The sequence below is a fragment of the Cricetulus griseus genome (assembly GCF_003668045.3).
Source record: "Cricetulus griseus strain 17A/GY chromosome 1 unlocalized genomic scaffold, alternate assembly CriGri-PICRH-1.0 chr1_1, whole genome shotgun sequence".
Lineage (NCBI taxonomy): Eukaryota > Metazoa > Chordata > Mammalia > Rodentia > Cricetidae > Cricetulus > Cricetulus griseus.
This window is the reverse complement of record NW_023276807.1, coordinates 272,794,729-272,938,907: the sequence shown is the minus strand read 5'-3', so window position 1 is coordinate 272,938,907 and position 144,179 is coordinate 272,794,729. Positions and strand designations below refer to the sequence as shown.

Here is a 144,179-nt window from a genome sequence, read left to right as displayed (position 1 = left end):
CATAGTTTGGATGTGCAATAGCAGATTTCTTGTATTTCACCTTTATGATTGTTAATTTTGGATGTTTTACACTATTAAGTTTTAATCCTCTTTTAGACTAAAAGGGGAATTGTAGGGAGACACTGTAGCCACGCTTCCTAGGAGCTAGCTACAGGTGTGTTAGAGGCTGGCTACAGGTGTGCCTGACCATGCCTGTCAAGGTGAGGTCAAGGTGAGGTCAGGATGATGCAGCATGGGCTCTTAAGGGGAGATGAGGGGAAGGGAGGGGGAAGGAAAGGGAAGGGAGGGGGAAGGGAGGAAGGGAGGTAAAGGGAGGGGAGGGAGGGGAGGAGAGGAGAAGGGAGGGGAGGGGAGGGGAGGAGAGGAGAGGAGAGGAGAAGAGAGGAGAGGAGGAGAGGAGACACTCAGTAGGCAGGCACCATGATGTATGTATCGACCGCTGCTTGGAACAAGGGCAGAGTAATGATCTTGCAAACAAGAGTAAAGAGCTCATGCCTAGGAAGCAGCAGATGAAGTCTCTGAAGAGTATGGTGAAAAAGAACAAAGCCTGGCTGGAAAGATGACTCAATGGTTAAGAACACTAGCTAATCTTCTAGAGGATCTGGGATCATTTCCCAGCAATCACAAGGCGGTTCATAACTATCTATAACTACAATTCCAGGGGGTTTGACACCCTCTTCTGGTCTCTGCAGGCACTGGGCATGCATGTGACACACAGACATACATGTAGGCTAAGCACCCATAACACATAAAAAATTTAATTGAAAAAATAATAATGAGGCTAACTGCGACACACATGTTACAGCACATGTTATAACTCCTAGTGCTAGTCTTGAAATGTTAAGGGTACAAGGACAAAAATTATTCCCCCTCCTCTGGAAAATGAAGACAAAGACTGTTCTAAAGCTGTGTATCTGCTAGGCCTCAGCTTGCAACTGAATATATATTTAATGAATGAACAGAAGAAAAGGATCTTTGGTAAATATAGTAGCCATTGAAAATGTATACATCTGGCAGAATTATCCTGACCATAACACCAGCCTTTCCCTAACTCCTGTATTCCTTTTCTTTTCCTATTTGTGAGACTTTAGTGGCACTAGGAGATGAGAAGGAGACCTTGATGATTGTGTGGATCCAAAGTGTCCAAGATAGGAAGATGCCAAGTGTTAAGGCCTGGCCACTACTGGTCAGGGAAGGTAGAATTGCCACTGAATGCATAGGAGATGAGTAACTTCATACTCCAATGGCAGGTAACTCTCCACAAATACTTGCAGGGAGACTTGATCAGTGACTAATCCCTGCTGTCCTAACAGCAGCTCCAAGTCCTCTAGCTTCACAGTACTATGGCCAGCATGAGGAAAAAGTGCCTCCAGATCATTGCAAAGGTGCTGGAAATACTTGTCTAGGTTCTCCACCATCTCAAGAGCCTTCTTCTCCACAGGCTAAAGAATTTCCTATAGTGGCTCAGTCCAGCCTTGTAAGGGTCTTGGTGTTGCCCAGGTCCTGGATGGAAGCCTGGCGGGCACAGACTCCAGGGGCTCTGAAACTGCAACTCCTGTGTTCTTTCCATCTAACTTCCTGTGCACTCAGGGGAGTACTTCTCCACTTGTTCTCTTTGCTCTGTTTTGTCATTCATTTGTTTTTATTTATTAGAGATGTCTCAACTTTGTTTAATCTGCATGCTTTGTTCATGAGAACTACATGTCCTGTGCCATATAACAGGTTTCATATGTGCACAAAGAAATTGAAATACAGAAGGGCCAAAAATCAATGGGAGATGAATTCACCCCATCACCTGTCTGGTTCCAAAACCCATGTATTTTTCTGCTGTGAAAGACAGACTCAAAATCTGCATCAAGTTCTTATCACCATGTAGACGGCAAAAGGAGTAACGTGGAAACACTTAGATTAATAGAAATGGGTTAATAATTAAGACGGAACTAGCCAATAAGAAGCCTAGTCATCAGCCAATAGTTTATAATTAATATAGCATCTATATGTTCATTTGGGGCAAGGGGGCTGCAGAAACAGGAGGGACAAGAACCTCTGCAACAATAATCACTACAGAAAAGCCACTTTGACATTTAACCTAACACGTCCATAGCTTCTGAGAATGAGGATCTGTGATCTTTAGGACCTGCCATTTACTCCACACAGGAAGTCATGTTCACCACCAGAGAGGGTGCACCACATTCTTTGTGTGCATTGTCTTTCCAGGCTGGTCTCACAACCATGTTTCAGGCCCAAATAAACACACATAGATGCTAAATTAATTATAAAATGGCCAAAGCTCTTTACTGGCTAAGCTCCTCTGTCTTAATTATTACCCCATTTATATTAATCTAAGTATTTCCATGTGGTCTTATCTTACCAGAGAAGTGTCTGAACCTGTTACTCCTTCCTCTGCTGCGTGGTGTCTCCTCCTGGTGCCTCTGTTTCTCTCCCCAGCATTTCCTCATCTCCTAGCCCTGCCTATCTTCCTGCCTCTACTGGCTATTGGCCAAGCAGTGTTTTATTCATCAATCAATAAGAGAAACATATATACAGAAGGACATGCCCCATCATGGTGACACCATTTTGGAGGGTTGTAGAGTTAGGAGGTGAAGTCTCACAGAAGAAAGCATATCACTGTATAAGGGCCTTACTATTTGATAGCCTAGCCTGACTTCCTGTTGACTCTTTGCGGTCTGATAGTGGTCATGTGACCAACTGCCTCATACTCCTGCAGCCTTCCTTCCCCACCGTGATGGACTGTTGCTGCTTAAACTGCAACGTCAGCCGATATAAATCCTTCCTCCCTTCAGTCACTTCTTGTCAGTCACAGAAAGAGAAAAAAGTAACTAATAATAAGCCTAAAGTAGGAATCATTTTTAACCATCGCTACGCAGTAACTGGCACCATGGGATCTAGGACGTGAGGGAACTGAGTCTAGTCTCAGTCTGGAAGTCCTGAGACTCTCCTCTGCCTCGATCATAATGAATGCTTTGTAGATTGTGTTTTCATTCAGTCTCAGAACGTTGTTCTCTCTACAGTTGGGGTAATGCAACAACCGTGCCAACCGAAAGTTCTTCAGAGCAAATTACAGCCGTAAATGGCAAAGCTCAGCATAACATTACAAGTTGCTCACTGAAGCGCCGGCGTTTGTTTGCGTGGAAGCAAGCGGCTTTTCTGCATAATACAGCCGTGCAGCTGGTAATAGCAGGAGCTGAAATAAAAGATGGAGTTCAGGGGGTGGGAGGCTCATTTATGGACAAGTGAGGAGACCCTAATGAAATAGCGTTTTGGCCCTATCATCATCCTCCTGAGAAAATTCCCCGTGAGGTTTTCCATTTGAATCTTGGGCATATTTATGAAGATCAAAGTAATGGCTCTTTAAAATTAATTACATGAATTTGTACCTCAACAACATTGAGTGAAAGACGGATGTTGTACCCCATGCCTTGTTACAGCTGTACATCACATACATCAAAAGCCTGGGACTCTGGGGAGAGCAAAGTCCCCTCTATACCAGCCCCCAAGCAGCCGGGACAGACGGGGAAAGAGTACAAAAGATCAGTCCCCAAAGTTGTTGTGACAGCTTAATTGTATTATGGTGCTTAGATAATTCCCATTTATTTGGCTTTTTCCTCGGCTCCAATGCTGGCCCCCCAAGCATAGCTATTACCGGGAAAATTAAGATTCACAACTTTAATGGGTCCGCTTGCTCTCTCTAATGCTGTCCCTGCTCAAAAGTCCTGGTAATTGTTCCACGCTGATCAGGACTTCCCCCCAGCCCACAGCATGCTGAGACCCGACAGCAACTAACTAATTGCAATTAAAATCTCCCACGTGAGTGGAAGAGAATAACATAAATTAATCAGTACATTAGCAGAATTACATTTAAATGTTCAAATGTGCATCCAACATAGTGGGACATTTTAAATTATAAAGCAAAGTACTTCATTATGGATGCTGATATTTTAATGAGGAAATGTGATGTTTGGTTAAATGGAAGTACAATATAGAAACTTCCTTAAAATTAACATCAATGATGCATTTTAATTCAAGAAACAAGTTGTGGACTGCGTAATTCCTGCAATTCAATGTAGGAAAAAAATGCCTGGAGCTATGGAGACAGTTGATCATCTCATCCTCTGAAGAATTAATAATTTCAGCTGCACTAACCAGCATTTTATGTAAATTGTCAGATAAATCACAGCAATAAATACAGGATTTACAAGAACAAAACAGTATGCTTTTCCTTAATTTATTCAGTCATCCATCCATGTATACCGAGGCTAAGGGACATAAAAGATTCAGCATCCAGGCCAATAAATACATAAATGAATGAAAGGAAAAAAAGAACAGAATGTCTCCTATGGTGGCATGGAGACCCTAGGGAGGTGGAAAGTCCCATCTAATCTTACCAAAATCATATGAAGAAAAACATGACCATAAATATAAAAGTTGTGTTATGAGTTGAGAAGATAGGTTCAGTGGGCAAGAGAGCTTGCCTAACTCCTGTGATACCCACACCACCCACATGGTGGAAGGAGAGAACCAATATTAACAAGTTGTCCTTGGACCACCACCACCACCACACACACACACACACACACACACACACACACACACACACACGTAAATGCAAACATCAATAAATGGTTTTTTTTGTTGTTTTTTTTTTTTAAAGAAGTGGTCTTTTCTCTAAGCAAAACTTTCCCAACCATGACCATTCCCTGTTGTTTGTCCTCCTGAAACAACCTCCCCTCTTGGTGTCTCTGTGATATGCACTGTTGCTCTGCACCAGGTAGCAAAAGTCCATCTTCTCCTAAGTGCATTAGAGCATAGTCTGTCACCTTGATGTGTATAAAGATACCTACTTGCTTATTTGTATACTCGTGGACTCTGCTGTGTTCAACATGAACCTGCTGGTCCTGATAAACAGGTAAGAAACCCTTCTGTTTTGTAAAAGGGCTGCCTGCAGAGATACTTCCTCTTCTCCACAGACTCGGCCAACACTCATGGATGCTTCCTTTGCTTCTCTACAAGATTAGACATAAACCTGCCAAATCTCACTACTGGTCTCAAAAAAACAAAAAACAAACAACAACAACAAAAAAAAACTTGGCTGTTCTGGGCACGGTGTCACACACCGAAAACCCCAGTGTTCTGGAGGATGAGCCAGGAGGTGCTATGGCATCTTACATCATGTCCTAGGACTCAGAGGAAATAATTATAATAGTAATAGTAATAATAATAATAATAATAATAATAATAATAATAATAATAATAGTCAGCTGCCCTACTTGTCATCACAGAGCAATTGAAACAAGATGTTTAACCAAACTTTGACTAAACATCTACCGTTCACAGCTCCCTGAACCTGGGACCCCTCACTCTGGAGCACACAGCTTGAAAAGTGGCCAGCCACATGGTAGAATGCTCTCTGATACTCTGTGCCACCACTGCCCACCATGGTTTCCAGTCTTTTGATGCCTGCAGGCCTGAAGACAGCACACTATCCCTGTTGCAGGAATCTTTCTCCCTTATAACATGCCTTTGAGCAAAATCTCTCCCTCTAAAGGTCATGTGTGTTTCCACCAGGCATCACCATGGTCTCCAAGTGTGACTATGAGCATTATGGAGATCTATGTAAAGACATGACATTATATCTCACATAAACTAGTCATATTGAATCCCAGGGAAAATTGAGACTACTGAAAATAACGACAGACAACAACATGATTTTTTAATGTGTATTTTGTCCACATATATGTGTGTACAGTGCCTGCAGATGCCCCGGAACTGGAATTACAGACAGTTGTAAGTCCCCATGCAAGTGCTAGGAATCGAACCTGGTCTTTTGGAAGAACAACCAATGCTGCTAACTTCTGAGCTATTCCTATTGCTCCTATAATAAGATTTTTAAAATTACTCTCACAGTAAAACACATCGTTTTATAGTCTGCAAACATAGTAACAGGGTTTTATTTGTTTGTTTGTTTGGTTGGTTGGTTGGTTGGTTGGTTTGGTTTGGTTTGGTTTGGTATATTGAGACAGGGTTTGTTTGTGTTGCTTTGGAGCCTGTTCTGGAACGTGTGCTGTAGAGCAGGCTGGCCTCAAACTCACAGAGATCCTCCCAAGTGCTGGGATTAAAGGTGTGTGCCACCATTGCCTGGCTGCAAAACTGAAGTCTAGTCTGAACATAACAGTAGACAAGAATCAACCCACCTGTTCCCTCCACATGCCCTGTCGGAACAATAAAGAACAAGAACGGACGTAGACTCAACAAGGCCCCAAATGTTACTATTAAATACTCTGAGGCAGGTGGAGTCTCAGTAATGGATACACAGCCAACAGTTTGAAGATACTTGTCCATCACAGCAGGGAATCCAGAGCCTCAGGAAACTGGAGCATCTAGTCACAATGTATCTGCAGTCAGGAAGCAGAGAGAGATGAGCTCTGATGCTAGCTAGCTTTCTCCTTTTCATTCAGTTGAAGACCCTGTGAATCGGTCCTGCCAGCATTTAGGCTAGATCTTCCTATCTCAGGATTTTTCTTATATGAATAGGTTGCCAACAAATAAAACTGCTAGTAGCTACATAATTTCCTCAACCTACCAATTGGAATAGGGGAGCCTATTTCCTCCCAAAATACAAAGCAAAAACTTCTTTCCCAAAGCTTTGAAACTATGTCTCTGAGTTTGAGTTGGATAATGTATCATTTCCTCAAGAGACTCTTTATTACAAGCTCCATTTATCACAAGACCAAGAAATGATAGTGAGCAAAGACAAAAATAAGAAGAAAATTGGAAAATGAAGACATTTTTGTGCTATTTGTTCCCTCTGTCCAGTGGAAGTATTCTACCACATGCATTGTTCTCATGTTCCAAAACAAAGTCCAGTGAAAGGAAAGAATCAAGGACATAAAGGTAGGAGGACCACTGAGTTCTGCTTCTCAGGCCTGTGAGTGCAGTAGAAGTTGTGGCTTCGGACTTTCCAAACCTAGGGGTAAATTGGCTACTGAGAGTAAAACTAACCAGAAAGCACAGGAGACCGTATTTATAAATTGAGAGACGTGGTGTGCTGTGCTGAGAAAGTGAAACTCTGTAAGGTTAATTTCATTTATTCTCAATTGTTTTGATTACCCTTATTAAAGTCACATTTTTTGAGGAAGGCAATATTCATTTTACCTTTTTTTTTTGAGAAGTGAATAGTTGGATGTGGAGAAAAGAACAAAAGTTCTCTCACCTGACCCAAGTTGAAGGAGAAAGAAAGATTTGGGAAGTTCCTACTTTCATCAGATCAAGTTTTAAAAAAGATCCCAAACAACCCATGTACTGTACCCTGCTGACATTCAAGATTCTAGCTGGTCTACTCTTCCATTATGTTCTCACAAACCCTAATGCATTCTGGTTGTTAAACAAGATGGATCTACTGCTCTTACCCAAACCTCTTGCTTCATGATTCATCTGTTAGCATGTGTATGTGACCAGGATGTACTCTACCTAAGCAACCAGAGGGAGATCTGGCTTTCCCAAAAGGAATTTAAGGATTAAAGATGATGCTACATTGTTCCAAAGTGACACATCCATGAAGGGAGCAAGAACATAAAGCCAGAGTCATCTGGATCTTAATCACTAGATACCCAGATCAATGACCTACAGCTTACAGATATATACATGTCCCTCCACTGGTCTGTGTGATTCCTTATCTCAGCTTCTATAGCTCACTAATTCATTATAACACACACACACACACACACACACACACACACACACACACACACTTGTGCCCTCACCAAGTTACATAAAGTTGATCAGGTTGTAATTAGGTCTTAGACTGAGGTTTTACTTTACTTGTTGCTGAGAACAAATACATGACAAGAAGTGGCTTACAAAAAGGAAGGGCTGATATGGTTCTCCACTTGAAGGGTTGAAACCCATAACATCGGGGGACACAAAGCAGAAAGACCATAAAGTGGCTGGTCACATTGTGTCCACAATCAGGAAGCTGACAGAGACGAATGCTGGAGCTTAGTTGACATTCTCCTTTCCTTAATTTTCATCCAGTCTGGACCTACCCCCCCCCCCAGGCAATGGTATGGTGCCACTGATATATAGGGTAACTCTTCCCACCTTAGTTTAACCTCTCTGGAAATGCTCAGAGGTGTGTCTCCTAGGTGATTCAAAATCCAGTCAAGTTCACAATGAAGATCAACTGTCTCAATTAGAATCTTCTTTTTTCTCCTCATCTACATTCCACCTCTGTACAAAAAAAATCACATACAATCATGTTGTCAGAGGACACTGGCCCTCCTTGAAAGTCCATGACACAATTCCCTCAGGTTCATGTTCTCATGTTCACTAGTATAGAGACAAGGGTCAGAACAAGGGCACTCAGATAGATTAACTTGGCTGCACTAGCAGGGATCACAAATTCCATTGAATTGACTGACTCTCTCCCCCAAAGATATGTTGAAATCTTAACCCTTAGAACTCATGAATGTGTACTTATATGGAAATGGGAGCATTATAGTTATAATTAGTTAAGATGGAGGTCACACTAGAATAGAGTGGGCCCTTGATTTAAAATGGCTGTGTTCTTCATAGAAGAAGGTGTCATGTGAAGGCAGACATATAGGAAGACGTTAATCATGGGGAAATACAAGCAGAAATCAAAGGGCCAAGGAGGCCTGCAGCCATACAGAAATTGGAAGAAGGAAGAAGCCTCCTCTCTTACAGATTTCAGAAATACCTGCCAAAATAGTCCTTGCTTCATGATTCTGCACTCTAGAACTTCAGCAGAATAAAGGTTTGTGTTATTGTGCCTTGCTCTGGGAGCCCCAGGAAACTAACACCTAGGGTGGCCTGTAGAGGCTATGTGTTTGAATATGCAGTACCCTCCCTGCATAGACTCCAGTGTTTCCACTTTTGGTCTCCTGATGATGGCATTGTTTGAGATATAGAACCTTCCTTCCAGAGGTGGAGCCTTGTTGGAAGAAGTCTGTCATGGGGGTGTGAGGAGGCTTATAGCCTGGTCCCACTTCCTTTTCTCCCTCTGCTTCCTGACTGCCAGGCTGGCCTCACACTCCTGCCACCATGCCTCCTTCAACATGATAGACTCTTACATTTTCTGCAACAGTAAACTCAAATAAACCCCTTTCTCCTCTAACTTGCTCGTGGTTGTCATGGCATTTTATCACAGCAACAGAAACGTTAATTCATACAAGCCAGAGGCAAACAAACTATTCTTGAGAATTTTGCATTTGTAAGTTCCAGTATGAGAGAAGAGAAACTTAAACCTGGACCAAGGTGGTTGTAGCAATGAGAATAGATAACTTGACTAAGAGGGTGGCTTTTCATCAAATCATTAGAAAGACCCTGATTTTATAATTAGTTAAGAGTCAGCAAGAGCAAGCATCTGAGTTAGTCATCTTCTGGAAGTCAAACCAGAGAATGACTGCCAGTTGCTTTCTATCACCAAACAAATACTGCATTTTCCTTGGCTTCTATTTCCAAGTGATGTATAGCAATCTTCAACATTTTGATGATTTTGATACAACTTTAAAATTTAAAGAAATAGTATCAAATATACAATCCAAAATTCTTTTATAATGAAGACAGGCAATACAACCCTGAAGAGTTGGCTCTCATATATGTTCACAGAGGCAGGTAAACACAGAGAAGCTAGGTGTTCTCCAATACCAAGTTCAATGTAATCTTTAATTAATAGAAGGAGATTTTTAAAATAGAAGTGCCTTAGAATGCCCTTGTTGTGGCAGGAAGTCCTGCCTTGTCTTTCTTGAATCACTGCAAGTGTGGAAGACAAATAACTCAAGGAAAAGAATGAGAAGTATTTTGCTTTCTTGGGAATAGGGTCATCACATCCTCTTTCCAAGAAAGAAATAATAACTTGAATTTCTAGTGCTTCATGCAAGCCTTCTTGTTACCTGGTTATTAAGCACAACAGCTCCAAGAGATGACAATCATAAAGTTTGGGAAGCTGTTTATTCGGGGCTGCAGTCAGAGCCAGCGATCACTCCCACGGTTTGTACCTGAGAGGGAGAATGTGGATAAAGAAAAGGCTAGCTGATGGATCCCTCTTGTTCTCCTCCCCTTTCCTCTTCTCCCCTTCTCTTTTTCCTATGCTACCTCCCTCCCCTCTCCCCCAATGCTTCCAATTTTCTCAGGAGCTCTTATCTAAGAATCTAGGCAGTAGTGGAGAGGCTGCCTTTGATGCCCTTCCCCTATAATGAGATTGATGACTACCTTAATTGCCATTCTAGAGCTTTCATCCAGTAGCTGATGCAAGCAGAAGCAGACAGCACAGCTAAGCAGTGAGCCATACTCCTAGAATCCAGTGGTAGAAAGGGACAGGGGATAAGCAAAGCAGTCAAGACCATGCTGGAGAAACCCACAGAAACAGCTGTCCTGACCTAGTGAAAACACATGGACCCTAATGGTAAAGCTGTAGAACCAGTGTTGGACTGAACCAAGCCCTCTGAATGTGTTGCCAGTTAGGAGGCCTGGGCAGTCTATGGAATCCCTAACAGTGGGACCAGTATTTATCCCTAGAGCACAAATGGACTTTGGGAGCCCATTTCCTATGGAGGAACACTATTTCAGCCCAGTTACATGGAGGAGGGCATAGGCCCTCCCCCAAATGATGTAACAGACTTTGATGCCCCACCCATGGAAGGCCTCACTATCCTTGAGGAGTGGGTGGGGTGTGGGTTGGGGGTCGGTGGGGGTCATGGGAGGATGGGAGAGCGAGGGAACTGGGGGAGGGGATTGATTGATATATAAAATAAGATTGTTTCTAAATTTTAAAAAAGTCCAAAAAAGAAAAAAAGAAAGAAAGAAAGAAAGAAAGAAAGAAAGAAAGAAAGAAAGAAAGAAAAGGCTAGCTAAAGATGTTAAAGAAAAGACAAAGACACAGAATAAATCAGGAGGGCAATTCAGTCAATACTGAACACCATAAAAGAGTTTATTTTTTCACCATTCTTAAATACCTTAACCAAAAAGGGGAACATGGCAACATATATATGGAACAAACAGACTTTCTTCCTCTTTTCTCCAAGGATTCAGTAACCACACCTCAGACCAGGTCTGTTGTTATTTAGATAAGATACCCAAGGCCAAGACTGAACATCCTACTGTACCCACACCTTTGACCTTCAGGTCTTATGACTTGCTGAGGACAGTTTTGAACTCTCTGACCTTGAGCCAAGATGGAGTGGAACCATCTTTGTGGGCACTGACAATAAAGACTGTCTGTTGTTCTCACAGATTTGGAAGGAGGGAGCATGCCATGCCATGAGGAGGACCCTGTGTGGGAAGGGCCAGTGAAGAAAGAGCATGGAGCAGGGGTTCTTTCTGTTGTTTCTGTCAGAATGAACAGGAAAGGCAGGCAGACAGGAAGGGCTGGGAAATGGCTAGCTTGAATGATTTCAGCGTTATCTAATACATAGAATTGTCCCTAGTCATCCAGTATGTGGCTCTGGCTGATGAGGACAGATAGATAATGGCATAGGAGATAATAGCTCAGTAAAAGTGTTTGGGATATGAACTCCAGATATGCTGGTTCTGATATAAATGTGAGAATTAGCTAAGATTGGGGGAGGCAGGAATATCTAAGATGTCAAAGCATTAAATGCAGAAAGTTAAAAAAAAATATGGGCAATACATACATCTAAATTCTTCTTGATTTGTTCTCAGGACTAAGCAGGGTGGTGGAGGGGCTAGGCAGCTTGTACATCACTGTGACCAAATGGCCAAGATGAAGAACTTGCCAGAGGGAAGTGATTTCTGTTGGCTGCAGTTTCAGAAGGCAGACATAGAAGTACAGCTTTCATCATGGTGGACACAAGAAATATAGGAAACACGGGGATATAGAAAAAGGCCATAACAAGGTCTCTTCCTCAAGGACATGCTCTCTGTGACCTACATCGTTCACCTGTACCCCTCCCATCTTTCATTCCTTCTCAATCATTCCATCATATTATGAGCCCCTCAGGGGATTAATGCATTCACTAGGTAACTGTCCCTGTGACTGAATAGTCCCTGGAATCTCATTCACAGACCAGGAAAGTGTGTTTCACTAACCTGCGTGATTCTTAAGACAAATCAAGTTGACAAACTAGTCATCATGGCAGAGAGGTAGGAGTCTGAGGGTGGAGGTGAGAACCAGGCAGGAAAGGTCTTGAATCTTTGGGGACCAGATACTATGACTGCATCCTGAGGACACTCTGGGGACCATTTGGAACTGGAAGCTATGCATGGAAGAGGCACGAAGTATAGACGGGGATTGCTGTAGTGACCATAACTCATCCCGTTGCAATAAGAATGTCAAACAGTCAGAGTTAGAACCTTTCAAAATTTTAAACAACTCAGCAATGGTATGATCTATTTATTAAGTCAATACTATATAAACCATAAAGTCAAAAGGAGAAATTCAGTCCACACATCACTAAACACAGGAGATCTTATATTAGCATGAGTGTTTTCTGCAGACTGGTTAGGATGGACTAGAATGATCACACTGAAATTTAAGGTTCAGCTGTAGACTACTGAGCTGAACTTAAAATTTTCATCCCTAGAGTTTAAACATCTTTTTTTTTTTTAAGACAGGGTTTCTCTGAATACCAGTTCTGGCTGTCCCACCACCGCCCACCTGAAAACATTTACTTATTGGAATGGAAAATTGCTAGTGTGGTGGGGGATATCCTTCTGTATAGATGTTTCTCTTATTGTTTGGTGAACAAAACACTGATTGGCCAGTAGCCAGGCAGGAAATATAGGCCAGGCTATGAGAAAAGGAGAATTGTGTGGGGAGAAGACAGAGAGAGCTGCCCAGGAGACACCATGTAGATACCAGGAAGATAGGATGCACTGGGCATTCTCTGGAAATATAAGGCCATGTAGAAATACATAGATTAGGGAAATGCCAAGTGGTGTGGTGGAAACAGCCAAGGCTCTGAAATCAGAAATACATAGATTAGTAGTTACAGACTAATAATTAAGAGAGAGCTATCCAGTAAGAAGCCTGAGCCACACCTGGACACTGCCAAGGCCCCGGTGGCAATTCCACCTCCATCCACTGGCCCAGTCCTGCCTCCATCCACCGGCCAGGGTGGCCTAGGGGCTGTTTCCGGTTCCGGTTCAGCAACCCTGCTCGGAGGCATCTGACAACAAGGGATTGTTCGCTGGATCCGAGATCTGCAGCGGGATCCGACACACCCAGACACTGCCGAGGCCCCAGGGGGCAGTTCTGCCTCCACCCACAACAAGAGGACAGACATCAGAGTATTGGAACTGTTTGCATCTACCAGAAGGAAACCTTGGTCCCACACCCACCAGGAGAGGAAGAGACTCCTGCTACACCATCCAGAAGAAAGAATGAGAAGAGGTCAAGGTAAAAGCACATTCAACAACAGAAAACCCAATATGATACCACTGGAGACTAGGAAGCATACACCAGCAAGGCCTGAACATCACAATGCAGATGAAGCAGAAGAGAATGACCTTAAAAACAACTTCATGAAAATGATAAAGGACCTCAAAGAGGACATGAGAAAATCACTTAAGGAAATGGAAGAAAAAACAAACCAAAAAATACAAGATATCAACAAATCTCTCAAGGAAATAGTTCAAGACCTAAAAACTGAAATAGAGACAATAAAGAAAGCACAATCTGAGGGAATGCTGGAAATAGAAAAGCTGGGTAAACGATCAGGAACAAAAGACGTAAGCATAACCAACAGAATACAAGAGATGGAAGAGAGAATCTCAGGAGTTGAAGACACTCTAGCGGAAATAGAATCATCAACCAAAGAAAATCTTAAGTCCAACAAATCCCTAACACAAAATATCCAAGAAATATGGGATACCATGAAAAGACCAACCCAAGAATAATAGGTATACAAGAAGGTGAAGAAATCCAACACAAAGGCACAAAAATATATTCAACAAACTAATAGAAGAAAACTTTCCCAACCTAAAGAAAGACATGCCAATGAAAATACAAGAAGCCTACAGAACACCAAATAGACTGAACCAAAATAAAAAGTCTCCTTGCCACATAATAATCAAAACACCAAACATACAGAACAAAGAGAAAATATTAAGAGCAGCAAAGGAAAAAGGTCAAGTAACATATAAAGACAAACCTATCAGAATTACACCTGAATTTTCTATGGAAACTCTGAAAGCCAGAAGATCCTAGATAGATATTCTACCTACACTAGAGACCATGGATGCCAGTCCAGACTACTATACCCAGCAAAGCTTTCAATCAATATAGATGGAGAAAATAAGATATCCTATGACAAAACCAGATTCAAACAATACATATCCACCAATCCAGCCCTACAGAAAGTTCTGGAAGGAAATCAACTCAAGGAAGTTCACTACAACCAGAAAAATATAGGCAATAGATAATCCCACTTAACCAACAGCCAAAATGAAAAAGGGATAAAATCCCACACATAATTTCGCTACCAACATGAAATCAAAAACAAACAAGAAGGAACACTCAATGGTCTTTAATATCCATCAACATTAATGGTCCTAACTCACCTATAAAAAGATACAGATTAGCAGAATGGATAAAAAGCCAGAATCCATCCTTCTGCTGCATACAAGAAACACACCTCAACTTCAAAGACAGATGGTACCTAAGAATTAAAGGTTGAGGAAAGATACACCTATCAAATGGACCCAAGAAACAAGCGGGGTGGGGGGGGGAGAGTAGCAATCCTAATATCCAAAACTGGATTTTAAACTAAAATCAATCAAAAGAGATGAAGGAGGTCACATCCTACTCATCACAGGAGAAATCCATCAGGATGAAGTCTCAATTCTGAACATTTATGCCCCAAATACAAAGGCATCCACGTTTGTAAAAGAAACATTATTAAAACTCAAATCACACATAAAATCACACACACACACACTTATAATGGGAGACTTCAACACCCCACTCTCACCACTGGACAGGAACACCAGACAGAAACTTAACAAAGAAACAAAGGAACTAATTGAAGTTATAGCCCAATTGGACTTAAAGTATATCTACAGAACATTCCATCCAAATGCAAAACAATTTACCTTCTCAGCGACACATGGAACCATCTCTAAAATCCACCACATACTTGGCAACATAGCAAACCTCAACAGGTACAAAAAAATTGAAATAACCCCCTGTATCTTATCAGACCACATGCTTTAAAGTTAGAATTCAACAACAACACGAATTACAGAAAACCTACAAACTCATGGAAATTAAGTAACACCCAATTGTACAATTCCTTGGCCGAGGAAGAAATAAAAAAAAAAATTAAAGATTTCCTAGAATTCAGTGAGACTGTGGATACAACATAATCAAACCTATGGGACACTTTGAAAGCAGTGCTAAGAGGAAAGTTCATAGCGCTAAGTGCCCACATGAAGAAACAGGAGAATAATCACACTAAAGAATTAACAGCACAACTGAAAGCTTTAGAAAACAAAGAAGCCAATACACCCTGGAGGAGCAGACACCAGGAAATAATCAAATTGAGGGCTGAAATCAATAAAATGGAAACTAGGAGAACAATACAAAGAATCAATATAACAAAGAGTTGGTTCTTCTAGAAAACCAACAAGATAGACAAACCTTTATCCAAACTTACCAAACAGCAGAGAGTGAACATGCAAATTAATAAAATCAGGAATGAAAAGGGGGACATAACAACAGACACAGAGGAAATCCAGAGATTCATCAGGTCATACTTCAAAAACATATATTCCTCAAAATTTGAAAATCTAAAGGAGATGAACAATTTTCTGGACAGATTTCACTTACCAAAATTAAATTAAGAACAGAAAAGCAACTTAAATAGATGTATAACCCCTAATGAAGTTGAAGCAGTTATCAGAAGTCTCCCAACCAAAAAAAGCCCAGAGCCAGATGGCTTCAGTGCAGAATTCTACCAGAAATTCAAGGTAATTCAAGGAAATTCAGATAATACCAATTCTCCTCAAAGTATTCCACACAATATAAGCAGAAGGGTCATTGCCAAACTCTTTTTATGAGGCTTCAATAACCTTGATACCAAAGCCACAAAATACACAACTAAGAAAGAGAACTACAGACAGATATCCCTCATGAACACTGATGCAAAAATTCTCAATAAAATACTGGCAAATGGAATCCAAGAACACATCAGAGAAATCATCCACCACGATCAAGTAGGCTTCATCCCAGGGATGCAAGGATGGTTCAACATACGAAAATCCATCAATGTAATCAACCATATAAACAGACTGAAGGAAAAACACCACACGATCATCTCACTACATGCCGAAAAAGCCTTTGACAAAATCCAACACCCCTTCATGATAAAGGTCTTGGAGAAATCAGGGATAACAGTAACATACCTCAACATAATAAAAGCAATATACAGCAAGCCGACAGCCAACATCAAATTAAATGGAGAGAAACTCAATGCAATTCCTCTAAAATCAAGGACAAGGCAAGACTGTCCACTTTCGCCATACCTCTTCAATATTGTCCTTGAAGTTCTAGCTAGAGCAATAAGACAACAAAAGGAGATCAAGGGGATACAAATCAGAAAGGAAGAAGTCAAACTCTCACTATTTGCAGATGATATGATAGTCTACATGTGACCAGAAAAACTCTACCAGGGAACTCCTACAGCTGATAAACACCTTCAGCAAAGTGGCAGGATACAAGATTAACTAAAAAAAAAACTATAGCCCTACTATATACCGATGACACATTGGTGGAGAAAGAAATCAGAGAACCATCACCCTTTACAATTGCCACAAACAACATAAAATACCTTGGGGTAACACTAACCAAAAACGTGAAAGACCTATACCATAAGAATTTTGACTCTCTAAAGAAAGAAATTAAAGAAGATACCAGAAAATGGAAAGATCTCCCATGCACTTGGATAGGTAGGATCAACATAGTAAAAATGGCAATCTTGACAAAAGCAATCTACAGATTCAATGCAATCCCCATCAAAATCCCAACACAATTCTTCACAGACCTTGAAAGAACAATTCTCAACTTTATATGGAGAAACAAAAGACCCAGGATAGCCAAAACAACCCTGTACAATAAACGAACTTCTGGAGGCATCACCATGTCTGACTTCAAGCTCTATTACAGAGCTATAGTCCTGAAAACAACTTGGTATTGGCACAAAAACAGACAGGTAGACCAATGGAATAGAGTTGAAAACCCTGATATTAACCCACACACCTATGAACACCTGATTTTTGACAAACAATCCAAATTTATGCGCTGGAACAAAGAGAACATCTTCAACAAATGGTGCTGGCATAACTGGATGCGGACCTGTAGAAGACTACAGATAGACCCAAGCCTATCACCATGCACAAAACTTAAGTCAAAATGGATCAAAGACCTCAACATAAACCCAGCCACATTAACCCTATTAGAAGACAAAGTGGGTGCTACCCTTGAATGAATTGGTACAGGAGACTGCTTCCTGAACATTACACCAGTAGCACAGACAGTGAGATCAACAATTAATAAATGGGACCTCCTGAAACTGAGAAGCTTCTGTAAGGCAAAGAACACAGTCAGCAAGACAAAACAGCAGCCGACAGAATGGGAAAAGATATTCACCAACCCCACATCTGACAGAGGGTATAGAACTAAATAGACAATGCTCAATAGAGGAATCTAAAATGGCTGAAAGACACATAAGAAAGTGTTCAACATCCTTAGCCATCAGGGAAATGCAAATCAAAACAACTCTGAGATACCATCTTACTCCTGTCAGAATGGCCAAAATCTAAAACACCAATGACAGTTTATGCTGGAGAGGATGTGGAGAAAGGGGAACTGAGACAGCAAGTTAGAAGGGACTAGGAGTCAAAGAGGATTCTGGGAAATGTAGTAGAGAAGTGGTGATCCAGGCAGGAAGTGACATAGCAAGGAGACTCATATTTAAGTAAAGGAAACCAAAAGTGTCCCCTTTTCCCCTCTGCTCTTCCTCCAGTGGAGCAATGTGATCCACTGGTAAGGAGGGATGCCAATAAGGCGTCCGATAAGTCTTATATATTAATTTGGGTCCTAACTCAGGCGGGCGCTTTGGCAGAAAGATTTATTGTAACAGGGAACACTTCTCCACTGCTGGTGGGAGTGCCAACTTGTACAGACACTGTGGAAATCAGAAATCTCAAGAAAATGGGAATCAGTCTACCACAAGATCCAGCAATTCCACAAGATGAGCATATGCCCAAAGGAAGCACATTCATACAACAAGAACATCTGTTCAGTGATGTTCATAGCAGCACTATTTGTAATAGCTAGAAACTGGAAGCAGCCTAGATGCCCCTCAACCGAAGAATGGATGGAGAAAATGTGGTACATTTACACAATGGAGTACTACTCAGTAGAAAAAAACAATGGATGGAACTAGAAGAAACCATTCTGAGCGAGGTAACCCAATCATAAAAAGACAAATATGGTGTGTAGTCACTCATATGTGGATTTTAAACATAGAATCAAGGATTACCAGACTACAGTCCACACTACCAGAGAAACTAGGAAACAAGGAGGACCCTAAGAGAGACATACATGGTCCCCTGGAGAAGTGGAAAGGGTCAAGATCTCCTGAGCAAATTGGGAGCATGGGAAAGAGGGGGCAGGGAGAATGAGAAGGGGAGAATAGGAGGGATGCAGAGGACATGAGGGAGCAAAAAGCTTGAGTCAGGGGAAGAATAGAAGAAAGGATATGTGAGAGGTAGGGTTTTAGTTGGGGGGGTGGTAGGAGAGGATGGACGGGAGGGAGAAGGGAACTGGGATTGTCATGTAAAATAATCTTGTTTCTAATGCAAATAAAACAACAACTAAAAAAAAAAAAAAAAAAAAACCAAAACAAAAAAAAAAAACAGAAGCCTAAGCCAACGGCTAACCAGTTTATATTAATATGTGCCAGTGTGTTTAATTGGGGCTAAACAGCTGCAGGACCAGTCGGGAAAGAAACTCCAGCTACAGTACTGTCCTGAATAAATGTTCTTCTCTCAGCATAATCAGTCACTGAAGGGGGAACACGTGTCCTTCTGTGGGGAATTCCACTCACTTCTGCTCCTTTTCTGCTGGTTACTGTGTGCATTTTCACATGGCAGCAAGAACTTGCCAGAAGACTGAACTAAAGGACAGCTGGCTACAGCAAGCCGAGAAGAACCCCCCTTTCCTGCTTCAAGAGCCTGAAGTAAATACATCTCACCACCTTCAAAAGCACCAGTACGAGTTTTCTTTGACATATATACAGTGGATCCACCAAGCCATTCGGTTTTATATATAAGCACAATGCCCCACCCTTCCTTAACTGTCACAAAAGTCCCTCCTGTAAGCTGCAGATCATGAATGAAGCCCTCTGAATAAAATGTCAGGAGAAGACTGCCTGTCAGGCTGTGCCAGGCTGATATAAGACTGGCACACAACCTCGTGAAGGTCACCTGAGATCCAGAAGAGCAGAAAATAAATGGAGTAAGTGGAACTGATGAGGGAAATTTGCATATGGTAGCACCCTTTCCCTTATAGGAGGTGTAGGAGAAAGGGCCTCTGAAAGGTTCAGGCAGATACCCAGGCAGCTCAAAGGGCCCTGTGTTTCGTGGCCACAACATGGCTACATCACTCGTTACGGGGCTGCATAGGGACTCAGTGCACATGCACTAGCAACCCCTTTTAAGCCAGAGACCTCATCCCTCCTCTCTCTTCTCTTTCCGGTTGGTCGACCACTCACCCTCCCTCCCTCCCTCCCTCCCTCCTCCCTCCCTCCCTCTCTCTCTCTCTCTCTCTCTCTCTCTCTCTCTCTTTCTCTCTCTCTCCTCCCTTCTCTCTTGCTCTACCCTCTTCATCTCTCTCTTGCTCTCCCCCCTTTAATAAACTGGTTAATGTATCTCTTGTGATCCATCTCAATCTCATGACTTTTAACTTACACAAAATCACAATAGCCTCTCATTTCATCTTGATCTGCTTTTGCTTTCTAGAATTGAGCAAGTGAATTCCACACAAACTGCAGACAACACTCATTGATGGTATATTTCTCAAACCTTTTTTTCAGAACCTAAGGGAAATAATCTATGGAATATCTAAATATAAGCCATAAACTAAGGAATTGACCAAGAACTAAAGAAAGGAGTAGAGTTAGATATGGTTGCATATGCCTTCAATGCCAAAGGAGGCACATGGCAAGCTCTTGTGCCAAAAGAGGCATGAAGAAGGGGTGGTAACACCGGGCTGGAGAACCATTTGGTTGGTAAAAGTGCTTTCTGTGCAGGTAGGGGACATAAATTCAGCCTCAAAGGAAGGAGGAGGAAGAGAAGGCTGTTGTGGCAGCATGCACCCACAGTCTTAATGCTGGGGCACAATGTCAACAGAAACAAGAAACAGAAACACTGCCTGTTGGTGTTTCTCTTCAGATCTACAGAAAAAAAGCCAGTGCAGGTGGGTCCCCTGAGCTCAGTGAACAACAAGTGTAGCCCACCTGGGGAGCCCCAGATCCATGAGAGACTCATGGCTTAAGAAATAAGGTGGATAGCTCCTGAGAAATGACACTTGTTTGTCCTCCGACCCCTTTGTGCATGGCAACACACATACACCCTTAAGCATGTACACAGACACACAAATCACAATAGAGTCTCTCTGTGTCTTGTGTCTCCCTAAAGGGAAGCCAGAAAGCCACAAAGAAAGGATCCTAGCAAACGACTCCCCACAAATAACTACCACAAATGACTTAATCAGAATGCCAACCTTATGCAAAGCACATCTATGGGAATATATGACTGGCAACCCTGTGTTCAATACTGGACTGCCGCCATGCTTCTTAGTTATCATGACCAAGTATAGTCATGTCAAAATACCTGAAGAAATAGCACATTTACTTCCCCTGACCTCAATCTGTAACCTGTTTCATATGACACATATACATCTACTCCACTCTTCCCAAATAAACAGCAGTGTCCATTGGAGACTCTTTGTGTTTTGTTTAGTTTGACAGATCATAAGATGATCTGAAAAAGTAAAAACTGGCATTTCTTCCTTGGCTGAGCCTGGGCTGATCAAGGGAAGATGGCTGTCTTGGAGCCTAGAAAAGATTTGCATGTTTAAGGACCAGGCATTCCCAGAGATAAGCTTTGAATTACAGGCCACTGCAAAGCCTCACAGCCCCAGATAAACTGTGATCCTCTTTCTCTATTATTGGAGACATGGCTTGAAACCAAAACAGGACTGTCAACTTCTATGTCATAATTTGAACTGTAAATACAGCTTTTTCTATTATTCTTGTAGCTTAGATGATTTGAACACTTGCTTCAGGCCACTGGAGCTCAGCTCAGTGATTAAAATTGTGTGTGTGTGTGTGTGTGTGTGTGTGAGTTTTATTGGAGAGAAAAAATAGATCTCTTATTAAAAGAAATAAAAACTGAATTGAGTAGGATAAAAATAAGGAGATGGGCTCTTAGGTATCATCAATTAGACAGAAGTTTGTGGAGCTCTGGGGGGAAGGGGAGAGGTTTAAAAATTAGATGCAGCTTTCAAATATCATAAAAGTAAAGCCCTAAGCTGCTTGTCAGTGCGCAACCAGTTAAAAATAAATGGCAAGGTTAGAGATGAGACAATGCCAGTCAGCTTTTAACCAACCACAAAAACTAAAAGATCAGCAGACAATAAATACATTTAGCTTTTTTTTCTGGCCTAAAACATATGCTATTGCTGTGAAATAATCCTTCTCTACACTGTGAATATGTATTGCTTTCATTGGTTAATAAATTTAAAAAAAAAAAAAGCTGATTGGCAGGAATGATTGGGTGAGACAGCCTGACATAGAGAGAATTCTGGTAGGAAGAAAGGCAGAGTCAGAGGAGTCACCAGTCAGACACACAAGGAACAGGAGATGAACATGCCATGCTAATAAAGGTACTGTCATGTGACAGAGTGTAAATAAAGAATATGGGTTAACTTAAAATATAAGAGCTAGTTATTAATAAGGCTGAGCTATTGACCAAGCATTTATAAGTAATATTAAGCCTCTGAGTGGTTATTTGGGACCGGGTAGTCAGGAAACGTCCAACTACATGCTATGTGTTTGGAGCCATGCAAAGTTAAAATCAATAATAATATAAATCCATTAATTAGATTGTCATCCAGGGTGGAAGTTTTGCATGTGTCAATGGTTCATCTTCATTGGCATCCCTGACTGGCTACAGAATCCCCTTAGGAAACACACCTGTAGGTGTGTCTATGAGGGTGTTTCCGGAAGGCTTGCCTGCTGAGGGAAGACCCACCCTGGATGCCAACAGCACCATTCTATGAGTTAGGGTGCCAGACAGATGAAAAGGAAACCGAAAGCTAAGCAGTGGCATTCATCTCTGTCTCCTGACTGCTGACACAATGTGATCCATTGCCTCATGCTTGGAGGCTTCTCTCCTAGGTGAATCCTGTCAAGTTGACAATATTAACCATGACAATGTCTGAGCTACTAAATGTCCTCAAAGCAAGACAAAAATAGTTTGATGGGAGCTAAACAGACAACAAATCCCTCCATATTTGGGTATTTCTGCTATGAGTATGTATGGACATAAAGAAATCTGTAGTTTAGAGAGAAAGTTCAATCAAGAGCAAGACATATCCATCACGGGGAGGGTAAAGAAGGTTGAAGGAGCGTCAACGAGCAGAAACTGGAATGCAGCTGCTGTGCCAACCACTCATCCTCTGTCACTAATAAAACTGCCCCCAAGGCCTTTGTTTAAAAGGCTCTGTGGCCAGCCTATGGTGAGATGGGGAGGTGGTGGGAGCTTTAAGGAGTGGAGCAATGGGGTATGTCCATATATTTATTCTCTTATTGGTTGATGGATAAAACACTGGCCAATCGAGGCAGGAAGGTAGGCGGGACTAGGAGATGAGGAGAATTCTGGGAAAGGTAGGCAGAGAGACCACGAAGAGACACCATGTAACCAAGGAAGGAGTAAGAGGTCCGGACCCTTCTTTGGTAAGATAAGACCACATGGAAATGCTTAGATTAGTAGTTATGGGTTAATAATTAAGACAGAGCTAGCCAATAAGAAGCCCTAGCCATTGCCCAACAGCTTTGTAAATAATATAGAATCCATGTGTTTATTCGGGCCTGAAGGGCAGCAGGACCTGGTGGGGCAGAAACTCCAGCAACAGTGGAACCTACTGGGAAGCAGGCAGACAGTGGGATACACCACTGGATAGGCTGTTGGGACCCAGCCTCTTCCTCTTTTTCTCTTTATGTGAATGATTTTCTTTGTATATTCTTCCACCATATAGCACTGCCTCACCTACTGACCAAGTCTCAGAAATTAGGGTCCAATAAGTCTTTCCTTTTCGGAAGCTGTTTATTTCAGACATTTTGTCACAGACCCTTGAGTTGTCTTCTACAACTCAAGCAAAGCATGAGATCCATCTACTCCTCACTTGGGAACAACTCAAAGGGAAGAGCGTGACGGGGGCCCAGAAGGCAGGCTGGCTGGCTTCCACCTCTACACCATCAGCTTTGACCTTGGAAGTGTGATCAGCTGACTGGGAAGCTGAAAAGCTGTGACTTGTCTGTACCCCCACAGAAATCTGCAACCCAGACTGGGTGACAGACATGGGTCAGAACTATAAAATCTTATGGCTGAAGTCCTTCCAAAAATACCCACACTCAGAATGGTCTTATCAGATAAGATTGTGTATGACTTATAGACTCCATGTCTCTCAACCATCAGTAGAAAATAAATTCATTTTTACTATTATTGTAAGAGCTTTATACTCTAGGCATGGATTATTACAAAAATTTAAATGAACACTATCTGTATAACAGAATTCATCCTCTAGAACAGATTTATTTTCTCAAATGCTAAAGTGAAAAAACATTCCTTATATTTAAAGGCCCAATATTTAAGTCACTTGCTTATGATGGTGCATTTTATATTAAAAACATAAATGCCACATACCAAAACTTAACATTAAAATTAAAAGTATCTTCAATCTTTAGCTTAGAAAAATAATTAATGTCTTGTAAATAAGAGCTTGGTCACACATAAATCAAAATAAGAAAGCCCAAAGCTATTGTTAAATGTTACAAGCTGGGAAACTTAATGACTCTTCCAGAATGGAGAGAGAATTTACTAGAAGCAGCAAATAATGGTTAGAATCAGCCATCTCCTGGAACTCACTCAGAACCAAGCAACAGGGAAAGAATTCACCGCTGACTTGGAGTTTCCAGAATGTAACAAACTAGGGAGATGGCTCAGGTAGTGAAGCCTTTGCCATGCAAACATGATGGAACAGAGTCCAATTCCCAGTACCCACATAAAAAAACCTAATATGACAACACATACCTGCAATCCTGGCACTCCTAAGGCATAGACAGGAGGATCCCTGAGGCTTACCAACCAGCCAGACTAGCCTGATAGGAACAGGCCAAAGAGAGACTGCTTTAGTGTTACGGGATTTCCTGTCTTGTTCCACTGCCGCCTTACCCCCATCTGCCTACATTTCCCAGAATTCTCCTTGTCTGGTAGCCCCACCTATCCTACCTGCCTGACCACTAGCCAACCAGTACTTTATTCCTCAACCAATAAGACAAACATATATGCAGAAGAACATCTCCCATCACCTTAGTTAGGTTTCTATTGGTGTGACGAAACACCATGACCGCTGCTTATTTGGCTTCCATAAATCTCTCTGTTCATCATGGAAGGAAGTCAGGACAGGAACTCAAACAAGGCAGGAACCTGGAGGCAGGAGCTGATGCAGAGGCCCTGGAAGAGTGTGGCTTACTGGCTTGCTCCTAATGGCTCACTCAGCCTGCTTTCTTATAGAACTACAACCACCAGCAATGGCCTAGGGCCTGCCACATCAATCACAAATCACAAAAGTGCATTATAGGCTTGCCTACAGCCTGATCATATGAGACATTTTCTCAATTGTGGCCCCCTCTTCTCTGATGAATCTAGCTTGTGCCAAGTTGACATAAAAATTGGCCAGTACAACTGACCCCTTGTCAACTTGACACACAAACATATCACTTTTCAGTTAAATCCCTTTCTCATTTATCCCTGATATCTCACATTTAAAACATAAATAACTTTAAAAGTCCCACAGTCTTTACAAATTCAAACACTTTAAAATCAGTCTTCATAAAACAAACAAAAACGAAAGTCTTTTTTAAAACCTGAAGTCTCTTTAAAAATTCAGTCTCTCAACTGCAGGCTTCTGTAAAATAAATTAAGTAATCGTTTTTTCTTCAAGAGGGAAGAACTAGGGCACAATCACAAACAAAGCAAAGCAAAAGCAAACTCCAACAATATAAACAATACAACGCCCAGGTGATGGGGGAGGTCCTTCTATGTATATGTTTGTCTTATTGGTTGATAAAGTACTATTGGCCAATAGGAAAGCGAGATAGGTGTGACTAGGAGTCAAGGAGGATTCTAGGAAATGTAGTAAGAGATCCAAGCAGGCAGTGACATAGCAGGCAGACTCGGAACATAAGCAGGGACAAGAAACAACCCATCCTTTTGCTCCTCCTCTTCCTCCCGCTCTCTTCTCTATGGAACCACCATGTGATCCCGGGAAGAGGACACCAGTGGAAGGCATCCTCGATAAGTCTTCTAAAATATATAGATTAATGATAATTAAGACTGAGCTAGCATATAAGAAATCCTAGTCAATTGGCCAGCAGCCTTGTAAACTAATGTAAGACTCTGTGTTTATTCTGGGCATCCACATGGCGGGTGGAACTCGGGGAGCAGTAGAAAGATTTATTGTTACATACAGTGTCTGGGATTCACTCAAGACCTTCTGGGTTCTTCCCAAGGACTTGGATTGTGTCTCCAGCTCTGCTCTCTGCAGTTCACACAGCTTGTCTTCTAGGCTCTGGCTCCACTCTGCTGCTCTTGCTTTTGGTGGTCATCCTATGGTACTGGCATCCCCCAAATTCTGGGGTCTTCTGCTGAAACTGGGTTGCACTTTTCATCAATAGCCTCTCATAGGCTCTCTTCATGGGGCCAAGCTTCAACTTCCCTGCATGACCCCTTCAATTCTGGGCCTTGAACTGCCACTGAGGCTGCACCTTTACCAATGGCCTCTCCTGGCCTCTCACAACACCAAGACTCAGCTGCTCTCCATAACCCCTTCATGCCTTTAAAACCAAGTACCACTTGGGTGACTCTTAGGCTATCAAGATAAGCTGCCATGGCAAGGTACAACCTTGGACACCTCTAGAACAGTCTCTGTGTGTTGACTCTCAAGAAACATTTCCCAGAAGATTTCACCTCAATGATGCTAGTCTCTTATAATATTTTTGGTTGTGAGCCCAACTTTTTAATGGCTGAGCCATCTCTCCAGCCCCAATGCTGGTCTCTTCTTAATCACCACTAGTTTCTCAGTTCCAGCTAACCAGCATCTGGTATCCCAGCAAGGCAAAGGTTTTACTTTAGTAGTTCTGGTTTTCTTGCTAATCACAGTGAATTATTCAGTCACAGCTAACCAGCACCACAGAATCTTAATTAAAAATAACAAATGGCCCTGATACAGTCTTTACATTTCACTCTGAAACATCACAATCCAGGCCGCCATCATCTGCATTGCCCTCAACATTCTTATCTTCAAGCTCCTATGGAACAGGTCAACAAGCATCAAACACTCAATGGCTTTTCATACATAAAATTCCAAACTTTTCCACATTCTTCCCCCCCCAAAGGAAAAGGTCAGGTCTGTCACAGCAGTACCCCCACAATCCTGGTACCATCTCGTCTTAAGAGTTTCCATTGCTGCACTGAAACACCATGAACAAAACCACTCACAGTTCCGTATACCAAAAACAGTGAGGGCAGGAACTCAAGTCAGACAGGATCTTAGAGGCAGGAGCTGATGCAAAAACCATGGAGAGGTGTTGCTTACTGGCTTGCTTCCCATGGTTTGCTCAGCCTACTCTCTTATAGAACCCAGGAGCACCATCCCAAGGATGGCACCACCCACAATGGACTGGGCCCTCCCACATTTATCACTAATTAAGAAAATGCCACACAGGCTTGTCTGCACCCTCATCTCATGGAGGCACTTTTCTCAATTGAGGCTCCCTCCACTCAGATGACTTTAGTTTGTGTCGAGTTGATATAAACTAGCCACTACAGAAACCCTGAATCAAAGGAGGTAGACAGCATTTCTAAAGCCAACAGTTATCTCTGGTCTCCACAATGTAGCTGGAATCTTTCCTCTATCCCGCTCTGTCCCACTTGCGTGGTTTCTCTCCCATCCAGTCCCTACAGCTGCTTATAAAACAATAACTCCGACTTAATTGGCTTAATAATAAATATAATTGTTTGGCCAATGGCTCAGGCTTATTATTGGCTAGCTCTCACAATTAAATTAACCCATTTCTATTAATCTGTGTATTACCACATGGCCCATGGCTTACCAGTGATACTCGGACAGCTTTCATCTTTCTCCTTTGGTGATTGGATGGCGTCTCCTTTGACTCTGCCTTCTTTTCTCCCTTTATCTCTGCTTGGATTTCTTGTGTAGCTATATTATGCCATGCTATAGGCTGAAGCAGCTTTATCCTTCAACCAGTAAAAGCAACACATTTTCTCAACGTGCCGAAGGATATCCCACATTACACGGGCCTGTGCACATGGTGTACTCACACCCTTACTTACACATATACCACATACACATGCATGTGCACCTTTTAAAAGACCAACCAAAGGGGTTGGGGATTTAGCTCAGTGGTAGAGCACTTGCCTAGCAAGTATAAGGCCCTGGGTCCAGTCCTCAGCTCTGGGGGAAAAAAAAAGACTAATCAAAGTACATGAAGTTGTCATGTAACTGTGATGCATGGGAAGCGAGGATTCTCCAACTCATTAGAAATGTTATCATATGACAAGATGTTGAAGCTTAGAACGTGGCAGGACTCATGTACACAGTCCCAGAGATGGTTCTGTAGTAAAGTAGAGAGAAAACCTCAGGCAGCCACCAGTATGCTCCACCACAATGAACTCCAGTCCAGCACACAAAGAGCAACTGTCTGGTGGTGGATTTTCTTCCTGATTGATGGGAGGAGATACCTGGACTTTTATTCTTCTGTGATGCCAAAGGGGTCTCCTAGGACCACATGCTTCACATGTAGCAGGCTATAAACTTGTGTCCTCTGCATTCTGCTTTCTAAACAAGTCACACAGCTGTCACCTAGGAACCAAGGAACACATTGCTGCACAGTGAGTCTGCCAGAGACACTCCAGAGCAATCCACTCCTCTTTCGTTTGCCTTCTGGAAGGGATACTGCCTCTCCAACTCAAGCTGTCACAGCTGGGCTTCATAAGACCTGGGGCTATTCCCAGATCAAAGGATTGGTTGTTGTGGGGCCTGTGGAGGGAGTTCTTGTGTGAGCATTTCCCCATGCATAGCCACTTGCCAGTGCTGCTAACAAACATGCCATTCTGCCTGCCTTAGTTGGCAGCCCAGCTTCATGCCATCTCAGGCCAAGGACAGACTCTATTCCCAGCCAATGGAGATGTCTCTGCCAGGCATTTACATGAGAGGTATTTTTCTTTAATTATAGTAATTCTGGCTTCTGGTACATGCAGTGTTCTTGAAACCACAGGGAGAAGAATTTTCAAGTTGTGGGAAGCCTCGAGCTCAAATGGATCGTGTTCTCAAACACTTAGGGCCAATTATTTGAGTCTCTACATAGGAATTTAATGTGAAGAAATGAGCGAAGATAAAGGGGCAGAAGCACTTTCCATTTTCTGCACTGTCTGTCTTGGGAAGAGAGGACTTCCTGTTAGCAGGAGAATGGGCAAGCACCCCACAAACAGAGGCCCAGAAGCCTTAGGAAAGGTGGCTAATTACTGTGTTTATCAGTAATTTAGATATGTTTATAATTAAAAAGTAAGAAGTCCTCGTGGCAATTTTAAATACTAAATGCACAAATAAAAAGGAGCCATTACTTAAAGGTGAGCAAATCTGCTTCTGGGAAGTTGGGGAGTGTGGGGGATGTTTGTGGGTCTTCACACATAACTAGAGGAGCCATCCTGAGTTCCAGGGGACACAAGCCCGGTCCTCGCTCTCTTGTTCCAGCTTTTACTGGTGCAGCTATCATGACTGTGAACTCAGAGCCACAGCTGAGAAAGCTTTTGCCCCTCATGGCAGGAAAGAAGAGGGTGGGTGACATTTCCTACAGAAATTGGCAGGAAGGATGTCAAACAGGAGGTGAACACAGTTGTGATAGTGGCAGAACCTGGAATCTGACAAGGCAGAGGTTTAGCAACTGCGTGCACATGAAAGTCTTAAGTCTTTACAAGGAAAAGTGTCAGCATTTCCCACTCTTCCAAAGGATGGTGCTTTGTAGAAACAAAAGCTCAACCTTCCGTGTCAACACTTTTTAAAATTCAACATGAGGGAGTAATTAACCTATGGGAGCCACTCTGACCCCTGAATCCTCTTCCTCCACTAGTGAGGAACGCTTTCCCATGGAGAGTTGTTGCCTCACTAACTGTTGGTTCAGCTTGCCTCTACTTACTGTGTGAGTGACAACAGAACAGTCACAAAGAGCACAGCTCACAGTCACATACAGTCCTCCTTACCCCAAGCATTGTGGTAAGGAGGACCAGATTCGTGTTTTGGGTTCGTTTTCCTTTCAGAATATTTGTAACACGGATGTCTTTAAAAGTCAGGAACCAAATCAAACATGTACATCTTCCTGTTTCCTGCATCCACTCCACACACACTCATACACACACACACACACACACACACACACACACACACACACACACACACACACACACACACAAAGCCTTGCAGCAATCCTAGACAAGACGTTTAGTGCGCCTATACGGAAAACAGTAGATGCCATGCCAAGAGCAAAAATCGTTAAAGATTCTAGAGCCATTTGTATTTCACATTGTTGGATTTTGAATGTCCATGCTATGTTAGGCCACTCACCCTACAGAGTAAAGTGCCTAAGAGTGGGTGGTTAAATAAGCATGCATTCTCTGCAGCTCAAGAGGCCAGGAGTCACAGTCTCTCTCTCTCTCTGTCTCACACACACACACCGTGTGCCAATGTGGAGGGTCATAGCAGGAGGATCTGTATCAGGCCCCTCTCCTTGTGTCTTCACACCATGATCTCTCTGGTTCAAATTCCCTCTCTATCTTAGTCACTCTTCTATTGCTATGAAGAGACGCCATGAGCGAGGCCACTCTTATAAACAGATCATCGTTTAATTAGGGGCTTGTTCACATTTTCAAAGGTATAGCCCATTAACTTCATGGCAGGAAGGATGGTAGCAGACAGGCAGTAGCTGAGACTTGCATCAAGATCCATAGGCAGAAAGGGGGGGGGAGAGACTCTGGGCTTGGTATGGGTTTTTGAAACCTCAAAGCCCATCCTCAGTGACAAACTTCCTCCAACAAGGCCACACCTCTTAATCCTTGTAATCCTTTCTAATAGTGCCACTCCCTGGTAACTAAATATTCAAATATATGAGTTTATGGGAGCCATTCTTATTAAAATCACCACACTCTCCTCAGGACAACATCAGTCTTTGGGTTACTGCCCACCCTAATAGCTTCACTTTATGATTGTTTCCTTTAGGAAGGAGATTTCTATTTTCTTCTCAGTACACCAATCATTCTGAAGGGGGATTAGATCTTCAACGTATGCAAAAGTGAGAGCCTGATACATTCACCCCTAACGACGCTGAACCCAGCACCAGTTAGGGTGTGGGGCCTTGGGAACACTTCTCTAGGATGGATAAGCTTTTAGGTGGGTGGTGAAAATGCTTTGGAGTTGATAAAGAAGGTGATGACTGTGCAATCCATGAGTGCAATGGCAGTCACTGTAGGTTTAATTGCATGGTTTAAGAATTATATGTAGATGTTATAAAAATGCATCCTTGCTTTCAAGGAGAGACGGAAAGGTTCCGGGGACATCATGTCCTCACCTTACTGTCAAATGGTTCCAAGTAGAGGATTATACAGAAAGTAAGTGATAAAAGACAAAATATTAACGATAACAGCCGAGTGGAGGATACACCAGAATTCTTTTCTCTTACAGTTTCTTATACGTTTGAATTTCTGCTCGTAATCCCAAGGCAGATTCAGGAGGATCACAAGTTTAAGCCCAGACTAAGCTATATAGTTATTTCAAAGCTAGCTTGGGCTGCAAAGGGAGACCCTATCTCAAAAACAAAAATAAAAATTCTCAAATACACTTCAATGGCTTGGTGCTTCCCTAACAGTTGTGAAACATTAGGTTCAATTCCCTAGAACTGCAGACAAAAATTCTAAAATAAACCTGTTTTTAAATTTTCACAATAAAATGTGCTGTAAAACTAATTTTTAAAAAATCACATGAAACTTGCTACTGCAGTTCAATTCAACAGTCTTTTCTCTGGCTGAGTAAGGTAATCAAAGTTGAAAATACCAAGACAGGAAGCCAAGGTGAGTCCGATCTTAAAGTTCAATTATTTAAAGAGAGAGAGAGTAGCCTACCCAAGCCAAAAGTGTCTAATTTGTGTTTTCTGCTTCCCACAGAGGCGGAAGGACACACAGACAGTGTGGGTGTGTGTTTTGCTATTACTGGTCCCTCTACTCTTTCTGGTATTTATTTGCCTTGTCACTGGCAGAAACCTTCATCTTAAATGCCTCTAGGCAAAACCCTCTGAGGAGGAGAGAGAAGGAAAGGCCTTGGCAGTTTACTTAAGGTTAAGAATACACGTAGCAGCACTGGAGGTTTGGGCAGGGTCACAGACTGGACGATCCCCTTTGACACTTTGCTAGATAAATGCACCTTGGTGTTGCTGATCAGAAACAAAGCAAACACAGGCCCAAGGGCTAGAAAGGCAACCTTCTGGAGGCTCTTGCCTAAGTGCCTGTTAATAGCTGCCTATCGTCTGTCTCTTCTCACTGTGGCCGTGTGATCATGTTTAAATGAAGCATTTCAATGGAAGGCATTTTGGTGTGTATAATTCCAATACATATTTTATGTTCTTTTACCCCATCACAGGAATGTGGAATTCCTGGAAGACAGTTAGCAGAGCCTCAATCCCTCCTTCGTTATTATATCGCTAAAGTGATAGACTCTTCATGAGTATTTCCACCTTTCCAATTTCTGTCTGACAGACTTGAAATATGAACAAATCCACTTGGTGTCAAGCCCCATAGAACAGGTCACTGGATCTTGAATGGACTCCAGCAAAGCTTGGGCCGTCAGTCTTTTCTAACCTGAAAACGAAGAAAAGCAACAGTATTGAGGGTTTGGAGAATGTGAAATAAAGATACAATTTCAAAAAATAAAATAAGCATCAATAGGGCACAGCCACCAACCCAGAGAGCAAAATGCCTTCTTTCATGAAGCCTGAGAGCTAAGAATGGTTTTGTCATTCTTAACTAATTATAAAATAAGGAAGGAGATGTGGTCAAAATGTATATACACTCACCAAAGCCTAATTATATAATTATATAATCTTTTAGAGAAAAAGTTACCCACCCTAAACTAAAATGTCATATATTAAAGATGGAAGTAAAATTCCCTCTGCTCTGGAGCTAAGGTCACTCATGCTTCCAATGCACAAAAACTTGAAGCAGCTCAGGGAAACAGGCTAGACAAAAGGATGATAAAGAAGCCATTACTTATCAACAGACACTATCTTTCACATTGACAGTTGGTAAATCACCCATAAATCAATGTTTCCTACTGGTGTGACAGTGCACACCTATAACCCCAGCACTTGGGAAACAGAATCAGTTCTCAGAGAAGAGCAACATTGACTGTCCTTCAAGGTGGGTTCAAGGCCAGCTTGGGATACTTGATACCAGGAAAGAAAAAAGGAAAACATGAGGGAGGGAGGGAAGAAGACATTTTTGTACCCATTCTTATGGCACATGCCTGTAATCTCAGCACTCTGGAGACCTAGACTGAAGAATTGTGAGTTCAAGGTCACCCTGGGATACGTAGTGATTCTACCTCCAAAGAAAGAAAAAAAATACTTCTATGTATAATAGAGAAAATCCTACTCATCTGACCCCAACAGTAGGGCACACAGATTTGTTCCTCTTCCTGGTAGGAATGGTATTGAAGTCTCTAGGAAGCACAGCCTCTTGTCACCCAAATAGTTCTTTTTCAGCCAGCCACTGTCCAGAGTTGAAAAATCAGTTCAAATGCTTAGCCAGAAGGCTGAGCCCATTGGATACGCAGATACCATGTAAATGAGAACTCTAGCCTGGGGTCTTCTTTTCTGCCCTAATCCTCTAGGGAAAAAGAAAGCACCAGGTCATTACCCTTACTACTAACTTGAGTATTGCCTCAGTGGGCAAGTCCATACATTTCTGTCCATCTAGCATAGATCATCTGAAGTGTTGCTACACTGTTGAGATTCTGTCCTCTAGGTTCAAAGGAGATTTCTAACACAAAAAAATAACATAGTATCATCCTTTTGACAGCAATAGGAATTTAAAACAATACTTGTTTCTTTACTGTGAACACTGTGGTAATTCCCAGGCCTTCCCAGTCTGGAAGGGCCAAGACCATTGATTACTGAATTAGAAACAGAAATCTATGGATAAAAATTAGACTGGGAATATTTCCTCAAGCTAGGGCTCAGGCATATTATCTTAATATGCTTGTGTCCTTCCAGGAAAAAGAAAAAAGAAAAATGCCTATGAAACACAAACCATCAGGGTTTTAGTACCGGCATGTAAGGCTGTGAGAACAGCAGTGAAGACCTCCCCAAGCTTCTCAGCCCAATGAGTCTCTGTTAGGGTTTCCAAGGCAAAGAAAATCAGGAACCAAAGCCCACAATCCCTGGTGAGTTTCCTCCAAAGAAAGAAAAAAAATACTTCTATGTATAATAGAGAAAATCCTACTCATCTGACCCCAACAGTAGGGCACACAGATTTGTTCCTCTTCCTGGTAGGAATGGTATTGAAGTCTCTGGTATATGAATTTTCGAGGTCTCTGGTATATGAAAACATTTTCCCTACTCCAGAGATGGCTGGGGTTCCCTGAAGCAGACACACATTCTTAAGCCTGTCCTTGCTGCCTTCATTGTGTTAGTGGCTGCTATGACATGCTGAGAGCCCCTACATGCATGGTATATTAGATATGTTCTTTTCAATCTTTGTTTTATAGAGGAGAAAATGGAAGGTAAATGACCCTTACAACGTTTTCCAGTAAAAGAGTAAACTAAACATCTAAGGCGGCAGCTGGAGAGACGGCTCAGTAATTAAGACCCTGTACTTCTCTTACAGGAGAACTAAAGTCAGTTCCCAACACCCATGATCAGGAGTAATTTTAGCTCCAGGGAACATGACTCCCTCTTCTGGATTCTGTGGGCACCTGAATTCACATATGCACATGTCCGTGCACACTCACACACATATACATATAATGAAAATTCAAGTCCATTCCCTTCTCTATATATCCATTTCCTTTGATAGTTTCACTGTGACACTATCACCCTAGCTTAGCCAGGTGAAGGACATACCTATTCTGAGCTATTTGCTCACTTTCAGGACAAATAACTAATGAAATACAGCTACTAAAAAGTTTCAGTGTTCTAACATCATATCATGGCAAAGCACCTCTGCAAAGCAATGGGGAAGTAGCGGTAAGGAGCAAAGCTAAACTGGACAGACATGGAAAGAGTGGATATGTTCTCCTACCTTATACCATCCTAAAAAGTCATGCAGAGTAGAGCTAGCTGTTAAAAGTAAAAGAATATATTCATGAGGGATAACATTGAAAAATGAATTTGTTGCCTTGGAGTCAGAAAACATTTCTTAAATGGGGCATAAAGTGTTCTAAAATTAAAAGACTGAAAAAGCTGATAGCCTCTTGACAACAAGATAATCACGTGACCACATATCTAAGAAAACTCTGCTTTGTTTATCATGAGGGGAAGGCTAGCGGTAACATTGTATAAAACTAACTACGTCAATGGAGCTACTTAAATAATGTATCCCTGGTAAGAGTGTAATGGATATAGTGTCTCCAGAAAACTCACAGTATGTCTGTCAGAGGTGACCCTGTACATATAACATAAGTTCACTATGTACATCATAGAAATATGACATACCAACTGTGGCAGTTTAAATGATGAATGTTCCCCCTACCCCATAGGCTAATGTATTTGAGCACTTGGTCTCTGGGTTATGGCACGGTTTGTGTGGGGAGGGGCTTTAGAAGGTAAAGCCTTGCTGGAGGAGTTTACAGCCTCATCTCATTTGCAGTTCTCGCTCTGCTTTCTACTTGTAGCTGAAAATCTGATCTCCCAGCTTCTTGCTCCTGCTGTCATCCCTGCAACTTGCTGTCATGCCTTCCCATACCCACCATGATGGACTCACCACTCTGGAAAAGCTTCAACCAAAATAAACTCTTCTATAAGTCACTTTTGGTCATTGTGTTTTATCACATCAACAGCAAAGTAACTAATAAAAAAAGGGCATACAAGAATATTCACAGCAGCCCAAAACTGAAAACTGTCCAGTGTCTGTCAAACATAGAATGTGGACATATATTTTGCCCTATTTGTCTGATGGATTTTATCCAGCTGCAAAAATGAATACATACACACATGACTGAATATCATAAGCATAGTTAATGAATGTCATATCATTCTATTTATGTAAAGTTCAAAAGCAAACAAGACTAAATTAACTCATCATCTTTTCTAAAGTGGCCCAAATCCTGATTCTGAGTTTAAACTAGAAGGGAACTTCTAGAAAGCCAATGGTAGTGGTTAATCTTAATTCTCAACTTGGCTGGATTTGCAGTTGAGTATGTTTCCTGATAGGAAGCTCAATCTTGAGGCTAAGCAGCACCCATGGACTGGGGTCTTAGACTGAATATAAAGGAGAAAGTGAACGGAACACCAGCATTCACTGTCCTCTGCTTTCTGACTGCAGATACTATGGGACAGGCTGCCTCATGACTTCACCACCATGATGGGCTGTATTCCTTCAAACTGTGCACCAAAATAAACCTTTCATCAAATTGCTTTTAGCAGGTCACAGTGACAAGAAAAGCAGTTAGCACACTAGGCAAACTCTATTTCTTCATTTTGGGGAGTATGTTCACTTGATGAAATTTTCCTAAACTATACTTTTGTAATGCATACACTTTTTCATAAGTACCCCACTGCAGATACTAGCAGAGAATCCCAGGTAAGAAGGAAAAAAGAGGAGAAGAGCAGGTTTCCTGGGCAGAACCTGCAAAGCTCCAGGTATTCATCCTGAACACAGCTAGAGTGCCAGGCAAAGTCAGAGTTGTTACCTCACATAAAAAGAAAACAATCTTGCCTTTGAGAGGCACAACAGACCAGCTATCCCTGAGGCAGCCTAAGGCAATCCTTCTCTTGAGGTCTTTAGTTTCCTAAAACTGCAGCAAGATACTGAAAAGTAGGTAACTTAAAGCCACAGAACTTGTTGTCTTGCTGTTCGGGAGGCTGCAAGCCTGACCAGGGCTGCTCTCTCCCTGAAAGTTCCAGGAGAAATCTTTCTGTGGAAGTTCAGCTTCTGGTGTCTGCCAGTCTCTGGGCTTCCTGACCTTGGAAAAGCTACTCCAAGCACATGGCTGTCTTCTTCCTGCATGTTTCCACATCCTCCCAAGACACTTCAGTCTACATGCAGACACCTTCTCATGAGCATACTACTCATTGGTCTATATACACATGACAGTCCAGCGTGACCCCATCAGAATTGAAGGCATCTGTGAAATAAGGTCATGTTCTGAGAGACTGTGGATCAGGACTTCAACATGGCTTTGGGAGGACACCCAATACAGAACAAGTTTCCATCATAGCGATGATGGTTTCACTTAGAATCAGCCAAGGGTTGGTTAATTGGCTAAGAAGATAGCAGAATATTTGCCTTATGACCCTTAGAATCCCATTTTCAAATAAATAAATAAACACAGTGTGATCCCTGGATCTCAGTGGCCATCCAGCCTAGTCGACATGTTGGGTTCCAGGCCAATAAAAGACCCTATCTGTAAAATAATGTTGACAGTGCCTGAAGAAGAAATGCTTGATGCTTGTCCTCTGACCTCAACACAGATGTGTACTCACATACACACACACACACACACACACACACACACACTCACATGCACACACACACACACACACACACACACACACACACACACACACAATAGACATGGAAAAATCAGGTTACTTGAACCCAGATTACATCCTTGACTTGCAATTCCAGTCTCCTTAGCCCTTGGTACAGTGTCAAAAGAACTAAGACAAGAGTACCCAAGAGGTGTGTGTGTTGGAGGTGAGGACAAGTTACTTGCTAACTGACTTAGATGCATTCCTATGACTCATTATAATGGCCAAATAACAGATGACCCCAAACTTGTAAAGCTACTACTATTTTGTTCTCATATTCTGTGTTCATGAATTCAGACACACAGTTACAGTGGGAACAGTTTTTCTGTTCTTACAATGAATGCTAAGGGTTACACTTGGAAAAACTCAAGGGCTAGAAAAGCAATCTCCTGAAGGTTTATTCACTCACCCTCTTGCTGCTGATGCTGGGAAAGACCTCAAAGGAGGCCATCAGCAGTAGCAACACATCACTATCCTCCTCCCTCAGTGGTCCAGGCTTTCTCACAAATGGTGGTAACTGGTTTCAAGTGGAGGAGGGAGAGATACAGACAGAAACAGAGATCAACCAAGTATAAGTCACAGCCTCTGACATTTTATGACCTGAACCTGTGAGTCATACAAGCGCAAATCCTGCTCTTATCTAAAACTTTGATATTCTTATTCATCCTTGATTTTTACATAACTTCATTTTCAAGAAATCCTAGATTATAAAAATATCTCTCTCAGGGCGGTGCTCATCTCTAATACTGGCACTCAGGAGGTGGAAGCAGGAAGATCAGTTCAAGGTCATCCTAGGGTACCCAATTCTAAGGCCAGCCTGGGCTACATGAGATACACTCCTCTTACCCCCCCCCAAAGCAATTCTTTCTGTCACTGAGGTTTTAGCAGCTGCTAATATGGACACTAAAGGCAAGTACCTGTCTCTTCTCATCCTGTTCTCAGCCTGAACATCATTTCCACCACATCTGCTCGCTGAGTTAGTCACAAAGTCCTGCCCAGCACCAAAGGAAAGAGAAGGAGGATCCAACCCTCCGTGGAATGCCAAGGCTAGACCAGAACACATGAACACAGAATATTACTAAGGGTGCTTTGGGAAAATGTAATCTGCCATGCCTTGCAATAAAAGACTGGTAAGGACTCTGACTGGTTTGACAAATGCAACAAGAGCCTTAACTAAATTGATTCCAGAATCACAAAGAGAAAAAAAAATGTCAAAACTAATATCCACAGTGGCAAGATCCTCGACCTTCTAGGGCCTTTATCTTAGCAACATTTCTGCTGACTATAGTGTTTCCAAAGTGCCGCCTTTCCTTAGATCTCTTACGAAGAGATCAGATCCACAAAGGCCTCTGCAAATATTTGCTCAAGCCATTTGAATTGAAAATCTTGTGTTTGGAGAAAATATTTCTTTTAGGTATAATGGAAAATTAAGCAGGAAAACCTCCCTTTGTTTCCCAGGAAAACATCTTAATCACTGTGATTTTTTTTCCAAGTAACAGGAAACACTAATGAAGAAGTTGATCCCAAGAATGTGTTTGCATTGGTAAATACAAGAAGGAAAAGTACCCTGGGAGTTCCCTATTGGGATGTGTACCAGTTGTTGTTCCCATGTAAAATTTCTCTCCCAGGCTTATGTGTTTGAATACTTGGTTCCCAGCTGGTGGTGCTGTTTGAGAGGTTGTGGAACCTTTAGCAGGTAGATCCTAGCTGGGAAAAGTGGGTCACTGAGGAGTAAGTCTTGAGATCTACTGTCCAACCCCACATCCAACTCCAGTCTCAGCTTTCTGGTCGACCAGGCTATAAACAAACACTGCATGCTCTTGCTACTGTGAGGCACCATACCTCTCCAACCATGAGAGCTATTACAGAGGTTCTTTTCCTCCAGCCCACTGCCATTGAGCCCCAAATAAACACACAGATGCTATATTAATTATGAAATTATGCCAATGACTAGGACTTCTTATTGGCTAGCTCTATCTTAATTATTAACCCATTTCTATTAATCTAAGTATTTCCACATGATCTTACCAGAGAATGCCTGGTGCGTCCTTTCTTCCCAGTCCTTACATAACTCCTGTCTGCTTACATTTCCCAGAATTCTCCTCTTCTCCCAGTCCCACCAATCTTCCTGCCTTATTGGCCAACAGTGTTTTATTCATCAACCAACAAGAGAAACATGTATATATAGAAGGACATCCCCCATCAGCGAGCCAAAATAAGCCCTCTTTCTCTGAGTTGCTTCCTGTTGGGTATTTGATCACAGTGGCAGAAAAGGGTGTAATGCAAATCCTACTTGTGAGCTGAAGATCATTTGAAGACAGTATCTCCCAATCATCAGATGTGATTGCAGGGTGTTCTGATACCTTTTAACTCAAGTTCTTTCAATCTGCCATCCTCTGTTAGCAGACAGGAAAGGGTCTCAGAACATCAATGGGTGAAGAACATTCCTTAGTAGTGTCTGAAGAGAAGACAAAGAACATTCAGAAAACAAATGAACTTGAGATCTATACTAAGCAAAAACACTTAGGAGCATTAGTTTTATTTATATATGAAGAACCATGAAGATTTTATCCTATTATAAGATAACAAGTTAACATCTACAATATTGTTGTTACTAGCAGAGAACACATGATTTCTGGAGTAAACACAAAAGAGAATCCACAACTCCTGGCAGGAGCAGGAGTCAGATTGAGTACATTTGACCAGGTCCAAGCCCCAGTTCCCACAATGTAATGTCATAAATAAAGGCCAGGTGGCACCTGCCCAGATAGTGGGTGGTGCAACTTGAGGGAAATTATGAACATAGTAAAGTCTATTATATAAAGGGCAACAACAATGTCCACTCTTTATTCCACAGCAAGATACTATTAGCATCTTCTAAGCCTACTCACTCTGTAAACATCCTAAAAAATAACATAAAACAAAAAATCAATCATTGTCTTGCTCAGGAAAAAAATACAAGAAATCCAAGTGTCTTCTCCCAATTCCATCCTGATTTAGAAACATGAATCCAACATGTAAATAGCTATTAGATGCTTATAAATATGGTACCTTCCACCCAATTATGTATAAATTAGTTAAACGAAATAAAGTTGGAAATCCAGTTTGTTGCACTTGGAATGTTCTGGGTGTTCAGTGTCCACATGTGGTTTTTGGCTACCAAAACATATCAAGCTTTAGACACTTGAGCAAGGACTTAAACTCTTGACCAAGGACCCAAGGGCCAACTTCAAGTCATATTCAAAGGACTGTAGCTACTCTTTTCCGTCCTTCTCAATCTTGGGCTGAAACAAGGTCTTGCTGGATCCTGTAAGAATTTGGAACACAGTTGTCAGTGATGAACAATAAATCATCAGTAACAATTGTTCAGTGTCATGGGCAGTGGTTATGAGAAAGGCAGCATTCCCCCAGAGATGTCCCCAAAAGCAAAGGACAGACCTTCCCAGTGGCACTATCACTCAAGCTAACATGTACCAAGCAGGATACCCAAAGGGAAGACTTCAAAAGAAGCAAGACATAAAGAAAACAAGCTAGTGAGAGAAGGAGCTAAGATTACTAAAGAATGAAATTCTAAAGCAGCAAAGTTATGCAGCAAATAGAAGACATTAAAATAACTGTGATCACAGCTGATAGACAAACTAGAAAGTGACAGAGGAGTAAAAAGTAAGTTTCTGCCTTAGGAACTGAGGAGAACACAGTGTTTTTTCCTGATCCTGAAGCTCCAGACAGCAGGGTCAGGAAGGGCATCACACATTAGTTTGGATAACACACGGTGGGTAGGCCTGCTCATTGGTGTCTGATAAAGAAGGTGCAGAGAGACTGATTGTGCGAACTCCAACAGAGAGTAGTTAGTTGGCTTATGGACTTAGTTGTATAAGATCTGTAGAGCATCCGACTGTCTGGGGGAGTGACAGACATACAGAAGAAGTTGAGTAGAGAGAATGTTCTCTGAAAACTAGATGTAAAACTTTCAGCTCCCCCACTTCATTTTTGCTTTGGTGGGGGGCCATAGTTTCACACAAAACAATCCGAGAGTTGGAAATAGCAGCAGTTGCCTCTGCAGATGCCCTATAGTCACTGTTCATTTGATGAGTCACTGTATTATCAAAGCTGACATAGGTTTAGAAAAAGTATCTTCTAGGCTTCCCAGTGTAAGGAGTCTTTTTCTATCCCTATAGCCAGCTCCCAAATAATGGCATGGAGACTTCTTATTAATTATGAAAGCTCGGCCTATAGCTTAGGCATGTTCCTAACTAGCCCTTATAACTTAAATTAACCCATTTCCATTAATGTATGTTCTATCACGTGACATTAACTATCCTCTCTCTTGCACCTCCTGTTTCCTCTCTATGTTTCCTGGCCTCCCCCGCATGCCTAGATTCCTCCTTCTCTTCCTTTCTCTCCATGGAAATCCCAACTAACCTCCTGTCTAGCTATTGGCTGTTCAGCTTTTTATTATACAAATCACAGCAAGACACCTTCACACAGTGTACGAATTTCCCACAACATCCCAGGATGTACAATATAACTGAAGATTACTTCCCTATGTATCTAAATCTTTTAGTTGCACTGGGTTTTTAAAAACATAACTGTGTAGGGAAGTTTTTGTTTACTTAAGTAATAGAAATTGTGTGGGCACATTTTGCATTGCATGGTCTTTGTGTTGAAAGGATTAAAGCCTAAAATGGATCTTGTATGAAATATGATAAGCAGAACATCACATCACAGGTCACAACAATAATTGATACAAATTGTGTTAGACATTACTTCTCCTCTGCTACCACAAGTGCCTATTTTATTCTAGACATACTAAATCAACACGTATCTCACTAACTCAATTACAAATCCTGTGTAAGCAAATCCAAAGCAACTGGGATTTTTATGGGGATTTCTGATGGCTGTTTAGAAGAATCCTCTGTTACATGTAGAATGTGCATTTTTAATACAATCAAAGTCAACAGGAAACAATGTGGAATTGGACTCAAAGAACAAAATAAGATTTCTTTACTGCTGATAACAGTCACAGAACAGCATGACAAAGCCATTTTTTTTCATGGCATTTCCTAGCACAAATCCAATGGAAAGCATTCAAAAGGAAAACATGCATTAGTTTCACAGGATGTACAAATCTTCACTGTGAGTTCATCTATTGACCTAGACAGAAGGAAAAGGGAGGGAAGCCGTGTATGTCGGGAATCATCTTAGCTTAATTCAGGTGGCCACAAGAAATATTGAAAAATCAACAACAGCAGCAAAGAACAAAAGAACAGAAAGAATGTAAGAGCTGGGTGATTTGGAGGAGGACCATTTGGATGTGGACATGATACAACCATGCACTCATGAAACTCATAGCAGTTGTTTACACGTGTAGTTGCCAGCATTCAGTCATAGATAGGGGAGAGATTTATGGGACACTAATGACAGACTGGTGCTACTGAGGGAGAGGAAAGCATCCCAGAACTCAACATAGCATTATTTCATGGGTGGTGGGAGTGTACAAGACTTATCATTCACCTATTTGCTATGTTGAAGCTTTGTATCTGTTTATATTTTTCACCATTTATATAAAGAATGATTATTCTAAGATTTCACCCTCTAATCAGATTACTTCTTTTGGTGTTCACTTACTATCTTCACTTCCTACAATATTTTTAACAAATGAATATTTGTATCATGTTTACATTTATATTTGTGTATGTGTGTGTTGTATGTGTGTGTGTGTGTGTGAACCCATATGAGAGCAGATGTGTTTGTTCCTTTTTCTTAGTCTCTTCATTTGTAATGGTCTTCTTCCTTACACTAAAAGCCTCCTCAAGATTAAGGTAAGTTTTAGCCAGGCATGATGGAGCACACCTTTAATTCCAGCAGTCAGAAGGCAGAGGCAGGCAGAGCTTTGTGAGTTCAAGGCCAGCCTGCTCTACATAATAGTGAGTTTCAAGACAGCCAGAGCTATCGAGTGAGAACTTTCATTTTAAAAAAAGGTTAATGTAAGTTTTACATCAAATGATAGACCGTCTAGTACCAAAAATACTCTGGAAGCTCTTGGTAGACACTTTTTGTTGAAAAAAGTAGACACTAGAGTGTGTAGTGATTTGAATGAGAAATGTCTCATACAGGCTCATGCATTTGGTCCCCAACTGGAGGTGTGCTTTGGGAAGTTATGGAGACTTCAAGATTTGGAGCCTGGCAGGAGGAAGTACATCCCTCAGGTGGGCTGATTTTAAGGTTTTATAGCCAGGCTCTACTTCCTGTACTGTTTTCTCTGTGTGAATGAAATGTGTCTTCCACGCCATGAGGAACTATATCCCTTCTGGAACCTGTAATCTAAAACAAACAAACTTGTAATCTAACATCTAATCTCCTACCTTGCTTTTTGTCAGGGTATCTCATCATAACAGCAGAAAGGCAGCCATACAGAGCAAGTCTAGTAATGAGTGATTCACATCTACCCTTGGAACCTGGAAGATGTCACAGGCATTTGTTCTTCAGTAGCTGTCTGTTTTCTCTGAAATACATATAAGATGTATTAAATTGCACTGGCCTCATGAATACCTTCTTTGCTTAGTCTGCAGCGGTCATCAACATTGCCAAACCCAGATTTTTCTAACAGATTTAGTCATTTCTGTTTGAAAACCCAGAACCCTTTTCAAAAGGCCAAAAGATCTACAAATGTCAATAGTAATACTCAGCTACCTCAGAGCCCATAATATAAAAGTTTGCAGTTTTTATGCTCCTGCCATTCCAATGCCTTAACTGTCTGTGGGCATCTAATTACACTTCTAATGATTAAAGACATACTATCTTTTTCTTCTTCCCAAATAAGAATTTATAGTTTTCTAGTCATAAGTGTCACCAAGTAGACACCAGAAGATGAATATCCTATAGGAAGTCAATGATAGCCCAAGAAGAATAAGCCCCACCAGGCCCAGGCCCAGAGGTGCCACCAGCAGAAGGCCTTCCTTCCCCCAAAGTCTAGTTTCCATGGCAAATGGTCTAACGAAAAATGCTTCCACTCCAAACTCATCACTAGAGGGTGGTTGGGATGTAAGTAATGGTGAGACATGTGAGCAATAACATTCTTGTCTTAAAGGGTGCACTGAAAAGCACACCCCTGCTGGAAAGTCGACAGCAATCGGAGTGGCTACTGCCTGTCACATACAAACCCTGAAGCCCTTTCAGAGCCCACTGTTTCCCATTTCCATCTCTCCATAAACTTCCATTATATCTCATAAAAATATGCAACAATTAAGGCAGTTTAGAATTTAAATGAATTTTGGGCAACAGGAGTGATGTCTGTCGTTTTTCTCACTGTAGGGTATGCATAGAGCCTTGGTTAGCATCTGTTCACAGTAATTCCTCCAATTCAATTACAACACATTCAAAACCTGCAGAGACATAAAAGGCATATTCTGAATCACAATTTGTCATTTTTATTTCTTTTTCCTTTTTCCCTAGCTATTCAGGATACCAATTTCTAACCCAAAATGAGTATTTTACATTTTCTATTCCCAGGTACAAAATGCTCACATTTACTTTTTTAAACCTCATGGCTCTCCGCTCTAACAGAGATTTCTGTCTCCTGTTGCCTCCTGGACTATTCACATATCTAACATGAACATTCTTCTTCCACACTGGGAAAATTGAGATGATAAAGTCTTCCCCTTTTAAATTACTTCTTTGGTATTTGCTAAAACAACAAAAAAACACTGACTCACATGAAGTCTAGCCCCCAAGTCTTTGCCAAGGTGAGGCAGCAGGCAATAAATCTCATGGTGTAATTCTGTGTGAGAAGTGCAGTTAATATCATAACCTGCCATTTACTCCAGTGCCCTTGGACATCTCAGCCTCTGTAAGCTCGGTAATGCACCCTCCTAATCAAGTAGGTGATTTATTAACACAGCATATGTGTGTACAGTGAGTGCCTAGAATGCCTGCGTAGGAAGAAGCCTACTCTCAAAGCTAGGATTGCCTTCTTTTATGTGTTTATGATGAAATAAGAGTAAATGTTTAGGTACCACCCAGGATCACTTCCCTACATGTCAGCTCTGTCCAGCAACCGATATACTGCATGGTTTCAAACTGCCTTCTAACATGACCTAAACAGTACCAACAATTTGCCATCAAATTCCCAAATGACACCACAAAGACCTGAAAACCAAATGTTGTGCTATTTGCACAAGATCTAAACAGGACTTAAGTGGGAAGAGGGGATGCCATTCATCCTTCTCCATCTTCCCACACCATCACTTCTTAGTTCATGATGTGAGTGATTTGTTTATATTATGATGCACTGTCTTTGTGAGAGGACAAAAGAGTTTAGGCCACTGGATCTTAAACTTGAACCACTAAATCAATGACTAATGAAATCTTTTTCTCTTGTAAGATAATGGCCTCAGGCATTTTATTGTAATGAAACTGATACACAGAGTATGTCTGTCTCTGGTTCTGCAAAACCCAAGGCTCGCCTCCTTGCTACCAAGACAAACCAATACAGTAATGAGGAGAGAAAGGCTCTGGGAATGTATCTTTAGGTAAGAGACACCAATGAACCTGCCTGGTCACCCAGTGATGACTTTCATACAGTGCAAAATTAAATTAACCTGTAGGTTTGCCTTTGCTGAGATCCTGGTAAAATGCAGTTTTCTCTTAGCTGGCAGAAGATCATTAACTTCCCCTGTATCTAGCAACAGCAAAGCTCAGAATACATTTTCCCAAACTGACAGTCTCCCACGGCCCAGATACACTTTATACACACAGCTGGTCACCTAATTCCTTGCTCCACCACAGAAAATAAAATCATCTGTCCTGATGAGGTGCTATTCCACACATAGAAAGCCTGACTGTTCTGCATCACCGTATGATTTTCTGGGTGATTGCAAATTGATTGTGAAGTGCTGCACTCTGGTCTCCACTAGGTACAGCAGGTAAAATGCTCTGTCATGATTAAACCCTTCCTTTGCCCTTTTGAGTATAGCACAATAGCTATCCTCCTGTGTCCTGGAAATTCTCTATCTCTCCAAGATTTTTCATGGCTAGTGGTTTTTGCAATGTGTTCCTTTAAAGTTGAGATAAATCCTTTCACTCTTGGAAGGTTGGACCCTGGATCACACTGTTCAAAGGTACAGGAAATTAAAAAGTGCGCAATGATAAACTGAGATAGTGTTTGGACAATAGAGGCACTACACAAACACAAGTGTCTGTGATTGTGTGTTGGTACTTGATCAGTCCCATTGAGCATGTTGGTTGAGAAGTCCACAATATCTCTAGCATAGATCCTGCTGCTGCAGTATCCCAAGGACTCCTTACACACATGCATAGTTCTGCTTTTAATGGTGAGTGAGACACTGTGAAATCTGTACAGCAAAGAGGCAGATGACTTAAGGATCTGCCTGGTAGTTCAGGAACCACCACTATCTAGTCTTTAGAACCATCAGATGGACAGAGTGGTCAGGGTCAACTTTCTGATACTCTTACTTGTGAAAGCAGAGTTAAAGCAACTCTACTCCCAACCCAACAATATGTTCATCAGTCTCTACTTAGACAAAGCTGTGTCTACTAAAAAACGATTCATACATCATCTACCCTCTGAGGCGGTGTGAATAAGAAACATGTCCCCTAAGCTCTCAGTTGGTGGTGCTGTTTGGGAGGTTATAGAGTCTTTAGGAGATGCTGCCTTGCTGAAGGAAGTACATAACTGGGGATGGGATGTAAGTCCATCTCACTTCCAGTTCACTCTCTGCTTCATGTTTTCAATTGAATGTGAGATCCCTGCTCTAGACACCCATGGTCATGCCTCTCCTACCATTACAGCACCCTTCCTTGAATGGTAAGCCACATTCCCTCCATAAGCTTCTTTACCACAGCAGCAAAAAGTAACTCTACACCACCCAATACCAAAGACCAGACATAAGGTATGGTGAACTCACTCTCACAATTCACAAGGAACAAATGTGACACAAGATTTGTTTTTGATAGTGCATACACACCTTGCATGCATCCATACTTCTAACATGAGTCATATTGGCACCTATAAGTGTGGTGGGATGAATAGAAGGGACAAACTAGAACCATCTCCTGGGGGACTTTTTCTTCTGGAAATATGGGCTGTTGTCTCCAAGTATCAAGTAAACTGAGTCATATAGTTATACATTTTAGTCAGTTTTATAACAAAATGTCATGGGCTTTGGGGCAGCTTAAGTAACAGAAACGCATTTCTCATAATTCTAAAGGCTATTGTGCTGGCCAAACTTAGTTGTAAGCTTGACTACATCTTTTGAGATCAGAAAATTCATCCTAAATCTTAGCCACACTTTCTGGTGGTGACTTACATAAAAGGACATGGAAAAAGGAAGCTTTTGGGTTTTTTGCCTGCTTGCCATCACTCTTGCTGGCAAGTTCATCTGTTCCACTGCTGAGGCATTCCCTCAATGGTATTAGAACCTACTTATTCAAGATTCCAAAGTATACTCAAGATCAGTTGAGACATCCAGCCTCATGTACTAAACAACTATCTGATTGTTATATTTTTCCATAAGGAGACACCATTGTTGGACTAGCTGGACTACAGCCTAAAATCCACTCTAATAGATCCCCTTTCTAGCTAGATGATAGATAGATAGATAGATAGATAGATAGATAGATAGATAGACAGATATAGATAAATGATGGAGATAGATAGATAGATGGATAGATAGATAGATAGATAGAGAGATAGATAGATAGATAGATAGATAGATAGATAGATAGATAGATAGGTTGATTCTAGCAATTCTATTTGTCTACATGTGGAATAGGTCAATGCCATCCAATCTGCAGTGTGAGAGTTGACTGAAGTGTGGAGTGTCTAGGCTATGGAAATCTTCCTTTTCTCTGCATGTCAATCAACTCCAATTCTCTATTACATTAGCTGCTTCAGGGCACCCTATATGACTGGACAAGAGCCAGCAGCTGTCACAGTTTGCCAATAGCTTTTAGTTCTTTCTCTGTGTAATGCATGTCTCATACACTCTTTGCTTTGGGGACTTGCTGTTTGTCCAAGCACTGCCCAGCACATGGACACTACTCTGTGGAGTGTTGTCACTAGCACTGTTTTCTTGGCAATCATCCTCTTGGATGATAGGATTCTACATATTCTCATCTTTCACTTCAGGCCATGTCATCCTGCTAAATGAAAAAGCCAATCAGTGTTTGGGGTCCCCTAAGTCTCTAAGGCAAAGGAGCACATGTATTCTCACTTTGTACAGCTGTGCCTACTTTTGCAGCCAGATGGTACCCAACCTCATGAATAACCTGAATGCCATGGCAACCTACAGTAGTAATGGGCAGCAGACCTTGTTGCCCCCTACCACAGTGAAAGGTTTTTGAGACCACCAACGAAGACAGCTTGGAGATGGATATCCAGCTGGGAGGCAAAGGGCCGGATACTGTCTAAGAACTCTGCCATGAAAAATGGGAAAGGATGTTTTCCTGACCTGTGCCCAGCCTCTGTCCACTGTTTTGGAGAAGTTCCAAGATTTCAGCCTGTGGAGGAGGAAGAAGCTCTGGCTGAACACACACATGCTCTACATATTCCAAGAGTTCTTAAAACGATTTTTTCTCCTCCAATTTCCCAGCCCCATGGCAGAATGGGTGGGCACAGGAGCGAGCTCCAGGGAGGTGCAAGCAATGAACGATGAGCCAGAGAGAAAGGGGGAGAGAAAATGGAAACTGGAATCAGGCTAAGATAGAGCACACATCATACTAGAATCACCCACAGGCTGTGAAGGCAAGGGACATGCAGGCATGATGGTCTTCCAAAGGGTAACAAGAAAGCAAGGCCAGTGTTACTTATTTTTACCCAAGTCCCCCCTGGGTAGCAGCCAGGACATTCACAAAGATTTGCTGACCTGCTCTCCACATCCAACTCCAAGAGACAATTTCAATCTATAGTTGAGAAGGTCACAGAAGAAATTTTCCTTCTTTCTTTTTTTGTAGAAGAGGCTTCCTAAAACTCTAATTGAAGAAAAGTCTTGAGTCAGGGAATAAGAAATAGATTGGTGTGAAATAGGGCCAACAGGATTGCTACGTCGTACATTGCTGCAGCTCAATGGAGAGCATCCTGGAATCTCTGTGAATGCGTATGTATATACATGTGTGTGTATATGTGTGTATCTTCCTGGTTGCATGCATATAACATTGGTGACAGAGGAAAGAATGTATTGAGGGGCTAAATGATGAGATCATTTTCTAATATGCTTTTCAAAGGTTAGGGGGAATTTTTGTTTCATATTTGGGTAATTGTCATGCTTTCCTGCGGCATTAAGGCCTGTAACCCTAAGGCATATTATAATGGGAGCAAATGGACTTCAGAGTGAGTTAGGGGGTAGACTTGGAGCCACGTTCCAAATTTGCCTTATCATAAAATCATATATTTTAATCATGAAAGAGCTTTATAAAGAACTGATTGAAGAATATTGAACTGTTGACCATCTAGTCAGTGACTTAACATAGTCAAAGGAGAAAACAAAATGAAGAATGAAGAAACTAATTATGGAACACTCTTGTAGCCCACAGGCTGACTGTAATTTCCTTGCTAATACTGGAAATGGGCAGGCATGCTCCAAAATCTTTGGTTTGACTTTTGAGAATGTGAAATCCATCAAAGGATTAGTCAGCCAATTTGGTTTAAGCCTTTGTGATCCAGTTGTCTCTAGAAACAGTATCCTGGACACACTGAAAGGAGTGTTTTACTGGATTTCTTGGTGTCCCCCAATCCAATCATTGAGATGGCAATCATGACTAAAGACCACAAACCACACCAAGCCCCAGACTTCCGAGAGGACTGAGGGGACGCTACTCTCTGCTCCTACCACCTAGTTACTTACAGGTTTGGATGACTCTTCCAAGGACACTTAGGAGTCTCTCCAGCCTACACAATCCACCCTCTGTGGGTGATGTTGTACAAATGAGCCCTAAGCATCATCCCTCCCCTTTTCTAATCCTTGAGAAGCAAAGACCACAGTGCTGAATCCCTAAGGTTGTTAAAATCACCCAGACAAGAGAGAGTGTCCAGTGAATATTTATAAAATGAAAGAATGCATGCACATGAGCCTCATTAGTTGTATTAGGCAGGGTTCTTTTTTAGTAACAGATCCTATAGAATGAATCTCTTCCCCCCTCTCTCATGTATCTTTAATATATTAATATGAATATCTTTAATATATCATATAAAATATTTAATATATTTTCACATTGGCCAATCATGATCTAACTTAAGTTATAAGTAAATATGCAACATGCTTTACTGTCAGTAAGAGCATGGAAGTAATAGGAAACAAAGAAAGATTATATATGTATTATATATGTGTGTATGCATATATATATATATATATATATATATATATATATGAGACTTATTAGAATGACTTAAAGGCTTTGGTCCAGCTAATCTAGCAATGGCTGGCTAGGAATGGAAAGTCCAAGAATCCAGTAATTGTTCAGTCCATACAGCTGTATACTTCAGCTGGTCTTCAGTATAAGCCAGAATCCCAAAAACTAGACTCTAATGCCAGTGATGGAATGGGCTTGGTAGCAAGTTGAGACCAAGCAGGGAAAGAACAAAAGCTTCTTTTTGCATGTCCTTATATAGGCTTCTAGCATAAGGCATGGGCCAGATTAGATCTGGATTGAAGGTGTGCCTTCCTGTCTCAAAGATGTGAGCTAAAAATAGATTTTCCCATTTCTAATTAAGCAGAAATCCTTCACATGTGTGTCCTCTATGTTTGAATTTTAATTAATCCCAGATGTAGTCAAATTGACAACCAAGAATAGCCATCACATTACTTTCCTGCCCCTGCTTCCTAAAGTGATCTGTTTCAGGAACAATGTCTTCTAGTCTTGATTCTGAAATATACTATTCTTTCTTTTTATCCCAGAACCAGAAGAGCCTGTCACTCTGTAAGCATATAATGGAGAATGGATTGTGAAAGGGAGGGAGGGAGGAAGAAAAGGAAAGGAGGATAGAATGAGTGAGAATGGAAGGAAAGGAGGGAGGGAAGGAGGGAGGGAAGGAGGGGGAGGGAGGGAGGAGGGGAGGGAGGGAGGGAAGGGAGGGAGGGAGGGGGAGGGAGGGAGGGAGGGGAGGAGGGAGGGAGGAAGGGAGACAGCGGGAGGGATATGTCTGAAGGAGAAAACAATGGAAGATTGGTATGGAAATAAGGTGGGACCTGGAATAGGATGCACAGGATCAGACGGGTCTCACAGAGCCTAGTGTGGATAGATGGAGTAGAAGACTGGAATTACCAAGTGATTTAGTAAGTACGCTGACACCCACCTTTCCTCAGATTCCTGTGTTAGGTGCCATTAAATGTGTCAATCATGCAAATCACTGTATCCTTCTGCAGCAGAGAAAATGGAAAGAGGTCTGCCCTGTGCACCTCTGGGTATACCTTGGGAGTGCCGAGAGAAGCTGCTGGTTCTGGAATGACAGGATAGATGCTTCAGCAAGCCCCTTTGGCCGTTGGAGGGTGGGTGAAGAGCATAGTGGAATTGTGTCCCACAGACAAGTGTGGTGACCTGTCCCCTGACCTCTTTCCTATTACATTCACTCCACCCCCAACTTTATTTTCTCCAGTCTTTGGACTTTGGAAAAATGATTGCCTATGGGCTAATGAAGAAAGAAAAAAAAGATAAAAGAAGAAAGAAAGAAAAGATAAAACAGAGGGATGTTGCTGTAGCTTTTTCTTGTCCCAAGGTTAGTATACAAACTTGCTCATAATGGGTCCTTTAAAAAAATAATCCTCAGTCCCAAATAATCACACAGAGTCATTTTAATTACAAAACTGTTGGCTGATAGCTAGGGCTTCTTATTGCCTACCTCTGTCTTAATTATTAACCCATTTCTTAATCTAAGTATTTCCACATGGCCTTATCTTACCGGAGAAGGGTCCAGACCTGTTACTCCTTCCTTGGCTATTTGGCATCTCCTCAAGGTCTCTCTCTGCCTACCTTTCCCAGAATTCTCTTCGTCTCCTAGTCCCGCCTATCTTCCTGCCTCTATTGACCAAACAGTGTTTTATTCATCAACCAATAAGAGAAACATATATACAGAAGGACACCCCCTATCAGAGGGGAGGCCAAATGGAAAGATAAAGGGTGAGAGACCACTGTCTGTGGCTATATGTGCATCTTGGGGTGGGGTTTAGAACCCAGGTGCTCACAGATCATGGAGCATGTTCATCCACACATACTTCCAAATGCTGCAAGTACAGCAAGGGAGTCAGATAAGAGGGAGAGTGGAAAGTAGCCTGATACACGTGTGCACAGAGCCACCTCTGCGCACTCTCTTCCTCTTAGAAACTGCTAGCTGTGTTGCCAAGTCACCACTCTGATGCCTCAGCTCACAGTTTTCAAGGCAGCTGCAAATTCTCTTCAGTGGTCCTAAGTAAGTGGATCACTGTGACATCTTCATGAAGCATGGGCTGAGACATAAACATGTAAGCAGTTCTCCACTAGCAAGAGGAGCAGTTGGCAAAACCTTAGCACAACACTGGAAATCACAAATGGATTTGTGTGTTGTCTTCCTCCAATCTGAGCAACTGAGAATCATACATAATGTAAAAGGGTAGATTGCAGCTGGTAGCCGCAGGCTGGATCACAGGAGATGATTTCAACTCATTTTTATGATCATGAAGAACTACCTCTTAATCAGGCCGCCAAAGCAAAGCAGCCTGGGGGGGGGGGCAGATCGCACTGTATAACAGTAAATAACGAGCTCTCTTGGAGGCCCCAAAGCAGGGCTCTTTATTTATGTTCTGTGCATATTTTTAGAGTCTAAAAGGAATCCAGGCAGTGGAAGCAAAATAAAGCAGGTGCCACCCGACCAGATGGAATGCTTATAGAGAGGCTGAGAGTGTACATGCCGCTGAGTTGGCCAGGTAGAGGCTGGTCAGCCAGAGACACCATCCTGGTTAATCCAGTTCTTTTTTTTATTTTTTTTATTTGAATTAGAAACAAGATTGTTTTACATGTCAATTCCAGTTCCCCCCCCCCGCCTCCCCAACTAACACCCTACCTATCCCATACCCTTTCTGCCCCGCAGGGAGGGTGAGGCCTTCCATAGGGGGTCTTCCAAGTCTGTCATATCCTTTGGGATAGGGCCTAGGCCCATCCCGTGTGTCTAGGCTCAGGGAGTATCCCTCTGTGTGGAATAGGCTCCCAAGTCCATTCCTATGCTAGGGATAAGTACTGATCTACTACAAAAGGCCCATAGATTTCCAAGGTTTCCTCACTGACACCCAGTTCATGGGGTCTGGATCAGTCCCATGCTGGTTTTCCAGGTATCAGTCTGGGGACCAAGAGCTACCCATTGTTCAGGTCAGCTGTTTCTGTGGGTTTCACCAGCCTGGTCTGGACCCCTTTGCTCATCACTCCTTCTTCTCTGTAACTGGATTACAGTTCAGTTCAGTGTTTAGCTGTGGGTGTCTGCTTCTACTTCCACCAGCTGCTGGATGAAGGCTATAGGATGGCATATAAGTCAGTCATCAATCTCATTGTCAGGGGAGGGCATTTAAGCCTCTCCCCTGTTGCTTAGATTGTTATTTGGTGTTATCTTTGTAGATCTCCAGACATTTCCCTAGTACCTGATTTCTCTTTAAATCTAAAATGTCTCCCTCTATCATGGTATCCTTTATCTTGCTCTCTCCTATTTTTCCCCCAACTCAACCTTCCTGCTCCCTCATGTCCTCCTCACCTCTCCTCTTCTCCCCTTCTCATTCTCCTAGCTCCCTCTCCCCTCCTGCCATGCTCCCAATTACCTCAGGAGATTTTGTCCCTTTCCCCTTTTCTGGGGGACCATGTATGTCTCTATTAGAGTCCTCCTTGTTTCCTAGCTTCTTTAGTGGTGTGGATTGTGGGCTGGTAATCCTTTGCTTTATGTGTAAAATCCACCTATGAGTGAGAACCTGGAAGCAACCTAGATGCCCTTCAACTGAAGAATGGATAGAGAAAATGTGGTACATTTACACAATGGAGTACTACTCAGAGGAAAAAAACAATGGAATCTTGAAATTCACAGCCAAATGGATGGAACTAGAAGAAACCATCCTGAGTGAGGTAACCCAGTCACAGAAAGAAAAACATGGTATGATGTCCCAGTTCTTAATCTCAAAATTAAGTCCTAGCCAGACTCAGGAAAGAGTGGCTGCCTAAAGCAATGCCCCAGTTCTTAATCTCAAAATTAAGTCCTAGCCAGACTCAGGAAAGAGTGGCTGCCTAATATACCAATGCCTATCCACTGTTTCAGTCATCAGAGCCTCCTCAGTAGGTTGGGCAAAGGGGGCATGGGGAGATTCTCACTGGGCTCCCCAGTTTAGCCTATCATTCTCCAACCCCTGGCTATGCTCAGCTATAATCTTGTCTCTTTCAACTATATTGAGACAGAATTCAGTGACCACATAATTAAAATTTAGACATATAATTCAATAGTTCCTAGTGTATTGCAGTATTACTTTTTAATTGTGTTAGGATATATAGAACATATACCATTTTAGCCCTTTTGAATGTGTGTGTTGTGTGTGTGTGTGTGTACGTGTGCGTGCAAAAGAGAGAGAGAGAGAGAAGAGAGAGAGAAAGAGAGAGTAGAGTGGAACAAATTCCAGTTTTAAGCATAGCTTAAGCTTTAGGACATGGTATTGTGGTATCGTTTCCCAGCACTCGGTAGGCAGAGGCACAGGTTTCTTGACCAGCCTGGACTGAGTTCCACCCTACACAGTACTCAAAAACAAAACAAAACAAAACAAAAGACATTTATATTATGCAGCCAACAGCATCATGCACCTTCAGAACATTTTCATCTTTCAGACTTGTGCACATATAAAAATTCTTAATTTTTTACTTTCCATCCCTACAAATTCTCATATTCCAGTCATCTAAGTAAAGTTATTGCCATTTATCTTCTGTATGGTTTATTTCAAAACATCATGTCTTCAATGTCATATTAGAACCATTGACATGCATAGAAGAGATTCATTTTAAGCTGCATTCCATGTATCTTTAAAGAATTCTAGAAATAAACCAAAAGAATGGAAAAAGGACCCAAAACTTCACATGCCTGCTCTGCCTGGGAGGTTTGCATAGCTGAAGACATTAAGCCTGTCTTGGGTTAACATACTCTACCAAGAAGCAGTTTATCAAGGTTGATAAGGCTTTATCAGTTCTGATAAATGTGTTTAAAGTTATTTTATATGGTATGTTTTTTTCCAGCTTGAAAATTCTTAAGGTATCCTTTGAATTGGTATGAGTTGCAAGAAGGGAAACTATGAAAGGAAAAATGTTAAGCAGGTCTGAAAATAAATCACCAAGAGTTAATTGCAAATCTTGAATGAAACTCCCACCCATTTTCATAGACATTAGTGAACTATCTCAAGACTAGTGCTCCTGTTCATCCACTAGTCCATGCCCCTCAAGATCTAAACTCTTTATCTATGGCTTCCCTTTTTCTTAGTGTTGGTCCCTCCTATGTGACAGAGGATGTTGCTTGGGAATTTTTCCCTTCATCCTCATAATCCTTGGCCTGTAGTTTCCCTGAATATACTCAAACCTCCTAGACTAAAATCTACCTCCCTCCAGAAGTGAGATGTCTCTGCTTCTGCCCTGATGCCATGGCATCCTGTGATGTGACTGAACCTACTTAAGTTCTGGGATATCTATCTGGGAGTCTGTTTCCATGTTGTAAGAAGCACCAGCTGTGAAGCTCAGTGCAGAGGTTGGGGGATTGAGAGTCGAATACTTTTTCAGTGTGACGATTGTGAAGGGTGAAAGGAGGTCATCCTTCTCCTAAAAGTCATGGATACAACAGAAACATCAACTGTTGCTTGGCAGCTATCAGTCTTTTTCATACTTACAAGGAATGAAGGGAGATTGTAAAGTTTCCCTTCCCAGTTTGTTCTCCCTTCAGACCCAGCTTGTTAAGTGAAGCATGATAAACACTTTCACTTATTTTTTTTCTTGAAAGTATGTTGCTCAAGCTTCTCAACCACTTTTCTTGACTACTAACAAGACAGAATGAACAGGCAGCAGTAACCTAATTTTCAGATAATAAGTGATTTGAATACTTCCTGAGGATGGAGAGGTTCTGGCTGCTCCATTCTTCAGAGGTTTTTAGAATAAAATCTCATGGACATATGGATTTAATTACGCAAAAGTCTGTAAAGTGAGCAAGCAGAGCAGGGCTTACTTTACTCTCTCCAAGGCAGCTCCAGGTTGTCCTGAACACCATCAAGTATGTGACAAAGTTAGGCTCTGAACCCTAGCTTATTGCTGCATCTTCATCCTTCCTTTGAGTTCATGGAACTTCATGGTTTTTAGATTATCTGGCTGCAAGGTCAATCCTTATTTTACCATACCTTACTTCATCAGTTCCCTCCCCCACAATCCCTCCCCACCATGACATTCCCAAGTCCCCCCACTCCTTATGGGTGGGATCTCCTCCATGCCTTCATCCACAGAGTCTCCATGCATCCCAGGTTTGGGCCACTCTGTCTTCCCTTTGCCCTCAGGCTCCTAGTGAGAGTATCCTTCCTAGGCCAGGATCTCAGGCCAAATGCAGGCTAAGGGTGGAGTTTCTGGTTCCACTGCCCATTGCCCTGTAAAAGCCCAGGCCTCCCAGAACTTGTTCATCTCTTGCTCAGGCTACCTGTATCCAGTAAATACTCCCTAATGAAGTCACTCTTGAACTGTGAGTTTGTGTGCTCTTTCACCCTTGCCATGAAGAATCACTTCTCATGTGAAGAAATATGTTCAGCTCTTTTTCTCTTCAGCTACAGCACCTGCTGCTTATGTATTTATTTTCTGCCCCTGTTTCTCTTACTCCATTCTTCCACAAATGGGTTAAAATCCAGACCTATTTTAATGCAAATCTTAAAGGCCCAACCTCAGTCTTGTTTGAGGCACTGGGTCTTTCTGGGTTGAAGCTAGATGTTACAAGCCCAGTTTTCCTTAGTTATGATAAAAGGTAAATTAGTTATAAAACTTTAGACTCCCAAGATAGGATAGTGACAGACATTTTTTTCATTTTGCCAAATACAAATGACTAAACATTATTACTGTCATTCTTGCTTGATAACCTGCTTTGTTATATGCATTTTTACTATGTTAAAGTTAAAACCTTCCTTTTGTTAAACAAAAAAAGGAGATGGCGTGGGAATTCCTCATGTGCTGTAAATATGATTTTACCATTGGCGATGAAGAAGATGCTTGGTTCATAGCCAGGCAGAATATTAGGTGGAAATTTGACTCAGAGGCAACAGGAAGGTTGACTGACTGTCACACTGAGAGACACTTGAGTAAAAGAGGCCTCAAAGCCCGCCCCCACAGTGACACACTTCCTCCAACAAGGCCACAACTCCTAATAGTGCCACTTCCTTTGGGGGCCATTTTCCTTCAAACTATGATACTGTGAAAGCCTGACAATCTAAGTGCTATCTCCAGAGCCCATGGTATAAGGAGAGAACAGACTCCCAAAGGTTGTCTTCTGACCTCCGTCTGCATGTTATGGTATACGTGTACATGAACACATGCACTAACACCATCATTATCATTACCGTAATAATGACAGTTTTTTAAATGAATCATTAAATTAACTAAAGCATCATTCCCTTGGTGTATTGTTCCCTGTTTAACAAGTACAAGATTTGTTTCTTATGTATGTTTGAATATGAAATGCCTCCCTCCCTGATCACATTTTCAGTACTAGTTTCCCACCCAATGAGGCTATAGGAGGTGATTGTGGGAACTTTAGGGGTGGAGCCTAGCTGGAGAAAGTAGGTCACTGGAGGCAGGTCCACGAGGGCATATTATCACTGTTCCCTTCCTGAAGGACTCTCTGCTTTCTGTCTGCAAGGATGTGACCAGGTCCTGCCACACCATGCTACTCTGCCAAGTGACCAGGAGCTGAACTGTCTAAAACCATCTTTCCTCCCTTGAGTTGTTTCTCTTAGAAGTTTTGTCAGCGTGACCAATAGCTAATAGACTGTAGGCTGCTCACAGGTTGCCACTGATAAACAGTAGCTCATGTCATCTGACACAAGACACCCATATCTTCAGAAAGCAATACGCCCCAGACACCCCAAGAACCAGAACAATCTCCGCTCCACAACAGTACATTATTTAACTTTTTTTTTTAATTAAGCAAACACCTCTGAATATATCTCTGCTCTGAGCACAAAGGTTTATTATCTCAGGCAAAACACAGCCTCCAGTAACACAGACAAGTAAAGCTGAGCACCTTGTCAAGCTGTGATACAGGGGTTACAATGTATCTCTGTTGTTCAGAATTCCTAGGCCTGAAACTCTCCCAGGCTTCTGTGGAATGGTTCATGCATCTCAAAACAGTAAAGGAGGGCATGGTTGATATCGGAACTGCAGTGAGCTCAGCCCTCCTGTCACAAAGGCTGTATATCATTCAGCAGCAAGATCCTCGGGATTGGAGGCTTTACCTATCTAAATCCAGTGCTGTGCCACTAAGAACTTGTGCACAAAGGGGCTCAGTGTGCAGCTCATGGGGGCCTCCATGTCAGAATCTCTCTCTCTCTCTCTCTCTCTCTCTCTCTCTCTCTCTCTCTCTCTCTCTCTCTCTCTCTCTCTCTCTCTCTCTCTGTCTGTCTGTCTCCCTTGATGTTCAAAAAGGCTGAGGGTGAACAGGATCAAATGGCAATTAAGCCGGAATGGTCTAAGAGTCAGGTGACATGATGACTGGGGAAGCTGGTCTGCTCCTGCAAGATAAATTGAGCCCAACACAAGGGGAGGAGGATATGCACACTCAGAGGAGAATAGATGCCTTGGTGCTGCGGATGGCAACCAGAAATCGAATGCCCCCTTCCTTTTACACCAGCCTCCTCTCCAGACTTCCAACTTTGCAAACAGTATATGGACATTCTCCCATCAACTGAGCACAAAGGAAAAGTCCATATAGACCAATTAGACCGCAGTGTCCCATACAAAAATTGACAGCTGGGCGCAGAGACCTGAGAGGGCAGACTGCCCACCAGCTAGTCATTGGCTAAGGCTGGAGTGGGTATGGGGCAGGGAAGGTAAACTGTAAACTCGAGCAATCTGTGGTCCCTGTATGAGAAGGTAAACTGACTCCAGAGTCCCAAGGAAATCCTGGACCACTCAAAAGTCTAGAGCTACCAGAAGTGAAACACTGGTCTATGCAGAGGATAGCTGGGTAGGGATGGGGTAGGAGTCCAAAGGAAAAGGGCCCTGGAGGCTAAAGGAGAACACGGCGGGCCTGATGCACTCCCTTCCTGACCTGAAAGGTCGATACTGAGAGAAGAACAGCCCCTCAATTAAATAGCGGTTTCCCATGGACTGAAATATTGCCTTTGCTCACAAGATTCTATAAAAGACTCAGGGAGTTTAGGTGCTCGCTAAGCCCCTCCCCACTGTCACACAAGCAATAAACAATGGCCTGGGGGAGAGGAGAGGCTTTGGGTAGATCTGCCTGCAAGTTGTGTAGGAATCCCTGTAAGCGGAGGTTTCTCTTCTACCCGCCAGTTCCAGAATAACCACTCTGAGGCTTAATATTAATTAGAAACTGTTTGGCTTATTAGCTCAGGCTTGTTATTAACTAGCTCTTACAACTTAAATTAACCCATTTTTATTAATCTGTGTATTGCCACGAGGCCCATGGCTTATTAGCTCATGTCTTGCTCCTCTCTGACTCCTTCTTTCTCTCTGTATCCCTGTTTGGATTTCTCACCTAACTATATTCTGCCTGGCTATTGACCAAATCATCTTCTTCATTCGCCAATGGTAATAAAACATATTTACAGCACACAGAGGAATTTCCCACGCCATCTCCCCTTTTTTGTTTAATTAAAAAGGAAGGTTTTAACTTTAACATAGTAAAAATGCATATAACAAAGCAGGTTATCAAGCAAGAATGACAGTAATAATGTTTAGTCTATTTGTATTTGGCAAAATTAAAGAAAATACTCTGTCATCTATCCTATCTTGGAGAGTCTAAAGTTTTATAACTAATTTACCTTTTATCATAACTAAGGAAAACTGTACTTGTAACTATCTAGTCTTCAACTCCATCAAAGACCCCAGTGCCTCAAACCAAGACTGAGGTTGGGCCTTTAAAGATGTGATCGCATTAAAATGAGGCCGCTGGAGTAGTTCCTAACCCATTGTGTGGGAAGGAAATTGGGATATAAAAGGAGATAACAGGGGCACAGAAAATAAGAGCACATGAAGACAGCATGGAAAGGCTGCTAGCTGTAAGCCAGAAATCAAGCTGTCTGATACCTTGATGTTAGGGCCTCTAGCACATGAGGAAGTGCATTTCTGTCTCTGAGCCCAACTCTGTGGTGTTTTTCCAGAGCAGCTTCAGGAAGCTCACAGTCTGCAAGAAGTGACTTCATTTCCTCACCTGGGAAGCCAGGCATCCATGCTGGAACATCCACTGATGATGCTCTCACAGAAACAAATAGCAGGCATGTGGGAGAGAGGTACCTGAGAGTGGGTCACCCACAACTGAGATGATACAGTTGGGACAATTATGATCCAATCAAAGCCCACACTGGAGTAAGTGAAGGAAGAGAGTAGGTTTTGGTGGTCTCAACTTTGGGGTGTGAGAAGCTGGCTTAGCTTGGTAACAGTTTCCTCCGCAGTAATGTGTGGCATCCCTCATGACTGGCTTCATTAAAATTCTTCAAGTATTCCATGTGATGTACTATCTTTCAAGAAACCCCACTGGAAGGCGCAGTTGATGGATTTATTGAAAGGTTTATTGCCAAAGTTAAGAACTGTAATCTTTTTCTACTTATTTAGAAATACATTGCTGCACTTGAGCCAAATATAACAACATTCTGGCAGGTAGGAAGAAAGTAATTAAAAGAACTGAGTTTAATGGGGTTAATTGCCTGCAATAACTACCTGGAGACCTACTCAACCAGGATTCCCTTCTCCTCTCAGCCCCCACCCTGACCCCAACCACTATGTGTTTACCTGTGGGTAATACAACCAAGCCTTAAGGACACTTCAGGACCAGGAAAAGAAAGCGATTGCTGAGAATTTTTTCACTCAGAAGTCTGGCCTTAAAGGCTAATTTCCTTCCTATGTATCTCTAGAATCCTGTTCCGCCTCAGTGGGATTCAGTGTCATCATTCAAAGAGAAATATGGTTTCAAAGGAGGCTGGTAGGGGTGAATGAATGATAGAAGGTATAGATGAGTAGAGAAAATGGGGACAAACTGTAGAATAAGAAGTCAGCAAGAAAGAATCTTTAATCAGGGAGGAAAGCTTTGCATTTTGAAGAGACTGTAAAGGATGAGAAAAGGAGTGAGGAGAAGAAAAGAGACAAGGAAGGGACCAGAAGGGGGAGAGGTGTGAATGTGCTTTCCCTCAGAAACACACTGAAGACCTCTCACTGTTAGTGTCTATGATTGCAACATTATTTGGAGATCAAGTTGTAACAATAACTCTTTATGCCAGTTGCATGGGTTCTGCTGCATCTTTAGGGCCTCAAACAACACAGAGTCTTATATTAGTTACAATGCTGCAGGCCAATGACTAGGATTTTCTTATTTGCTAGCTCAGTCTTAATTATCAACCATAACTACTAATCCATATATTTTTATAAGGACTTATAAGGATGCTGGCCTTATGCATCCTGTCTTCCTGGGATCACATGGCGACTCTCTCCCTTTCCTACATTTCCCAGAATCCTCCTTCTCTCCTAGTCCCACCTAACTTGCTTCCCTATTGGCCAACAGTGCTCTATTTATCAACCAATAAGACAAACATATACACAGAAGGACTTTCCCCATCATCAAGTCTTCATAGGTGTAACCAAGTTAAGATGAAGTAATTTTGGTTAAGCCCCAACCAGTACAACTGGTATGTTGTTGTTGTTGTTGTTGTTTTAAGCTTCCTATTGATTCTTTGTGGATTTCACATCATGCATCCTGATCCCATTCATCCCCCCATCCTTCCATACATCTCCTCTGACCTTGCAACCTTCCCCCAAAATGAAATAAAATTTAAAAGAATAAAAAAGCAAACAGATAAACAAAAATCTTGTCTTGGAAGCTGTAATGTGACATAGAGAGTCACACGGTACACCCTTTAGTGCGCACACCTTCACTTTCAAGTGCAAAGTCATTGGTCTGGTTCAGGGCCTCCAGCTTCTGCTGCACTATTGACACCAGGCCCTCACGGGGACCCCTCCTGCTGTTGCCCTGGGTCGTGGAGATCCTGAAGCTTTGAACTGCAATTCTGGCCCCTTCCCATGCTCCAGCAATTCACAGATGAGGTGGATGTTGGAGTGGACTAACTCATAGCCCTGGTTCTGGGCCTGGGTGGTAGTTGGTTTGGTCAGCCTGCCAACTTTCCATCATTGTCACCACCAGGGCTAGTTCTCCAGCACTGCCAGGGGCTAACTCATCCGATGCAGCAGGCAGCAAGAATCAAGGCCAGTTCTCTTGCCCTTGTGCCCTCGTGGATGGCTCACTTGTACCCGCACCACCAGGACCATCTTCATTGTTTTGCTCAGGTGAGGTACAGGGCCTGCTCTCCTGTTTACTCCACTTGGTGAGGGGCAGAGTCAGCTCTTCTGATTGCTGCAGGAAAGTACCACTCCTTTACCCACCCCACCTTATAGCAGATGAGGGGTGGGACCAGATCTCCCACATGGGTTTATCCAGCACTCTTTCCATCCAACCTGGTTCCACATCTGTGTCAACCCCAAGTGAACACTGAGAGACTTATATTAATTGTAATACTGTTGGCCAATGACTAGGGCTTCTTATTAGCTAGCTCTGTCTTAATTATTAATCCATTTCTGTCTATCTATGTATTGCCATGAGGCTATGAGTTACCCTGTTATGCCCAGCATGATGTTACTCCTCCAGCAGTGTCGCAACTCTGTCCAGCAGACTCACTCTGCCTATCTTTCCCAGAATCCTTCTCCTCTCCTAGCCATTCCTATCTTCCTGCCCGGCCAATCAGTGTTTTATTCGTCAACCAATAAGAGAAACTTATACAGAATAGCGTCTCGCATCAGGTTTACAGGGCCAGTTCACCCACATCCATACTACCAGGGCCAACTCTATTGTGCTGCCTGGGAAAGGTTCAGGGTCTGCTCTCCTCAAAACTGGAATCTCTTAAGGAGAGGCAAATTTGGACACAGACACAGAAGCAAGATCTTAGAGTGGTAACTTCCATTAGCCAAAGAGTACCAAAGGCTACCAGATGCTGGGGGTAAGGAAGGATCCTCAATCTAGACCCCCCAGACTCCAGAACCCAGAAAAAAAGTAAGTTCCTTTTTTAACACTGTCTGTGGTGCTTGTTATGGTAGCTCAACAAACTAATACAAGAAAAGTGATTAAAGGGTTGAATCAAGCTCCACCCCCAGGATACTTTCATTCTGCATACCTCACGGGAAACATATCTAAATTCATAGACTAGATAAACAGTTGCTGATCTGTCTGTCTATAAGTGAAAGTGTGAAGCAATGTCATGACAGAGAACTCTTAATTTTTCTTGTTGGCTAGCTCACTGCTGAATCAATGTGTTGATGAACTGATTAATTCATTGCCATTGTCTCTAACACTTGCTTGTGGACTCAGGGTACACACTTCTGCAGTGGGATAATTTGCTTTTGGGGAAAAGGAACAAGCTGTTCATCAGAAAATATCAACTAGGCATTTCATCACTTATAAGGGAAGATGCAAATGGAAAAAATAGAGGGGGGAAAATAAATAGAAAGACACATAAGGAAGAGTGCTATGGGGGTTTGAATGAGAATGTCCCTGACCTGGACCTGTGAGAGTACGGGTCCTGACTGGTAAGACGGGGTATGAGGAATAATGAAGATGAAGGCGACAGCTGGCACCAGGAGGTCTTGCATAAGCTGATGACATGTCAAGCAAGTTAATTAAGAAATACAGTATCCAATATACCATTTGCAAGAGGGGAAATGGTTATGATCAGCAGACAGTGTTGGCAAAGAAAACACAGGATATCTCAGCCACAACTGCCTAAGGACTGATAACCACAGCCCAGAGGGAAGAATCAGTTCCCCCAACCACAACCCTGACTCCTTGGAGGTACTGGCTCCAGCATCAGACCAGCCTTGTCAAGTCTATTCCTAGACAACGACACAGAGCTAAATTTCTCTTTGTCCTTTCATTAGGGTCTCTGAAAAAGTCTTGGATCAGTCTGACTCACAGCTGTCCATAGGCTTATGGTCCTTAATCTTTAGAACTGTTTGAGAAGGAATAGGAGGTGTTGCCTTGCTGGAGGAGGTGTGTCACTGGGGTGTGATTTGAGATCTCAAAATCCCATGCCATTTCCATTTAGTTCTTTCTGTCTTATGCTTGTTTATCAAGATGTGAGCCCTCAGCTACTGCTCCAGTGCCCTGTCTGCCTGCCCACAGCCATGTTTCCCACCATGATGGTCATGAACTTAAACCCTCTGAAACTATAAGCCCCAAATAAACTCCTTTTTTCTTCAAGCTGCCTTGGTCATGGTGTCTTATCACAGCAATAGAAAAGTAATTAATACAAGTACCATGGGCTATCAGGAATAGCAGCAAGCTGAGGAACATGGTGAAGTGAAGCCACTCCCAAAGCAGAGAAAGCACGGGACTCTGAAGAGCTCTGGAAGGATCCGCTGTGCTGACACTTCAGCTTTGGACTTTTAGACTGCTCTGAGAATAACTTTCTGGTTTTTAAGATCCCTGAATTGGAGCAATTTCATTCAGAAATTCTTTAAAAAACAATACGGAAAGCTCTCTGGTGGCAATTAGGCTAGGCAACAATCTATGAGTATAGCAAAATATCATTAGGAATCATCTCATTAACTTCTTTTGCCAATCAAGTTTAGTTCTATCCTAGGATGCTTTGCTGTCCAGCTTCTGGGTCCTGGCTCTCCAGGCAATCTCTAGGATGGGCTCCCTCTCAAGGTATGGGTCTCAAGCAGGACCAGTCAGTGGGTCTGACTGGACCAGTCACATAGTTTCTGTGCCAGTACATCTTGTAAGCAGGGAAAATTGTAGGTCAAAGTTTATGTGGCTGGGTTGGGGCTCCAATTCTTCCACTGGAAGTCTTGCCTGATTACAGCAGATGGCTGGTTCTGGCTCTGTATCCCCCATTGCTAGGAGCTTTAACTTGGTTCACCCTCATAGATTCCTGGGAGTTTCCATTGCACTACATTTTTAGATCATCCCAGAGATGCCCCAGAATCCAGTCCTCTCTCCCAGTGCCCTCCCCCCATCCTCCCCACACATGATCCGTCCTGCTTCCGTGCCCATTCCCCATCCAGACCCTCCCCCATCCAACTGTGATGTCTATTTTATTTCCCTTCACAGTGAGATTCATGAATCCTCCACCCTGCCCCACCCCTTGAGCCCTCTTTGTTACTTAGCTTCTTTAGATCTGTGGATCGTACCATGGTTATCTTTCATTTTGTGGCTAATAAATGAGTAAGTACACCATGTTTGTATTTCTGAATCTGGGTTACCTCCCTCAGGATGATCTTTTCTAGTTTCATCCATTTGCTGGCAAATTGCATGATGTCATTGTTATTAACAGCTGAATAGTAATCCATTGTATAAACGTCGTACCACATTTTCTTTATCCATTTTTTTGGTGGATGGACATCTAGGTTGTTTCCAGGTTCTGGCTATCATGAGTAAAAATACTATGAACATAGTTGAGCAAGTGTCCTTGTGATGGGGTAAAAGCATCCTTTGAGCATATTCCCAGGAGCTGGGTCTTGAAGTAGGTTGATTCCAAATTTTCTCAGGAACTACCATATTGATTTTCAAAGTGGCTGTACAAATTTGCACTCTCACCAGCAATGGAAGAGTGTTCCCCTTGCTCCACATCCTTGCCAGGATGAACTGTCACTTGTGTTTTCAATCTTAGCATTCTGACAGGTTTTATTTGCATTGCCCTGATGGCTAAGGATGTTGAACATTTATAGCCCACATGTCATCAGAGAGGCTTCACTCAGCAACTGATGGAAACAGAAGCAGCCAAACATTAGGCAGACCTTGGAGAATTCTGTAGAACAGGGGGAGAGAGGATTGTGGGAACCAAGGGGGTCAAGGACACTACAAGAAAAGGACACCCATAGAACCAAGTAAAACTGAGCTCACAGGGGCTCACAGAGAATGAACCAATAACGAGGGAGCTTACATGGGACTGACTTGGGCCCTCTGCACCTATGTTACAGTTGTGTAGCTTGGTCTTCTTATGGGACTCCTAACAGTGGGAGCAGGGGCTGTCTCTGATTTTTTTGCCTACTTTTGGGACCCTTCCCTCCTATTTGGTTGTTTCGTCCAACCTTAATAGAAGAGGAGATGCCTGGTCTTCTGAAACTTGATATACCATGGCTGGTAGATATACATGGGGGGGGCTGCTATTTTCGGAAGAAAAAGGATGAGGGGTAGATGGGGAAGGAAGGTTGGAGGAGGGACTGGAAGGAGGGAGGAAAGGAGAGGAAACTGTGAGCAAGCTGGAAAAAATAATTAATTAATTTTAAAAATCTAAAACCCAAAACCCAATATATGAAAGTAGTTTAACAGGCCCACTCGAGTATTAGGTTTTAGAAAAACATCCCATTTTTTTTTCTTTTCCTTGGTACTTGAGGCGTGAGCTCAGTCAAGTGTGGTACATAAAACCGTAGACCTTGTCCAGCGGAGACACGAAGAATTCCTATTCAATAAAAAGACAAGCCTAAAGCTTTAAGTTTTTGCTTTAAACGACATTAGTCAATTTTGTTCCAAACCAATAAACATAAAAATGTCTTTTCTGGTAGACATAATTCCTCTCCTCTATCATTTTGTATGACCGTAGTCCTGTGTCCTCAATAGAAATTTGAATTAAGCCTTTAGACTGGTTTGTTCTATATATGTATGAGAGTCACATTTTTATTCTTTTGAGAATCACACTTTACCAACACCCCTGGTCTTCAAGGTCTGCACATGCTCATGAGGTGGTCTACATCAATGTCCCTCTCAAAAGAGCAAAGTCTTTCCTTCAAACATCCTTCCTCACTGTCAGGGGCTTGTACAGCCACTGCCTGAGGGGGGACTCATCGCTGCTTTCAAGATATCTGCTTTGTTGTCAGGTATCTGTCTAATACAAATTTCCCTCCCATCTCTTGCTTAGTGGTATGACTTATGATTTCTTGAGGAATAAAAAAATCTCCCTGACAGCTCTTGGAATACTCTAGTTTCATGTCATCCAGTCCAAATCTCAGCATAGGCTTCTGAGTTCTGTATGAATTTAAACAAACTGCTGCATAAGTCTAATCCTCTGCTTTCCTGTCTGCATAACTAATATAAATAACGTCAACACCATACGGTACGGGGCTCTGAGCAAAGCAGTCATCATCTTAATCAGATTGGTGTGCCTCCTTTCAAAAGAAACCATCATGATGGGAGCTGTGGGTGTTTCTTCACAGGAAGAGGGTGTGAGGAATGTCAGTGGAACCCTACTGTGGTTCCAAATGCTTCTTCCAGGCATGTGTCTGCAACTGTACACTAATTGTATGTGGCCTAGAGTAATGGATGGTGCTACAGTATATGGCTGGAGAGGATTAATTGAAGGGAGTTCCATCCATTCAGGTATTGGGAAGTCATCATCTACACAGGGTGAAGACTTCTAATGTGGTTGCTCTGGGGTCACCTACACTGTCTTAGGAAAGCCCCTAATCAATGCTCTATAAGTAAACCAATAAACTCACTGGCTCCCAGGGTGAACTGTGGAGGACTGTACTTTGGTTTGTCACTAGGATCTTACCAAGAGAGGTAGAGATTGTTTACCTCCCCCAAGGAAAGGAATTCTCACAACAGGATATGAGATTCAATATCAGGCATATTTCTACTTCTTTCATCTACTGGTGCCAATCTCACCTTTAAAGGCCCAAGCACCTTTTCACATTTTTAATTAGCATTTTCAAAAGTCAGAGATTCAATTTATATTTGTCTAACTTCTGGATCTGAAACCATTCTATTTACAGCTGAAGTCAATCTCTGTTTAAAAAAAAATCAGTGAAGGCTTCTTTTGGGCCTTATATAATTTTAGTAAATAACTCAGTCTCTATCCTGTTTCTTTAACCCTGTTTCAAGCATCCAAAACTGCTATATGACAGAGCTCCAAGGTGTGATCATCAAATCTAGACTGCCTTTGCAAATCATCATATTAGCCTCCACTGAGAAGCTGCTTTTGGAAATTTCCAAATTTCTAGCCCTACCTGTTGTTCTATGACCCTAGCTTCCTTTCCTTACCATGTTTTCTGTTGTAACTTAGGGCCAGTTTCACCAATATTGCTGTAGCTAAATCTTTCCAGTCTTATGTTCTGAGTTGCCCATGAATTTGACATCCACTCAACATATGGTGAATGCATACCGTATGAAATGACAGCTCCTTTTAAATCTCTTCAGATCTGACACTTTTACATGAATATGGTCAGTGTCTGCATACCCTTGGGGATACCTATCATTTGGTGGTCATTCCTGTATGGTAACTGGGTAAACAAAGGTTGTTTTTTTAATAACCTTGGGCTGCTCCTCTTCAATTTCATGATGCAATGGTGTGGTAGGTTCTGTTCTAAATTCTCTGTCTGTGGCTGAACATTTTTCATATTTTCATTAGTAGGCTTGTATTTTATCAATCAAATTTCATCATTTTCATTAGTAACTTTCTAAGGCTTTTATCTTATCAGTCAGATTTTTATTTTCATTAGTAAGTCTTTCTAAGGCTTGTATCTTATCAGTAGTAAGTCTTCCTAAAGTTTGCAACTTATCACTTGTAATTCCTTGTAAGGTTTGCATCTTATCAGTTAAATTTTCATATTTGACTCAAACCATTTTTAAGGATAAGGTATAGATTACCAAACTGATAGTAATTAAAATTGATATCATGTCAATCCCAGCTAAGTGGCTTATCCCATTTTTGAGCCATCCATATAGTAACACTAAACAGGGTCCTAACTTCCTCCATTGTGGTATTTCTGATTCTTAACATGGGAAAGATCTTTTCCCTTTTTATTAAACCTAACTTCCCTTTTAAGAATTCCCAGGTATCCTACCAGATCTGATGGCATTTTAGTTTGTCCACAGTAGTGACTACAGCAACAGCAGAGCTCTCTCTGTGTGTGTGTGTGTGGTAGGGGGAAGGGATAACCACCTGTAGCAGTGGCACTGTGTGTCAGGGGTGCCCAGGCAGCCAGAATTATCTGCAACTGTGTGCGTGTAGCTCGTGGCTGAGGGTGTGTAGTGGTGGTAGCAGCAGTAAAAGCCTGAACAGGCACCAAGGAGGTTAGGCTGGCCTAGGTTGGTGGCCTGGCAAGGGGTCCAGGGAAAGCCTGTATGTCTGAGAGTGAGAGCACGGGCTGGTGTTGGGTGGCTAGGGGCAGGCAGCAGCTGGAGATTGCTGTAGAAATACTGCAATGGAGAAACCGGGTTCCATGGGGAGGGAGACAAAGCAGCCACACAGGCAGCAGAGATGTGGCAGGTTCACGGCTTTGCAGTGGTTTCATAATGTCATGCTTTGGACACAAGATGCAGCATTTACTTAAATTGTTCTAGTATTAATAAAAAAAAAACTTGGGAGTCAAAAATTGAGATAAAACCTGATAAACCCAGGGAACTGCAGGAAATCGATCTACTGACCCTACTCCCCACATTTTCCCAATCCAAACTCGCCAGAAATCCCCCTCCTTCTCTCTTCCTGTCCCTCCGTATCTGACTTCTTTAGTCTTCCAACACCTCTATGTCTAATCTTGGTCAGCCAATTGCTGACTCCACCCTTGATTCAAGGTGACTTTATTGGCACAGAGGATTGGCAATTCGAACAGTTCTCCCACTACAGACAGTAACACTCCAAAGAGAAGGTTGGCCCTTTCTCTGTTCCTGGGAGATAACCTCTACACCTTTGGAACATGCTGTCTGATAAGCATGTACTTGTTTTGTCAGGTCACACTAGATCATGCCAACAGTGTAATTGATGGTAGAGGTCTCAGCTCTTATCAGTCTGGCCTCTGGTGGGTAGCTTAGACTGTCAGTCTTGTCTGTGTGACTTACTCTTTATACCATCCTTGGGCACTAAGGCTCAGGAAGCTCCCTAAATTGAAAATATACTTTATGGATCCTGTCATGCTCTTTCTGGGAGAATCAGGTGTTGTCTATACAATTGAACAAGATAATGGCAGCTGGGAATTTGTGATTGGTATCCCCTCAGCTCCTACCCAATGCATCATGTCACTTATAGATTTTTATCTGTATCTTCAGCCCTAATAAACGCTAATTAGGAAACGGGGCTCTTCTCACTTCTGTGAGTGCTTCTAGAAGATCGCTCAGTCTGAGGGATAGTCTTGGGAGTACCCAAGCCCAGTTCCTTGGGGTGCTGCTTTAAATGTCTCCTATTGAAGAAGCCCTCCAAGGGTTGAGTTCTCACATACAAAACTGCAGCTTTCCTTGTCTGCTCTTAGATCTGTAACAGCAGCTCAGAATTCTCTCCAGAGATCTGTGGACCAGAGTAATCCAAGCTCCTTGTTTGTCTCCCATATGTCTCACGGGATCCTCAAACTCTGCCAAACTGACAACGTGTCTGTGCCCCCAGGTTGCTTCCTCCTTCTTTATTCCTTGTCTTCTACCCTTCAATCAGTTAAAAACCTGATACTTCCCTGAGGGTATGAACTCTTTCAGCTCTGAAATCCAAGCATCCAGCAGAGGGACTCAAATATCTGGCTTTCAGTACATTTTTTTTTTTTTTTTTTTTGGCTTTTCAAGATAGGGTTTCTCTGTGTAGCTTTGGAGCCTATCCTGGCACTCGCTCTGGAGACCAGGTTGGCCTCAAACTCACAGAGATCCACCTGCCTCTGCCTCCCGAGTGCTGGGATTAAAGGCGTGCACCACCAACGCCCAGCCAGTACATTTTTTTTTTGTAAAAAGAATAAAAGGGTCTACACATAAATAATTAGTCTTCCATGTAAGTAAATTTCACTTCATACTGACAAGAGCATAGTTATTTCTTGAATATGCAAACAAGAATGTAAGTTTAAATTTTTAAAATAAAGGTGAGTCATTAAATAATACACCTACTTTATATATGGAAGAGATGCAATTTGTCACAAGTGGAGATTAAATTGCAGTTTACTCATAGGAAAAGACAGTTATGCCCCATTACAGTTCACTGAAGAGTGTGGAGAGGTCGACATAAAAAATGTGCTGTTGTTCAAGTGAGGTGAAGGAAAAGTTAGTATTCAGGGTGTCTGAGTACCTGTAAGTTCTGAGCTGTGACTCCCTCGGATTCAATCCCATGATTACCAGGCTATGAGAAGATCTCTCCAGCTGACACGTACTTCCCTGCCCACCTGTTGGGGGTCCTCTATCCTACTTGCTTTAAAATCCCATCATTGACTTTTTGTGGTCCTTTTCATTGTACTGCAATCACTGACTCTTACAATCCTCTACCGTACCCAAACTTACTTACTTCTCTACATGGTCTGAGCCTTGTGCACCATCCTGCCTGTCTGGACCATGAACAAGAGGATTCACAAGCCTCGGCCACCCTGGCTAGTTACCTATGAGTCTGCTCATACAGCCATTATGAAAAAATAGGGCAAGTGGAGGGACGTGGAGATAAAACTCACTTCAGAGGTATGCGGTGTTTCTTGCCTGTAACTTTCATCCTAATCGAAGTCTCTTTATCCAAATAGAAGGAACGCTACTTGCAGAGGCAGGCGGATCTCTGTGAGTTCGAGGCCAGCCTGGTCTCCAGAGCAAGTGCCAGAATAGGCTCCAAAGCTACAGAGAAACCCTGTCTCGGAAAAAAAGAAAAGAAAAAGAAAAGAAAAAAAAAAGAAAAAAGAAAAAGAAAAAGTAAAAAATACATTGGAAGGAAATGGGAGTGTTACAGTTTTAATATGGTTTCATTGATACAGTTTGACATTTGATTACTGTGTGGTAGCGGTGTTGGGAGGCAAGGACTTTAAGAGGTGAAAGTTCACTCTGGGATTGGGTTAATTCTCACAGGACTAGATACTAACTCTTAGGAGTGTGTTGCTAAAAGGAGACTGCCTCTTTCCTTTTTTTAGGCACCTTGCTGGTCTCTGGAACTAAGTCTTTTTAAACAAATGCTCTCTCTCTCTCTCTCTCTCTCTCTCTCTCTCTCTCTCTCTCTCTCTCTCTCTCTCTCTCTCCATTTCCCTCTCCCTCTTTCTTCTCCAGCAAAATAATTTGCTCTTTTGGAAAAAACAAAATCACAGCCTTGGCCTTATTTTATCTCACTCTGTATAGGTTTTGGTTATGACTTGATCAACTCATTCCCCATGGAAAACTTCAGGGACCATCTACTGCCTATAAGGTCCTATTCCTTATTATAACATCCCAGATGCTTCCATTTGGAAGCTCGGGACCTTACCAGCCCATTTTCCACATGTGTCTAAGCAGCCCCACTTTCTGCAAACATGACCAGAGCTTTCCAAAAGTGTGTGCCAGTTTTCTTGCTGCAATGTTGGCCCTACTCTGCGGGTCTCCTCTCCAGTTGGATCATGTACCTCTGAAGCCACTTGTTTCTGGCCACGGGACTAAACCGCATCCTCCTGCCCAGTTGCAGCATGGCTGTTTTCTCTGGTGGAATGAGAATGCGTGTCACTTTCATCTTCATTGATAGTGTGAAGGAACTAGAAAGCCAGAAATTGAAGGCAAAGACTGAAGCCACATCATGGGTAGAAGAATCTGGGTCCATCGTGGGTAGAAGAATGGCTCTGAGGAGCGGACTCTACATGTATGGCATAAGAGAAAGTGAAAACTTTATTGGGCTAAGTCTCCAAGAGCACAGCTCAAAACAGTATTTGACCTTCTCCAATGTTACAGCACTTCTGAGACACTTACAACACTTTTAGGAAATGATCCCTCGGGCTGGAGAGATAGCTCAGCCATTAAAGGCTAGGCTCACAACCAAAAATATAAGGAAATGATCCCTCTGCCATCTGAACTTCTGTAGTGATATCTTGTTTCAACTCAAATAAAGCTTGCCTGAAGTTCAGAGGGCGGAGCTAGCCACTAGTTAACCATAGAGGTCTGGAGGTCTGTACAGACAGACAGGAAGTGATATGGCTGGGCAGAGAGAGGAAGTGACAAGGCTGGAGGAGACAGGCGCTGGCTCTCTTTCCGTTGGAAGTTAGCGAGGAAAGGTGTAGCTGTGGTTTGCTCCTTCGTCTCTCTGATCTTTCAGCATTTTCCCCTATTATAACTTCCTTGCCTCGCACTGTTTGTGGTACTTACCATTTAATTGTTTTGTCTCCCTTTTTGGATTGTACAATTTTGAGAACAGGTGTGAAGGTTTCTTGCTGTGCTTTCTTTGCCAGGTGGACTTCGAGGGTGGGTGCTGCTACCCACTATGCACTCTAAATGGAGCTGTCTCCTAGGGAACCAGGCAAAGGAAACCAGAGAGGCTGCAGGGGTGGCTCAGAGGTTAAGAGCCAGTACTGCCTTGGCAGAGGATGTAGATTGAGTTTCCAGCACCCATGTCACAAATGCCTGAATTCCAGCCCCAGGGGATTCAACGCCCTCTTCTGGACTCTGTGGGCACCTGCACCTACAAGCAGAAATATTTTTTTTTTTTTTTGGAGCAGATTCAGTGACCCACAGCCAAGTACTGAGTTGAGCTACCAGAGTTCAGTTGAAAAGAGGGAGGAGGGGTCATATGAACAAGAGGGGGGGTCAAGAGCATGATGGGAAAAACCACAGAGACAGCTGACCCGAGCTAGTGGGAGCTCAGGGACAACGGACGGACAGCTGCGGGACCTGCATGGGACGGAACTAGATCCTGGGAATGTGGGTGACAGTTATATGACTTGATCTGTTTGGGGGCCCCTGGCAGTTGGACCAGGACCTATCCTGGTTGCAAGAACTGAATTTTTGGAGCTCATTCCCTATGGTGGGATACCTTGCTTGCTTGATACAAGGGGGAGGGGCTTGGTCCTGCCTCAACCTGGTTGCCAGATTTTGTTGACTCCCCAAGGCAGGTCTTAGCCCTCTGAAGAGTGGATAGGGGGTGAGAAGGGGGAGGGGGCAGGAGAAAGGGAGGGATGGGAACTGGGGTTGGTATGAAAAATGAAAAATAATTTTTAAAAAATTTCCGTTTTTTTTTTTTCAAATTAAGAGAAACACCACCACCACCATACACAAATAGAAATAAAGTTTTCTGGTTTTTGTAGGAGAGGACCTGGGTTCCTCATCTCCTCCTTTTGGGTCGATATTTCATCAAGAGTCAGCCCCGCCTAGCTTTAAACTAACTAGTCACACTAACTGAAATGGACCTCGAATGTAAGTATTTCCAAGCCTAAAGTCATATGCCAAACATAACCACTCCCCAAATTGTAACCAAATCAGTTTCAGTTCAAAATGTTCCGAAACCTAAAATTGATGATTTATAAAGTTTTGGGGGTTTTTGTTTGTTTTGAGGCAGGGTTTCTCTGTGGCTTTGGAGCCTGACCTGGAACTCGCTCTGTAGACCAGGCTGGCCTCGAACTCACAGAGATCCGCCTGCCTCTGCCTCCCGAGTGCTGAGATTAAAGGCATGTGCCAACAACGCCCAGCTATTTATACAGTTTTAGAGTATTTTAAATTCAATTATTTTCAAGTATAATGGTTTACTGGACTTGTACATGTACCAGTGTGGAATCTTCTCCATTAAGGACGCTTTGGAAGCTTGCGGGCTTGACTCTCATCTGCCACGAAGTCCTTCAGCTGTGGCAGGCTAGGAGGACGGCACTGATGGAGGTACTCAAGAGGGTAGACCCGTGTGGGTCAAAGGTCACTGAGGCCAGGGCCACACACTGTCTCAAGTCCTCTTGCTGATGGGATCCACACAGAGGCTGGAGAAACTGTGTGTCTGGAGCATAGCAGTGGGATCCTAGAGGCCATTCGCAGTCTTCCAAGTTTCTATTTCGTTGGGCTGCAGTCTTGTGCTATTGGGACTCACGATTTGGGACTAGTTCACCTTCGAATACCAACTAGCTATCTTGGGGTTAGTTCATTAGTTTATTAAGGCCTGTGCTGGGATTGGCTTGTAATTGAGCTGTCTGGTGGCCTGACTCTGTTTCTCTGGCCTAGCTCTTTTCAGAGTTGCCAGGCAGCTAATTTTTATGCTACACGCATCACATTATTCCAAGTCACACAAAATGCTTACTAAGTTACACAAAAAGTTAAAAAGAAAAAGAAACTTATATTCCTAATGTTAGCCAGTTGGAGGTGAATAAAGATAGCGGCACTTAGGAATCAGGACTGAGACAGACTAGCAGGATGGCGGTACCCTGGGCATCCTAGACCGGTAGAAGGATAGCAGAGTGAGTATGTGTTGGATGCTTTACCATTTGAGAGGTGGTGACATACACAAGGGGAGAAGCTAAATGAGGAACTAGATAAATTCGAACTCAGAGATAGCAAGGAGCAGAAGTGTAAATCTGAAATGTATTGATTGGAGTATTGGCGGCAGATTAGATCATACACGGGAATTTGTGGAGTAAGATGAGATCTTTAAAACTCTTAGAGATCATTCCGGGCAGACACTAGGTAAAACAGGACAGTGGAAAAGCAGTAGGCCGAGGGAAGAGGACATTTTAATGAGCAAGAAGCACTCTTGGAGTGAGCTAGCATTGGGAAGCAAAATGTCCTCTGGCTTTGGTAAGGGCAGGAGACAGCAGGAGTGACTAGCAAATGCAATTTCACTGAATGGGAGCCAAGAGAATGGAGGGGGAGACGGCTGGGGCTGGGGGTGCCGGGGCCTGCACTCTACTTGAGTGATGGAGGGCAGGGGAGGCGGCTTGATACAGAGCAGAGGAAAGCTTGTAAGTGACTTGGTGCCTAGGATGCAGACCCCTCTCCAAAGAGGGAAACAGACCAGAGACTGACACTTTAGGAGTGTCGGAAGGAGGGCATCGGTGGTCATTGGGGATTTGAGGTTTGGCAGGGCAAAGTACAAAGGTTTCCACTTCCTTGAAGGTGGCAGCAAAGGTAAGAGCTGAGAATGGGAAGTGAGTAGGTGGCCTTCCCATCAGAAGGAAGGTGCAGCATCTCGTGGTCATTGACTGGATTATGGAAGCACGCCGCACAGCTCTGCTCCGAAGAGGTGGTGCAGTCCTGAGGCTGCAGGGCCTAGGGAGGAGGAACTCACTTCCCGGTTCGAGAGAGGGAGAAAGTAGACACACATCTTCAGCAACTCCTCCCAGGCAGGAAGGAGCGTGGAGTTGGGGGGTTGTGCCTGGATTCTACACGCCCTCTGCGCAGCCCGCGGGACAAACCAGGTACAGGTTCACAACTCGCGTAATCCCCGGGGAGCAGGAGCCAGGCCTTGGCCCCTCCGCATCCCAGCTGCGCTTTCTCCTCCCGAGCGAAGCCGGTCCGCCCCTGCGCCTCCCTTCGCGGAGAGCGCCCAGTCCCGACGTCACCCCCACATGTACCAATGAGCTGAAGAGGAGCATGTGAGTGACGGGAAAGACAACCGATGGGCGCTCGGCGGGGGACGGGATTAGCATTCGCGGGCGGTCGCAAGTGGGGAGCGGCGCGGCAGGACGCGGCGGGGTGGGAGGGGGGACGGGAGGGGCACGGGAGGCCCCTCCCCTGGCGGCGGCGGGCTTGGTGAGCCGCCGGAGTTTAAGCACGCGGGAGGGAGATGCGACCGCCGCTTGGGCTCCTTGCAGGTAACACGCCGGGTGACCCGATGAGGGCCGAGCTCAGCTGCGGGGCGAGCGCAGTTAGGCGCAGAGCGGGCGCGGGCTCCCGGACTCGCAGCAGAGCCACCAGCCCAGCCCTGGGGCCCGGGGGCGGCGCCCGAGCCCTGCACCTCTACTAGAGGAGTTAGCTACGGGACCCGAGCTGCCAGCGGCGGGCGCGGGCCCCGGGCAGTGTGCGCCCTAGTAGAAGCCGCACCCCGGACAAAGAGCGCGCGGTAAGGGGTGCGCGCCCCGGGTTCAGCCTTCCGCGCTGCCTTGCCACGGCCGAGGTCGCCGTGCCAGCCCCTGCCTGCCACTGTCTGACCCAGCCGCGCAACAGCTTTGTGACCCGGGAGTGCACCGTGTGCAGTGGCCACCTGTCCACGGGGTCCCCGTGCCTGGTCGCCAGCTGGCCAAGGCACGGGCGACGGCTGGACACAGCCGGGTAGCTTGGCCGCCTGCCCAGGGTTACACGTAGAGCCACCCTGCAGCGCCCGGAGTGCCAGCTACTCCGCTCTCCGCTGTGGAGCAAAACCGGTACCACTGGCCTGGGAGCCTGGAGCCACCGAGCTGCCAGGAGTTGGGGAAACCGAGCAGGTGGTGCAGCTACCGCCTTACCTCCGGCGAACTCCTCGGGGACTCTGGGTTGTTGATGTTGTGGCTGTGGGCTGTTTGTGTTTTCTTTTTTTAACTATACACAAAAGAAAGGAGGAGTTAGAGGAAAGATCTAGCCACTGAGTCATCCACACTTTGCCCTCTCCCGGGGAACAGATGGATGGTGAGAATTCCTTGAGAAACAATTATATTAAGGTTTGACGAAATCCTCTCATTGTCCCCTGTACCTGCACCCCTCCACCCCCAATAAGCTGTGCACCTCAGGTGGAACAAAGTGAGGCCTGGCCCCGCCTAGGTAGGAAAATGGCTACAAGCTAGCAAAGTGGAAACTTTCTGAGGCAGGAGTTCTCAGTGTGAACCCTCCCATGGGCAGCCACTTGAGCATTCTTGAATTAAGGTGGTCACAACAGGATGCACCCTACCTGGCCTTTGGCTCAGCACTACAGAGGATGGCTGGCCCCTTGCCTTCGGCACTCTGTGTGTTAGCTCACCCTGCATTGTGCCAGAATACTGGTCAGAAACTATCACATTGTTTAATTTGATTTCCAGAGGCAAGGTCATGCTCCATCTTGGAGGACAGCTGGCCCTGAATGCATTGCCCTTCATGTAGAGGACAAGAGCCTCTTCATGCCTGTGGTAAATTCTGTTAGGTGATCGCTGCTGGTTTTCCAGGGTGACTCATCTTGGGTGGGTATCACTGCTTTATTGAAGCCTGGGCTGCTGTGTCCAAAGTTATCAGGGCTCATGGTTCCCAGTTTAGTGCAGCTTAGCCTTTGGGGAGACACTGATTGGGGCCTTTTTGACCTTTTGATTGACAGATGAATTTGTTTTAGCACCCTGAAAATCAAGGCTTATTATTAGGAGTTAGAGAGTTGGAGATAAAAGACTACTGGTTTGTTCCACGTTGAACCACTCTAAAGGATCCAATTCAAACAGGAGTTCAATAGCCACCAGTACATCAGCTCTGTTAGTGTGACTGTGTCTTTTCAGACTACTCACAGTAGGTTCTGTGTAGATGGGTCACTGCTAAAACTGGAGCCACAGTGAGCATCTTGTTTGGCCATTCCATACAGTGAGCTACCAACTATCCAAGCTGTGGCTGAATCTCCAGGGCTCCCAGGCAGGGCGTTACCTGGAGATCAGTAATGTTGCTTAGTCAAAGCCAGGAGTCCTTTTCTATGTTGTGACAGAGATAGAAAGGTCCCCTTTTCTGCCTCCCCTAATGGCTCCGTTTACCCTTGCACCAAGCCTTATTGTAAAGCAGGGGTCATTTTCTGATGGAGGGTGGAGAGTTGGTGTCAGGGTCATTGTGTGGTGTAGAGTTTGTACAGGACACAAAGATGCCTCACTGGGGAAGCCATGGGCTATATAGATCTGCCCAAAAGAAGGGTTCCCCTTTTTGGGGTACATCCTGTCACCTGATGGGTTCTGACGGTCACTAAGATGGCACCATAAGCATTGAGGTGGGAACAGGGACTAGGAACTGATGGAAACACTATGAAAAGGGAGACTGTTGCTTATGCTGTCTCACTCAGTCCTGGCCATAGCTTAACGAGCACAGTGGTACCTGTGCTCTACATAAGGAAACTGATTTTTAGGAAAACAATGTAGGTCAGGGAAATGCAGCCACGAGTTCATGTTCTTCTAGCTCCAGAACCTTTGCTGGAGACTGCTGTGGTGGATCCTGAGAACTTCACATGGGTTTCTAATGTATTGTAACCTTTTTTTGGCATTTGCTGATAAAAGGCGTATTCTGGACTGTTCAGCTGTGTATGTGAACACAAGTCTATAAGACAAATGGGAGCATTTGGATGTTTTCACTGAAGAAAGTAGCCAAGGTGGAGTCCCCTGAGAGCAGAGTAGAGATGCTTCCATGAAATGGCAAGAGCCAGTAAGGACTGAGAGCACAGCAGGCCCTATGCTTTTGGTCCCCATCAGGGAAGAGAAGATTATTTGACATCAACTCATCCATTCACTTGACTTCCCAAGAGTGGGGGCCTGGCCCATGAGGGCACCCCAAATTTGGGGTCCATAATCCACCCTACATATATGTGCACTGTTGCTTGAATGATGATTGGCTTGCACTATGCATATGAATAGCCGGGAAAGGCATAGCAGCTAATTTGGGAACAGATTATTTCATCAATCAGTAATCATAAGACCATTTGAACTTCTTAACGATCTGTGATTTCATATTCAAATGTTTAAGGCTCAACCCAAGGACATCAGAGCCAGTTCTATGACCTTTTGTGGCTTCCACGTAGTCCGTTATACCTTTAAAATTGGTATAAACCTTTTGTTTACCTGCACATGGATTTTTCTAAATCGAAGAGCACATTTATAAGTACTCAGTCTTGTTTTAATTTTGAAGTAGCGGGAGTAATTTCTTTAGAGTGTAAAACAGCAATCAAGGTATTCATGGTGACCTAACTGCAGTTAGAATTTAAATAGTGGTTTACCTTTTTGGTGGAAAGAAAAGAAAGCTACAGGAAGTAGGTGAAGTATTCCCCCAGCACTTGCTAAGAGCAGGCCTTACATCAGGCAGTGATGCTCAGGGGACAAATAGAGAAAGAGTTGCAGACTTTTGTGTCTGGATTGTAAATGGGACTCTGCCTCTGGGAAGGATCAGTGCTGCCATTGGAAGGTGTGCCCTGCTTCGTATCAGTCTGCCTCTACCTTATTCAGACAAAAGACATATACATATATATATGTATATAGTCTGTGGCCTGATATCCCTATTTGGGTGACTTCTTGTTGATCTCAGTATTTACTTGGAGATCTGGAACCAGATATACCCAAGCTGCCTCCCAGCCCAGGCAGCTGGAATTTTCATTCATTGGCTTGAAAGCAGAATGGAGATGGTTCTCTTAGAAGGGAGGACCACAACTTTTACACCAAAAAGCCAACACTGGTCTTCTCCAAACATCCATTAAAATGCCAGGGGCTCAATTCAGAAAGTGTCTCTATCACATTGACCTGACAGCAGACCTGTGGGGGCATTTTCTTGATTAAGGATTGATGTTGGATGGCCCAGACTCCTGTGCAGTACTACCTACCCCTGGGAGGATGAGCCTGGATTGAGCACGGAAGCAGGCTGAGCAAGCCAGTAGGCAGTTTTCCTTTATGACCTGTACAGCTAGGCTCCTGCTTCGAGTTCCTTCCACAACTTCCTTTAGTGGTGGGCCTGTAAGCCAAATAACACCTTGACAGCTCTAAGGTAGGCAGTCTCATTTCTGTTTAATAGTGAGGAATAGTTTCAGAGAGTTTAACTAACCCACATACAAGGCCAAATGGCTAATAAATGGCAAGGCTGTGGCAAAACCACTTTTGAAAGTTCCAAATGCGTATGTATTCCTAACTTAATTCTTCCTAGTAAGTAGTGGCAGTCAGTCAGATCTTTGTGCAGAATTGGGACAGCTCAGTTCTTTCTGGGACCTTGCAAAGAAATCAGTTACTCTTATCTCTATGTAAACTTCAGTTCCATCATTGTCATATATGGTCTGGCCTCACAAGTCCCCTCTCTAAGATTTTCAACTAACTGGCATATGTCCTTGAGTTCTACAAACAGACTATAAGAGAGTCAGGATCACAGTCATATTTGTAAGTGTACTCTAACTCAGCCCCCGCCCAGAGTACCAACAATGAATAGTTACTGATTTTTCTGGATTGATAAAGTTGATTGTTACTTTTTAAAAAAAAGCCTTGTAATCTGTCTCTGAGATTTAAAAATGACTTGCTTTATGGGGCTAGTAAATACAGGATTCTCTTAAATCAGAATTACTGAAAGGAAACATCAGAAACCCAGGGCTTCAGATTTCATAGGTCCACGGTATAGGGTTGGTAAATCCTTGAGTCCCAGGTCACTTTTCTGTCCCCTGAAGTTTGGAAACCATGACTTAACATGTCTAATGATCACCTCCTATAGTATCACAGCGTACCTACTGATCTAGCTCTTGCCTTAAGGTAAAGATGTCCCCTGCAGAAGTGTGCTTAACATGACTTTATCTCCCTTGCAGATTTCTCAGCATAATGCTGGAGCAGGAGGCTGGCGGCTGGCAGTTTTCAAGATGGCGGAGCTGGACGCTGACTTGGATCACATCATCCCGTCTTCTGTCCTGTCCCCTTTCTGGGCTAAGTTAGTAGTAGGATTCGTTTCCCTCGTGTGTTTTGCCAGGAGCTATGATGGAGATTTTGTCTTTGATGACTCTGAAGCTATTATTAACAATAAGGTTTGTGTCTTAATCCTCTAGGAAACTTTCACCTGCCAGTTTGCTTATGTCTTAGTAACCATCCAAGTTGGTGTTAGCTCTCTGTTAAGCTTGGGTTGACTCTTAGTCTAGGTCTCACTTAAGCTATAGATTTCCCCTTTCATTTTATGCATTAGCTCCTAAATTTATTGTCTCAGGTCTGCAGCACCTGTCTGTTCTCAGGAGACCCCAACCACACATGTATCAGAGAGGCCATTCTGCTAAGGTTACAAGACTGGGAGTGTTGCAGAGCGGAGCAGACTGAGTACTTTGTGTTTTATGAAACTCCCCAGAACTGTGAGAGGAAAGAAAGAGACTCATCCGTTTGTTGTAGTGATGGATGGATCTAATCACCTATTGAAAGGTGTGTGATCTGTAGCAGGCAGCAGCTGGCTATGACTCTGGCTTCCACTGCGTGAGGGTGGGTGCTGACAGCTACTGGAAGAAAGAATGTGCTGCCAAGGGGTACAGTGTTCCCCACTTGCTCCATGTTTGCAGAATCCTAGTCCATCTTGCTCACCAGTTGCAGCTCTGTAAGGCTAGGAAAACAGTCATCTTTTTTATTTTAAAATGGGAAGGAAAAGATTCAAATGAGAATAAGAAACCAATGCTCAGGCAGAACCAATGCTCAGGAGTGGCGTGGGGTAGAGCCTTTGTGATAGTCTGTGTTGTCAGCACACGGGTTGTGTGGTCAGCACATGGGTCGTGTCGCTTACAGTATTGTCGGGACACGGGTTGTGTTGTGAGCACACAGGTTGACTTTCTTTCTTTTTTTTTTTTTTTTTCCGAGACAGAGTTTCTCTGTGTAGCTTTGGAGCCTCTCCTGGCACTCGCTCTGGAGACCAGGCTGGCACTTGAAGGAATGTACCTGTCTGTCTCTCTGGGACATGTCACTCAGGAGCTTTTGCAGCACCAGAGTTGCGTGCTCATGAGAAATGAAGGCCATTGAAATAGCTCAGCAGGGTAATGACCTGAGTTCGAGCCCCAGGACTCACATTGTGGAAGGAGGGAAAAGAGTGTTTTGCATGTTGTCCTCTATCCTATACACACACACACCATAGTGTGTGTGTGTGTGTGTGTGTGTGTGTGTGTGTGTGTGTGTGTGTGTACAAACACAGGTTAATAAAGGCTATAAAATATATTTTCACATAAGTATATAAAAATATGTATTTTATATAAATTGTGTATATATTTAAAATCATGGGTATCACCAAATGAAGGAAAGTCCTTTTTACATAGAAAAATGTCAAAGAAAACTCCACATGGCAAGACCATATGTTAAGAAGTTGTAGAAAGCTATGTTTGACTTGCAGGTGTTTTACTTGTTTTATAACTAGTTTTTTAGTCAGAGTCTCATTATATCGCTCTGGCTGGCCTAGAACTGTTATATAGGCCAGACTGGCCTGCAAACTCACAGAGATCCACCTGTCTCTGCACCCTGAGTGCTGGGTTTAAAGGCATGAGCCACCATACTTGGATCTGTTGATGTCCACTTTTAACTCACGTTTTCCACTGTAATTTCCCTCCCTTGCATTCACCTGCCACCTATGACAGGTGACTCCCTAAAAGTAGCAATTAGCTCTGAACAACTGTGCCACATCCATGGCTTGCTAGCCACAGGATAACTTTTCCAACAAGGATTTGCTTTTACTGTTTAAGTCCTGTTATTTATTGTGGTGACTTTCTTCACACCTCTGTTTGGGTATGTAAAGGGTTAATTCAGAACCTGTGATGGAAAATTCCATTGAGCATGGGCTCTGGTGTGTGGAGTGTTCCGATGATCACTGTAGTCTTCCTTCTGTGTGAAAGGAAGTGGACAGGCATCTTGTGCCCCTGCCCAGTGTGGTTTAAGCAATATTTTCTGTAATGCCACCTCTTGCCCCGTGTATTAACTCGTCAGCCCCCGTTCTCCTTGCTTGTTGAATGGAATGCACACCTCCACCCCTGCAGCTGTGTCTTCACGCTGTAAGCAGGCGGATGCGGGGGGGGGGGGGGGGGCTCTGTTTGCTAGATGCTTCCTTGTGCTGAGTTGCTATTTTTTGTTCCACAAGATGATCTCCGAGACAATACTGTTAGGAGGGATTTCAGATGCAATCTAGTGTTCCCATAAATCATTAGAAAAGAAAATTGACCTTTCTCTCTCATACTTTGCTCCGTTAGGCTGTGCCTAATTAAATATTTAGAGCTGCTTTGGTGTTCATTTCTGTTCAGAGTGAGGATGAGATGCTACTCCGAATCCACCTCACACTGAACAGGCACTTCTGTGGCAAAACACAAAGACTTGGGCTCCCACTTTGTCACACAGTTGGCAGATGGATCCTGTAATCTTTGCAAACATCCAACTGATTCGTTGGATGTCTGATCTAAAATTTTAAGGCCACCAAAGCTGGTAGGAGTGAAAGTCACGTTGAGAATCAAGTGATGGACTTTGCATCTGTTCCTCCTCCTGAGGTTTTCCCTTTGAGTCAGCAACTTCATTCAGTCATCATGTACTTAAGTCCGTATCGCAGCAGCGAGGATATTTATTCTTTGTGGCCATCCATCATTTAACCACATGTATGTGAGCTTGCACCACCACATGTATGCAGGTGCCTGAAGTGGTAGAAGAGGCCATTGAATCCCCGAAGCTAGAGTCACAGGTGGTTGGTTATGAGCCCAAGCTGGATGCTGAGAACCAAACTCAGGTCTTTTGGGAGAGCCACTTAGCCATTTCTTCTGAGTTTGAGCCTCCTCCTGTGCTTAAAGACCATTTCTCAGAAAGCTGGTAATGTGCAGTTTCTCCTGTTAAGTACACACAGCTGCTGGAGTTAAGGGCCAGTCATGTGCAGGTATGGAGCAAGAGCTGTAGGTGGAGTTTCTTTCCAACCTGGTCCCACAGCTGATTTGCCCCAAGTAAGCACACAGAGACATATATTAATTTATAAACTGTTGGTCGATGGCTAGAGCTTCTTACCAGCTATCTCTGTCTTAATTATTAACCTGTAACTACTAATCTATGTATTTCTACATGGCCTTATCTTACCAGAGAAGGCCTGGTGTATCCTATCTTCCCAGTCTCTACATGGTGTCCCCTCGGTGGTGCCTCTCTCTTTCTCCCCAGCATTCTCCTCGACTCCCAACCCCATCTCTACTGACTAATCACTGTTTTATTCATCAACCAATAAGAGAAACATATATACAGAAGGACATACCCCCATCAAAGAGCTACAAAGAGTCGTGAGCCACCCAACATGGGTGCTGGGAACTGAACCCAGGTCCTCTGAAAGAGCAGAACTGCTGAGCTGTCTCTCTAGCCCCCTCATTTAATTTTTATAGCATTTAGTTTCATATTTTAAGTGTAAGAAAAAATGCATTTAGTCATGTTTGGTATAATACAAGGTTAACTTATCTCAGCAGAAAGAGTTTTGTTTAATATTTAGTAATCTTATATTTTAAAATTGTATGGGAGGTTTTTTTCTCCCTAGTTTCACAGTCTGCTCAACTGAAAGTAGAAATTTTAAGAAATATATTTGCCCAACTTGTTTAAGCTGGATGTTTTTCTAATACTTTACCTTACTGATTGTCTGTGAAAGGAGAGTAGTAACCTTATGTGGCCGAGTGGTCCGTTCTCTTGGCATGTTTTAAGCACTTTCTCTGTACTTCAGCTCATGTGGCCCAGGCCTTTCGGAGCACCAGTCTAGTGACAGATAATTAAGCCATGGCTTTGAGTGACCAGTGTGCCAGCTGCTGTGGGGACAGATATGAGATGCCCTGGAATCCACAGAAAAGGATTGAGATCGACTTGGGATGTCATAGGGTTGAAGGTGACCATCTAGGGCAGACTGGCCTATGTCAAGCCTCTGGGGAAGGAACTCACGAGATATGGGCAGGAACTTGGAGTCAGACAGATGGGCACAGAGGTTATGGAAGCCTTCAGAGGACATCAGCTTTAATCCAGGAAGGTCAGAAGCTATTGAAAGGCTTGCAACTAGCTGGATAGTTAATGTACATTTAGAAGTACTTTGTGTAGAAAACGTGAGGGATATGGTGGCCAATTTAAGAAGCCTTTCCTATGTCCTTAGAGAAGAGATGATGGTGGGCTGGGCCTAGGGCTTGTAGGAAGGATGAAGTGTGCAGAGTTGACAGCTTTAGGGAGCTTTCAAAGCTTCGGTGTAAGATTAGGGTAGGATCACAACTCCTTGTCCAGAATGTCCCATTGTGTTTCTGCAGGACCTCCAATCAGAGACACCCCTGGGGGACCTGTGGCACCATGACTTCTGGGGCAGTAGACTGAGCAGCAATACCAGCCACAAGTCCTACCGACCACTTACTGTCCTAACCTTCAGGTAAGGTGTAACAGTGGGAATAGGAGCATCTTTGAGGTTTCCATGTGACATCATATGTGGGGGGATCCGGTCATTAGTTCTTAGGTAGATGGAGTCCTACCTAAGATGTCTGCTTATTTCAGGTCTTAGGAAGGATGCCCCAGGGAGGCTGAGAGGCTATGTCTGAGGAATCTCCTTGTGATCTGTACAAACTAAAGCTGGAGTTACACAGGAATGACATTCAGGCCAGCAAAGCATCTGTGTCTCTGGTTCTCAGGGAGCTCACCCTTTACTGTTTGGTTTGCAAAGCAGGGGACCAATATGATACCTATCAAGGCAACACAGGCACCCAATAAAATTGTGGGTTTTTTTTTTTCATGACATAATTAAGCTCTGAATCATCCTACCATTACCAAGTCAATATATAATGAAAATGAAGTTTACAGGTGACTTCTGTCCCCATTAACCAGGATTAGTGTAAAAGGAATTCTTAATTGGTTTATACAATAAAAAGCCCTAGTCAGATAAAGAGGGAAATGCTGAGAGATGAGAGAGAAGGAGCAAGCCACAGCCATACCTTATGTCTCAGCAGAAAGCGATTTCCTGTTTCTCCCTGCTTATATCCTGTTTCTACCCAGCTATATCACTTCCTGCCTGTCTGTACAGACATCCAGACCTCAGTAGTTAGCTAGTGGCAAGCTCCATTCTCTGATCCCCCCAGACAGACTTTATTTGTACAAGAAAGATATCACCACAGGTTACTAGTCATGTGACAGTTCCTATACCTGTTCCTGGGATACATTTAAATTCTTGCATATAAGATCTTGCAGAGAAATATTTTAAAATGTTTAGAGCCACCAGCAACTGAGAAGCAGTCAAAAGAAAGCCTCACACTAACAGTAGGAAGGTGTCCTGCAGAAGAAGGCTGTTGAAAGACCTTTTAGTACAGATGCATAGGTTGTGTGGACTAGTTTAAATCTAGGCCCTTGTGTAGTAGCCTCAAAGGATTTGTGGTTTATCTTATCCTTGGAAAATAATCCTTTGGGAACTTAAAGATAAATAAATAAAAGGGTCTAGCTTCCCTTTTGCCTTTCTTGCCTTTCTTCCTGTATTGTCAGTGCCTTCCCTGTGACATGGCCATTTCTCCCACTCTTCTCTATGACTAATCGTGTTCATGGTTTCTTCAGGCTCCTTAACTGGACTGGTATTAATTATTTATTACCTTGGAGCTGTTTCCATGACGGAAGTACCAAGATCTTTCAACAGCTACCATTCTGCCATGTGTGCTTCATGAATCCACTGTGAACAATCACTGTTTGTTGCAGGATCAACTACTATCTGTCTGGAGGCTTCCACCCCGTGGGGTTCCATGTGGTCAACATCCTCCTGCATGGTGGCATCTCCATCCTCATGTTAGACGTCTTCTCAGTGCTGTTCGGAGGCCTGCAGTACACTAGTAAAGGCCGGAGGGCACACCTGGCCCCCAGAGCGTCCCTGCTGGCCACACTGCTGTTTGCTGTCCATCCAGTGCACACCGAGTGTGTAAGTATGACTCCTGTGTGACAGTCTGCATGTGTGTAAGAAGTAAGACATCTTTGTGACATCTGGTTTTCTGGAATGGGCTCTTTCTGCGCATATCACACTGTCTTCAGGAAATACACAATGCTCTCCCTGTCAGATATATGACTTGGTTAGGGTTATCTCTTTATGGACAAATAACAGCTACTGTCCTGAGAGACTTTCTCCTCCGAGTGTTCTGTGATCTTGGGTGGCACTGTCTCTAGCCTGTGTGACAACACCGATTTCAAGGGCATAAATGCTGATGTTGCTTGACTTGGCAGCCTAAAGGCCCTTCCTCAGTGCAGACAGGATAGGGGTGATGTAGGTTAATTTTATTGGGGAGAATCACTTATATGAGAAACCAATAACCCAGGGTCAGCGCTCCAAGCATCCAATCTCAGCTGCCCTCCGAGATCCGACCAGAACCCCGAGAGAGCCAGTCCCCTCCTCAAGCCTAAATCCCACATACCCAGTACACACCTGTGGCTACGCCTACATGGGTGTGGTCAGCGCCACAGGTACCTAGTAAGATCTATCTCTGCAGGGCAGTTTTTATTTGTTTGTTTTATTTATTTTTGGAGGGTGATAGGGTCTTACTGTATAGGTCCTGGCCTGGCTGGCATAGAACTCCATATGTACACCTACTGAACTCTAAATCACAGAGATCCATCTCCCTCTGCCTCCTGAAGGCTGGGATTAAAAGTGTGCACTACCATACCTGGCCTGGGGCAGTTTTTCTGTGGTAGCTGGCTTTATGACTTACAAAATACTTTCTTAATATAGCTAGCATGAAAGCACTGTGACATCGGGTGGTCTAGTACAACTTTACAGGTAGTATCCCAAGAGGATAAAGAAAAGTGAATGTTGGGCATGCTAAAACTCTGAGGATCCGTGCCCAGGACATGAAGAGTACATGTTAGACCTAGACTGTCAAGATTTAACTGGACATGTGGGAGGTTGCCAGGAAACCTCTATATGCACACCTGAGCACTTGGAAAATGTGAGGTGGTGAGTTACTGAAGAAGAAGATGGGATTTAGTCATTCTGGTAGCACAAAACGTCTGTATTAGAATGCTACATTTTCTATTTCTCTCACAGTAGACTTTGACCTCTAACAGACATTTAAATGCCTAACATTTAACTGATTATCCTCTTGAGGGTCTTAAAGTCAATCCTAAAGTGTTAATCAGAATTTTTATTTTTAGCATCTGATTTCTCATAATGTCTGCTCTTTGGTTTAGAGAATACCATGGAATTTTTCTTGCTATATTCTGTATCTTTTGTGAAAGGCCATGGCTCATGCTGCAGGAGTCCACTTTAAACCCTTTATCTCTTATAACCGTGACCAAGTAGAATCGGTTGCAGCCTCACTTCTCTGGTCTAAGTGTTTGTTGCATCTCAGATGCAGTGACACAAAAGGATCTTTCTGGAAAACAAAACAAAACAAAACAAAAAACTGATTGACTGTTTGCTTCTTGTCTAATTGGACATAATCATAAACCAAAATAAAATCGAATGATTAACCAAAGGTTTCCCAAAAATATGATTTTAAGTATTGAGGAGTTGTTTTATAAAAAGGTTTCAAGGCCTGGGTATGCTTATACGTTTGTGCATGCATAAAGACACACACACACACACATACACACACACACACACACTGCAGATAAATTCAGTTTATCTGCTAATCCTAAAAGGCCATATTTCATATCTTTAAAGGGAAACTGAGGGAAATGGAGAGGTAGCTCAGCTGGTTAAGTGCTTACTGTACAGCATGGGGACCTGACCTTGATCACCTACATAGAATTCCTGGCATAGTGTGTGTGCCTATAGTACCAGCGATGGGGACCGAGGGTTCCCTGGCCAGCCAGTGTGTCCTGATTATCTCTTTCTGGGCCCATGGGAGACCCTGTATCATCCAAGGTGGTCTGACACTGGGTAATAATACCAAAGGTTGACACCTGGCTTCCGAATACATGCACACAGGTGCATGAACACACACACACACACACACACACACACACACACACACACACACACACACACAGGTGCATGGGCACACATATACATGCACACAGAGGGGGTAACTACCTGTGGGGAGAAAGGAATGCTTGAAAATTCTCTTCATCTCTCTATCATTCCATGACAACCATTTAAACTCAAATTTCAGAAAATAAGGGATAATTAAAAATTAGCATTCACAGACACTTTGCATGTTTACCTTTCATTATTTTGACACGCTATTCAATTTCCTCTTATCAGCTTTTCCCTGTTTTCTCTAATGAGATATATATATCTCATTATATATATATATATATATCATCTAGCTTTAAATATGTGCAAAGAGCAACACATCTGGAGCTTATCTTCAGGTGGCAGGGGAATGTCTCACAGTTGTCCTGCCAGGATGGGAGAGACAGCTGGTTCTCTGCCACGGTGTGGCCATGATGGTCCCACCCTGCATTGGCTCCCTGTGGCATGAGGAGCTTGCAGCTTGGAGTAAATGTGTGTCTGTGTGTGTGTGCTAAGAGGATGGAGTAGCAGCATGAGCCCTGCCATGTGTGAATGACATGCATTTCTTTGTAATTAATATGAATGTGTTTTGTGCCTTTGTCCTCCCTCCCCCATTGAAGATATTTTGCCCACTGCAAATAAACACTCATATTTTCTCTTTTATGTTATTATTGGGGTTTTTGTTTTATCCTGTGGGTTTTTTGTTTTGTCTTGGTTTGTTTTGTTTTGTTTTGTTTTGTTTTGAGACAAGGTGTTACATAGCCACAACTGGCCACTTTTAATACCTGATCGTCCTATACCGATCTCCAAGTTCTGGATTATAGAGTTGTGCTGCCATAACCAACTTAGCACCTAACAATTTCCTAGCCATCCAGTGTGCCTGAGACAGAGAGTTCTGACGAGAGCCAAGACGGCCGCAGGTGAAGTGGGGTGAACTGGTCACCCTTCAGTCTGATCCTCATCTGGGCTCTGATTGCTAGGGAAATCATTACGACCAAATTGATTTGTTCCTTGGGTGATAACAAATCAAAATCAATCAACCCCCCATCCCACCCCACCCTTACCCAGTATGCCATCCCAAATCATTGTGGATTGTTAGACACGTGAGGCCTCTGACAGGGAAACTGGCTCCCTATGAGGGAGGAGAAGCATGAGAAGATGTTGCTTAGGCCCTGATCTAATTTGGGGTCACCCATCAGGATAAGAAGCTCCCAAGGAGTCCTTGAGGACATGAGTGCCATCATGCTTAAAGTGAGGCTAAAGGTGACAAGCTGCCTGGGTTCTGGTATCAGAAAAGCTTAGACCTCTTTAAGACTTCTACCCACCCATTACGAACCCAGATGTTCTGCCAGGGAGGGGACAAGATACGGTCTTCCCATCCCAGGCTGGTCCCAAATTCACTTGTTTCGGTGCCAGTTAGTGAAGAACACTCCTTAAACTAGAGCAGCATTCATGGGTAGAATTCTGTGTTTTTCCTTATATTTAGAAAAAAGCAATTATTGGGGGTAATCAGCTTGGAAGAAAGAGGAACCCAAACTTGATACAGCTTCATTGTCACTGGGGGAAGGAGGGGAAGAAGGCAGAATTGTCACTGTGGAAATGAGGAGAGAGAAAGGATTGGAGTTATGCTCTGTTTCATCTCATTGGTCACATGAAAAGCATCCTCTCTTCGAAGGGTAACCTCTAAACCAGTTTGAATCAGGGGGAGAGGATGGCAGAGGCAGCTCAGAGGCATTAAGCCTACCTTTTCCTTTCTGCCTAAACTTTTAACATATTTCCTACTTTTGTGTCCTTCATGTTTCCAACCAGACTTAATTTTTTAAATTTTTTATTATTAGTATTATTATTAGTTGTTGTTGTTGTGTGTGTGTATGCACATAGGTTCATGCTTGATGTATGTGTATGCCTGATAATCCAGGGTGGGGTGGGACATGCATGCCATGGGACATACACATGCAAGAGGACTCCCTGAAGTTTCTCACCATCCCCTTTTTGTGGGTTCTGGGGATTGAACCCCATCTCCATGCTAGTTCACCAAGTACTTTTACCCACTGTTCCATCTTGCCGGTCCCAGGATATATTTTTTTTTACTATTGTGCACTCTGAGCTGGTAGCACTTTTGATTGAAAAATCTCCTATGGGACATGAGAAACTTGGGTCTCTAGTGTTCTTGAGTGTATTATGTTAAATAACATCGCTTTTGCTAGACCTGTGCTGTGCCCAGAACAGTGTGCTCAAACAGCCCAGTTTCTCTTAAAGCAGTGAAATGAAGTCCTGTACCAGGAAGGGTGAAGAGAACGAACCAGCTGTAAGGTAACACTACTGGGTTTGTACAGCACTGCAGACATGATGTCATAGGTGGTGGGGTCTAGTAAGTTGCTTGTTTTGTGTCTAAGGAACATTTTGAATGTCCAAAATTTACAAATGCTAAAATATTTTTATGTAAATCTTTTCCCCCCTTCTTTTAAGGTTGCTGGTGTTGTTGGCCGAGCAGACCTCCTGTGTGCCCTGTTCTTTTTATTATCTTTCCTTGGCTACTGTCAAGCATTTAAAGAAAGTAAGTATTACATTTCCCTTTCTCATTTGCTACCTTCTTCGTATTTCTGTCCTTTGGAACAGTGTTGTAACAGATAGTGAATTAGTCTGTTCATAAAAGGTTATCATTTGAGGCGCAGGAGGTCAAAGGTTCAGACTCTTCCCCCACCAGAGTCCTGGTGAGTAGCAAAGCTGAGCGGAACTACTGAAGCACTTGTGCTAGGGATGCGGGCTCTTTTATTCCCAGCAAAAGTTGCACAATTGCACACACACTAGCTTGGGACTCTTTAAAAGAGATCACATGTGTTTATGGTCAAGCCGCCCCATCATGGTTTCCAAGGGTGGATTGAGCCAATCTCCACTCCATTGCCCCTCCTCCTTCCATGCATGTAGGCTAAACCCGAGCTCTGGTTGTGTCTATGGCTCTCTCAGACGTGCAGCTCCATTGTGACATGGGAGAAGGGGAACTCTGCCTCATGCTGGTGATTTCTACTTGGGGTAGGCATGACCATACCCCACACCCTTGTGTCATTTTTTTTAATCATGCTGAGAGACAGAAACACTGCATATCAGTTGGTACACTGGAGTCTAGGGACAAGAGAGTGGAATAGCTTCAGGTACAGAGAGTATTTCTCTTCCTGAAACCAAAGGTGATCACGGCAGAAAGGCACACCTCTATCAGTTCCTTGGGCAGGGTCTCCCCACTGTGACAGCTCATGATTGTACAATCTGGGGAGGTCGTACCTGCCCCAGTTTCCAGCAAAGCTGATAGAGATGTCGGCACCAGTCGTGTTTTCCCTAAGATTATGAATCAGGAACGGGAGGGAGTCTTCCCCCCTCACAGACATGTGTAACACAGAAAAATGTCACGGCATGTCTTAGCATTGGCAGTTCAGTCAGAATCTACAGGAACATAAGATAGGAGCTCCTCAGCATTCAGACATCTTCCCTCTAAGAAAATTAAAACTTCAGACTTGTAGATTTCTTTTCAGAAATGTCTCTCTTTAAGTCATCATTTATTAATCTTAACATAACTTTATTAAAACAACTACTCAAAAATAAGAATGGATTTGAGTCATCGGAAGTGCTTTCTGAAGAAAGTATTTATATTAAATATTAAGTATTAAATATCAATAGATTTAACTTGTTGGATGCATCATATAGAACCTCCCACTGCTTTTAAAGATTGCTCTTGTGAAGTCATAGGGAAAATCATCACAACACTAAGAATCCTGCTAATGAGTAAACTGATAAATTTGTTAGGCTTTCGGATGGACTGTTCTTTCACAGTGGTGAAAACAACTGAAGCTATTTTGTATTCCCTTCCTGGATTCTTTACTCTTTTGTGTTCCGGTTCATGAATTTGTGCATTAATATTTATATCTTGTATTCCTTTATAATCATAAAATTGCTTCTAAGGGCCACCCATACAAAAAGTAATTGGTTTATGAAGCCTTTGGGACTGGGAGTTTGGCTGAGTAGTGGATCACTTTCCCAGCATAGGCGAGGCCCTGGGTTCTATTCCTAGTGCTGAAAAGGCAAAATAAATGTGCATGGAGTCTTAGACACCGATGGTGAGGGCGAAGGCACTTCAGTGTGTGATGGTCCAGTGATACAATTTTATCATTCATGCTTTACTTACTTCAGCATGAGAAAGAGATGAGTAGGTCCTGGGTTTATAAATGTCTTCAGTAAAGTTAACCTGGACATGTTTCATGTTTGCAGATCAGTGGTAGTGGTGGCCCTGGCTCATGTGGAAACCTTCTAGGATTATGAGTAGACAATGATTTGTTTGACATTCCTGCCACAGTGACAAGAGGATGAATGTGGGAACCTTCTCAGATGCCCTCTGTCTACCTCTCGTCTGTAGCCACCTCATCTCCCTGGAATTCTGTTTACTGATTAACTTGAACTCATTTTAAGACAGCAAAGAATAGATCAGATGGAGCGCGTGGAGTCACCTCCACTTGGTCTCTGATTAACACTTTGCGGTTACTTGGTCTTTGGGAAGGATGAAGCCGTGGTTGTTGGTGTACTCATTTCGGGCCTCAGTGCCTTGATCCTGAAAGGTACTCTCAGTCTTGGATCTTTGTGTCCTTTCTACCCACTAACAGTTCAATTGCTCTGGCATGCTTGAGTGCCATAGTTACTGCAGAGTTTGAAGTCTCTGGAGTCGTCATCATTGTGCATTAATCTCACTGCTGTTTGTCTGAGCTCCTGGTGTTTTTGTCTACAGAAGGATGGAATTCTGCCTTGCATTCCCTTTTAAAGTCTAGAGAGTCATCTGTGAGGGCCTCCCAGACACTGATTAGTTTCCTTGCAGGGAAGCCTTCTCTCTCTTGAGCAGGGTGGAAGCCTGGCATTCCCCCCCCCTCACCCCCCCCACCCCATAGTCACCTAAGGACTTCACGTTGTTGCTGGAGTTTCTTTCCAGCCTGGTCCCACAACCTCGTTGTCCAAAATAAACACACAGAGACATATATTAATTTATAAACTGTTGGCCAATGGCTAGGGCTTCTCATTGGCTAGCTGTGTCTTAATTATTAACCATTTCTATTAATCTACATATTGCCACGAGGCTGTGGCTTACCCATAATCCGGCACGTTATTCCTTCGGCAGCATAGTGTCTCTTTGGGGTCTCTCTCCCCCCCTCTCTCCTCCTCCTTCCTCTCGTAGCCCCGCCTATACTTCCTGCCTGGCCATTCAGTTTTTTTTCATCAACCAACAAGAGAAATATATATACAGAAGGATGTCCCCCATCATGGTGTTCTGATGAGCAACTGCCGTCCTCCTCTGGACAGTGGCATAACCCTTTGTTGCACCAGCCACTCCTCCTTATCATACCTCAGGTTCTATCCCTCATGTACCACCAAGTGTCCCCTTGTCTCTTAACAAAGGTGCCATGTTGCCAACAACTTTTCTATATTTGTGGTTTTCTTGACCTTTTCAAACATGTCAAGAGAGTAGGATGCTCTGTTGGAGTCAGTATCCACTCCTTCGAAACATCCTTAAACACCATGTTGATCTTCAGTGTATCGTATGTATTACCTAACACCTCTTCTAAGAGGCATGCAGGGTCCATTAGCCTTCTCAGGGGAACAACAGGAAGCTCCCTCTGTGTGAAAGATGTTGGTGAAATGTGCTGTGGTCTCTGACACTGTTCAAAAGTGTCATAGGGGCTCATCAATTTAGATCATTCATTCCCTCACTAATCAATCACATTTTGAAATCATTTCTTGTAACACGCTGTGTGTCTAATGCTGGGATTACAAAACCTAGAAAGACAAAGTCCATACAAGCCCCCCCCCCGGGGGGGGGGATTTATAGTCCCATATGTCTTATATGTATATGTTTATATATACACACACATACTTCCATGTGTAAAAATACTTTTGCTTCACATGCTGGAGATCATACCTAGGGATTGACATGTGTCTGTCGAGTGTTCTGCTACTGACTTACATCCCTAGCCCCAGCCCAGTTTGTCCTGGGCTTAAAATACAACTCACATTATTTAGAGTGCCCAGGCAACTGCGTGATCCTTCACTCTTCCTCCTGAGCTGGTCCTCCCTCTCTACCTCTCTGCATGTACTCAAGAAAAGATACCTTTTTGTGGCATTTGCAGAATAGATGGGGGTGGCCATTGCACCACTAATACCTTTGACATCCTATGGGTTTTCCATCTGTCCAGTGGAACACTGCTTTTCACATTAAGAGGCATTTGGGTGTCTACCTGTCCATGTGGTCTTATTAAATGATACTAGTTTTCTTTTCCTATGACCAGATGAACACAGGCCAGGCAGTCCTTATGGCTTAATGCCATAGCATGATGTTTTGCCTGTGTTTGTAAGTACAGCAGAGAATTAAAACTCTTTTGTAGTAGAAGTACAGTTTTTATTGGAATGAAAATAATCATGCTGTTTAATGTTGAGGCTTAGTGTTTAAAGCAACCAGCTTAAAGACCTGGTCTTTGTACTTGGAGAAATTGAATATATAAAGTTAATAAAGAGGAGGTCCGGTTTTAGTTACATGTAAATTTGACATTCAAGATAGGTTTTTACGTTGGAACTGAGTTAATACTGTTTTATAAGGAACAGAAATTAAGTGCTCTGAATTTATTTTAACTAGTTAGAAGCCTCTCTGAGAGGCTATAGCTCCTTATAGGTAACCTCGTTAGCTTTCTTTATAGGCACAGTCTGTATTATTATAAAGTCTGAACAATCTTTAGCTGCCTGAGTTTATTAGGAGGCAACGCTGCTAAGCTCTGACATCCTGGCATTCTCAGAAAATGGAGGGAAGTCTACTCACTGTTGTTTCCAGGGCTCTGCCTGGTTTTCTTTTTTCTTTTCTTTCTTGTGCTTTCATCCTATAAGCTCTTTTGAACAGGATCATTTTTAAAATGAGAATGTTCTTATAAAGGCATCAAACATTTACTTTTTAAAAAGTCATTAAATGAGGTGAATTGAAGGTGCACAGGTTTTTTTTTTTTTTAATTCCCAAACTGAAAAAGTGCTATTCTCATGAGATGTTTTGTCAACACCAAAAGCTCTTTCAGAGCTTTCTATTTGAGGCTGGACACAGGGAAACCATGTACAATAAGCTTGCTAGAATGTGTGTGTGGGGGGGGGGTATCCCATTCTTCAACTAGTTTCTTAAACTAGGACGGAAAGTCTCACTCAAGTTGGGAAGAGGGATCTTCCAGAGAGGGGTGGTCTGGCTATATTGTTACAGCTCACACTTTTTCTCAGCTCAGCCAAATGCTAACAAGATCTCAGAGCTGGTTTGCTTTCCGTTCTTAAGCCATTTTTACTTTGCTGCTGTTCAGCCGGGAACCTGGGAACCCAGAGTTCTCATTCCCTTTCATTTCATTTAAGATGTTTGTTCTGTTTTGTTTTGTTTTTCTTTGACTTAGAATCATGATGCTTAAAAAAAAATAAGCCTAGCCAATTGGGTGACTCCCAGCTGTCACCTTGTACTTGGGAGGCAGAGACAGGGGGGTTATAAGTTTCAGGCCGGACTACAGCACAATATAAGAATTTGCCTTAAAAAAAAAAAACAATACAGACATCTGTTTTTAGGTCTGAGGCCATTGCCAATAGATTGTTGAGAGTGGTCTTCTATATGTATCTTTCTTCTTGTGCCTTCATTTTCCCTGGTTCCTCCCTTGTTTGAATTTCTCCACATGGTCCCCTGTCTGAGGACAGCAAGTCCGGCTCTTCTTCTATGCATGGAAGCAGGCTTGGTTGGTTCCAGCACTTGGAACACGAGTGTGATGCTCATTGTAGCTCTGGCAGCTACAGAGTTGTGACCACCTGTCGTGGTGGCGCGGTTCCCACACACACCACGATGTGCCAGTTTTGCTCGGCAGAGCTGCCAGGCAGAGGGTGGTGAAGAGGGCTGGATTGTACAATGTGCTGCTTTTGCTGAAAGGAGAGCTCCCCTCTGGAAGGAGTGCCAAGTCGGAGGCACACGCTTCATTAAATTGGTCACATCTGTTGGCACTTGTGGGTGTTAATGCTGACAAGTGTCTTTCTGCTGGCTGGAGTTTCTCCCGTCACTTCCTCAGCATTTGCCTCCACTGACCTAATGCACTGTATCCTCTTAGAGACACGGACTGAGGCAGGGGCAGAGTGAGGGAGGCTCATCTCCCACATTCTAGATCTTAAGCTGTCCGTGTTGGTTGTGCTGGGTAATTGTCCTGGAGACTGGTCTTCCTCAAGGTTGAAAGTTACAGGATGGCTACACATGGTTTTGCCCTGTTCTCCCGAAGTCTTCTGAGCTTAAAATCTAGCAATCTGGACAAAGTTGGGGTGGTGGACTCCAATAAAGTTACTTGTATACAGCTGTGTACAAGTCAGAATTACATGTCTTAGGGAGACTTTATTTCTGCACAAAGAAATAAATTAGTAAATGTAAAAGTGTTAGAGGCAACATTTGTTTCTTGAGACTTAGTTTTACTGTTTCTCACAGTTGCTACTAAGTTTAAAATGAATCCGTTTTCCCTATGCCTTTTATATTAACATAATTTTTTAAAATTAAATGGCCTCTTACATATTAGGGATACTTCCAGCCTGAAGAGGTTTGAACGCTGAATTAAAAAATGAAAAGACTTACTGCCAGGTGTTGGTGGCACACCTTTAATCCCAGCACTCGGGAGGCAGAGGCAGGTGGATCTCTGTGAGTTAGAGACAAGCCTGGTCTACAAGAGCTAGTAACAGGACAGCATCCAAAGCCACAGAGAAATCCTGTCTCAAAAAAACAAAAAACAAAAAAAACAAAAAAAAAAACAAAAACAAAAACAAAAAATGAAAAGACTTGAGTGCTAACTGTATTTGCTTACACTGAGAATCTTATTAACAATTTTTGGGGGTATGATTGCATAATTGCATAAGAAATGTGGCAATATAAAAGACTTCTAATAAACATGGACTTAAACCATTAACTCAGTATTATGTGCAAAGTGGCCTAGTGTTTCTGTCACTGTACTGAGATGTTCATACTTGGAAGGAGAATTGCTAACATTGATTGCCACAAAAACATAAAGTCTAAATTCACCTAGGTTATGTTGCCTGTTGGCCATGATTAACAGTTATAACTTTGATAAACCAAGATTAAAAGTAAATCTTAATTTAGGGGAGTTGCATGGATAAAACCGCCCTCAATGGGGTTGTCCCAGAAAATTTAAGTTTTTTTTTTCCCACCCCTGGTGGGTAAATAGAAGCTCACTAATGCTGTGTCGGTTGGCTGACTTTGGTTTATAATGCACAGATATACTCCATGTTTGTCAAGAGGACCCCCTTGACTTGAATAGTATGATTTGAGAAATTTATTTGCTTATTATTTTGAGTATGTGTCTGCTAGGTGCTTGCATACCATGCACAGAGCCCTAAGTCCAGTCCCCAGCTCCCCATGAACTAGACCTGTGATCTCAGCACTGGATGGAGGTAGAAGCTGGCGGATCAGAAATTCAGGATTATCGTCTACTACATAGTTTGATGCCAGGCTGGGATAGGAATCCCTGGCTCAAAGAAAAAGTAGTGAGATGAATTACAATCTATCAACAATAGAATTTTACATAGAATCAGTCTACAATGTGAAATATTTTTACGTTAGTTTTCCATACATTCTACAGAATCTAGGTTGGGACTAGGTTACTCTCAAGTGCCCGTTAGCTTTAATGACTTGCTTCTAGATAATAGCAGGTCTGGAGTTGCCTTTCTGCCAGCGAAGCTGTCTAGGTTAATAACTGAACATTGAAGTGTTGCCTTTGATCTGAAATTGCCACTGATTTCAGAGGCAATGCCTAATAGTAAATGGTTACTGATGCTGAAGAGACTTGAGCAGAGAAGCAGTGGCTTCACTGCATAGGTTTTGTCTGGGTGTGTTACGTCAGACGCAGAAAGGAGGATGCAGCGCAGGAGGCGGGCGAGGGGGGGGGGTTCAGGGCTTTCTCATGTTTCGATGAAGCAGGGCAGAAACAAGTGGGAGAGCAAAGGGCTTATTTCAGTTTACACTTCCACATCACGGTCCAACCTTGTAAGAAGCCAGGCCAGGCAGGAACTCGAGGCAGGAACCTGGAAGGAGGAGCTGGTGCAGAGACAGAAAAAGGTACTGCTTATTAGCTTGTTCCTCTTGTGTTAGCCTTCTTTTTCATACAACCTATGACCAGTCCAGGGATGTCCTCCTACACTGATCATTAATCAAGACAATACACAACAGACCTATAACTTCAGACCTATCTGACAGAGGCATTCTCTCAAATAAGATTCCCTCTTCCCAGATAGGTCAGGCTTGTGCCAACTTGACAAAAGCCAGCCAGCACAGGGCATGCGAGAGGTATAGTACAATCATGGAGTGACCCTAGGGAAAAAGCTCAATAAAGCCACAAGCTATTTTCTGTCTTGTTTTTATATATTCCTTTAAGTCTATGTTAGCCATCCATGAAGAGGACTGTTTTGAATTCTAGACTAGATGGCTGGGACTTGAGCCCTTCATTTTCACAAGCTCGTAGTATTTAGCTTTGTGCTAGCAGGGTGCCTTCAAGAGTCATCCTTTGCATGTTTTAATGGGGGACCTGGACCTTACTTCCTGTTACACCCCAATGGGTCGGGGAACAGACATTCATCTTCAGCATGTTATATTTAAGTAAAACACAAAGTCATTCCATTTGTCTAGGAAGATATGTAAAATGATATGGGGGTGCGCTTTTAAAATTTAGGTCTTAGAAAATCATATTATGTTTCAGTGAGAAGTATGAGGTGAGAATGCTTTGTAAGTCAAACCCATAAAAATATAAATAAAATAGAATTGGTGGTGAAAGGCAAGGCTTTGCAGTTTCAGGATGGCTATACTAACTGTATAAGTTCATTGAGATGCATAGACTTTGGGTCTGACTAATCCCACTGTATAATGGTTTTTATTTACAAGTTCTTTATATGAAGTTTTAATAACAGCATAAGTGTATTGGCAGTTATAACTGTATAGGACAGTTAGGCTTAGCGAGCAGTGGACACAATTACAATGGAATGAGGCCAGACTGCAGCCCCTCTTGCTGGGCCTGGAACATTACAAAGTCTCAAATCAGTATCCTGCTTAATATAGTAGCTTTTGGTAATGTCAGTGGTTCTAATTATGGTCTTTTGGTATTACATATGTGCAAGTCATGTGTGTAAGTAAAACCATCCTTCATTTGTTTGGTAGAACTAGATAAATATGTAATGGTTCTTACTGAAGAAGCATTGACTTCTAGGCCCACTGCCACCCAAACAGCCTGGAGCTTAAGCCATGAAATTCAGAAAGGCAAGCTTGTGCTCAGCATAAAGAATAATATTCCTAATGGACCAGAGCTTAAGTGAAATGGGATGTGTTATGAGATGCTCATGCCTGTGCTCAAGTTACTCAAGTCTAGGTCAGGTGGCCCCCTGCTGGAAGCATCCTGGAAAGGATTCTCCTTCATCCACCCAACATGTGTTGCCACTCAGTCAGTTGTGCTGCTGCTATCTGGTCAGTACAACTCTCAGCTCCTTGAAGCCAGGCAGGGTGCCGGCAATGTAGCTGAATGCACTCTTGCTGCCAAGGGTGTTGTTGTGGGTCTGTAGAGTGTCCAGAGATCTGGGGAGCATGTTAAAAGGGCCCATGCTTGCTAGCTGCCATTCTTAGGATTCCTGACTCGATAGGCCTGGATGGGTTGTAATTTTGCATTGTTAGCAATATCTAAGCTCAAGCTCCAGACCCTCAACCTGACCAGTACTGGTTTAGGCCAGCAGTTTCCCAGTAGGCATGGTTCCGCCCACCAAAGTCATTTGGCAATATCTGTAACACAGTTGGTTAGAAATGCTCTTGTTGTCTAATAATTTCCTGTGATATGCAGCTTTGTCCCCACACAACCATATGTCTAATTTTGAGGAATTCTCATTTGGGACAATAACAGAAAATCCGGTCTCTATAATATCTGAAAAGTGTCCTGATGAATTGTGGGTTATGGTTATGTAGTTTATAGGCTATGGCTCCTTCTAACTTAATAACCCCATAGGCAATCAGACAGGCAGGCCACTTGCTGTTCTAACTGCCATAAAGCAAGTGAATTGGGGAAGGGAGACTGCTGGGAGAGTTGGGGGGCGTGTGTGGCTTCACAGCTTAAGTGACATTTGACAGCTTCATAAGAAGGGTAGGATTTTGCCAGAGGCATACTAGCCCAGGGGAATGGGACAAGCAAAGCAAAGTGGGAATCTGTTGAGTTGGCTACTATGCCCAGGATTGACTATAGACCAGGGAAGTTAGAGGGTGCCAGGTGGTCACAGTAGCAAGGCCACTAATGAAAGCCATACTCACAAGGGTTACCCTTAGCCTGAAGGCAACAGCAGGTGTCGGTCCTGGCAGAAAATGCTGCTGCTCATGCATTTGTGAGCTTCCAATGGGTTCAGCTAGCTATAGGCTTCATCACCTTGAAAGGTATCTTAGCCCACATGCAGAGGGCATGAAGTTGAGATCACCTCTGGTGCACTCCAGGTCCTGGGGATTATTGGCAGGACATGAAAGACTTCCATCTTGGGGCTTTGCCAATCAGTCCTTAATAAATCATAAGACTTATATCCAGTGGGGATATGCACATGTGCACATGCACGTGCGTGCACGCACGCATACACACACACACACACACACACACACACACACACACACACACACACGCACACACACACGAGCATTTATGCTGGCTTCTGGAGTGAGCAGTTTAATGAGAACCACGGTGTACTTTAGAAACTGCACTGCTTTATTCACACATTTTATCCCAGGATAATTCACCAGCCACTACTTTTTACTATTGCACTCAAGTCCCACAGAAATCCGATCACTCTGACCTGAGGAAGTTTGCATGCAGAGTTTATCAGCTACCCCTGTGGTTTCCACACTATATCGAGTGATTTTTTTTTTTAAAGGTGCTTCCTGTTTGATCTGGTTTTTATATGTATATATGGCTAAGAACTTGGTTCTACAGTGAAAAGTATGACTTCCTCCCCTACTCTTTTTTTCTTCACTCACTAATTACTATAGTCAGTTGTCTGTACGTGTTTCTAGAGATATGTTTTTGCTTTCATGTGATTTATAACATAGTGGCAAGTCATTCCACTATAGGTTTTCCCTCTCGTTTCCTGAGATAGGTTCATTACCCCATCTTATAGATGAGGGGAGTAAAAGTAGCTCATTGGATGCTGTGTGTTAGTCATGAATGGCAGAGCAGAAGTTAGATGTGATGTCCTTGCAGTGGCACCCAGACGTGCTAACGATCAGTTCTCCCAAGAACACAGTGTTTGTTCACTTAGATGAGGACTGAGGACTTCAAAAGGGGTGGCAGGGGTGAGGCCTACCTGTGGCTCTGTCTCCTTCCAGCTGTTCAATTCTGGCCACTAGATTTTTTGTTGACCACAGACAGCAGTGGGCGTACACCTGCCACCTCAGAAAGTAGCATGGTGGCCCTTGGCCACCACCCCTGACCTCCGGGTTTCTCATCAGCTTCCATGTTGAGTGGTCTTTTGACTTGATCTTGAATGCTTAGCCCCCTTAAGGGTTGGAGCCAAACAGACCCATGACCTTTACTGGTCCAGAGTGCTAGGAAATGAAGCCATCCAGCAGTGGCCATGCACCGTTTGGTGGTAGAGTCAGAGCCATTGCACACAGAGAGGGGCAGACCCATCCTAAGCCCTCTGGTGTACAGAGCCCAGTCCTAATCCCTGGCGTAAGAGACTGGGAGATGTGTGGACATTCCAAGATCCTTTTTTTTGTGATAGCAGTGGGATCCACTGGAGTCATTTTACAATCAGACGGATTGCTTGCAGGGTCAGAGTTCTCAGTGCCACTTGTTAGAATGGTCCTATAGTAGGGATCAAGTCGGGAAGAAGAAACTTTCTCCATGGGAACTCTGGGCTCTGGCATCTCTGTGGCCAGAGCTAACTTACAATGCTTCTCAATGCTTTAAGATGGGACACGTGTCCAGTCAGAGTGCAGAAGTGCTCATTGGCCCACTAAGGGACCAAGCTCGGGTTAGTGACTCTGCTAGGTGCATGCTTGGAATTTTACTTCCTGGTGCTGGCAAGATGGGACATATTATTACGTGACAATATGTGTTGTCTGTTACTGGCAGGTAACAAGGAGAGAACACATTTCTCCACCTTCTGGGTGTTGCTGAGCATCTTTCTGGGAGCCGTAGCCATGCTGTGCAAAGAGCAAGGAATCACTGTGCTGGTAAGAGCTCAGATAGAGAACCTGTCTTTTGTACACAACCATTCTCTCCAAGAGAGACACTGTGGGCCATCCCACTCCCGTGTCCTCACGAGCCTGAGGTTTTACCCATTTCTGAGCTAACAATTTTGGCTGCCATGGTGCCAGCATTTCAGATGGGGAATTGACTGATTTTTCTGACCGTGACTGGTGAATGGTGGGAACTGACCTGTGGGAAGTTCTTGGGGAGCAGGAGTGTGCTTACTCCTTGTAGAGTGGTCCCTTAGGAAAAGATAAAGGGATGGTTTGAGTTTCCTGGGACACTCTCATACTTAGCAATCTTGTGTACAGCAAGGAACTTGTCCAGCCACCAAAACCTTCTAGGCACCCCTGGCTCTTCTCACCCAAAAGTCAACACTTGAGACAACTTGACCTGATTAAGCTCTGTCCAGGGCTCGTTTTGCTTGTGTGGTTCCAGCAAACGAACCCATGCATTGTGCCTGCTAGGCTCTGAGTCCCCAGGTTCTCTAACACTGAGCACTCAAAGCTCTTTTCCAGAAGGGGACATTTTTGCACATCCCCGGGTATATAATTTAGGTATATAAATAAGCCTACAAATCAAACATTTACTAATAGTAAGTCATAAATTTATTTTAAAGCAATTCTTGGTATATCACAGTTTTACCATCAATTAAGGGGGGTATATTTGTATGCCATGAGGTGGATGTATTGGCCTAGCAAAATCAGACCTAATGAAACACTAATTTGATACTTTAATGCTTTTGAAATGATAGTTGGAAAAGGTTAAAAGTGTCTGTTTTCCATAACTAAACCACGATGTTTCCGTAAGAGCAGAGAACTCAGTCTGCAGAGATACTGTAATTCATGGCATGCAGTAGTCTAGAATCTGAGCCAGGGCGTTTCAGACTTAGTGTGATGCAATGGGGTGCCCAGTGCTGGCAGATCCCAGGCTTCAGTGACGTTGCACAGTGGGCCCTGGTTGAGGGCCTCCACAAACACACTGGATTCATTATGTGTTTTGATTTTGAATTAATTTTGGGTTGTTTTGTATTCAGAAACTTTTTGTCATTGCCAGGTTTTTGTTGTTGTTGTTTTTGTTTGTTTGAGGGTTAATTATGCAGCCTCACATGGGATCATGACCCTCAGTTTAAGAAGCCTTGACCAAGTTATCTAGTATTTGAAGAGCTGTAGAGAGTGAGTGAGACGGCTCAGCGGGTAAAGGTGGCTGCTGCCAAGCCTGATGACCTTGAGTTTGATCCTGGGGACCCACATGGTGGAAGGAGAGAACTGACTTTTGCAAGTTATCCTCTGACCTACACACATATACCATGGGCTGCATGCCCTTCTATCCCCCAAAAAAATTTCTTAGAAGGCTCCTTCTATGCAGGATGTGTCTCATTACACATTTTACAAATCCAAGAATTGAAGTTTCTGTGTATATACATGCCACTTGGATCATCTTCACTGTTTTTAAATCATGGGGTACATTTCATTTAGCAAAATGTAAGAAAAGCCATGTCTGTAGAGCAAATTCTCAGTGAGTCTATTATTGGGAGAGAAAACCAGTTATTAAATGACACCTCATAAGGATGCTAGTGGGCTGTGCTGAGTGTATTATTCTGTGACCAGGCTCAACTGCCAATGCTTAGCAAGCAAGACAGGGCTGCCTAAGCAGGCAGGCATACCACTTCTCATTCTGATATGAATAGAAACTGGGATTAAGTCTGAGGAACAGAGACACATTAAAAAGCTCACTTCCCCCTCCTCCCATATAGCCTTTCTTGGAAAGCTTAGAAACTAAGGCTGTGTGAGCCAAGAAATGAAAAGCAAAATGTGGTTGTTTAGTGGCAGCACAGGAATTGGTTGGGAGAGAAAGGGCTGTCAGAATGTGGGGTTTGATACCAGTCAAAGCAAAGATCAGTGGTTTTATCAAGCTCTGTCTGTAAGACAAAGGTAAGCAAGTGAGGGTATAATGGAGAATTACTATGTAAAGATACGTCTGGAGCTAGAGATGGTTCAGCGATTAAAAGTACTTCTTTCCCAGCACGTGTATCTGGCACCTCACGACTGCCGGCTTTAGTTTCAAGGGAACCTCTGTGGGCACCAGGCATGGGTGGTACATATACACACATGTAGGCAAATACTATACACATAAAATAAGCAAATAAGGTGTGTGGTTTTGTTGTTTTTTTATTGGGGAGGGTTGTTTTTGGTTTGGTTTTGGGTTTTTTGAGACAGGATTTCTCTGTGTAGCCTTGGGTATCCTGGAACTCTCTCTGTAGACCAAGCTGGCCTTGAGCTCAGAGGTCCGGAGTTCTGGAATTGTGCCACCACCACCCGGCAGTTTTGTTTTTGTAAGATACCTAAGTCTCCGCCCAGCCGCCTGAGTTCTGCCTGCCGAGGTAGGGCCCCAATTAATGCACAGAGACTTATATTAGGTACAAATGCTGCTTGGCCAATGACTAGGACTCTCATCTGTTAGCTCAGTATTAATTATCATAAATCTATATATTTTATAAGACTTATCGGACGCCTTCCATTGGCGTCCTCATCCCGGGATCACAGGGTGACTCTGGAGGAAGAGAGGGCCCACTTCCTTCTTCCCTTGTTTATGTATGAGTCTCCCTGCTATGTCATTTCCTGCCTGGATCATTACTTCTTTACTACATTTCCCAGAATGCTTTTTGACTCCTAGTCCCATCTAACTTGCTGCCTCATTGGACAACAGTACTTTATTCAACAATCAATAAGATGAACATATACAGAAGTACATAACCCATCAGTCGCATGTCTGGGCTTACAGACTTAAGTTCCAAATTAGCCTGGGCTGTAGCATGAGTTCCTGCCTTCAGTTGTTTTTCTCAACCTTGTCTCTGTGGTTATTTTAATAAGCCAGCTGATTCTTGTGGCAGAGGCATTTGCCAGCATCCTCACCTGTAGCCAGCAGAAGCCAATGAGTATCCCTCAGATATCCTAAAGTGCCTGTGGAGGTTGCTAGGCACTCCTGTGACAGAGACATCCTAGTGAAGACTGCCACTCTGAAACCTGATAGTAATATCAAATGTGGCCTGAGGACCAGTAGAATCCATAGCAACAGCAGCATCCCAGAGCTGGTTAGTCCAGGATCTCTACCCCGTCCTCAAACCCTCGAGTAAAAATCCCACTTAGCTAGGTCTGCAGGTTGCCCCAGAATTTACTAACACCTTAGAATTGCTGAAGGTCAGGTTGAATGTAAATAAACTCTGAGCATTTTGATGCTGCTGCCTCTAACTTGGATGGAGAAGTAAGTGCCAGTCTTGCATTTGGCTCAGCCTTCCTGATCACACGCCTCTGTTACCCCTCAGTGGCAGCCCCACAGCTCCGGGCAAAGAAGTAAACGGTGTGAGAAGGTAGTAGCGGCAGACAGGGTGTTCCTGTCTTCTGGAAAACAGTTTACAGTCAAGCAGAGATGGTCTTCTGTGACCCGTGATGACTGTGTGTCACATGAGTGAATAAAATTAGTGTTCTTTGAATTGTTTAACCCAGCAGTGGCCTGTGGATTGGATAATTAGTGACTTCCAGCATTGGTGGGAGAGGGTTGAGCAGCAATGTCATCCTTGCTCTGAAAACCACAAATTACCACTGGCTTCTGATGATTTCTGATCTTCTTTGCCACAAAACCCCATATTAAAAAAAGCCCAGTCATGCAAGGGCAGCTTTCACCAGACACATGTGGATATTCTGACCCCATTATGCAGATTGGGCAGGGGATTCCAGTAGATATTGCCTTCTGAAGTCATCCATAGATTAAAGACTAGACCCAAGGCATAAGCATACTTTGAATAGCTGTCAAAGCAGCCTGGCCATCGTGATGTCATGGGAGTCACTGGTGTAGGTAGAGCCATGGGAGCCACCCAGTGTTTTCATACAAGTCATTTGTTGTTCACTTAACAATAGTGAGTGGTTCTGCACAGTGTCTAAGGAGGCTTGCTTGTGCACACGTTAGCATCTTTCATCTTCAGGGTCCAGAGTTGCTCTAGAAGCTGTGTCACAGCCAGAAGGAAGGGGACACAAAGAGAAGAGAGTCCAGCTTTTAAACCAAAGCTCCAGAAGAGCAGTTCACGTCTTCCTAAGCTCCATATGCCACCTGACCTGTCGTTGGAGACTTGGGGATGTAATCCAGCCCTGTGCCCAGGGAGCAGGAAACACTAGTGAACAATTGGAGCTCTCCTTCAGAGAGCCATGTGTCTGTCCTGTTCACCAGGCCTCAGTCAGCCAGGTGGAGTCTGTGTACAAGGCTGGGTTGGTGAGATGTTCTCCTCTTATACTTAATAATTGCCCAGGTACCTGACCACTCACAGTTATAGACAAGGAGGGAGGGAGCAAAGAATTCTGGGGAACTTCTCATAGGAGCTTGTGCTCCTAAGTGTAGGTAGGCCATGGCATCATTCCTGCCAGAGTCTCACTAGGTTATCACTGGTGGAGATAGGTTCATAGATTAGGTTCATCCAGACATGTTCTTCTTAAATTCCTGGGAGTTTGTCCATGGTCATCTTCAGATTTCTTGTGTGGGTTAAATAATGAAAATGTGACTGTAATTTCTGCCCCATCAGAGCCACGCTCTCTGGACTAACTGAGATTTTGATTCTTAGGGCTTGAATGCTGTGTTCGATATCCTGGTGATAGGAAAATTCAACATTCTGGAAACTGTCCAGAAGGTACTACATAAGAACAAGTCATTAGAGGTGAGTTACATGCTTTTATCTCGAGCCCAGACATGGAAAATGTCAAGTACCAGACCATTCACAATGCTGTTTTCCAAGTATTTCTTGTGATTTGAATATGAAAGTAGGCAGCTTTTTAATGAACCGTGCCAAATGGTTTAGGTGAAATAATCATACTTGGGGTTGGTATATTTAATTTTGTAGTGCTGGGGATTAAACCCAGTGCCTGCATGATTCTAGGCGAGTGCCCTATGGTTAACCTGTATCTCCAGCCCTTTTTTTTTTTTTTCCTACCTTTTATTTTAAACCTGTTTTACTATGTTTCCTAGGCTAGACTTGAACTCTGTATAGCCTCCAGGCAGACCATACAGACCAAAGTGTTCATACTCCTGTCTCAGCCTCCTAAATACTTGGTACCACATGCTGTGCTTTATTTGAAAGTTTTCAATAGCAGGAGCTTTGTGATGTCCTTTCAGAACATTGGCGCGCTCAGGAATGGAGGCCTCCTCTTCCGAATGACCCTGCTCACCCTTGGAGGGACCAGCATGCTTTATGTACGCTGGAAAATCATGGGTACGGGTCCACCAGCATTTACCGAGGTGGACAATCCAGCCTCCTTTGCAGACAGCGTGTTGGTTAGGGTAAGTAATGAACCTGGACTTCTTTTCAATTATTTTCTTTCCCTATTGTCTGTAGATTAGTGGTTCTCAATCTATGGGTCTCAACCCCTTTGGGGATGGAACAACCCTTTCACAGGGGTCACATTAACAGATATCCTACATATCAGATATTTACATTATGATTCATAACAATAGCAAAATTATAGTTATGAAGTAGCAACGAAAATAATTTTATGGTTGAGGATCACCACAACATGGAGAACTGCATTTAAAGGTTGCAGTGTTACAAAGGTTAAGTACCACTGCTGTAGATCCTTCATCCTTCCCCATCTTCGTCCCCACCCTCCAACACATTCCCAATAAATCCTGTTCTAACAAGATAAAGCCAACTTTTTATTATGCTGTTGGGAAAGATGTGTGTTGGGTCTTTATATAGTTATCTCTGGGTGTCCATGGGGAATTAGTGTCAAGAGCCCCCCCCCCCCAATTCTAAAAACCAGGAGTGCTGGAGTCTCTTTGTTAAGGTAAGAGTATTTACGTATAACCTATAGTCATCTCCTGTATGCTTAGAACTGTCCCCAGCTTTTACACTATAGCTGACACAGTGCCTGCTCTCTGTTCTTATGGTTCAGGGACTCACTCAGTGCTCAGCAATTTTAAACTTTGGAGTTTTGAAACTTTCTGAATTGTTTTCCCTTCCAAACATTTTCAGTCTGTGGTTAAATTCTAGGTTTGTGGAATCTGTGGCTGTAGGCCCACAGAGAAGAGAGGACCAACCACGATTGCTTTCATGAAAAAAAAAGAAGGGAAGGCGCCTCTGCTGTGATGATGCCCATCATACTAACCTGCTTTCTGACCCCGTTTCTGTTGCTTCGGGAAACTGATATAGCTGAGATAGGACACGGTGTAACAGCACAATGCCATTGCAGAAGTCTGACAGTGTCAAGGTTATTCACTTAAGTCTTCATGTTCTTCTAACGATCTCAAGCCAGACTCCTAGCTGTGCACTTTACAGAGAGAAACCAAGAGGATACTCAGTGCTGAGCTCCATTTTTGCATTGTTAGGCTCCCCTGTTGACACCTGGGCCAGCCTCACATTGACTGTGTCAGAGACATTAGGTTATACTATGTAAATGATCCCTAGCCTGGTTGAAAATAGGACACCTGCATTGCCTGACCCAGTGGCTTGGCTGTATTTTTAAAGTATTAAAATTTGGATGCATTTAATAAATTACAGGTTACAGTCCTATGCTCAGAATACAAATGGGCAGCATTTCATTTTTACACAACTGCTCCCTGGAACAGGAGCTTGTGAATGCCTCAGAAGAAGTGAAGTTAGGATATGTGTGTTCTTTCAAGTTCAGGATCAAGTAAGTGTTTGTTTTTCTTTTGACTGACAGGCCATAAACTATAATTACTACTATTCATTGAATGCCTGGCTGCTGCTGTGTCCCTGGTGGCTGTGTTTTGATTGGTCAATGGGCTGCATCCCTCTCATTAAGTCAGTTGGTGACTGGAGGGTAATTGCTCTAGCAGCACTTTGGCTCTGCCTAATTGGCCTAATGTTCCAAGCCCTGTGCTCTGAAGATGGCTGCAAAAGAAGGTAAGAGGCATCGTGGAATTTTAACTTCTACCCGGAAGCATTTTGCTAAACCCTGTGCCCATCACTTTTAACAGCTCTGTGCATAGGATGGCTAAGGACATTTCTTCTGAATATATGGCTACTACAAGGTGGGAATCCATGGCTGGCTTCAACTAGTAGGAGGGAAGTTGGAGGAGAGGTAGACATGGCTGCCATGTGCGCCCCCCCCCCAGTAGCACTTGGAGATCTCGCTGTAGGAGGCAAAGGGTAATTTATGGTCAGAACAGAGAGTGTAATTGACGTGTGCTGGGTCCATTATTTCACAGTTCTCCTTCCAAGAAACCCTTGCAAATTCTGTGTTGGTCCTTTCTGTGTTTGTTGTATGGCACAAAATAGGCTGCTGCCCCAAAAGAGATACCAGACTTTTTCAGCAGATAAAAAGATCTTTTGGAAAGGGTTATTGAAGAAATAATTGGAGAAAACAGACAGATGCTGTGAAAATAAAAGCTGTTTAAGATGATTTCCACAAAGCCTAAATGCAAGATATTAAATGAGCAGTTTCACAAAGTAAATGAATGCCTACTTATGTGTTTAAATTGGTTGACGAGCCTCAAGAGGAACAAGCTTCAGTCTCCATCATTCACAGTTCATACATGTGAAATAGAATTTAAAAAAAAACACTGTAGGGCACAGGGTCCCAGAAGGAGCCACCAAATGTGACCTCATTTCTTCATTTACACCTTTGTGTCATATAAGACAGAGAGACATATAGAATACTCTGCCAATGCTAGATATGCTTCATGGAATACTGTGTTTGTGCTTTGCTGGTTGTGACATAGTAACAACAACAACAACAAGAGATGGTACTTGTTTCTTTAAATTTTTACAAAGTTTAATCTATTTCTGTATTCTGGTTGGGGGGGGTGGTCACATTAAAAACTACATGGATTTATTGGGGACCAGTGTTCACTAAGCGAAGAATAGATTAAATGTAATCTTTCTGACTTGATACAAACATATGATTTGGATGTTTTTCCTACGTACCGGCTGCTGAGTACCTTGCTCGGTGCTGTCAGCTAACTCCCTCTACTGATGCCTTTTTCCCTGCTAGTATCTTTTCTAAATTGATGGCAGGAAACAAAGAACAGTCTTGATTGTGAATTATGTCAAGTAAGAAGATTTCCTTGAAAAGTCTAGGCTAGCTGTTTACATAAATACTTTTCATCTTCCAGAATCCTGACTCTGGGTCTGGGGTTTCTTGTGATTCCCTTCCTTCCTGCAAGCAACTTGTTTTTCCGAGTGGGCTTCGTGGTCGCAGAGCGTGTCCTCTACCTCCCCAGCGCTGGCTACTGCATGCTGCTGACCTTCGGCTTTGGAGCCCTAAGCAGACACACTAAGAAAAAGGTACCACAGGGCTGGGGAGATGGCTCAGTGAGTAAGGGGTTTGACTCACAGCCCTGATGTAAACTGCTTGGCATGGCTTTGCACTCCTGTAGCCGCAAGCTTGAGAGCTCCCAGACAGGCATCCCTGGGAACTCACTGTCCACCAGCCCAGCAGAAGTAGCCAGCTTCAGGCTCTGTGCATGACCCTGTCTTGAAGAAGTAAGGTGAAGAGTAGTGAAGGAAGACACTTGGTATCTTCTTGTGACATCTACATGGTCACAGGCAGATGCTCGGGCCTTCGTACCCATGGGTGTGCACCACACATGCGTACACGGAACATAAAAAATGAAAAGAAAAAAGAAAAATGTGCCAACCCAGAATGCTGCCACCAGGAACCATAGCCACCACATGTGGCTTACTGATGACATCTGCCAACTCTGTCCAGAGACCAGTTGCTGCCATTGTGCTGGGAATTCTACTCATCAATGCTCTGAGGTGTGTGATCCGAAGTGGGGAGTGGCGGAGCGAAGACCGGCTCTTTCGGAGTGCCCTGTCGGTGTGTCCCCTCAATGCTAAGGTACCTTGCCCACCAGAGTCCTCCTCAGAACACTTCCCTGGAAGACGTAAGTCCTCCAGAGAGTAAGAACATTAACCGTGGAGCAAAAACTGGTGTTATCCATCATCAAATATTTGTTTTGTTTTAACTATTTTATTTCAGTGAGTTTGTTGTGATTCATTATTCTTAACTAAAAGAAATTATTGTCTTCTAAAGAAATCATTAAAATCGCATGGTATTAATAGACAGATTTATTTAAAGTAGTGTCCATCCTCCAGTCCCTCGTCACCTCACTTTGAGGAGACTGGGAGTGGGGCAATGTCTCGTCTCCAGGCTGGGGCTGCATACAGCTCCCATCCTAACCTTTCGGAGCACACCTTACAGAATCCACACTGGGGATGGAGCTGGCCTCCTTCAAGCTGAAGGTGGCCATTCATGTGATTAGGCTTGGAAGTTAAAGTAGATGGCTGCACACCAGCTCATACACATATCACCCTGAGTTCTCTGCTTGGTGATGCCTCTTGCCAGATTAGATAAACATGGATGTATGTGCTTTTAAAATTGGCAGTGTTTCTGTTGGAGAGATCTAGGAGAAATCTTGTATTTTTTGGTTAAATATAAGCTTTTTACTTACCCAGCTGTGCAGACTCTCAGTGTTCTTTTTTTGTAAGGAATAAAGCCTGCCTGCTAGGTTTTTTTGTGGCAGCCGCAGGAATGATGATGACACCATAGCAGAGTGCTCAACACATAGTAGGCACTCTGGGAATATTAGATTTTTAGATTTCATGTTCATTTGGCTCCACTGAACGGTAAGAAGAGAATTCTGTTTGCTGAAGTTGGGCTAAGGCTTTAGGGTAGGAGTCTCCTGTTAGTATACAGACTGTTGTGTCATACTGACAGCTGTCTTAGCTCATTTGATTGGAATTGCCTAGAATGTGTGAATGGACCCTGAATGGGGGAAGTTTTCTCAGGTTCTCAGTTCTACATTCTATATTAAGGAAAGCAGCCATTTCAGGCAACATTATATAAATAAAGCTAATGAGTACTTCACATCTTGCTGTGACCCGCCCCCCCCCAAAGTGAAGACAGGTCCCTAAAAGCTGTGACTCCTTGCTTGTCCTTTTTCTTTCCCTCTGTCACTCATGTTTTATAGTTAAGAGTCTTAGAGAAAGTGACTTACTTCAAGCTTTTGCCTTTGTTTTGCTGAGCAACCACTATCTTTGGTAAATGAACTTTAGTAGCAGTTTAACTTCATAGATGTAAGACTCCCTTTACATTTACTTTCCTGCGTGGGCTGCACTAATTTCTCGTTCTGTTTATATAGTTCCTCACTGTGGGGAACTCCAGTCTCTACACAAGGCGTTACAATTAATCCCATTATCCTCCTAATAAGGACTTAGATAGAGTGCATTGCTTTCTTTCTTTTCTCAGATGGGAGAAACTGAGGCATAGAAGGGGCAGCTGGGAACTATTTAGGTTAGTAATTTGAGTGGCTGTGTAGAGACCCAGCATAGTGCTTTGCTGTGCCCAGGTGACCTTAGTAAGCAAGGGACATGGGGATATAATTGCTCTCTTGTCCTTAAAGTCTTCTCAGCATGCAAATTCAGCCGTAACAGACTGGAAAACTGAGAGTACATATGTGGACATCACATCACGGGTATGTGTGTGTCTCTCTTTTTAACTAGGGTTTGCATAAAGACCTCAGCTTCAAGCCAGTGTCATGGTATTCATTCTTTTCTCAATGCCATTTAATGTAAGCAACATAGTATAGCTGGAGTTACCTTTTTGCCTGGCTCTGCAGCTGATTAGCCCCAGATAAACACACAAAGACTTACATTAATTATAAAACTGTTGGCCAGTGGCTTGGGCTTCTTACTGGCTAGTTCTGTCTTAATTACTAACCCATTTCTATTAATCTAAGTATTTCCACGTGGTCTTATCTTACTGGAGAAGGGTCCCGACCTGTTACTCCTTCCTCTGCTGTGTGGTGTCTCCCTGAAGCCTCTCTCTGCGTCCTCTCCCCAGCATTTTCCTCATGTGGTAGCTCAGCCTATACCTCCTGCCTTGCTACTGGACAGTCAGTGTTTTATTCATCAACCAGTAAGAGAAACGTATATACAGAAGGACATTCCCCATCAAGATAGAGTTTCTGCTCTGTTTTAAATGTCCCATTATACACTCATGTGTCGAACCGTCTTCCTCTTATGCTCCCTTTGGAGATTGCTGTGTCCTATCAGTCCTTTTCCAGAGGATTTGTTTTCTGCGCTGGTCTCCACTCAATAGCCTCCAAATATTAAGTAAGCAGTTGGCACTTGGCTATTGTTCAGACCCAGGTTTATAAACTGAGACTTTTTTTTTTTTTTTTACTTGGAGAGCTTGAGCTACTGGTATAGGTAGTACTGGTCCCTGGCCTGCATCGAAATTACCCACAGTGCCTTGCATGTGGTAAGTGCCTAATATCAGTTATTGAACTGGGCCAAATGGAAGGAAACTGTGTTCTTCAAGCCTACTGTGTGTGAGATTCCAAGTACTGGATTTATTGGCAGTCGTTTTAGCTTTTAAGGCTTAAACATATGCTGCATTTAATATCAACCCCATGATACAGATCTAAATTATTTTAACAATGAAAGAAAGGAACCCTATACTACCCCAAGGTATTGCCTTAAGGGTGATTACTGAATTTTTCTGTGTTTAAACATTTTAGGTTTAGCAACCTTCAACGTCGGCAGAGTATTTTAAACAGCCAGTTTCTAATGCAAAAGTATTGAAAGTGCCCTTCATTGTGGGTGCTGTTACTTCTTTCCGCATGTGTATGTCATTTGGTGGCAGTGGCTGTTTTAATCTGACTTCCTTGTCTCAGCAAAAGAGGTACAAAGGCTGGAGGGAAAGTTGGATAAATGGCCTCTTGAAGTCTTTTATATACCACGGCAACATAAATAACTCATTTTTAAACACTACCAACAGTAGCCTGGTCATCAGGTCCATTTTCTGCATCACTTGGCCCAATCTGGACAGCTGTTTTCTTTCCACAGACTTCCCTGCTGAATCCGTAGAGTAAGAATATCATCTTAATTTTGGACTGCCTTCTAGGCCTGAATCTGATTCCTAGCTCATTCTGTTTTAAATAACTGCTACCCAGCTTTTCACAGTGGCCTGTCCTCTCCCCTGGGATTCTGGCCTGGCATTGTGAGTGTCTGGCAGAACCCTGGCCATGCTGCAGAGGGCAGCTGAACTCTTTTGAGGGCAGCTTATGGAGAGAACAAAGAGAAACAGCAAGAGCTGTGGGAGAAGAGGCCAGAGCCAGGCCCACATCTGAGTACAAGCTGTATTTGTGTCCTGATGACCAGGAGGACATTCCTCTTGGTGGCACCCTCTAGCCTGCTGTTCTTCCGTGCCTGGAATGGGATGAGGCCACAAATAACTATGGCCTGCTCGGGCAATAGTGTTTACTGAACCACTTCCGAGCTGTAGTGTCAGAATGAAAATACCTATGAATGGACAGTATTGTGATCCAGGAAGTTTCTGTGTGCATGCTTGCACGTGTGTGTGTGTGTGTGTGTGTGTGTGTGTGTGTGTGTGTGTGAGAGAGAGAGAGAGAGAGAGAGAGAGAGAGAGAGAGAGAGAGAGAGAGAGAGACAGAGAGAGACGAGAGAGAGACAGAGAGAAGAGAGAGAGAGAGAGGTCGTGTGTGTGTGTGTGTGTGTGTGTGTGAGAGAGAGAGAGAGAGAGACAGAGAGAGACAGAGAGACAAAGAGACAGAGAGAGGACATGTGTGTGTGTGTGTGTATGGAAGTACGTGTGTGTGTGTGTGATGTGGGTGTGTGGAGGGCTATGTGTGTGTGTGTGTGAGGGTATGTGTGGTGAGGAAGGTGGCACTTAGGTGTATTACATCAACATTTCTCTGCTTTGGATTTCCTTCATTGTACCAGGTAAATACAAATGTAGCTATCTTGAAATTGCTTCCTGAAAGCAATCTATAAAACATGTGCTTATAGAATTGCACACAGCCCTGAACCCTTCCGGAAATCCAAGCATATCCGGCAGTGCTGTAGCTGGGTTTTGAGACTGACAGTGCAGGAGGGGTTCATTTTCAGAGCCCAGTGCTCCACCTGCTTGAATGCTGTTTGAGGATCCATACACTTGCTTGGGTCACCGCTTCGTAAAGCCTGAGACCATGAGCCCGAAGCAACAGAGATTAGTTCTAAAGGCTGGACATCCAAGATGAATGTTGTCAGCAGGGCTGCTTTCTGTGCAGGCCTCTCCAGCTGTGAGTCCTCGTGTGGGTGTTTTGGTGCATAGCCTTCTTCATCTCTGTCTGTATCCAGTCAGGTTAGATTGGGGCTCCCGGTGTAACCTCACTTCTTATTACACCTTAAAGGCCAGGACGCCACAGTCTTGGGCCTCATTGTCTGAATACTACTATCTGTGACATATAGCAGAAGACGGTAGTGGACATCAAAGAGGAAGAGCAGACAGTGTGGTGAGGCATCCAAGTGGCCTACAACAGTCAGCCATCTTCACCCAGCACCTGGGAAGCAGGTGTACTGTGGTAAAAACTGGACTTAGGAACCCGGGTTCAGGTTCAGCCTCACGGTTGCTAATAATGCCAAAGTGGTTTATCAGCTCTGAAGGGGAGCAGCTCCCTCAGCTCAGAGCCTCTGTGGGGGGAAGATATTGGCAGGGAACATGTCAAATCTTGGTGGCCCTCTGTATGATGTGATAACTATGGTCTGCCATTCACCCTGAGTCTTCTCCTCTAAACAGATATGTGGCATCCCCTCCTGGGATTACCACTGACTTTTATGGTCCTGAGAAGAGCTTTTGATTGTCAGTAGAGACCTCTGATGATGTTCTCAGGGCCAAAGCCATCCTGTTTGCCAAATCCAGGTCCCAGCTCCCTTTTTTTGTTTGTTTGTTTTTGTTTTGTTTTAATGGTGTTTTTGAGATAAGGTCTCAAGTAGCCCTGACTGGCTTTGAACTTTCTATATAGCCAATGATGACGGTAAACTGATCCTTCTGCCTCTACTTTGCAGGTGCTAGCATTGCAGGCATGCACCACCACACCTGACATTTCTCTGTAATGTAATCAGAGCCCATGCCTAACTGAGAAAATATTCTGTATCGGCCCCCACCCCAGGTGTCCTCATTCTAAGATGGTTAAGAATTTCTCATTTATTTTTGACTATGAGTCCTGTTTCTTTGATCTTCTTTACAAATGGCTTCTTTACTCATTGATAATTATCTCATATTCTCTCTCATTATTTTTTATTGTTGTTTGTTGTTTGTTTTGGTTTTTCAAGACTGGGTTTCTCTGCATAGCTCTTGCTGTCCTGGAGCTCGCTTCATAGACCAGGCTGGCCTCAAACTCACAGACATCTATCTGCCTCTAGCTCCTGAGTGCTGGCATTAAAGGCATGCACCACCACTGCCTGGCTTCTCTTTCATTCTTAATGAACATAAAACTCCCATTATAAAAATTAACCTTTTCAAGGCCAGCAAGATGAGTTGTTAGGTAAAGGTGTTTGCTGATGAAGATGTGAGAGTGTGGCTGCACACTGCTGGAGTAAACCAGAAGTGACCTTCTCTGATGGGAACGCAGGACACAAAACCACACCCTCTGTCTTGTCATATGATACCTTCCTCTGCATTCTGAGTTATCGCCAGGGACACCCCCACATCCCTTAGTCTTCACAGCCTCTCTCTTAAACTGAGCAAAATACATTTCTGTATTAAAAATTAGCATCCTGTGGCATTCCGTTATACCAAAGGTAAGCAGGAAGACAGGGCTGGCTTACATCAGGACAGAGAAGAGATGTGGAGACAAGGAAGTTCAGTGGTGTGTGAACAGCAGCACAGAGGTATCTGGTCACCAGCCAACACCCAAACACAGACCAGGCTGGAAGAGCTCCTCCTCCCTCAGACTTGGACTTGAGAACTGAGACTAGCAGTGCTGTGTGAACCCCAATTGGTGACATCTTGTCATGACAGCTTCAGGGCACTGACCTTGCTCTCAAGCCGTGCTTCAACAACTTGCTGTTGCCTTGCTGTTCCTGCCCTCGGCAATCCAGCAATCCCGAGCCTCCTGTCTCAACACCAGCTTCCTCTCATCCCTACACTCTGCCTGGGCTGCCTCTTCTTCCTAGGACACCCTCTATGGTAAACCTTTCTCTAGTAGCTAGGTTCAGATTCCAGCCAGGAAATCCATCCCACAGGACACTTCCTCAGACTCTCTGAAACCAGGACATAACCTTGCCTGTACAGCCCTTGCAGCCTGGGCAGGGACAGTGGTACTGAGGTAGTCGTTGTCATTAGCCAGGGATGCTGTGAGGCAGAGGCTTTGGGCTTTTGCCTCCCTGTTGTCCCCAGCTGCTGGGACCATGCCTTACTCAGTCATCATCAGCACTGCCTGAAGGATGAACAATGGTAGGTGTTATCCGGTACCTTCTTAGTTTAGGCTGCTGTAAGAGAACACTGTGGGCTGGGGTTTAAATAGTAGATACTTCTCAACATTCTGGAGGCTAGGGAACCCACAGTGAAGGCACCTGTGGGTAGTGGTGCCTGGGAAGGACAGCCATCTTTTCAGTGAGACCCTAACATAATAAAGTAGGAGGCACCTTCCAAAGCCCCCACCTTGTAACCCTCATGTCAGGAGTTAGGATGTTATTTTATGTATTTGCGATGGGGACCAAAGCATCCACTCATGACGCAGGGAGCAAAGTGCTTGCAGTGCTACCAGAAGAATACGCCAGACGGGAAAGGACTGGATTTAGGGAAAGTGACACAACTGTTACTTCTGCCTCGGGTCATAAGATGACTGCCTTGTGATCTTGGCTCTAAGGTTGGTGACAGAGGAGAACGTGGGGGCTTTCCAGACAGCTTAGTTTTGAGACTTTCTGGTTTTCTCTGGGGGCTGACGGCAACTGTTTTCCTTCCTATCATATTTACAGCTGTGTCTGCTTGTAGTCTTAAGCCTGTGACCACCCCTCCCCCACACACATAGTGTCTTTTAGTTCTGGCAGATGTTGTTGTTGTTTTGTTTTGTAATCCCTTTTCTTTCTGTCTTCAGTTAGAAGATTCGATAGGTGTCCAGCTCTGAACAAAGAAGTCTCTGTGCTGATAGCCAAATTGTCACCTGTTTTTTCAGGTTCACTACAACATTGGCAAAAACCTGGCTGACCAAGGCAACCAAACAGCAGCCATCAGATATTACCGGGAAGCAGTCAGGTACATGAGTGTGTGCGTGAATCTTTACTCTCCAAGATGCCTGGCCCTTCCCTGAAGAACTCTTCCATCTTTGCTGATCTCCGAGTGTTGGGTGGAAACAAGTGAACAGTAACAGTCTGTTTGGCTTTCACTTCCAGACTGAATCCCAAGTACATTCATGCCATGAATAACCTGGGGAATATCTTAAAAGAAAGGAATGAGCTACAGGAAGCTGAAGAGCTGCTGTCATTGGCTGTCCAAATACAGTAAGCATCTTTTTCTTTTCTTAGCTTTCTGCCAAGGACAAAAAAAAAAAAAAAAAAAAAAAAAAAAAAAAAAAAAAAGGTGGATCTCTGGGTTTGGGCAGTCATTTAATCTTCTCTTTTTCTTGTTTATTTTTTTATTTAAAAAAAAAATGCTTTCCTAGGCCAGACTTTGCAGCTGCATGGATGAATTTGGGCATAGTTCAGAATAGCCTGAAACGGTTCGAGGCAGCAGAGCAAAGCTACCGGACAGCAATTAAGCACAGGCGGAAATACCCAGACTGCTACTACAACCTTGGGCGGCTGGTAAGGACAGGCTGCCCCAATTTCCCAGCTCCTAAAACAGAACTCTCTTAAACCCATCCAGAACTCTCCACATTACAGAAACCCTCTATGTGTGTTTATCTCTTTTGAAAGTAGCAATTTGGTTTCCTAGTATGTACTGCTAAAGTTCTAATTAATGAGTCATCCAGACTGAATGAGTCCAGTTTATAAAGTCACAAAGGCAATAGATTCAATGAAAATTTTGTACGTCCCTTCTGCCCTGGGAAACATACTCCAAGGACCCACTTCCTGATAAACAATGGTTTTCGTTTTGTTTTTAAAACATGAATAGAAATTTAAGATTTAAAAACAAGCCCGTAACTGATTTCTGAACTCCCTTGTTCTCCTTCCCCAAGAGAGCAGATCTCTTCTTTTGTCAGGGGATGTTCTCCTCCAAATGGTGGCCTCGGGAGCATATATCTGAAAGGGCCTTGCAGTTACTTAATGGAACTAAAAACTAGGATGTTTGAATTGATCTGTATTTCTAGTTTTTGACAGAATATTTAAGGCAATCTGATTGTTCCTAATTTTCTTGTGTATGGAAGTTTCTGTCCCACCTGGCCTCGAACTGTTTAGTTCCAAATAAACATACAGAGGCTTATAATAATCATAAACTGTTTGGCCAATAGCTCAGACTTCTCATTGGCTAGCTATCTCTTAATTACTAACCCATTTCTGTAGGGAGACACCATAACCACGCCTCTTAAGGACTGGGTCAAGCATACCTGTAGACAGCCCTTAGGAGGCATGGTTATGGTGTCTCCCTACAAATTTCTATTAATCTACATCTCTCCAGGTGTTCTTGGCTTACCAGAGAATGCCTGGGCGTCCTACCTTCCCGGTAGCTACATCTCCTTGACTCCACCTACTACCTTTCTCTATCCCTGTTCTGATTTCCTGCCTGGCTAAATCCTACGTATCCATTGGCTGAAACAGCTTTATTCATCAACCAATAAGAGAAGCATATTCACAGCATACAAAAGGAATCCCCCATCAGCTAAGCAGCATCATTCTTTAAACAGGAGTTATTAGATTTACTAGGTGAAATTGATAAGGGAAATACTTTTGGTCTATGTGAGCCAAAGTGGATTGTATGCACAGTGATGGGACATCCTAAAAAAAAAAAAAAAGTATAAGCTTCACAAGTAGGTAAAATTAACAGGTTCTTAAAAGCAAACAGCTTGTTTATCCCCATTTGAAATACCTGAGGCGTCTTCATATTATGCAGTCTTTGTGTAAACAAAACCAGTATTCCCCACGTTGGTTCTTCATCCAGACAACCCACCGCATCTCATATTTGATAACTGATAGTTCCCATATAACATTTGTATTTTCTACAAAAGGTAATGAATGTTCCCCTGCCTCTGGGAAGCATCCCTCTCTGAACCCTGAACTTTGACCTGAAGACCATGTCAAAGCAGAAGGGAAACCGTAAAACTGGATGTTTGGTTTTTTGGTTTTTGTGGGGTTTTTTTTTTGGTTTTTTAAAATTTTAATAGGAAGAATAGGCTTCTATTTTTACCGTTATACAAATAACTTTGGCCTTTAGTGAGTTTGCTTCTGGAATGGTGTGCCATGATCTTGTGAAGTGCATAGGTAGAATGAACCGAGGAAAAGAAATGTCAGGTGTAGGGGTGACTTTCTCAGGATGGACCGAGGGCCCTCCTGCAGGCCACGCAAAGGGAGACAAACCAGGGGAGGAGATGAGGGGTGACTTTCTCAGGATGGACCGAGGGCCCTCCTGCAGGCCACGCAAAGGGAGACAAACCAGGGGAGGAGATGAGAATGAAAACCTGGTACAGATTGACTTTGTCAACCTGGATTGGACTTCTGGGAGTCTGATGCCAGCCAGGTGGGTCATTGTCAGCGTATTTAAAACACAGTACAGCTGTTTCCAGGCAGCAGTCAGTGAAATTCCAGGTCCACGATAAAGCTTCAAGTGTGACTATATGGAAACTCCGCTACAGAGTTCTATAGTAGAAAGGTCTAGAATCTAGTGTGGTCTCCAGCCAACAGCAGAGGTCAGCAGGCCAGTAAGTACATACGGCATCTCCCCTAAGGATGGGTAGTGACCTACAGAGAGAAGAATCTGGGATAATCATTCTGGGAAATTTGGGTGAGGGCTGCCTCTGTAGCAAACAGTGGGTGAGGACTGCCTCCACAGAGAGCAAAAGGTCACCAGGTCATTAACAAAATCCACTCCCAGCCTTCTGGGTAGGAAAACAAGTATTTTGTCTCCACCATTGAGAAGAGGCCCCTGTGTGTTAACATTCCTGTTTTCCCTAGCAACCTGTGCTTGCAAGGACCTCTGTGCCCCCAACACTGGACAAGTCGCTTTAAGTGGGCAAATAATGTTTGTATTATAAATTTTAAAATGATGTCGCTTAACGTGTTTTTTATTGAAAAAAAAAAACACTACAGTTGTTTTAGTTAAGTACAATAGGAAGACACCTTCTCCAGAAGTCTATTCCATTGCCAACAAGAGGAGTTGCTTCCTCCAGGGCACCGTAGAGAGGTGACAGCAACATGATTGACCCCAGAGATTTGAACACAGGTCGAGCATGGCGTTCTCTGGTCCTCATTGGCTGTCTCCATGACTACTGGGCCCCAAGTGCTGCTTTCACGATTCAAAATACATTGCTTTATAATGATACAGACATCTACCCTCAAGAAGTACTAATCTCTCCTAGGGATGTGCCGGGGGTGGAGGGCACTTTAAAACCTCATGATGATGTCCATAACCTCAATCACAGACAAACCGGGCCAGGTCCTCAGAGCTGACAAAGGGAGAAAGTGCTGCTTGGAGGGAGCAGATGTATTAACCTAAGTCTATGCATGCAGGTGTAGTCACTGTCTCTTGTTTGCTGGAGATTTGGTCCTTGTGAAGTCTTTGGTGTTTTCCCCTCTTCTAGAGGTAGTTCCTTTCAGGTATTGCTCGAAAAAGCACTTGTGTCCACCTGCAACTTCAACATTAGTTGTCACTTCCTCCCTACACGCTGCCTGTCACTGCTATTAATTGGAATTTAGAAAATGGGATTTGTGCTAAATGAGCCCCGGTAGGAGTAGCACCCAGAGAAAAGGACACAGAACATAAAAATACAAGCTTGGATGGTGAGCTCTAGACTTGGGGCTTCATGATGCTTTTCCTTGGATGACCAATCATAGCACTGAAACGATGGATACCTCAGAGTTGTTTACTTATTGTGCTGCCCTGAGATGGCATTAGTTAGGGCCTGTTGTGTAAGGCTCTTGCTCTCCATTGTGGTTTAATTATCCAGCCTTTGCTTTCGACAGCTTAAAAGCATTAAGGCTTAATCTTCAACAGCTCAACCTGCCCTGTATATATCTGAAAATAAGAGGAACTTAATAATCTCAGGGTGTCCATTTTAGGAGTCATGTTTTTATAATGGGACACAGATGCTTGCTTTGATTTGTGGATTTGATAAGAAGAGGATGTAATGCGGTTATAGAGGAAATAGGAAGAGCCGGGTTGTTTGGGGTCATACTGCTGATCCTTGAGGGTGGTGGTGACAGTGGCTTGGAGGAGTGCTGGGGGCTGTTCACTGTGCAGAAGTTGGTCATCTATGTCAGTCACAGGCTTTAGAAAAGAGAAAACATGCTAAGTGTTTTAAACCGGGAAGCCTTAGCAGAAGGACTTGTTGTTGTAGGAAGAACAAAAATGGAAACGCATTGGTGATGCAGAGATAATAATGAAAGGAAACCCATAGGTTTGGGGGAAGCATGTGGCTGGAAGGAGGAAAGACCACAGCTCCCAGACCTGGGACAGTGGAGGAGAGGGTGATGGGAGGAGGAGAAGGTCAGGATGCAAATGGAAAACACCTGGTTCTCTGGCCTTGACTTTCTGAGGCTGACAAAAAGGTGTAAAGGACCCAGAGCAGAGTATGGGATGCATGAAGGGCTGGTGGGTGAATAACACCTCTACTCCCTGTTGCGTATTACATCACCAAGTTTCTCTGTTTTATTTTTTATTTTTCTTTATTATGTGTCTTTTACATCATGTATCTTGATCCCATTCATTTCCCTGTCTCTTTGCATCCATCCCTCTGCCCCTGCACACACCCCCAAATAAAACAAAATTTAAGAGAAAAAGGGGAAAAAAATCTTTAAAATCTCATCATGGGAGCTGCAGTGTGACATAGTGATCACGCAGTAAACCCCTTGATTCAGCCTTCAACAAGCAGTAATAACAGTCAGAATAATAGTGGGGATGAGCTGGGAACGTGAGGACTTGTGCTGTATGAGGAATTTGCAGTGTCACCACTGCCTGTCTAGGTGACTCACATCTGTGTTACATACTGGAGAGAACAGGCTTGAGACATCCTGTACCGAGACCAAGTTTGATGTTCAGTGTATTTAAACAGCCCTATTTATTTGAATTTTTATAGTGTTTCCTAATGGTTTAAAGGATAAAATATTGCAACCTGATAGTCTAAGCCTCATGAGAAATTTGAGGAATTCTGACACTTTTAACAAAAATGTATTTGTAAATCTTTTCATAATTCACTAGACCTTATGTCAGCTATTTGTTGCGTGGATCATAGGGCAAGTCAAAATGTTTGTTTCCCCATTGGAACGTGTACTTAGTAAGCAGGAAGGAAATAATAACCTAAGCTGCCATAGATTGCTGCCATTTGAAATTTGTGCCAAGTTCCAGGGAAGGACATTCAGATGAAATGTGCAGATGCTCACATTCTCTTCTTTCCAAGCAGGCAAAGAATATCCAAACTGCTGATGCATTTCAGTGACCATGTGGGTCTTTTCCAAGGAGTTTACAAAATATATCTGAATGGCTCACATTTTTATCTTGAGTTTAGATATCCATAAGAGGTTTCTAAACCGTGTTCTGGGGTTGCGTGTGTAAGCACTTGACCCTTGGAGCCGTCTCCCTGGCCCACTACAATGTTCTAGTTACACAAAATACTTGTTTCCTGTCCTAAATAATACTTTATTAAAGATAGACTATAGGGGCCTTTCTGGAAAAAAGAATAGTAGTATTTCGCAGTAGCTGGAAATGTTACTTTATAACTGTGATCAGCAAATAATAGGTTATACAGTTGCGTTTCTTGACTTAAGACCCAGGCCACCTGGATCCAACCCCTGACCTTCCATCTCTAGACATGTGGCTAAGCAAGTCACTGGTTTTCCTGTTATCTCAGTTGTTGCATCTGTAAAGTGGGGTTGTAATGACACCTACTTCACTGGGGCCGTTGTTGTTGTTGTTTTAAGTACATGGGTTGATAGGAAAACCGAGAAGCTCCGTAAGTGAAGGTACGGTGGGGCTTCCAGTTTCTTTTGTGGGACTTTATTTGTCCTTGCTGGCAATTTTGTAGAAGGGGAAAAAGACAGGAGAGTTGGGATGTTGACTTTGGGGGATATTTTGTGTACAGTATGCAGATCTGAATCGCCACGTGGACGCATTGAACGCATGGAGAAATGCCACCGTACTGAAGCCGGAGCACAGCCTGGCGTGGAACAACATGATCATACTCCTGGACAACACAGGTGCAGAGGGGAGGGAGACTGAGGTGGTATTCCATCACCCAGTTCTGACCAATGTCATCCCCACAGGCTAATGGGACACGTAGACTAGTGCTGTTCCTTCAGTTTAAAAAAATAAATAAGATGGGCACGGTGCTACCCACCTTTGATCCCAGCACTTGGGAGGCAGAGGCAGGTGGATCCCAGCGTTTAAGACCAACCAGGATGACATAGTGAGACTGTAAGCAAAGAAAGAAGGCGGAGGGAAGAAGAGAGGAAGAAAACCTGGTGTTACTTGGTGTTAACAAAAATGTCTGTTTTTATGGGGGCAGTGATACGACTCAGTCAGTAAAATGCTTGCTGAGCAAGCATAAGGACCTAAGTTCTACTCTGTGCACCCACATAAAAAGCCTAGGCATGATAGCAGATACCTGTAACCCCAGCACTGGGGAGGTGGAGACAGGAGAATCCCTGGGGGTTCACGAACCAGCTAGACTAACCAACTTAGTGAGCCCCAAGTTCAGTGAGAGACCCTGTCCCTGTGTCAGAAAGTAAGGTGGAGAGGGTGAAGAAGACACCTGATCCTGACATCTGACCAGCCCATGTGACAGCACCCTGACACACCATAATACTCACGTCTGCTTTTCTAGAAAATGAAGTTCCTTCTGACACATCTGAATTAGTGTGTAACTGGTATCTGGTAGAAAAGTGTAGCACAGCTTCCTAGAATGTCACGGGAAATATTCACCTCTCTGGTCAAAATTGTGCTGAGCTGCCACAGCCCTCCCACTCACTAGGCTTTGAGTCGTCTTCACGTGTTCTGCTTGGGTCTCTTCAAGTAGTGTTTTCCTGGTCATATGTGACGCGTGTAAGTCCTTCTCTAGAGATACAAAGACACATGTGCACTGTTGATGTGGTTTTCATTTCTTCTCCCAGGTAATTTAGCCCAGGCTGAAGCAGTCGGGAGAGAGGCACTGGAATTAATTCCTAATGATCACTCTCTCATGTTCTCCTTGGCAAACGTGCTGGGCAAAGCCCAGAAATACAAGGTGCGTAAACCACAGGCCTTGATATCCTGCAGTTATTCCAGCAGCTGACAGGAGCCGCCACTGTTTCTTATGTCCCATTGGGCTGGAGGGGGCCACAGGAGAGCTTGGTCAGTTTGCTTCCTGAAGAAGTTGCCTAACAGAAGGACTGTGGGGTCAAACCCAGTGTCCTTCCTCATCAGCAGCAGGCCTGTTCCTTGTGGAGAGGGAAGGGAAACCGAGGCGGGGAGCGTGAGGAGGATGGGCTGCTGGTTGTCTGTCCTGTGCTACAGGACTGGTGTCATCCCATCCCTGGTATCTCCCTCTCCCTTTGTGTGAAGAGTCTGACCCTGCCGCATGCAGTCAGGCAGGAGTACTAGGGTTGTCTATGGGTACTGTCTTTTGTATTGTATATAGCTGGTTAACATGGCTGCCAAGGTTTCTCCGTGTCATCAGCAAGGCCCTAGAGGTTTTTGACCTATGAAAACCACAAAGTCTTAACTCTGGTACTGAGATGCAGCTCTGTGGTAGAGGGCTTGCCTAGGATGCTTGAGGTCCTGGACTTGACTGATGGGGAAGTACTTCTGTGTATATTTATCTTATTGATTGTTAAATAAAATACTGTTTGGCCAATGAGACAGCAAGTTAGACAGGACCAGGAGTCAAAGAGGATTCTGGGAAATGTAGTAGACAAGTGGTGATCCAGGCAGGAAGTGACATAGCAAGGAGACTCATATTTAGCAAGGAGAAACAAGAAGTGTCCCCTTTTTCCCCTTTGCCTCCTCCAGCGGCAGGATGTGAGCCACCGGCAAGAGAGGGTGCCAGCAAAAGGCATCCTCTATAAAGATGGGTCTTGTGACATGTATGGATTTATGATGGTTAGGACTGAGCTGGCAGATGGGAGGTCCTGGTCGTTGGCCGGGCAGCTTTGAACCTAATACAAGTCTCTCTGTGCATTAATTGGGGCCCTAACTCAGGAGGGCGGCTGGCGTAAAGTGCACACGTGGTGGTGGGGCTTGGGCGGCTTTGGTGGAAAGATTTATTGTAACACTTGACCTCCAGCCAGACACACACACACACACACACACACACACACACACACACACACACACACACACACACACACACACACACACACACAGACACACACACACACACACACACACACACACACACAGACACACACACACACACACACACACACACACACACACACACACACACACACACACACACACACACACACACACACACACACACACACACACACACAGACACACACACACACACACACACACACACACACACACACACACACACACACACACAGACACACACACACACACACACACACACACACACACACACACACAGACACACACACACACACACACACACACACACACACACACACACACAGACACACACACACACACACACACACACACACACACACACACACACACACACACACACACACACACACACACACAGACACACACACACACACACACACAGACACACACACACACACACACACACACACACACACACACACACACACACACACCCCTACCTCTTCCACTTCAAGAATGGCAAATGGTGGGCTGGGCATCACCCCCTGTGTCTTTCAGGGAACTGTGGGTCTATGGGACTATTGACCCCACACTCTGATTTTTTGCCTCCGAATTGTTGAGGGAGCTTATTAATACAGATTGCTCCCCAGGAGAACCAGCCTGGAGTGGGTGAAGTCAGGGGTATTTCTTTCTAACTGGCATCTTGGGCACCCCACACAGAAAGCCTTGGAGCTACTTTGAGAAGCAGTCCCATGACCTTTGGAGGAAGAAATATTTTAGGATTGTGGGCTGATAGATATTTGAGTTACCACCTTAAAATACCAATTAATATTTTATTGATATTTCATATTAATATTTTATTGTGAATAATTTTATTTCAGAATTGTAACAGCTATGTGTTATTTTGGGCACCCTGAAGCCATGGATGCGATTCAAGGCCTAACAGTAGCAATTAATTTTTTCCCTTTAGAGAACCCTGCTAATGCATTAATTAATACCTCTCTATTGTCATTTCCTTGTGTTCATTAGACATCATCATTGGTTTAATTTTCTGTAAACCATTTCATGTGTTTCTCTCATTTTTGAATGTTGGTGAATTTAGATTTCCATATACATTATTAGTTCTAGCTTTTGTCCTAAAAAAGCAGCTTTTGGCAATGTACCATTTTATTTTTTGTGCCTCTGCATGAGGGAGGGGGTTGCCAGCAAGGACAAGTCGGGGGACTTGGGCCTCCATTGACCTGGCAAGCCTTTTTCAGTAGGCCAATTCCGTAATCATTGTATTGATTTTTTTTCTATCATCCTACAGTCTTTAGAGTGCAGTTTCTGTTATAGGAATTGAACCCAGGGCTCATTTGGCTTCCTGTTCACATCCTCTCCTCCACCTCCCATAAGTAGAAAATACTCCATATAGCAGAATGGAGCAGTCAGTTGGTTGCCCTCATCTTTACACATTTTTCATCTTAATAGTCAAAGCCAGAGTGCTGAGCCTATGAGAAGGAAACAAGATGAAATCTGAAATAAGTAGCTCATTTTGAGCTCTTGGGCAGCTACCAGTAGGGAGCATAATGGGACTTTTCCAGCCAGGGGGTCAGCCAGCCAAGTCCAGCCATGGGCCAGCAGCTGATTCTTTTTTTTTTTTTTTTTTTTTTTTTTTTTTTTTTAAGTTAAGGATTTGGAATGCAAATGTTTGTGTAGCTTTTCTCTCACAATGGGAAGAGAATCTTTTGTTGTTGGCCTGCAGGATGCCTTGCAGAGCCCTGGGCAGATACAGTAGGGAAAGTGGATGGTGGGGTAGTATCAATTTACAGGATTGGAGTAGGCTCATCTTCCCTCCCAGGGGTTGGGAGTCTGCATTCTGGTCACCTATGCACCTTGCTGGTTCTCTCTCTCTCTCTCTCTCTCTCTCTCTCTCTCTCTCTCTCTCTCTCTCTCTCTCTGTGTGTGTGTGTGTGTGTGTGTGTGTGTGTGTGTGTGTATGTTTGTGTGTGTGAGATATCTTCCTCAGCCACTGTCTACCTTATTTTTTGAGAGTCTGAGCTGAATCAGAAGCTCGCCAATTCAGGCAGTTGCCTGGCCAGAGAGATCCAGGGACCCTCCTGTCACTGCCTCCCCAGCCAGCTTTTGCATGGTACTGGGATGCAGATCCAGGTCCTCGGGCTTGTAGTCATGAGATGACCAAATGAATCCCTCATCAGCATCAGGATAGCAGCTTCAGCAGCCTCTTGGGTGTTAGCAGTTAGCATCTTGGGTGTACAGAAAATGTGTCTATCATATTGAGCGGTTCTCATGCTCATTCGAGAGCCCTTGAGCCTAACAGCAGTCACTCACCTGTCCATGCCTCAGTCTGTTCTTGTGTGAAGATGGCAGCCTGCGAGAATCCTGGCCTTGTGGTAGGAGAGTATGCATGAGAGTGGAATTTGCATCTATTGGATGGTAAATACGTGCATACAAAATGTTACATTGAGTTTAATGATCATTAAATGAATCTCTGTGAATCATCTTAAACCTGTTAAAATCTGTGTTGCATTCCAGTCCCGGGCTAGTGTGGGAGGACAAAAGTGATGTTCAGCTCTTACTGTGGTACTTACCAGTCACTTCCTTTCTGCATTTTTCATTCTGCTGCCTTGGGGCTCAAGAGCATGTCACAGTGAGAGAGAGTAGTCATGTGTGTCACACCACTCGTTAGGAATTCTTTGGTTTTGCGCATGTGGGTTCTACCTGATTTATTTACTGTTCTGTTTATTTGTATCTGTTTATTTAATAGACTGGGTCTTGCTATGTTTTGTTACGTAGCCCAGGTTGGCACTCTTCCATCCTCTTGCCTCAACCTCCCAAGTACAGGTGTACATACCATACCCAACTGATGGTTCTCTTTAAAAACATATTTTAAATTTTTTACATTTATTTAAAATGTTTTAAATTGCTTAAAATTTTTTGCAAGAACAGTCAGTGTTCTTAACTGCTGACCCATCACTCCACCCCCAATTTTTGAGTTTTTTATTTTATGTGATTGTTCTGCCTGTGTGTCTGTCTGTGCACCACATGTGTGCAATGTCCATGGAGACCAGAAGAACACATCTGTTGCAGAGGTTTTCTTATCCTTCAGGGTCCCACCTCCCTTCTCAGCCCCAAATAAACACACAGAGACTTATATTAATTATTAAACTATTGGCCGATCGCTAGGGCTTCTTATTGGCTAGCTCTGTCTTAACTATTAACCCATCTCTATTCATCTAAGTATTTCTACATGGCCTTATCTTACCGGAGAGTGTCTGGTGCATCCTATCCTCCCAGGGCCTCCATGGGGTCTCTTTCTGGTCTCCCTCTCTGCCTACCTTTCCCAGAATTCTCCTCATCTCCTAGTCCCACCTATCTTCCTGCCTCTACTGGCCAAACAGTGTTTTATTCATCAACCAGTAAGAGAAACATATATCCAGAAGGACCTCCCCCTCAGACATCATATCCCTAGGGGCTGGAGTTGCAGATGGTAACTGTGAGAAAGCCATTGTGAGTGCTTGGAATCCAACCTGGGTTTTCTGCAAGTGCAAATTGTGTTCAACTGCTGAGCCATCTTTCCAGCCCTTTGAGTATATTTTAGATACAGATAAATGTGTTTAAAAGGTAGTATGTTGTTACTGGGAATATAAGGTAGCTAAAAAGTGATTTACTCAGTATCAGCTACTTAACTATTACAGGCACAGACTCTGAGCCTGGGGTCATCCTCTATCGTCTTCAAAGGAAGCCTGGCCCATGGTAGTGGGTGTGAGCCATAAGCTGCCAGTCGTACTGTCTTTTACCTAAGTGAATCCGAAGAGAGGTGATCGTGTGTAACAATAACTCTTTCCACCAGCTGCCTGGGTTCTGCCACTGCTTTAGGGCCCCGAGATAACACACAGAGTCTTATATTAGTTACAGTGCTGCTGGCCAATGCCTAGGATTTCTTATTTGCTAGCTCAGTCTTAATTATCAACCATAACTACTAATCTGTATATTTTTATAAGGACTTAGCTTACCGAGGACACCAACCTTATGCATCCTGTCTTCCTGGGATCACATAGCGACTCTCTCCCTTTCCTACATTTCCCCAAATCCTCCTTCTCTCCTAGTCCCGCCTAATTTGCTTCCCTATTGGCCAACAGTGCTTTATCAACCAATAAGAGAAACATATACACAGAAGGACCTCCCCCATCAATATTTCTGTGACATGATTTCAGCTTCACGTCACACTGTCCCCCCTTTTCTTCCTTGAGTCATGCAGAACACAAGATGGCCCTTAGGAGGGCTCGGATTCAGGTGTTGCTTTTGAGATGTTTTGCCTTCCAGGTCCTCTTCACCCAGATCTCCAATTGTTCTTAAAGATCCAGATTGCCAGGCTGTTCCCAGCTCTAAATCTTTGTTAAATGTAGTGTTTAATGCCCTTCAGAAGAGTGTTTTGCTTTTTCTCCATGTTAATAAATGAAATCTCCACTTGAATGAGGGTTGCATCTATTCAATGATATAAACAGCCACATTGTCTGTGTTTATAGGCATTCATATCTCTCTATAGATGAGTTCATGAAGTCTGTCTTGAACACGGCCAAGATGGGATGGATAATTACATTATGGGCTTTGAATACCTCCAGGCCTGTGCTCATCCTCAGGTTCAGGTGCAGTCTAGGGTTGCTGAGGCTTGCACTCCTTGAGGCAGCAGATCCTGCCCATACTCACTTGCACCCAGACCTGCCTTTTCTGGGATACCCCTGCATCTACAAGCTGCAGTGTTGCTATTTCGAGCCTTGGAAACATGACTTAAACTTTCTCCATCTTCTTGTCCCCCTGTGAATTCAATCTTGCCATGTAGGAGTTGCAGCCCACTAAGGATGTGTGAACCTAAAGCCTCTATCCCCTGCAGTGTCAATGACCCCTCCAGGCTCACCGACTCATTACCCAGGGACAGCATGGCCTTGACGTTTAAGTAGTTAGGGAAATGAGAAATTCTGGGGGGCCCCTAGAAAATGTGTCATTCACCTTTGCAGCAGTCCATTACAGCAAACTTTTCTGTGAGACACAGAGCATCTTAGAGTAGATTCTCATTATCTGGCTCTCTCATTTCCTGTAGTTTTAGGGTTAGATGAAAATGTTTTAAAAATCACCAGGAAAAGCATAGCTGCATAACAACCACAACAAACCAAATCTTCCGAGTCAGCGAGGCAAAAAGCCCACTCAGAAAACTCATGTAGAATGTGAGGAGTCAAAATTGGCCCCAATCCAACAGCATGGATTATTAGTATACACTCAGCATAGTAAAAGCCAGTTGCAGTGAGCTTGGCTTTTTCCAAACAGGTGTGTGGGACACACACACACACATGGTGGCCTGGGCCTATGATAATGGATGGGTTGGGCATGTATCTCCAGGTAGAAAGTGACCATTTGGGCTCACTCAGGTAGAAAACCATCACCCTGCTTCATAGTGACCCCACTGCAAGTAAGGACAAGTACAAAGATCAATCCACGCCCACCAGGGCATTTGGTCACAGTGCTATACAGTAACGGACAGCTTCTAACACAGATGGTCATTTCTTCCTCATTATCTGTGCTGATTGCTGCTGAAAAGGGGATGCAGCTCATCTGGGATGCCAATGGTATTCTGGGTTTCTGTGGAAGATTAAACAGGATCATACCTTGAGTGTTTGTCTCTGCACTGAGGCCATCGTATTGGGTTGGGTATGCTGCTTTCGTTGGTATCCTTGATGGCTCGGTCCTTTCTTCTTCTGTCCCCTTTTCCCCTCATTGGACCCTGAATTAAGTCATTTGAATTAGGTTGCAAAGTGCCGGCCACTTCTGAAGTGGGACTTAGAGGTTTGTCATCCCCTCTCCCTGTCACCTCTGTGTTCTGCCACCCCGTTACCTTCCTTGCTAGCTCCTCTCAGCAAGGCTGTTTCTGGAAAGCATATGTTTGATACAAAACAGTAATGCTAAAAGATGATTGTTTTTGCCTCGTGCATAATACCTTCTTCTGTATGTATTTCATTGTTTTAGGAGTCTGAAGCTTTATTCCTCAAGGCAATTAAAGCAAATCCAAATGTTGCCAGTTACCATGGTAATTTGGGTAAGAAAGTTTTCCATTTGAATTGTGTTGAAATTCTGTGTTATTTTATATGTATATCTCTATGAAATCTTTTTTTTTTTGCAAAAGTAATTTTTGAAAGATAAACTGTATTGATCTCAAAAATGAGTTTTCATTAAATGGGTTGGTATTGCAGCTCAGTGTAGAGTGCTTGTCTTGCAGGCTGGGGCCTCACAGGCTGGGGTCCCCGAAGGCTGCGTGCCCTACACTCAGGCTCCAGGACCTCATGAGAAGCACTTCCTATAACCAGTCAGGGTTAGGATGCTAAAGATTCACTTTATTGTAGCATCATCTTACAGTTTGATTCTGATGTGAGATTCCCAACTTCAACCTAGAAACACAGCCATCATTTTTCCAAAAGGTGTGTGGAAATCTTCACTTAAAATAAAATGTTGGGTTTATAGAGACAGCTCAGCAGTTAAGTACATTGGCTACTCCTGCAGAGGACGCAGACTTGGTTCCCAGCACCCATGTGGAGGCTCACAACTCCAGTTCCAGAAGACCTGACGTCTTGTGGCCTCCATAGGCACCAGGCACCGAATGCATGTGGTACATGTACATACACACGAGATAAGAATAAATAAATCTAAAATATAGAATAAATTGTGCTTTTTTAAATATGAAGAATAAAATAATAGCCTGAGCTCAGTGCAGTGCTGACTAGCTAGAAGTTTCACAGCAACATTGAAACAGTCACGGCCCTTCTTTTTTGTAATAACATTTCTGGAAACACGTGAGTCCCATCTAACAATAAGAAGAACCCCATGAGTAACAGGCAGGGGTCCAGGGGCAACTCCCCAGGGTGTGTGATTACGATAAACAAAGCTTACAGTACAAACAATATTTTTTTTTAAATAGTGGTTTCTGTAAAGGCTCCACAATAGTTCTTTGTGCATGTGTTTGGGAATCCTGCAAGTTAGTCAGAAGCTCTTCCAAGCAAATTCATCTCCTGCTATTTCAGCTGTGCTTTATCATCGCTGGGGACATCTCGACTCGGCCAAGAAACACTATGAGATCTCCTTGCAGCTCGACCCCGTGGCAGCAGGCACCAAGGAGAATTACAGTCTGCTGAGAAGAAAGCTAGAACAAATGCACAGAAAAGATGGCTGATCTCCCCTCACTGTTTTGAGTTTGTGTGTATGTGCACATGAGGCCTCGGTTCAACGTATACATTTGGGTTTAGCCATTTAAAGTTCTCAGACTTTGTGTTTATTACACTGTTATTTTTTTTCCTCTATGAAAACAAATACATGCAAAAAGATTATAGCACCAGCAATACACTCTTGAATGCTTGAGAGGACTTTTGACATTGAAATTGTATTTTTTCAGACTACCCAAATGTAATTCTAAAATCTCAAAAATGAAGCCTTTTTGTTGTTGTTTTTTTAACTAAACAGAAAAAAAGGAGAAAAAAGTCATCCTTAGCAACTTTTGCTCATGTTAAACCTGCATTTGGGGTGTGACTGTCACGATGAGGAGGCGTGACCTAGCCATGGCCAACTCCCACCACTTACATGAGCATCATGTATCTTATGTGTCTGTGTGTTAGCATATTTATTTAATGATAAGAAAGTAAATTAAGATTGGGGGGTTTTATGTCTCTTTGCAATAGTATAACTTGAAGTTATTCACTCTTTCGTGTTGAACGGGATAACTAATGGAATGAAGAAGGGAAATTTTTAACATCTGTCATATCTGTATTTTTTTTCTTTCATAGGAAGGTATTGACTCCCAAGCTTTTTGGAGTATGTGTGTGTGTTCCAACATGTATGATGTTAGTATATAGGATAATGTTCTACAGAAAACTGCCACTGGTGGTACAGCAACCCTGCTGTGTTTAGGCAAATACAGGCAGTTTAATGTCTTGGTTTCTGTTCTGTCCAGGGTTCAGAGGTCTGTGTTTTTATGTTTTTATCTGTGGAGTGGGTTCCCATTTCACGTAATGTACCTACAGACATTACTCTATCCAGAAAATGCAAAAAGGTAAATTTTCTTACAAAAGAAGTCCAACTTCTGGATTGTGTGATGTTTTTTAAGAATGTGTTGGGTTTTTTTCCCTTGTCTTATTAGACCTCAACCATTTGTTTAGTTTGTTTTTTATATATTGTTGACCTAATAACTTATTCAATCCCTGTAATTTCTATGGCAGTAAAATCATCACACAAACGGGCATGAAATGGTTGAAGTTTCTTCTTGGTAGTGAATGTTTTTGTTGTCTCTCCCCCTGACAGTGGCATCGACTCTTTTCTAGTATATGACTGGTGTGTAGTTTTAAGGCCCACTGTTCATTCTTTTTCCCACCACTGTGACAAGACACCTAACAGACAGTGGAAGGGTGGAAGGGCTTAGTTTACCTCACAGTTTCAAGGTTCAGTCTGCTGTGACGGGGAAGGTGTGGCAGGAGCTTGGGGCCGCTGTCATGATGCAGTCAGGAAATGGAGCAATACATGTCACGGGGCTGCTCCGCTTGCCCTTTATGTGCTGCAGGTCTCCTGCCGAGGGTGCTGCGCCTGTGGGGTGCTGCCATTCACATCTGTGCTGGGTCTACCACCTCTAAACCTCTAAAAACACCCTTCCTGGGACACGGGTTTCTCTCAGAATTCAGTCAAGTTTACAATCAAAATAAACCATCACAGGCCTATTTTATAGGTTTATGTTAGGAAGTTCCCAAAGTTCAGGTAGTGGGATGCATAGATGCGTATTGGTAGATTTTATTCTCTGTGCTCACTTTTGAAATGCAATTTTCATTTTTTTTTAATTAAAAGCAAGTGCAGACATGAGCCTATTGGTGTACATCTACCATCCTGTCTACTCAGGGGGATCACAAATGCAAGGCCTTCCTAGGTTGTAGAATGATTTCAAGACCACATGGGGCAACTTGGAGAGATCCTGTCTCAAAGAATAAAAATAAAAATGACAAGTCTGTTAAGTCATGGGAGAGAGAGAGACGTGTGTGTGTGTGTGTGTGTGTGTGTGTGTGTGTGTGTGTGTGTGTGACTTATTAGATTGGTTTACACAGTACTTTCTGTATTGTCCAAGAATGGCTGTCTTCACAATAGAGAGGCTCAGAACTGTTGCTGCTTGGTTCACAAAGCTGTTCCTCAGCAGTCCCAGTCTGACACTGTAGGCCAGGAGAGTTCCTAGAGAGTCACTGGTCTAAAGCCCACATTATAAAGCTAAAGAAAGTGGGTTCTCTTATCAGTGAGGGAAGGCAGGGGCAGTGGCAGCCGCAGAGCGGATGAACTCACCAGCAAGGTGCAAAGGCAAGCCAACAAAGGCAAGCTTTTTCCTGTGGACCTCCTTGCACCAGGGCTGCTGCAGGGCCACTGGGCCCACAGTTAGGATGAGTCTTGCCACTTCATGTATCCTGATCAAGGAGATTGCTCAAAAGTGGACCAAATGGAAGACCTAAGTTTATAGTAATATCTGCATATTGTAGACCATAACCAGAAGGGATGGGAGTGCCTTCTGGGGACAGCTGGGTAGAGTTTTAGACCAGCAGTTGTACTTTCTAGTAGTGGGAATACATCAGCAAAGAAAATGTTATATCTCAAATATTGCTTTAAACAGTTTATAGATCTTTTACAATTGGAGGTGTATTATTATTTATCTTCCTATAGGGCCTAGCTTGGCAAGAAAAAAAAAACATATGCTATGTAGCTTTTTTTTTTTTAATGCTACTTGGTTGTTTTTTGTATTGTTTCCGAGTAAAGAATATTTTTTCTAAAAGCACCTTTAGGAAACCTTTTTTTTCCCCCTACTGATAAATTCTCACATCCAGTCTCCTTTCTACAGAACAAATCCCCTAAACTCTTGTTGGTTTGCTCATCAGGATTCCTGTGCAGCTGTTTTCCTGGGGGGCGGGCGTGGGGGGGTGGGGGGCATTTGGTTGACTAATACTTCAGGAAGCATTTCCTGACTGCAGATTTTGGAAGTCCATTATGGTAGGCCCTTTTTCTTTTCTCCTGTCCTAAGAGAGCTATAGTATGTTTCTTGATTATCCTAAGACTGAAATAGAAGGCTGCCTTCTATTTGCTGAGTACTTATGTGTGTGTGTTTGTTTTAAAACAGGGTCTTGCTACACAGCCCCCTGCTGGCCTCAAACTCATGGTTCTCTGCCTCATCTTCCCAAAGAGCTGGAATTACAGACAGGCACTGTCACACCTGGATAATCGTTTTTTATTTAATTTCAATGTTTGATTGTTAATGATAGATGGGGGCAGCATTTAAACATGAGGAAATCTGATTACAGTCCTTCAGTTCCTTGGGCATACTTGTTTCTCAGTTCAGCATGTTGTTACTTTGGGGTTTCTGCCTGGGCTGTCACTCACTACAATTTGTTTACACTTTGATGCAGACTTGTATTTGTTCTTTTAAATTTCATCCTATTAGGCACAGCCTCACACCCATATCTCTTACGGGGTCTTCTGGCTGAGTCTCATGTTAATCTAGCATGTTCGTTGGGTATGATTTCAAGACTGACTTGAAATGTTGTACAGAAGACAACTCTGTATCAAAACATTGGGCATCTGTGTCCACATTCCTGTTCAACCTGCCTGGATCTGGAGGTGACAGATGTGCCTTGGTCCTCCCAGTGTATCATCCTAGGCGACACACTTCTCACATTTAAGACTTGTTTTATGAGAAGGTAAGAAGCTCCTGTCTCCACGTCCCTAGTACTGGGATTAAAGGCTTTTCATTTCAAGTGTCAGATCAACAAAATGATGAGTGATGGGTAATTGGGAATGTACTGTGTATGTTTATCTTATTGATTGTTAAATAAAATACTGTTTGGGCAATGAGACAGCAAGTTAGACGGGACTAGGAGTCAAAGAGGATTCTGGGAAATGTAGTATAGAAGTGGTGATCCAGGCAGGAAGTGACATAGCAAGGAGACTCATACTTAAGCGAAGGGTCCCTCTTCCCCTTCCTCCTTCAGCGGCAGGATGTGAGCCACCAACAAGGAGGGACGCCAATAAGGCGTCCGATAAGTCTTATAAAATATATAGATTCATGATTACTAAGACTGAGCTAACAGATGAGGAATCCTAGTCATTGGCCAAGCAGCTTTGAACCTAATACAAGTCTTTCTGTGTATTCATTTGGGCCCTAACTCGGGCGGGCAGCTGGCGTGGGGCTCAGCGGCTTCGGAAAGATTTATCGTAACAGATGGGCTCCTGATCAAGGCATCACTGAACTTCAACTTCCCTCCATCACCTCCTCCCTCACTTGGTGTCCCCCAACCCTTTGTACTTTCAGTCCCTTCTCAGGAAATGAAGACTTAAATCCCATAGCTATTGAAGAGCAGAGCATGCTGAAGTTGGGACTCCTGTAGCCTAGGGCACCAAAAATGGGGCCTTGGGGCCCCTGGAAAAGAAGATCCTGTAGCCTCACATTCCTCTGGTTGGGAATAATCAGTGCTTGATTGTTCGTGCTTCTGATGCAGGTTACAGGACACACACAGAACCAACTAGGACCACGTCCTTTCCCAGCCCAAGACGCTTGGTGATGACGTTGATCTGCAAGGTGGGCTCCAGTCACCACAGAAATGTTCTCCCGGTTTACCTCACTCATCAGATTTCTCTTGCCCACCTGCAACACTCTGCTTTGCATATCATCTGAAAGTTCTCTTTTCTGGCTTCCTCCACCCATTTCTCCAGCAGGAGCTGAAGCTTACATGTGTTCTCAAAGCTAAGCTGCAGGTAGGTCCTCAAAGCAGCAGATGGTTTTCTGGCTGAACACCTTTCTAAGGAGAACAGTCGAGGTGAGCACCATGTCAGCCTAAGTGTACCCCAGGGTGATCTTCTTCAGCTGTTTGGGAAAATGCTCTAGTTCTTTCTTTAGAGCCTTCATGTCCTGTGACTCCTCCAGACTTGGTTCCACCTTCTCCACCTTCATGGTACTGGGGAGGACAGTACATGGACCATGAGAGACCCCCCTCCTTGTTGCTCTCCATTCTGACTCTTGTGTGGCTCTCCGGCTGCGAAGTCTCTGGGCCAACTTGGGGCATTAGGCCCCCTCCAACCTGAAATCTACAGTATGCCATCCCTCTACATAACTCATGTGGCTGCAGACGTAGGGATATCCCCAACACCTCTTGAGCCTGGCTCAGGTGCTGGCCCAATTCCAAGCCCAGCTGGAGATGCTTGGGAGCTTAGCCAGGTCCAAGGATCCACCCAATGTAGCTCCTGCTCTCCTGTTCCATCACTCCCAACTAGTGGGGGTGGGAAGACAAAGTAGCTATGGGGAGGAATGAGAAGGCTTCTTAGCTCTGCCTTCGGAAATGTAATTTGCCATACTCCCCTGCAGTGATGGGGTCTATGTACTTGTACACCACACTTTGGGAGTTGAAATTGTCAGAATCTTGATAAAGGCTATGCCAAATCCTCTGCCCGTTATTGTTTACACCACTGGAACATTCCCTCACTGCCACACCAACTGCGTAATTACATCAGGAGACATCATCCATTTCTCCACTTGGTCACATACACAGCACTAAGCTTTTGCAATGTTATTACAGACGTCCACTTTTACAGTTTATGCTCTGGTAACTCCAGATTTAAAGGTCTCAATTTCCAACCCATTTGTGGTACCGTAATAGAAGTTCTGTGAAGGTAGTGTAGTAAGTAATTTAATCTCCCAGTAGCTGCTGTGGGGACCTTTTTTTTTTTTTTTTTTTTTTCTAGCAACTGTAGTTTTTTTGGGAGGGTATTTTTAAATCAAAGCATTCATTTTCTGAACCTTTCCTTTCAAGCAGATTAGCCAGTCATGTCAGAGTGAGCCTTCCCTCCCACCAATGGTATGAGACTCAGTTACTACCTACCTGTCTGGAATAAAAGATGGGAGCCATCTTGGCCGTGGTGCTCTTGCCAGCCTGCTTTGGGTTTTGGTGCACCCTTCTTACAAAGAGAAAATAATTGCCTTGTTGAGGTACTTGAACATTGTTCACATGTGTCTTTGTGAGGTGCTGAGGTTATTCTTTGTTTCTACCAAGCTTCCCCAGTGAAATGGGAAATGCTTTTCAGAGAAGAATGAGGTTTAAGCGGTGCATAGACACACAAGCTAAACACCCATAGATAAAAAAAAAAAAAAAAACCATCCTGATAAGTGTTTTCATGGTAGCTTTTACTCCTCAGCAAGCAATATGGTATGGTTGGAAGAATTTGGGAACAAGACCATGGATCTCAGGGTCAGCTTTCTTGCCATGAGTCATTATTTTCAAGGTTCAGTGACACTATAAAGACAAATTAGTGAGAAGATTGCAGTAAACCAGTGACTTCAAGCATCCTTAGACCCTTAACTTTTGCCATCAACTTTTTAAAATTAGTTTTGTAAATCAGCGTACTATGTGATCCCAAGTACTAGGATTTCCTTTGTGTGAGTTCTGTTTCTTTTAGACAGATTCAATTGTGTGTAGCCCAGGGTGGTCTTGAACTCACAGCAATCCATCTGCCTGTAGCTCCCGAGTGCTGGGATTAAAGGTGTGTGCCACCACTGCCTGGTGTCTATGGCTAACTCGTGTGGCTAGCTCCAAGCTCTGATCTTCAGGCGAGCTTTATTTGTTAGATCATAAACAAGATACCACAATGCCACGTAATAGGGTTCCCGATGAGACGTCCATATATATATATATACTGTTTTTATTGATCTCTTCTTCACCCCTCCTTTCCATCCCACTCATCTTGTACTTTGATGTCATGTGTATTCTATTAATCTCCTTTTCTCCCCAGGTCCTCTCTTAAGACCCCTTTCCTCTCATGGTCCTCTGTAGAAAGTGGTTTATGAATATGATCAGTTAGAGTTACTCTAGACTTGGTCATTTATTTAAAATTCAACCCCTTCAGCATCATTGGCTGTGTCTACAGGAAAACCAAGAATAAGAAAGGATTTCAAGTAAAAGTCAAAGAGACAGGAAATGATGAAAGGACACCAATAGTCTTATACTTAATTGTGTCTTGGAAGACAAGAGACCTCTCATCTCTGTGACATTGATTTCACCTGGACTCTAAAAGCGCTACACCATCCATGAGGACAGTCTCTAGAGAAAAAAATTCCCTCAGCTTTTGTTTCTCATCCGTCTATTTTGGTTCTCACAAACAAGTTTTATTTCAAAAAGAGTTGGTCAGTGGGCAGAATGGCTACATTACCTGTATCCAGTAGGAGCGTGTATGAGCAGGTGTGAGGCCTTGGTGATTCATAGCTGTCCTGTGGCGTCTTCCTAACATCTGTCTGAGTTTAGCGTCACCACAGGGTTTATGTAAAGAGATGAGTCTCTAATTTTGTGTCTCTGAAGTAGTGGGTTTCGGGTGTGTTTGAGTCCAACACAGGCATGTGTAAGGTGGAGCTTACCCCTGTAGAAGCGGTTGAACTGTGTCAGGTTTGGAGCATCCCTGTGTGGGGGTGCATGTGTCTGGGTGTATGTGTTGTGTGGAGGGGGGGGGATGTCTGTCTGTCTCTCTGTGTCAGGGGTGGGGCATCCCTGTGTGTGAGTGCATGTTTCTGTGTTGGGGGGGTCTGGTCTGTCTGTATCTCTGTCTCTGGGGTGGGGCATCCCTGTGTGTGAGTGCATGTTTCTGTGTTGGGGGGGGGTCTGGTCTGTCTGTATCTCTGTGTCAGGGGTGGGGCATCCCTGTGTGAGCGCTGTGCTTGTGGCTGGGTGTGTGTGGTGGGGGGGTCTGGTCTGTCTGTATCTCTGTCTCTGGGGTGGGGCATCCCTGTGTGTGAGTGCATGTTTCTGTGTTGGGGGGGGGTCTGGTCTGTCTGTATCTCTGTCTCTGGGGTGGGGCATCCCTGTGTGTGAGTGCATGTGTGTCTGTGTGTGGGGGGGGGTCTGGTCTGTCTGTATCTCTGTGTCAGGGGTGGGGCATCCCTGTGTGAGTGTGTGCGCGTGCTTGTGTCTGGGTGTGTGTGGTGGGGGGGTCTGGTCTGTCTGTATCTCTGTCTCTGGGGTGGGGCATCCCAGTGTGTGAGTGCATGTTTCTGTGTTGGGGGGGGGTCTGGTCTGTCTGTATCTCTGTCTCTGGGGTGGGGCATCCCTGTGTGTGAGTGCATGTGTGTGTCTGTGTGTGTGTGTGTGTGGGGGGGGGTCTGGTCTGTCTGTATCTCTGTCTCTGGGGTGGGGCATCCCAGTGTGTGAGTGCTTGTGTGTGTCTGTGTGTGTGTGGGGGGGGGTCTGGTCTGTCTGTCGGGGGTGGGGCACTTTCGTTTAGTTCAGAGGAAGGTGGTCTCGGAGAGGTAAGTGCGCGGTTGTGGATAGAAGGGTGCATGCGTCCAGGTGTGCGCTGGCAGGGCATTAAGGCCAGGGCGCCGCAGGGGCGGGAGGAGCGGCGTGCAGCCTGCAGGGGGCGCCGCCCGGGGCGGTTTGGTTGCGGCGCCCGCCCAGCTGGGCATTTCCGCTCTGCGGGCCGGCGCGCTCCTGGTGATCGTCTCGGCGGGGTGCAGGTGAGGCGTTGAGCGGGCTGACACTGGGAGCCTGGGAGGCTTAGGGACTGGGTCACCAGGCAGCGCCGCCGCTAGCGTCCGGGCAGATGTGGGACCGGACGAGCCGGCGGGCGGAACCCGGGGGCGGGGCGCACGTTTGACCCCGGAAAACCGCCGCGGACGGGCCACGCGCTGGCCACGGCGGGAGACGCACAGACGCTGGCCCAAACCGAGCCGTTGCTCGCTGCTCCGTGCTCGTGGGACGGATGGCTCCAGCAGGCAGTTTAAGCTCCCAGGTGGAATGAGGCTGTCTTCAGAAATCACGCTTTTTAATTTTACGTGTTTCTTATGTGTGAAGAGAACAAAACTTGCTAAAGAATCCAAAACCAACTTCTGATCTTAGCTTCTTTGGGAGCCGTTAATAACACATCTGGATCTTTGGAGATCCTTGCCTGTGGAATCTATCCGTGGTTATCATGGCAGTTTCACTCTGTCAGCCAAGTTATAAGGGCAGAGCCTCACTCAAAGCCTATC

General features: G+C 43.6%; 2 protein-coding genes and 1 pseudogene across 6 annotated transcripts in view; 2 read left to right on the top strand and 1 right to left on the bottom strand.

Annotated features, from left to right (window-relative positions):
* The first annotated feature begins 76,764 nt into the window (after positions 1 to 76,764).
* On the top strand, positions 76,765 to 136,397 carry Tmtc4 (transmembrane O-mannosyltransferase targeting cadherins 4). 4 transcript variants are annotated; one of them, XM_027388937.2, is made up of 18 exons: positions 76,765 to 76,862; positions 81,506 to 81,718; positions 85,946 to 86,061; positions 87,366 to 87,582; positions 92,080 to 92,167; positions 103,785 to 103,885; positions 108,514 to 108,606; positions 109,062 to 109,226; positions 110,606 to 110,808; positions 112,020 to 112,191; positions 112,616 to 112,747; positions 119,871 to 119,950; positions 120,088 to 120,195; positions 120,357 to 120,498; positions 125,925 to 126,039; positions 126,952 to 127,064; positions 134,138 to 134,207; positions 135,187 to 136,397. In XM_027388937.2, the coding sequence occupies exons 2-18, from the start codon at positions 81,557 to 81,559 to the stop codon at positions 135,333 to 135,335; spliced, it is 2,226 nt and encodes a 741-aa protein (XP_027244738.1). In that variant the 5' UTR covers positions 76,765 to 76,862; positions 81,506 to 81,556; the 3' UTR covers positions 135,336 to 136,397. The 4 variants fall into 4 exon arrangements, with proteins under 4 accessions (XP_027244738.1, XP_027244740.1, XP_027244739.1 ...); XM_027388939.2 differs by lacking the exon at positions 135,187 to 136,397 and adding an exon at positions 135,084 to 135,165; XM_027388938.2 differs by lacking the exon at positions 135,187 to 136,397 and adding an exon at positions 134,630 to 134,789.
* Positions 136,398 to 139,331: 2,934 nt separating this feature from the next.
* LOC100768143 lies at positions 139,332 to 141,613 on the bottom strand (annotated as a pseudogene).
* A 1,983-nt stretch (positions 141,614 to 143,596) lies between these two features.
* The window catches only part of Ggact (gamma-glutamylamine cyclotransferase), a 25,351-nt gene continuing 24,768 nt past the window's right edge, over positions 143,597 to 144,179 (top strand). For both annotated transcript variants that reach the window (XM_027388945.2, XM_027388943.2), the window contains exon 1: positions 143,597 to 143,666. The gene's annotated coding sequence lies outside the window, so the exon portion shown is untranslated. The remainder of the gene's footprint in view (positions 143,667 to 144,179) is intronic.

Bases quoted from the DNA above. Each gene is read 5' to 3' on its own strand.
- Tmtc4 (XM_027388937.2), top strand. From the start codon at position 81,557: ATGGCGGAGCTGGACGCTGACTTGGATCACATCATCCCGTCTTCTGTC. The intron at 87,583-92,079 runs GTAAGTATGACT...CCTTCTTTTAAG, and splicing joins ATCCAGTGCACACCGAGTGT to GTTGCTGGTGTTGTTGGCCG. The intron at 134,208-135,186 runs GTAAGAAAGTTT...CTGCTATTTCAG, and splicing joins CAGTTACCATGGTAATTTGG to CTGTGCTTTATCATCGCTGG.